General features: G+C 40.1%; 6 protein-coding genes and 1 long non-coding RNA gene across 7 annotated transcripts; 1 reads left to right on the top strand and 6 right to left on the bottom strand.

Annotated features, from left to right (window-relative positions):
• Window positions 1–6,694: 6,694 nt before the first annotated feature.
• LOC120715712 (carcinoembryonic antigen-related cell adhesion molecule 21-like) lies at window positions 6,695–9,334 on the bottom strand. Its single transcript, XM_040002838.1, has 4 exons — window positions 8,969–9,334; window positions 7,237–7,582; window positions 7,102–7,159; window positions 6,695–6,980 (listed from the first exon to the last, which is right to left on the bottom strand). Exons 2-4 carry the CDS (start codon window positions 7,566–7,568, stop codon window positions 6,741–6,743), a joined length of 630 nt encoding a protein of 209 aa, XP_039858772.1. The 5' UTR covers window positions 7,569–7,582; window positions 8,969–9,334; the 3' UTR covers window positions 6,695–6,740.
• Window positions 9,335–31,266: 21,932 nt separating this feature from the next.
• LOC120715234 (carcinoembryonic antigen-related cell adhesion molecule 1-like) lies at window positions 31,267–77,184 on the bottom strand. Its single transcript, XM_040002124.1, has 9 exons — window positions 76,952–77,184; window positions 76,403–76,693; window positions 76,086–76,319; window positions 75,890–75,994; window positions 75,566–75,784; window positions 74,674–75,012; window positions 61,219–61,564; window positions 31,916–31,973; window positions 31,267–31,816 (listed from the first exon to the last, which is right to left on the bottom strand). Exons 1-9 carry the CDS (start codon window positions 77,004–77,006, stop codon window positions 31,574–31,576), a joined length of 1,890 nt encoding a protein of 629 aa, XP_039858058.1. The 5' UTR covers window positions 77,007–77,184; the 3' UTR covers window positions 31,267–31,573.
• Window positions 35,487–39,582, bottom strand: LOC120715433. Its single transcript, XM_040002469.1, has 7 exons — window positions 39,343–39,582; window positions 37,919–38,215; window positions 37,612–37,845; window positions 37,418–37,522; window positions 37,019–37,231; window positions 36,574–36,915; window positions 35,487–36,116 (listed from the first exon to the last, which is right to left on the bottom strand). The coding sequence occupies exons 1-7, from the start codon at window positions 39,395–39,397 to the stop codon at window positions 36,088–36,090; spliced, it is 1,275 nt and encodes a 424-aa protein (XP_039858403.1). The 5' UTR covers window positions 39,398–39,582; the 3' UTR covers window positions 35,487–36,087.
• LOC120715586 (carcinoembryonic antigen-related cell adhesion molecule 7-like) lies at window positions 42,432–45,284 on the bottom strand. Its single transcript, XM_040002674.1, has 3 exons — window positions 44,947–45,284; window positions 44,806–44,863; window positions 42,432–43,611 (listed from the first exon to the last, which is right to left on the bottom strand). Exons 1-3 carry the CDS (start codon window positions 45,276–45,278, stop codon window positions 43,474–43,476), a joined length of 528 nt encoding a protein of 175 aa, XP_039858608.1. The 5' UTR covers window positions 45,279–45,284; the 3' UTR covers window positions 42,432–43,473.
• On the bottom strand, window positions 45,779–53,260 carry LOC120715510. Its single transcript, XM_040002558.1, has 6 exons — window positions 53,148–53,260; window positions 47,213–47,509; window positions 46,905–47,138; window positions 46,754–46,816; window positions 46,363–46,563; window positions 45,779–46,260 (listed from the first exon to the last, which is right to left on the bottom strand). Exons 1-6 carry the CDS (start codon window positions 53,200–53,202, stop codon window positions 45,872–45,874), a joined length of 1,239 nt encoding a protein of 412 aa, XP_039858492.1. The 5' UTR covers window positions 53,203–53,260; the 3' UTR covers window positions 45,779–45,871.
• LOC120715652 lies at window positions 70,104–87,660 on the top strand. Its single transcript, XR_005691719.1, has 3 exons — window positions 70,104–70,115; window positions 83,582–83,587; window positions 87,382–87,660. It is a non-coding gene; the product is annotated as an uncharacterized LOC120715652 (long non-coding RNA).
• Window positions 80,569–118,621, bottom strand: LOC120715298. Its single transcript, XM_040002244.1, has 10 exons — window positions 118,493–118,621; window positions 117,986–118,291; window positions 117,678–117,911; window positions 87,931–88,035; window positions 87,606–87,824; window positions 86,556–86,897; window positions 83,229–83,574; window positions 83,096–83,135; window positions 82,790–82,959; window positions 80,569–82,713 (listed from the first exon to the last, which is right to left on the bottom strand). Exons 1-10 carry the CDS (start codon window positions 118,545–118,547, stop codon window positions 82,686–82,688), a joined length of 1,845 nt encoding a protein of 614 aa, XP_039858178.1. The 5' UTR covers window positions 118,548–118,621; the 3' UTR covers window positions 80,569–82,685.
• Between the last annotated feature and the right edge of the window lie 10,310 nt (window positions 118,622–128,931).

Genomic DNA, 128,931 nt, shown 5'->3' with positions numbered 1-128,931 from the left:
TATCTAGTATCACACCCAGAAATTTTGTATCCGAAACGTGCGCGAATTCGACATATATTTACTAAGAACATTTGCTTCGGCATCTTTTTTATAATTCCAAATAACATAAATGTCGTTTTTTCCAATTTAATGATACTTATTTCTATCAAACCATGTTTTCAGTTTAATCATTTCTTGTGTGACAATTTCCAAAAGCTCTGTAAGTTCTCTCCAAACAAAAAGATGTGGTAATCTTGCAAATAGAGGAAACTAATGTGATATCGGGATTTCTACATATATCGGTGAGAATAGAGAGGATAAACAGCTTTGGTCCCAATACTGACCCCTGTTGGAACTCCACAAACAATTTCCATACACTCTGATTGATGTTCCCCAATTTTCACAAGTTTGTTCCTGTCTCTCAATAACTCTTTACCCACTATAACACCACTCCTCTAATGCCATAAGACCCATTTATCGAGTAATATTTCAATGATTAAGTGTATCAAAAGCTTGTTTTAGTCGATGAATATAATAGCTTATACTTGTCTTTTATCTATATTGTTAGTGAAATTTTTCAATCAGGTCTATTAATGCCAATGATGTTTGATCTATTTGATCTGAAACCAGACTGACTAAGCCGGTATTAGTTTATTTTGTCCCTATAATTGGTGTCAAGTCTAGTAATAAAAACCTTTTCCGTAGTTTGTTGAAAATTGAGAAAGTAGAGAGGCCTATAAGTATGTGAATTGGTGGTTACCACAATGTTTTGAACAATGGTGTTAATGTAGCTATTTTCATTTGTGTCGGGAATGTACCAAGTGTGTATGGAACAATTGCAGATATGTGTTAAGGGTTTGAGAAAATGCCCTCGATCACTTTTTTGGACTATTTCCATATCTATGTCATCAGAGTCTGTAGAGTTTTTTTTGTAATTCCCAATACAATATCAAGGATGTCCCTGTTCGTCTAAGGCCGTTAAGAACATTGAATGAGGATTGCGATCAGTGAGTCTGGTTTCGTTCGCTACCGATCTGTCATATCAGGAATTGTTTCAGCCAGTCTGGCCAGCACTGACAAAGAATGTTGTTAAATCATTTACCACATCGCTCATATTAGTAATGTTGCTATCATTATTTGTGAAATACAAGGATAGTCTGACTGTCCAGAGCCCTTTTTAATGATGGTATTTAATGTTTTCCAAATCCCTTTAGTAGTAATTTTTAGTCAAGAATCAGTATTTCTCAGAGTATTCCTTTTTTACATGACCCTCAAAATACGCGTTAAGGTATTTTATATTTTCTTATATTTATTTCACTTCTGTCCTTCGGTCATATAATTCTCTGTATAAGGGATTTTTCCTCTTACATGCATTTTGCAATCCTTTTTGTAAACTCCATGGGCTTCTGGCATAGTTTTGTTTTAGTTCATGTATTTCCTTACATGGGCAACGACTATTATATAACATTTTAAATTTTCCTAAAAAAATCTCAATAAGCTTTATCAAGATTTTTTATCCCTATAAGAACAGGTCTCCCATTCGTGCTTGAGGGCAATCAGTTTTAAATGCATTTTATTGACTCTTCTGTGCTCATTCGTTTGTGTGTAAACCGATAGTTTCCATGGGTAACCTTCCTATAATTTTTATTATAGCACTATAAAAACAGGTAGGTGATCAATGTTATCATTTAGTAAAAAACACTTATGGATCGAATTTTCTATTGTATTTGTAAATATATGGTCTATTAAGGTTGCCGATTGTGGCTGTGGATCCTGCTGGGTTTAGTGGATCATTGGACACAAGGAAAGTTCCAAAGATATAACATGGGTATATAATAAAACTCCCACTGTCATTTGCTGGTTTTGCTTGGATTTAATAGATCTATGTTGAAAATCCCGCACAAATGAACATGACTTGTTTTGGTTTTGTCCTAGTGAATGTTTTATCTACCCACTCTTAAAAATTTTTCGTATTTGAACCTGGTGTTCTATATAGACAGCTTAAAATGACATTTTTTCTCTTTCTCCCATAAGAATTTTCTGATTGGTTACACAACGCTAATATATTATCTACCAACCATCGACAATTTTTTCTACCATCTTGTATTTTAATTTTGGTACCACAAACAAGGCCACACCACCCCCATTCTTATTCTTTCTATTTATAAGATAATGCATATCCATCTAGTACAAAGTCCTCTCCGTTCTCTTTGTTATCATGTTGCAGATCTGCAGCACACTGAAGGATGTGAAATTTGCTTAAAATATTCCTATTATTTGGTATGAAAATGTGCTATAAGGCGTATACGTGTGTAAGTGAATTATAGATATTTTACCGTCCACCTTGACAGTTTTGGTGAATTGATTATCAGTAGGATAGTATAGCAGGTATTTTTGATGGTAAAAAAGGTCAGTTCTGGATCAATGTCCTGCTCTGTGAAGTGTGTTTTGTAGTACTTGTTGGGCTGGTGAATTTATCGCGCTGATTAGCAATTCTTTGTGATAAAAATGTATAGATCCCAGATAATGAGTTACTTGATTGTTTCCATCCTTAAATGTGTTACGGCTTTTAGCTTTCCGTTGTTGTCTTCTATTACCTGCTTGGATGAGCGTGTAGAGTGTTAGCCCAGCTCCTGGTCTGGTAGTTATAGTACTGTGTTAATGTATGTCCAGTCCGGCATGCATTGATGACCGAACACTTTAGCTGTCCTCCGCGGTGTGCCGTTTAGCTTAATAAATATTTACAGTTTGTAGTCCAGGTAATTATGTAGATTTTCCCCCCCCCCCAAGCCCTGTTTTTCCCCCCCCCCCCCCTTGGAAAAAGTTTTGGGTCCCCGAGGTTGTGTTTCATGTGACCCTTTACCCACTACCAAAAACCCCCCACCAAAAAAACAAAACCCCCAAAACACCCGGGGAAAAAAAAAAGGAAAAAGGGGAGGGAAAAAAAAAAACAAAAAGAACAAAAATCAAGTAAGAAAGGAAGAAACGCACTTAAAGAAAGCTGGGAAAAATACAGAATACCTGGACTACAAACTGTAAAATATTTATTAAGCTTAACGGCACACCGGAGGAAGCTAAAGTGTTGGTCATCAAATGCATGCAGGATCTGGAAAACATTAACAAGTAATATAACTACAAAGACAAGGAGCTGGGCTAACAATCTACAGTCATCCAAGCAGGTAATAGAAGACAACAACGAAAGCTAAAAGCGTAACACATTTAAGGATGGAACAATCAAGTAACTCATTATCTGGGATCTATACATTATTATCACAAAGAATTGCTAATCAGGAGATAAATTCACCAGCAAACAAGGAATACAAAACACACTTCACAGAGCAGGACATTGATCCAGAACTGAACTTTTTTAACATCAAAAATACCTGCTATTATCATAATGATAATCAATTCAACAAAACTGTCAAGGTGGACGGTAAAATATCTATAATTCACTTTAACAGTAGAAGCTTATATGCAAATTTTCATAAAATAAGAGAATATTTAAGCAAATTTGCACATCCATTCAGTGTGATTGCAGTATCTGAAACATGGATTAACAAAGAGAAAGGAGAGGACTTTGTAATAGATGGATATGAATTAAATCTTATAAATAGAAAGAATAAGAATGGGGGTGGTGTGGCCTTGTTTGTGGACAAAAATTTAAAATACAAGATGGTAGAAAAAATGTCGATGGTGGTAGATAATATATTAGAGTGTGTAACAATAGAAATTAGTATGGGAAAAGAGAAAAATGTCATTGTAAGCTGTATATATAGAACACCAGGTTCAAATACTGAAATTTTTAAGGAGTGGGTAGATAAAACATTCACTAGGACAAACCAAAAAGTCATGTTCATTTGTGGGGATTTTAACATAGATCTATTAAATCCAAGCAAACAGAAAATGACAGAGGAGTTTATTAATACAATGTATAGCTTGGGACTTTGTCCAATGATCACTAAACCCAGCAGGATCACAGCACAATCGGCAACCTTAATAGACAATATATTTACAAATAATATAGAAAATAGATCCATAAGTGGTCTTTTAATAAATGATATCAGTGATCACCTACCTGTTTTTATAGTGTATAATAAAAATTATAGGAAGGTTACACAGGAAAATATAGTAAAATACAAACGAATGAGAACAGAAGAGTCAATAAATGCATTTAAAAATGATTTGCTCAAGCAAGAATGGGAGACGCTGTATAGGGAAAAAAATATTGATAAAGCTTATGAGATTTTTTTAGGAAAATTTAAAATGTTATATAATAGTCGTTGCCCAGTAAGGAAATACAGAAAAAAACAAAAATATGTAGAATGCCCATGGATTACAAAAGGATTGCAAAATGCATGTAAGAGGAAAAATACCTTATACAGAGAATTTATAATGAACCAAAGTACAGAAGCTGAAAATAAATATAAGAAATATAAAAATAAATTAACGAGTATTTTGAGGTCATGTAAAAAGGAATACTATGAGAAATTACTGATTATGAATAAAAATAATACTAAAGGGATTTGGAAAACATTAAATACCATCATTAAAAAGGGCTCTGGACAGTCAGACTATCCTTCGTATTTCACAAATAATGATAGAAACATTACTAATATGAGCGATGTGGTAAATGATTTCAACAAATTCTTTGTAAGTGCTGGGCCAGACTTGGCTGAAACAATTCCTGATATGACAGATTCGGTAGAGAAAGAAACCAGACTCATTGATCGCAATCCTCATTCAATGTTCTTAACGGCAGTAGAAGAAAAGGAAATCATTGATATTGTTGGGAAATTACAAACAAAAAACTCTACAGACTCTGATGACATAGATATGGAAATAGTCAAAAAAGTGATAGAGGGCATTTCCAAACCCTTAACACATATCTACAATTTGTCCATACAAACTGGTACATTCCCGACACAAATGAAAATAGCTAAAGTAACACCATTGTTCAAAAATGGTGATAAACACCAATTCACAAATTATAGGCCTGTCTCTCTACTTCTCAATTTTCAAAAATACTGGAAAAGGTTTTTATTAATAGACTTGACAAATTTATAGACAAACATAAAATAATAACGGATAGTCAGTATGGTTTCAGATCAAATAGATCAACATCATTGGCATTAATAGAATTGATTGAAAATATCACTAACAATATAGATAAAAGACAATGTATAGCTAGTATATTCATCGACCTAAAAAAAGCTTTTGATACAATTAATCATGAAATATTACTCGATAAATTGGAGTATTATGGCATTAGAGGAGTGGTGTTAGAGTGGGTAAAGAGTTATTTGAGAGACAGGAAACAATTTGTGAAAATTGGGGAACATCAATCAGAGTGTATGGACATTGTTTGTGGAGTTCCACAGGGGTCAGTATTGGGACCAAAGCTGTTTATCCTCTATATCAACGATATATGTAGAACATCAGATATATTACAGTTTATTCTATTTGCAGATGATACAAATATTTTTTGTGCTGGAGAGAACTTACAGCAGCTTTTGGAAATTGTCACACAAGAAATGATTAAACTGAAAACATGGTTTGATAGAAATAAGTTATCATTAAATTTGGAAAAAACGACATTTATGTTATTTGGAAATTATAAAAAAGATGCCGAAGCAAAGTTATTAGTAAATAATGTCGAATTAGAGCAAGTTTCGGATACAAAATTTCTGGGTGTGATAATAGATAACAAAATCTGCTGGAAACCTCATATAAAGTATGTACAAGCTAAACTGTCAAGAAGTGTCTCCATACTGAGTAAAGTTAAATATTTTTTGCCTTCCAAATCACTCCGGGTACTTTACTGTTCACTTATATTGCCATATTTGGAATACTGTGCGGAAATTTGGGGAAACACATATAAAACTTCACTTCAACCAATATGTAAAATAAAAAAAAAAGCAATCAGGATAATTAGTAAAGCTGGATATAGAGACCATACTAACACCATGTTTTTGAAATTAAAAATATTGAAGTTTATGGATCTTATAAAATACAAAACGGCAAAAATTATGTATAAAGCTAGATACAATATGTTACCAAGAAATATACAGAGGATGTTCTATGACAGAGAAGGAGACTATGAACTAAGGGGTAAATTGAACCTGAAGATTCTTAAAGCACGGTCAAATGTTAAAACCTTTTGCGTAACTATTTATGGAGTAAAACTGTGGAATAGCTTTACTGCAGAATTACAGCAATGCTCAGGAATTGGCAAGTTCATAAAGACACTTCGAAAATTACTCTTGGAAGGATATGATATTGAAAAAGACAATCACCCATTGTATGTATAAATATGTCAACTCGTATTTAAATTATAAATATCGTGCCAGCCTTGTTGATATAAGTTTTCTTGTGTATTGTGTGGAATATGTGATGAGGAGAATTAGGTAAATATGTGGGATTAATAAGATGTTGAGCAGGGGTAGGAGTTAATAAGTATGTGCATACTTCTTCCTACTCCTTTTCAGACCAAACAACTGTTATCTCATGTTAGACGAATGTGTTTTATTTTATTATATTTTTCTTGTTTGTCTGTACAAATACGTGTGTGTGTGTATATCTACACATATATTCATATTCGTAAATGAAAATACATGTAGACGAGTATATATTGGTTTTTTTTTTTGTTTGTTTTATTATGTCTGAAATAAATAAAGATACAAATAAAGATACAAATACAAATACAAATACTCTGACATGGCTGCAGGGTATTGGATATGTGGCTGTTGAACACAGCATCTCTCTCAAACTTTCACAGTAGAGTAAGTCTGTAAGTCTGTGTCTGCTGGAGTGACACCAGATGCTCCGTCAGAGCTGAATCTGACAGCAGCATAATGAGAACACTCCTGTTGTCTGGGTTGATCTGACTGTACGGTGGAACAAAGATTAACCACATGTTTATTTTTAAAGTAGACTCTGCTGTAGTGGACTTCATCCTCCTGCTTTGGTTGTGTTGAGATGTCATTAACAGGACCAAGGCTGAGCTGATGGAGACAAACAGCATTAATTTATACTGTACTTTAAACTTGACTCCTTTTACTGTATGTTGAGAAAAATGAAATGACCACTGGAACGTTAAGACAGTCCACAAACTCCAATCTCTACCTGTTCAATTTGGTCAGACCTTTCAGTTGTTGGAGGCTGAGCAGAAGTTCTCTGTTTCCTGGTTGAAGTGAATGAACTGAAAAATTAGTGACTTCAGAGCAGAAATTGAATCTACTGCTGTGAACCAACACTTACCTAACACACCAGCAGACAGTGAGAAGTATTAAAACCAGCAGAGCTGCAGAAACTCCTGCAGCTGCTGGTGTCCATGTTCCTGTGATACTTTGGACAGTGAGAGTCTTTGGAGCAGAGCTGATATCTTTGTTGGTTTTCACAGCACAGGAGTAGTTTCCTGCATCCTCCCTGCTGACTGGGTCTAGGATCAGATGTTTGTTCTGGTTCTCTCTCGCGGTCAGAGGTCGACTGTTCAAGTACCAAATGTAGTTTGTGTTGTCAGTCAGAGGACAGCTGGTGCTGCAGGTCAGTGTGACTCTCTGACCCTCTGTCACCACTGCAGAAGGACTCATCTTCACTCTCAGCTCTGGAAGAGGAACATTGGCAGTGTTGTGTTTAATGTATTGTTTGTAAACACAAAACATTTTTCAGTAACTCAGTAATGTAATGTGTTACTGTACTAAATTCACTAATCACATTACAGTTACAATTATGTCATTACTTGCATTACAAATGTTTTTCTGTTATCTGCACACCGGGTGGAGAGAAAGAAGAAAAATTTCAAACAAGCTTTTCTTTCCTGCCACAATCAGCTGATTTCAGTTTGTGTGCAGGATTAGGAAAAAAGGTGGAGCGGTCTACAGCCTCTCCGAATTGTAGGCAAAGACATTACTTTTATCTTTATTGCACGTAAAGAACAGAGCGCGATGATAAAGTGGAAACTGCATCTAGAACAAAAAACAACTGCATTACGTTGCTAACACAACTTTGGGTCTTTGCAAACATCTGCACAGACAGCATGCTAGTGCAACGCCAGTCAAGAACCCAGACTGATGATAAAGCTGAGTGAATGCTGACTCCAGCCCAGCAGCCTGAACTTCAATAGGTAACAAAGGCAGTGATGAACAGACAGGCTGCAGCCTCTGTTTCTACCTGTTTATGTTTCTAAAGTAGAATCACTGGGAATCGCTATAAAGTTTCTTTGTTCTGGTTTTCATCTTTGCTTGTGTTTTTAGCTTTGTGTTCACAGCGTAACGAGCAGGTGAGCAGTGTAACAATTTACTTTATCTGGTGAGTAATCAAGTGACATACTGTATTACTTTTAAAAGGTGTAACAAGTAATGTGTCATATATTCTTTTTTTGAGTAACGATACCAGCACTGATCAAAAACATTTAATCTCAGAGTAAATCTCCTCTGTGACTCACACACTAAACATGGACTTTGACTAAAGCTACAAACTGGTGCTTTAGTCCTCCTGTTCAGTGGAGAAATGTATTTATTAAAGAAGTGTATTTCACTACAAGTTATACATACATATTTGTACTTTCAGTTTTGTCAAAGTTCAATCTAAATTATCTTAAAAGAGAAAACTTTTTAGTCCACAACTTATTTCTGACGTCAACTAACACAAGTAAGTTTACAGATGACAAGTTTTTCCACAGTTTTTGTCATTTTTAGTAAAGATAATATTTTGTTTCTTCTTATAGTCGATCTTTCAGTGCAGGAATTTGTGTGGAGTATTTTAACATAGTGGTAATGCTGTTTTAGATGAAGGACCTGAATATTTCTTCCACCTCTGTATCTCCGAATTGGACCGTATCTAAAATTTACCCTTGCATTTGCTATGATGGACTATTTACTCCATGGTGTAGCTATTTTCTCATAATTAAAAAATCTGAATATTTCTTCCACCTCTGCTCCTGTTCAGACATTAATGAGTAAAGTCTGCTGAGGGAGGAGTTTAGATTTACCTGTGACAATCAAAAAGACTCCAGGCAGATCAGACTGTGTCCATCCTCCATGATCTTTGTTGAATCTGAATGTGTATCCTCCTGAGTCATTCTTCTTCAGGTTGTTGATGGTCAGGATGTGTTGGTTCTTTATGTTGTCCTGATACTTCACACGACCTGCAGCCTCAATCAGCTCTTCATCTTCCACTTCATCTTTTCTCCATTTTTTACTCCAACATTTAAACTCTGGCTTCCTGTTATCAGGATGTGAGTATTCACTTGTGATGTTCACTGAAGATCCTTCCAGAGCACAGATTCTCCTGCTGACATAATTCACTCTCCAGCAGTTTTTATCCTGAACACCTGAAATATAGATGGAAGATTTAAAGTTGTTTGATTTTCTGTATGCTGACACTTTTATTCATAATTAACTGAAAGAAAAAATGAAATGAATTACTCACAGACTTCTGCAGACTGAAGATGCTCGTGGTCTTTTACAGCACAAGAGAACTTGTCTTTTGCAGAGATATGAATTGAAATATGTTGATTCTTGACGTTTCTGCTTCGGTTTTGGTACCACGTGTAGTTTTAGGGTCGGTCAGATTACAGCTGTTGTTACAGGTCAGTGTGACATTATCTGATGTGTAGGAAGTTCTTTGAACACAAACCTCTAAAAGATGATTAATAAAGTTTTCATAACACACAATGACCTATATCATTTTATTTCTGTTTTTAGGATGTGTGCTAACAGATTTATTAACAAAGGTCATATTTAGTGTAATCTTATAAAAGGAAAATTGACATTAAACAAAAATGTGAGAGGTTAGGTGAAAGATGTGTGTTTATCTGTGGAAACTTCACCTCTGGGATATGTGATGGAGCACAGCTCATCTACTGATCTCTGCTTGTAAGAACACATGTTCCTTTTAGCATAGGTCACACTGAAGCAGGTCGCTGTGATGGAATCTGTACAACAAAAGATGTATTGAGATATACTGAGATCATTCTTACATTTATACTAATTTACTTAAATTATTCTGTTTGTTTTGTTGAACAATAAGCATCATGACTCACCCACAGAGACTTATTTAGCTCAATTTTTTAAAAGGAAAATAAAAATTGAACAAATATATATTAGAGGTTTGATGGAAGATATTTGCTTATTTGTTGAAACGTCACCTCTGGGATATGTGATTCTCCCGTTAGCATAGGTCACACTGAAGCAGGTTTCTGTGATGGAATCTGAAACAAAGACATAATACTGATTAAAATCATTCACTGTGTGACTCATTCTGTTTGTTTTGTAGAACAATAAACATCATGACTCACCCACAGAGACTTGAGGGGCTCTGAGATGCTCGTAGCCTTTGACAGCACAGGAGTATGTGACTGCTTCCTCACTGCTGAGCAGCTCTTGGTACCAGGGAGACCAGTCCTCATAGAGAAACTCTCTGTTCTTGTACCAGATGTAGGCTGCAGGCTTTTCAGTCAGAGGACAGCTGCTGCTGCACATCAGTGTTACTGTCTGTCCCTCTGTGGCAGGAATCACCTTTACCTGCAGCTCTGAGAGGATGATGGAGAACAACTTATACAATGATCTCATTTGGAAAGTTATCAATGAGTAAAAGTCACTGTACCTGCAACAACCTGAAGAGTAATGTTACTGAGTGAACAGAGTCCTGGTCTGTCTGTAGTCTTCATACAGCAGTAAGTGTTTGCGTCACTCTCTCTTAGATCATTGATGGTTAAAGTTGGGATTTTCTCTTTAGACATGTTGTATGTTACACGTTGTCCATCCACAGAGAGCTCACTCATTGATCCATTCAAGTGTACAGTGAACCATTTGCTGCTTGAGGTCAGATGTTGATGTGAGCAGTGCAGATCCACTGATGAACCTTTGAGAGCACAGATCCTGGTTTCTCCTCCATTAACACCTTTAACAGGAAGTTTATTAGTAACAGATTTATTAGAGATTTGCTTATTAGATTGCTGTTATTACCTGTTTTTTTTTTGTTTTTTTTTCATTAATCATTAAATATTAATGTTATATATTTGTACTGTAAAATCATAGATGAATTTACAAAGTGTTGCTTAAATGATGCAGTATCAATCTAAAATAATTCAAACAATACAAAGAGCTCTAGCTCCATCTTGCTGGGTCAACTTCTCTCTTTCAGTGTGAATGATGAAAATGATGCCAAAAATGACACATTCAGCTGTCTAACACATCGTAGCAAAGTTTAACTTCCTTCTTTCCTTTTGTCTTTTCTTTGTATGTGCATGTTGTGTCTTTTTACCTGAAATATTTTGTGCAATTATTCCTCCTATAATGATGTTTTGTCTGTATTTTATTTATTATAGGTTGTCTTTAATCACAAGTTATTGTTCAAAGAGCAGAAAGCTGCAGAGGTGTTAAAACTATTGTCTGTATCTGGTTTATGATGGAAACACGTCTGTGGTGACAAAGAATCTCCAGGCTGAAGCTCAGTGATCAGCATGACAGCTGTGATGATGTAGACCTTACTCTGCTGTCAAGCTGCAGCTGCTCTTGTATCAATGTAAAGGATCATATTTATTATTGAGCGACCTAAAAACTAATCTAGCCTAAAAAACTCTGACATGTTTCCGCAATCAAACCTCTGTCATAGAGTTTGAAAAGTTTTTGTTGACACCACTGTTTTCTGGTTGTTTTACTAGAATAACTGTCAGGGCTCGGAGTGGACTATTCTAGTAATGATGTCGTGCCAACAAAATATTATACAGTGAGCTGAAAGGAGGCCATTTCTGATGTCTTTGTATATTGACATCATCTCAGACTCCAGCTTTCTGCTCGGTTGTTGTTCAGTTTCCCCTGAACTGCTTTAACATTCATTAGCTCACTTCAAGAGCTCATCAAAGCGGAAACTTTAAGTCCTGCTGATTAACAGTGAATCTCATGTTTTCCTACGTTTAAAACATTCAGCCATGAATGCTTTAGGAGGAGAAACATGTATTCCTACCTGAGACAAACTGAATGAATCCCCAAACCAAAAATCCAACTTCTGCCGAGATCATGACTGTCAGATTTCAGCTTCTAGTCAGAAAGTTAAGTGCATTGTTCGTCACACAGGAAAAGCTTAAAAACCCGAACTGACACGTACTAAAGTTAGTTCAGCCAAATATAAACTGCAGCTTTAACACCATCAAACTTCCTCCTGCATGGTGTTTTTTAGAAAGAGCAGACGTCTTAAGCTTAAATTTAACTTGTGGAGTTTTTTTAAACAGCAGAAATTTCTCTACATTTGCCTGACTGAGGCTGGAGAAGTGTGAAGCTTAGTGTTTTTCTTTCTTTTAAGTAAACAGTTCCTGCCAAGCAAGGGAACAAACATGCTTTATTTGTTTTGAGAACAGCAGTAATCAGTAGTATTATTTTCATACATACACAATTTAAAAAAACAACGAAAGTAAAGCTTAAAAAACACCTCATCTGATCTCAATGGGGAAAGCGTCACAGTGGATATCTATACTGATACAGAATGATGCCACATTGTTTGATGGAAATGAAAACCATCAACCTTCAGAGGGCTGAATTTGATGGAAGTCTGTTTCTAATTGTTTGGTTAATAACATTAACATCAGAGGCCTACTGGAGGTCATTTTGTAGGGCTCTGGCAGTGCTTGCTTTCCTAGTTCTCTCCCACATGGTTGCCCACAAACGTGCCCACAAAATGAAACATTTCAGTGGAAATTTAATTGCTTACCACCAATTTTTCGTGGTTTCCTGGTGGTTGGCCTTTTTTTTCCTGTAGTGTGACCGAGGCCTAATCTACAGCACATCGCTGACAATTCTGGGAATCTGGAGAAAACACTCTGGGCTAGGGACAAGACAAGACAACACTTACAGTTTTTCCTCAGTCGCTTTGGTGCGTTTCTCAGAACACCATTAACATTTGCACAGCAGTTAGTGCATTTCCCAAAACATTAGTGGCAAACTGCAAAACCTAGTGGATAGCCTGCAAAGCACGTCACATGCACAGATTGATTATCCATACCTCAAAAGCAAGTATCCATGTCAATGAAACTGTCAGTGCCATCAAAATGAAAAGTCGTGACACCATCTTTATGAACAGATAGTCAATGGCATTGTCAGGTTTCCACTATGACAGTTTATAATTTCAGTGTTTCCCATTGCAAAAACAATTGGTGACACCTGAAAATGCTGACGACAGCACTATGGCCTACCTGTACAGCCATCTGAAATGTGCAGTAAAGTCACTGTAGATGTTATGGGAGTCTTGTGAGTAACTGAGACACTGAATACGTACGTTGCACATTTCCATTGTGTAGAAGTGTTTGTAATCCTACAGAATTGTGCAAAAGAAAAATATGCTACAGTCACTTGTTCACTGTAGAATACATGTAAACATAAAATCACCCATTTGGTAGAGCCTCCTCATGAGTGACAGCTGTAATTCACCTGAGATCAAGTGTTCAATTTCGGAGACATTTCCAGGAAAAATGATACAGAAAGGTATAGGATTTGCTTGACAGATGGCCAATATTTGGCATGTGATAACTAGTTCAACAATTTTGTGTGTGATGACTTAAGCAATGGATGTATGACTATTAGTTTTATTGGGAACGACTATTCAGCATCCATAGGTATGATTACTTTGACTGACATGACATAAGCAAATGGAAATGTCAGAAAGCAGCAGGGAAATGTATGGAAGCAACTGAGTCATGTACAAAATCAGTTGCAGGTTTGTTCAGAGAGAGGAAAATGGCTACTATGATTGTGCACAAATGACTGAGTGTTGTGGAGGTTGAACTATAGTTATGAGAATTTCAATTCGGATCTGAGAAACGCACCAAAGTGACTGAGAGAAAAAACTGTAAGCTTCTGTGATCTTTGGGCTTTCAGGCAGGGCTGCAATGAAACTATGCAGATTCTGTCATGGAAATCACTGCATGGGTTTGGGAATAATTCCACAAAAACACTGTCAGTGAACAAATTTCATTCCTTTACAACGGTCACTCAAAGTAAAAATCAGCAATACAACAGAAAATAGAGACCAATGTCAATGAATATGTCCGACCACCTCCTTTCAACAAAATGTACTTCAGGGCAGCTGAGATGTAATAATGGTAAGACCACAAGCACCTTTAGAGCGGAGATCTCAAGTTTGATTCCCTCCTGGTATCCAGCAAGGGACCTGGCTAGGTCCACCCATACCATGACACCACGTCTGCTGCTCGGACATGATACATTTAAAGGCATTGTTGTACTCTGTATGTGACCAATAAAGCTAGTTTCTTCTTCTTCTCTTCTGGGAATCACGCTTTCATTCCTCACTTCTTCTCACTTATCATTTTTCAGGTAGATTTTCTCTGACAACAGACTTCACTTCATGCCTGTCACTGTGTGTGTGAAGGGCAGAATGGGGTGGATGTACAGCAGGCTAAACAGATTGTCTCCATCAGATTTCAGGTACAGCATCAGAGATCTCTGTACAGAAGAGCACAGTCATAGGAACGGCAATAGAGATATTGCAGAGAACCCTCAACCTCGTCAGAAAGAAGACTGTATGATGATTTTAAAGACCTGATTACTGCTGCTGCTCTCATCAGAGATTAGAAAATACCAAAAATATTAATAAATGTTAAAAAATCAACAGGGCGTCTAACAGAAAGGCTGAGAACTGACTTGTGTGAGTGTTCTGCAGACAAACTGCATCCAGCTTTAAACACCAGCACTTCCTCATTTCTATTTTCCTTAAAAGAAGAGCCCTCTAGGTGTAGAATCATTGTACTGCATGAGCCAGTTCACATAATACAGAACCATTGAATGAATTGCTTCATATTTATCATCACAATTATGGGCTTTATTGTTTTAGTTTATCACAGTATCCCAGTTAAACGTGTGATACGACCACATTTTGTTATATTGTCATTAAAAAACCTGTTAGTGCTCACAGTGAGAGGAGAGAGACATGAAGCTGTCAGGGATTATTTTGAGGTTTTAAAAAAACAAAACTTAATATATGTTAAACTTGCCGACATGATGACTTTAAAGCTTTAACTTCTCAGTTAAACAGTCCTAATGTTTTACATTCAAAGCTGCAAATCGCACAAGAAAGTAACTCAACCCAAAGCATGTCATTTATTTTACACAACACTGACACCACATGCATTTCATCATTAGACATCTTGAAATTGAGAAGCTCAGGCATTTCTACTCTCCTGCTATGTTCTTCTGTATGTTATGTTCCAGTACAGAGAGTACAAACACTGGCAGACAGCGGTGGTGTCTCTGCTATGATACTGACTTTAGTTTAGACAACAAAACATTTACAGGAGAAGGTCCCTTTAAAAAACATAAGCTATTAGTGATGAGCACCTGCGTCTCCACTGAGCTGAGATCATTTCATGCATGAGATCAGGGTTATCTGAGGAGATGAGGACAGTTGATGGCTTTATTTGGAATTCCTCAAACATTGTGTCATAAAAATAATGTAATAACGGTAAAATGACTGATTTTATAGCCCGTTTCTACTCACCCTGAGTACTCAAGGCGCTGTATACAACATCCTAATTCTCCCTACTCATACAAGCACTTCTAAACTCAAGTGCAAACTAATAAACATCAAACAGTCACCACATTCACTCGCGATGACTGGGGAAGCAAAGATCGAACCCAGCCGACATTTCCTTCAGTGGTGCTGGTTTCAGTCATATGCAAATGTACTGTTTATAAATTTGGGGAAACCTGCAGTCAGCTGAGACGAAGAAGTCACTTGGATGAGTGACGAAACGGTTTCTCACACAAAACGTTACGTCCCAGATGACACAAAATAACTTTGGAGATATATACCTAACCATGTAGGAATGTTTGCCCAATCAGAAGTCTAGAAGCCTGTGGTGGAAAGAGTAAACAAAGATGGCTCATAGAAGTAGAACTGAGTCCTATGGTGTGGAGGGACAGGAACTGTGTGTGTATATGTAAGCATTTAAACAGTGCAGAGGAGTAAATTAAAAGTAACAGTATTTTTTCTAAGTCCGCCAGTAAATTCATTTCACCAAAACAATAAGTGGCGCACAGTGGGATGTCAAAAAGGCGCACACCTTTGACGGCTGCATTTTCTCGTTTCCTCGTCCACATGTAAATGCAAAACGGGAGTTTTTAAAATCCTGTTTTACATGGTGGACAACGGTGCAAAAGCATAGAGAATCGGCGTTTTCAAAAATACCCGTGTAGGTGTGGACGTAGCCTTAGAAACTCGAGGATCTGTTCTGGGTTTTCAAATAAACTGTTCCAAATCTGAGGCCTTTAAATGAAAGCGAGGATTGACCAAGGAATGTTTTGTATTTTGGTAGTTTGCAGTCTTCATGAGCTGCTCCTCTTGTTAAACTCTGTGCTGCTGCTGACTTTTGAAATCTCTCCTCCAAACATTCTCATGTCACACCTCTACTGATCTCACTGCACTGGTTCTATATTACATTTAGGCTTTGTATGGTAAAGCAATCTAACCTGTGTCAATAGACTTTGCAGCCAATGTCACCAGTCAGGAACTCTCAGGTCATCTGATCAGGGTTAGTGTCCATTCCCAAACGAAAGGTGACAGACCCTCTTACAAGATGTGGCCCCCTCTCTTTGGAATCACTGTCCCATCAGCCTAAGACCTGTGAGTTTGAGTGGATTCACCAAAAAGACAACCTGAAAGAGCATGGTTTTAAAGTGGCATTTGGGTAGTTTTTTTTGTTCGTGTTATTATCTGTGTGGGTCTTTTTTGCAGGCCAAATCAGTCAATGTGAGTGTGTAGTGGTTTTGTTGCAGATGCAGAGTATTGTGGGGGTCTGCTAACCTGGAAGACGTTCCACACCTGACACACTGTTGAGCGGATGAGGGTCCAACTGTAAGAGGCTGATGGGTTTCCATTATTCAACACAGATTTTTGTCGGCAGGTGCTAAACAAGCTGTGGCCCTTCGATGCTGTGTATGCTGGTCGTTTCTGCTTTACTCACATTTGGCTTCTTTGCTCTTGCACCTCAGAAAACCCACTATTGGGGGTCTCGGTCACTTTCTTCAAGCTCTAAAATAAATGTGTACTTCCTATTTGGTTGTGATCGTTGTGTGTGGGCTGAACCTGCATTTTACATCTGCTAATATATGCTGGAATCTCTGGGGCACCTTTGCACAGTTTAAAAGAGCATAGTTCATGTGCTGCCCAGTTCAGAGCCTCTGTGCTGTCCTTTAAGCCGGCCTTTCCTAGCCACTGGTGGGATTCTTGATGTGAACCACTTCCTTTATGTATCCATAACATCTCATGCAGGGGCTTGGTCATCTAGGACTGTTTGTCATCACTACTGTCTTCAGCGGCCTGAGGCATTCTTTTAGGCAGCTTATCTAAGAGGCCGCTTCCTGAAGTATGTCATGGACGCCTCTCATATAGCCGATATTTACAAAACTAAAAAGGGTTGGCATAGTAATGTCCTACAATTCTCAAATAAATTTGTGGGACACAACAGATTAGAACAGAACATTTTAAACATTTAAAAGTTAGAGAAAACCAAACATAAAACATTAGAGAGAAGTTAGAGAGATCACTTGAATGACTGATTGTTTATAAACCTGCATTCGGGCTGTGGTGGAGGCAGAGATGTTTTCAATATGGGATCTGGGTTCATCTGAAGAGAGAAGGCAAATAATATAAGCACTGGGTTATTTAAAATTATAGAAAGACGGTGCTTTACAACAATTTTTGTTTGTGTGCGTTAAGGGGAGTGCAGGGTTGACATAAACTATTGAGGATAAAGAGATCATCATAGATTCTCAACAATGGGTGCAAGCAAAGAGTCATTGTGTTGAAATGCATGAAAAGGTTTCCTCTATCAGCTTTGTGGAGGAGCAATGTGACAGGTTTTAGATGGAGCATTAGATTCACACTTTAAAATCTATGGTTCTGTCTGTCAGTTCTCTCCCTTGGCAGACGCTCTTTCAGGCAACACCTCTTCTTCTCATTCTCCACGTCATCCAGTAACTCGAGTTCCATCTAAGCCTCACTTCATCATCACCAGCATCTAGACTCTGGGTCCGATCTTAAATCCCTGTCACCACTGGGCGTTGTGTTCTACCTGATGGGTCAGTTGAGACTAAATCGCAGAATAGCTTAATAATTTCTCAAAAAATTATGATCTTCAGTTCTTCGGCAACTGATCGGCTCCTTATAGAGGATGAAGTATGTGGAGTCTGCTGTAATCGCAAGACTGAGCTGAATTCTGCTTTGGAGATAACAAAATCTGCTGGAAACCTCATATAAAGTATGTACAAGCTAAACTGTCAAGAAGTGTCTCCATACTGAGTAAAGTTAAATATTTTTTGCCTTCCAATCACACTCCGGGTAATTTACTGTTCACTTTAATTGCCATATTGGAATACTGTGCGGAAATTTGGGGAAACACATATAAAACTTCACTTCAACCATAGTAAAATAAAAAAAAAAGCAATCAGGATAATTAGTAAAGCCTGGATATAGAGACCATACTAACACCATGTTTTTGAAATTAAAAATATTGAAGTTTATGGATCTTAATAAAATACAAAACGGCAAAAATTATGTATAAAGCTAGATACAATATGTTACCAAGAAATATACAGAGGATGTCTATGACAGAGAAGGAGACTATGAACTAAGGGGTAAATTGAACCTGAAGATTCTTAAAGCACGGTCAAATGTTAAAACCTTTTGCGTAACTATTTATGGAGTAAAACTGTGGAATAGCTTTACTGCAGAATTACAGCAATGCTCAGGAATTGGCAGTTCATAAAGACACTTCGAAAATTACTCTTGGAAGGATATGATATTGAAAAAGACAATCACCCATTGTATGTATAAATATGTCAACTCGTATTTAAATTATAAATATCGTGCCAGCCTTGTTGATATAAGTTTTCTTGTGTATTGGTGGAATATGTGATGAGGAGAATTAGGTAATATGTGGGATTAATAAGATGTTGAGCAGGGGTAGGAGTTAATAAGTATGTGCATACTTCTTCCTACTCCTTTTCAGACCAAACAACTGTTATCTCATGTTAGACGAATGTGTTTTATTTTATTATATTTTTCTTGTTTGTCTGTACAAATACGTGTGTGTGTGTATATCTACACATATATTCATATTTGTAAATGAAAATACATGTAGACGAGTATATATTGTTTTTTTTTTTGTTTGTTTTATTATGTCTGAAATAAATAAAGATACAAATAAAGATACAAATACAAATACAAATACTCTGACATGGCTGCAGGGTATTGGATATGTGGCTGTTTGAACACAGCATCTCTCTCAAACTTTCACAGTAGAGTAAGTCTGTAAGTCTGTGTCTGCTGGAGTGACACCAGATGCTCCGTCAGAGCTGAATCTGACAGCAGCATATGAGAACACTCCTGTTGTCTGGGTTGATCTGACTGTACGGTGGAACAAAGATTAACCACATGTTTATTTTAAAGTAGACTCTGCTGTAGTGGACTTCATCCTCCTGCTTTGGTTGTGTTGAGATGTCATTAACAGGACCAAGGCTGAGCTGATGGAGACAAACAGCATTAATTTATACTGTACTTTAAACTTGACTCCTTTTACTGTATGTTGAGAAAAATGAAATGACCACTGGAATGTTAAGACAGTCCACAAACTCCAATCTTTACCTGTTCAATTTGGTCAGACCTTTCAGTTGTTGGAGGCTGAGCAGAAGTTCTCTGTTTCCTGGTTGAAGTGAATGAACTGAAAAATTAGTGACTTCAGAGCAGAAATTGAATCTACTGCTGTGAACCAACACTTACCTACACACCAGCAGACAGTGAGAAGTATTAAAACCAGCAGAGCTGCAGAAACTCCTGCAGCTGCTGGTGTCCATGTTCCTGTGATACTTTGGACAGTGAGAGTCTTTGGAGCAGAGCTGATATCTTTGTTGGTTTTCACAGCACAGGAGTAGTTTCCTGCATCCTCCCTGCTGACTGGGTCTAGGATCAGATGTTTGTTCTGGTTCTCTCTCGCGGTCAGAGGTCGACTGTTCAAGTACCAAATGTAGTTTGTGTTGTCAGTCAGAGGACAGCTGGTGCTGCAGGTCAGTGTGACTCTCTGACCCTCTGTCACCACTGCAGAAGGACTCATCTTCACTCTCAGCTCTGGAAGAGGAACATTGGCAGTGTTGTGTTTAATGTATTGTTGTAAACACAAAACATTTTTCAGTAACTCAGTAATGTAATGTGTTACTGTACTAAATTCACTAATCACATTACAGTTACAATTATGTCATTACTTGCATTACAAAGGTTTTTCTGTTATCTGCACACCGGGTGGAGAGAAAGAAGAAAAATTTCAAACAAGCTTTCTTTCCTGCCACAATCAGCTGATTTCAGTTTGTGTGCAGGATTAGGAAAAAAGGTGGAGCGGTCTACAGCCTCTCCGAATTGTAGGCAAAGACATTACTTTTATCTTTATTGCACGTAAAGAACAGAGCGCGATGATAAAGTGGAAACTGCATCTAGAACAAAAAACAACTGCATTACGTTGCTAACACAACTTTGGGTCTTTGCAAACATCTGCACAGACAGCATGCTAGTGCAACGCCAGTCAAGAACCCAGACTGATGATAAAGCTGAGTGAATGCTGACTCCAGCCCAGCAGCCTGAACTTCAATAGGTAACAAAGGCAGTGATGAACAGACAGGCTGCAGCCTCTGTTTCTACCTGTTTATGTTTCTAAAGTAGAATCACTGGGAATCGCTATAAAGTTTCTTTGTTCTGGTTTTCATCTTTGCTTTGTGTTTTTAGCTTTGTGTTCACAGCGTAACGAGCAGGTGAGCAGTGTAACAATTTACTTTATCTGGTGAGTAATCAAGTGACATACTGTATTACTTTTAAAAGGTGTAACAAGTAATGTGTCATATATTCTTTTTTTGAGTAACGATACCAGCACTGATCAAAAACATTTAATCTCAGAGTAAATCTCCTCTGTGACTCACACACTAAACATGGACTTTGACTAAAGCTACAAACTGGTGCTTTAGTCCTCCTGTTCAGTGGAGAAATGTATTTATTAAAGAAGTGTATTTCACTACAAGTTATACATACATATTTGTACTTTCAGTTTTGTCAAAGTTCAATCTAAATTATCTTAAAAGAGAAAACTTTTTAGTCCACAACTTATTTCTGACGTCAACTAACACAAGTAAGTTTACAGATGACAAGTTTTTCCACAGTTTTTGTCATTTTTAGTAAAGATAATATTTTGTTTCTTATTATAGTCGATCTTTCAGTGCAGGAATTTGTGTGGAGTATTTTAACATAGTGGTAATGCTGTTTTAGATGAAGGACCTGAATATTTCTTCCACCTCTGTATCTCCGAATTGGACCGTATCTAAAATTTACCCTTGCATTTGCTATGATGGACTATTTACTCCATGGTGTAGCTATTTTCTCATAATTAAAAAATCTGAATATTTCTTCCACCTCTGCTCCTGTTCAGACATTAATGAGTAAAGTCTGCTGAGGGAGGAGTTTAGATTTACCTGTGACAATCAAAAAGACTCCAGGCAGATCAGACTGTGTCCATCCTCCATGATCTCTGTTTAATCTGAATGTGTATCCTCCTGAGTCATTCTTCTTCAGGTTGTTGATGGTCAGGATGTGTTGGTTCTTCATGTTGTCCTGATACTTCACACGACCTGCAGCCTCAATCAGCTCTTCATCTTCCACTTCATCTTTTCTCCATTTTTTACTCCAACATTTAAACTCTGGCTTCCTGTTATCATGATGTGAGTATTCACTTGTGATGTTCACTGAAGATCCTTCCAGAGCACAGATTCTCCTGCTGACATAATTCACTCTCCAGCAGTTTTTATCCTGAACACCTGAAATATAGATGGAAGATTTAAAGTTGTTTGATTTTCTGTATGCTGACACTTTTATTCATAATTAACTGAAAGAAAAAAATGAAATGAATTACTCACAGACTTCTGCAGACTGAAGATGCTCGTGGTCTTTTACAGCACAAGAGAACTTGTCTTTTGCAGAGATATGAATTGAAATATGTTGATTCTTGACGTTTCTGCTTCGGTTTTGGTACCACGTGTAGTTTTAGGGTCGGTCAGATTACAGCTGTTGTTACAGGTCAGTGTGACATTATCTGATGTGTAGGAAGTTCTTTGAACACAAACCTCTAAAAGATGATTAATAAAGTTTTCATAACACACAATGACCTATATCATTTTATTTCTGTTTTTAGGATGTGTGCTAACAGATTTATTAACAAAGGTCATATTTAGTGTAATCTTATAAAAGGAAAATTGACATTAAACAAAAATGTGAGAGGTTAGGTGAAAGATGTGTGTTTATCTGTGGAAACTTCACCTCTGGGATATGTGATGGAGCACAGCTCATCTACTGATCTCTGCTTGTAAGAACACATGTTCCTTTTAGCATAGGTCACACTGAAGCAGGTCGCTGTGATGGAATCTGTACAACAAAAGATGTATTGAGATATACTGAGATCATTCTTACATTTATACTAATTTACTTAAATTATTCTGTTTGTTTTGTTGAACAATAAGCATCATGACTCACCCACAGAGACTTATTTAGCTCAATTTTTTAAAAGGAAAATAAAAATTGAACAAATATATATTAGAGGTTTGATGGAAGATATTTGCTTATTTGTTGAAACGTCACCTCTGGGATATGTGATTCTCCCGTTAGCATAGGTCACACTGAAGCAGGTTTCTGTGATGGAATCTGAAACAAAGACATAATACTGATTAAAATCATTCACTGTGTGACTCATTCTGTTTGTTTTGGTAGAACAATAAACATCATGACTCACCCACAGAGACTTGAGGGGCTCTGAGATGCTCGTAGCCTTTGACAGCACAGGAGTATGTGACTGCTTCCTCACTGCTGAGCAGCTCTTGGTACCAGGGAGACCAGTCCTCATAGAGAAACTCTCTGTTCTTGTACCAGATGTAGGCTGCAGGCTTTTCAGTCAGAGGACAGCTGCTGCTGCACATCAGTGTTACTGTCTGTCCCTCTGTGGCAGGAATCACCTTTACCTGCAGCTCTGAGAGGATGATGGAGAACAACTTATACAATGATGTCATTTGGAAAGTTATCAATGAGTAAAAGTCACTGTACCTGCAACAACTTGAAGAGTAATGTTACTGAGTGAACAGAGTCCTGGTCTGTCTGTAGTCTTCATACAGCAGTAAGTGTTTGCATCACTCTCTCTTAGATCATTGATGGTTAAAGTTGGGATTTTCTCTTTAGACATGTTGTATGTTACACGTTGTCCATCCACAGAGAGCTCACTCATTGATCCATTCAAGTGTACAGTGAACCATTTGCTGCTTGAGGTCAGATGTTGATGTGAGCAGTGCAGATCCACTGATGAACCTTTGAGAGCACAGATCCTGGTTTCTCCTCCATTAACACCTTTAACAGGAAGTTTATTAGTAACAGATTTATTAGAGATTTGCTTATTAGATTGCTGTTATTACCTGTTTTTTTTTTGTTTTTTTTCATTAATCATTAAATATTAATGTTATATATTTGTACTGTAAAATCATAGATGAATTTACAAAGTGTTGCTTAAATGATGCAGTATCAATCTAAAATAATTCAAACAATACAAAGAGCTCTAGCTCCATCTTGCTGGGTCAACTTCTCTCTTTCAGTGTGAATGATGAAAATGATGCCAAAAATGACACATTCAGCTGTCTAACACATCGTAGCAAAGTTTAACTTCCTTCTTTCCTTTTGTCTTTTCTTTGTATGTGCATGTTGTGTCTTTTTACCTGAAATATTTTGTGCAATTATTCCTCCTATAATGATGTTTTGTCTGTATTTTATTTATTATAGGTTGTCTTTAATCACAAGTTATTGTTCAAAGAGCAGAAAGCTGCAGAGGTGTTAAAACTATTGTCTGTATCTGGTTTATGATGGAAACACGTCTGTGGTGACAAAGAATCTCCAGGCTGAAGCTCAGTGATCAGCATGAACAGCTGTGATGATGTAGACCTTACTCTGCTGTCAAGCTGCAGCTGCTCTTTGTATCAATGTAAAGGATCATATTTATTATTGAGCGACCTAAAAACTAATCTAGCCTAAAAAACTCTGACATGTTTCCGCAATCAAACCTCTGTCATAGAGTTTGAAAAGTTTTTGTTGACACCACTGTTTTCTGGTTGTTTTACTAGAATAACTGTCAGGGCTCGGAGTGGACTATTCTAGTAATGATGTCGTGCCAACAAAATATTTATACAGTGAGCTGAAAGGAGGCCATTTCTGATGTCTTTGTATATTGACATCATCTCAGACTCCAGCTTTCTGCTCGGTTGTTGTTCAGTTTCCCCTGAACTGCTTTAACATTCATTAGCTCACTTCAAGAGCTCATCAAAGCGGAAACTTTAAGTCCTGCTGATTAACAGTGAATCTCATGTTTTCCTACGTTTAAAACATTCAGCCATGAATGCTTTAGGAGGAGAAACATGTATTCCTACCTGAGACAAACTGAATGAATCCCCAAACCAAAAATCCAACTTCTGCCGAGATCATGACTGTCAGATTTCAGCTTCTAGTCAGAAAGTTAAGTGCATTGTTCGTCACACAGGAAAAGCTTAAAAACCCGAACTGACACGTACTAAAGTTAGTTCAGCCAAATATAAACTGCAGCTTTAACACCATCAAACTTCCTCCTGCATGGTGTTTTTTAGAAAGAGCAGACGTCTTAAGCTTAAATTTAACTTGTGGAGTTTTTTTAAACAGCAGAAATTTCTCTACATTTGCCTGACTGAGGCTGGAGAAGTGTGAAGCTTAGTGTTTTTCTTTCTTTTAAGTAAACAGTTCCTGCCAAGCAAGGGAACAAACATGCTTTATTTGTTTTGAGAACAGCAGTAATCAGTAGTATTATTTTCATACATACACAATTTAAAAAAACAACGAAAGTAAAGCTTAAAAAACACCTCATCTGATCTCAATGGGGAAAGCGTCACAGTGGATATCTATACTGATACAGAATGATGCCACATTGTTTGATGGAAATGAAAACCATCAACCTTCAGAGGGCTGAATTTGATGGAAGTCTGTTTCTAATTGTTTGGTTAATAACATTAACATCAGAGGCCTACTGGAGGTCATTTTGTAGGGCTCTGGCAGTGCTTGCTTTCCTAGTTCTCTCCCACATGGTTGCCCACAAACGTGCCCACAAAATGAAACATTTCAGTGGAAATTTAATTGCTTACCACCAATTTTTCGTGGTTTCCTGGTGGTTGGCCTTTTTTTTTCCTGTAGTGTGACCGAGGCCTAATCTACAGCACATCGCTGAACAATTCTGGGAATCTGGAGAAAACACTCTGGGCTAGGGACAAGACAAAGACAACACTTACAGTTTTTCTCAGTCGCTTTGGTGCGTTTCTCAGAACACCATTAACATTTGCACAGCAGTTAGTGCATTTCCCAAAACAATTAGTGCAAACTGCAAAACCTAGTGGATAGCCTGCAAAAGCACGTCACATGCACAGAATTGATTATCCATACCTCAAAAGCAAGTATCCATGTCAATGAAACTGTCAGTGCCATCAAAATGAAAAGTCTTGACACCATCTTTATGAACAAGATAGTCAAATGGCATTGTCATGTTTCCACTATGACAGTTTATAATTTCAGTGTTTCCCATTGCAAAAACAATTGGTGACACCTGAAAATGCTGACGACAGCACTATGGCCTACCTGTACAGCCATCTGAAATGTGCAGTAAAGTCACTGTAGATGTTATGGGAGTCTTGTGAGTAACTGAGACACTGAATACGTACGTTTCACATTTCCATTGTGTAGAAGTGTTTGTAATCCTACAGAATTGTGCAAAAGAAAAATATGCTACAGTCACTTGTTCACTGTAGAATACATGTAAACATAAAATCACCCATTTGGTAGAGCCTCCTCATGAGTGACAGCTGTAATTCACCTGAGATCAATTGTTCAATTTCGGAGACATTTCCAGGAAAAATGATACAGAAAGGTATAGGATTTGCTTGACAGATGGCCAATATTTGGCATGTGATAACTAGTTCAACAATTTTGTGTGTGATGACTTAAGCAATGGATGTATGACTATTAGTTTTATTGGGAACGACTATTCAGCATCCATAGGTATGATTACTTTTGACTGACATGACATAAGCAAATGGAAATGTCAGAAAGCAGCAGGGAAATGTATGGAAGCAACTGATTCATGTCCAAAATCATTTGCAGTTTGTTCAGAGAGAGGAGAAATTGCTACTATGATGTGCACAAATGACTGAGTGTTGTGGAGGTTGAACTAATAGTTATGAGAATTTCAATTCTGATCTGAGAAACGCACCAAAGTGACTGAGAAAAACTGTAAAGGCCTGTGATCTTTGGGCTTTCAGGCAGGGCTGCAATGAAACTATGCAAGATTCTGTCATGGAAATCACTGCATGGGTTTGGGAATAATTCCAAAAAACACTGTCAGTGAACAAATTTCATTCCTTTACGGTCACTCAAAGTAAAAATCAGCAATACAAACAGAAAATAGAGACCAATGTCAATTAATATGTCCGACCACCTCCTTTCACAAAATGTACTTCAGGGCAGCTGGATAGTATAATGGTAAGACCACACACCTTTAGAGCGGAGATCTCAAGTTTGATTCCCTCCTGGTATCCAGCAAGGGACCTGGCTAGGTCCCCCATACCATGACACCACGTCTGCTGCTCGGACATGATACATTTAAAGGCATGTTGTACTCTGTATGTGACCAATAAAGCTAGTTTCTTCTTCTTCTCTGGGAATCACGCTTTCATTCCTCACTTCTTCTCACTTATCAGTTTTTCAGGTAGATTTTCTCTGACAACAGACTTCACTTCATGCCTGTCACTGTGTGTGTGAAGGGCAGAATGGGGTGGATGTACAGCAGGCTAAACAGATTGTCTCCATCAGATTTCAGGTACAGCATCAGAGATCTCTGTACAGAAGAGCACAGTCATAGGAACGGCAATAGAAGATATTGCAGAGAACCCTCAACCTCGTCAGAAAGAAGACTGTATGATGATTTTAAAGACCTGATTACTGCTGCTGCTCTCATCAGAGATTAGAAAATACCAAAAATATTAATAAATGTTAAAAAAATCAACAGGCGTCTAACAGGAAAGGCTGAGAACTGACTTGTGTGAGTGTGTCTGCAGACAAACTGCATCCAGCTTTAACACCAGCACTTCCTCATTTCTATTTTCCTTAAAAGAAGAGCCCTCTAGTGTAGAATCATTGTACTGCATGAGCCAGTTCACATAATACAGAACCATTGAATGAATTGCTTCATATTTATCATCACAATTATGGGCTTTATTGTTTTAGTTTATCACAGTATCCCAGTTAAACGTGTGATACGACCACATTTTGTTATATTGTCATTAAAAACCTGTTAGTGCTCACAGTGAGAGGAGAGAGACATGAAGCTGTCAGGGATTATTTTGAGGTTTTAAAAAAACAAAACTTAATATATGTTAAACTTGCCGACATGATGACTTTAAAGCTTTAACTTCTCAGTTAAACAGTCCTAATGTTTTACATTCAAAGCTGCAAATCGCACAGAAAGTAACTCAACCCAAAGCATGTCATTTATTTTACACAACACTGACACCACATGCATTTCATCATTAGACATCTTGAAATTGAGAAGCTCAGGCATTTCTACTCTCCTGCTATGTTCTTCTGTATGTTATGTTCCAGTACAGAGAGTACAAACACTGGCAGACAGCTGTGGTGTCTCTGCTATGATACTGACTTTAGTTTAGACACAAAACATTTACAGGAGAAGGTCCCTTTAAATAAACATGAAGCTATTTAGTGATGATCATCCTGCTCTGCTCACTGAGCTGAGATCATTTCATGCATGAGATCAGGGTTAATCTGAGGAGATGAGACAGTTGATGCATTTATTTTGAACTTCCTCAAACATTTGGTTCATTAAAATAATGTAAATAACGGTAAATGGACTGATTTTTTATAGCCCTTTTCTACTCACCCTGAGTACTCAAAGCGCTGTATACAACATTCCTCATTCTCCCCTACTCATACAAGCACTTCTAAACTCAAGTGCAAACTAATAAACATTCACACACATTCACACACATTCACACTCCGATGACTGGGGAAGCCAAGGATCGAACCCAGCCCATTGTTCCTTCAGTGGGCTGGTTTCAGTCATTATGCAAATGTACTGTTTATAAGATTTGGGGAAACCTGCAGTCAGCTGAGACTGAAGAAGTCACTTGGATGAGTGACGAAACGTTTCTCACACAAAACGTTACGTCCAGATGAACAGAATAAACTTTTGGAGATATATACCTAACCATGTAGGAATGTTGCCCAATCAGAAGTCTAGAAGCCTGGGTGGGAAAGAGTAAACAAAGATGGCTCATAGAAGTAGAACTGAGTCCTATGTGTGGAGGGACAGTAACTGTGTGTGTATATGTAAGCATTTAAACACTGCAGAGAGTACAATTAACAGTAACAGTATTTTTTCTAAGTCCGCCATTGTAGAAATTCATTTCACCAAAACAATAACGTGGCGCACAGTGTGATGTCAAAAAAGGCGCACACCTTTGACGCTGCATTTTCTCTGTTTTCCTCGTCCACATGTAAATGCAAAAACGGAGTTTTTAAAAATCTCTGTTTTACATGTGGACGAACGGTGCAAACGCATAGAGAAATCTGCGTTTTCAAAAATACCCGTGTATGTGTGGACGTAGCCTTAGAAACTCTAGGATCTGTTCTGGTTTTCATAAACTGTTCCAAATCTGAGGCCTTTAAATGAAAGCGAGGATTGACCAAGGAATGTTTTGTATTTTGGTAGTTTGCAGTCTTCATGAGCTGCTCCTCTTGTTAAACTCTGCTGCTGCTGACTTTTGAAATCATTCTCCTCCAAACATTCTCATGTCACACCTCTACTGATCTCACTGCACTGGTTCTATATTACATTTAGGCTTTGTATGGTAAAGCATCTACCTGTGTCAATAGACTTTGCAGCCATATGTCACCAGTAGGACTCTCAGGTCATCTGATCAGGGTTTATTGTCCATTCCTACAAACTAAAGGTGACAGACCCTTTACAGATGTGGCCCCCTCTCTTTGGAATTCACTGTCCCATCAGCCTAAGACCTGTGAGTTGAGTGGATTCACTCAAAAAGCACCTAAAGACTCATGGTTTTAAAGTGGCATTTGGGTAGTTTTTATTTTGTTCTGTTTATTTCTGTTGTGGTCCTTTTTGCAGGCCAAATCAGTCAATGTGAGTGTGTAGTGTGTTTGTTGCAGATGCAGAGTATTGTGGGGGTCTGCTAATCCTGGAAGACGTTCCACACCTGCACACTGTTGAGCTGATTAGGGTCCAACTGTAAGAGGCTGGTGTTTCCATTTATTCAACACCAGATTTTATTCTGCATGTGCTAAACAAGCTTGGCTCCTTCGATGCTGTGTATGCTGTCGTTTCTGCTTTACTCACATTTGGCTTCTTTGCTCTTGCACCTCAGAAAACCAACTTATTTGGGAGTCTAGGTCACTTTCTTTCCAAGCTCCTTAAATAAATGTGTACTTCCTATTTGGTTGTGATTCTTTGTGTGTGGTCTGAACCTGCATTTTACATCTTGCTACTATATGCTGGATAGTCTCTGGGGCACCTTTGCACAGTTTAAAGAGCATATGTTCATGTGCTGCCAGTTCAGAGCCTCTGTGCTGTCCTTTAAGCCGGCCTTTCCTAGCCACTGGTGGGATTTCTTGATGTGAACCACTTCCTTTATCTATCCATACATCTCATGCAGGGGCTTGGTCATCTATGACTGTTTGTCATCACTATCTGTCTTCAGCTGCCTGAGGCATTCTTTTAGCAGCTTATCTAAGAGGCCGTCTTCCTGAAGTATTCATGGACGCCTCTCAATATAGCCGATATTTACAAAACTAAAAAGGGTTGGCATAGTAATGTCCTACAATTCTCAAATTAATTTGTGGGACACAACAGATTTAGAACAGAACATTTTAAACATTTAAAAGTTAGAGAAAACCAACATAAAAACTTAGAGAGAAGTTAGAGAGATCATCTTGAATGACTGATTGTTTATATTAACCTGCATTCTGCTGTGGTGAGCAGAGATGTTTTCATATATGGGATCTGGGTTCATCTGAAGAGAGAAGGCAAATAATATAAGCACTGGGTTATTTAAAATTATAGAATAGACGGTGCTTTACAACAATGTTTTGTTAGTGTGCGTTAAGTGGGAGTGCAGGGTTGACATAAACTATTGAGATAAGAGATCATCATAATTCTCAGACACATGAGTTGCAAGCAAAGAGTCATTGTGTTGTGCATGAAAGGTTTCCTCTATCAGTCTTTGTGGCAGGAGCAATGTGACAGGTAGATGGAGCATGAAGATTCACACTTTAAATCTCAGTTCTGTTCTGTCATTCTCCCTTGCAGACTCTCTTTCATGCAACCCTCTTCTTCTTCATCTCCACCTCATCCAAGTCACCTCGAGTTCCATCTAAGCCTCATCTTCATCATCACCAGCATCTAGACTCTGGGTCCTATCTTAAATCCTGTCACCACTGGCTTTTTGTTCTACCGTGATGGGTCATTGGAGACTAATCGAAGAATAGCTTAATCAATTCTCAATAAATTATCTTCAGTTCTTCCAAATGATCGCTCCTTATAGAGGATGAATTTGTGGAGTCTGCTGTATCTGCAAGACTGAGCTGAATTCTGCTTTGGTGGCAGTTTTCTCATTTGCAGCTTCATTAAAACAGTAAAACTCTCATTACTCTGTTAGATTATTGATTGTTAATGTGGAATTACACTTGTTAGTTTTAAATGTGCATCTTGGTTTATTACCACCAAATTCTTCAAAAGAACATTTCATTACCAAACCCAAACACTATACTATTTCAATATTCTTTTCTAACAGGATGATCATAGTTTTTTTTTTTTTTACTTTAATGAAGTTTAAAACTCTTATCACAACAAAAGAATTGAAAATATACTTTACTAACAGTGCATCTCCTATTAGCAACTTATACAGTAATAACACTGAAGTCGTTGCTTATGAGACAACTATTAGGATAATAAGCATACAATGAAAAGCATTTTCAACAACAAATATTCAATATGGCTTAAAATCACATAATTAAGTTAGTGATAGATATATTTATTGTGGGGTTTTTGTATGTTGTTAAAAAAGGACACAGAAGGTGTGTCCTGTGGTAGAAAAAGAAATTAGGAAATAAAACTCAGACTTCAGAGGACGGATCAAATTTGTGTAGTTGTACTTGGTGGATTCACACTTATCAAGAACCTTCAAATGTGTTTTTGTAGTTACTTTTATCTCTCTTCTGGCAGTGAGTATAATAAATGTACTTCTACTCTCCTAATAAATGTAGACCAGAGAAATAGCACGATGCACACATCATTCACAGTAACAGCTTTCGACAAGTAAATATTTTTCCTCTGATTAGGTTGGCTGAGTTTCTGGTGACCTCTTCAGGTTGTACTCTGCCATGACATAAGCAGTTATTGACCATGACATCTCTCTCAAACTTTCACAGTAGAGTAAGTCTGTAAGTCTGTGTCTGCTGGAGTGACACCAGATGCTCCATCAGAGCTGAATCTGACAGCAGCATAATGAGAACACTCCTGTAGTCTGGGCTGATGTGACTGTACGGTAGAATAAAGAGGAACCACATGTTTGTTTCTGAAGTGGACTCTGTTGTAGTGGACTTCATCCTCCTGTTTTGGTTGTGTTGAGACGTTTTCATACACAGGACCAGGACTGAGCTGATAAAGACAAACAGCATTACATTATAATGCACTTTAAACTTGACTCCTTTTATTGTATGTTGGCAAAAACGAGTTTTTTTAAACTCTAATCTTTACCTGTTCAATTTGGTCAGACCTTTCAGTTGTTTGAGACTGACCAGAAGTTCTCTTTTTCCTGGTTGAAGTTAATAAACTGAAAAATTAGTGACTTCAGAGCAGAGATTGAATCTACTGCTGTGAACCAACACTTACCTAACCCACCAGCAGACAGTGAGAAGTATTAAAAGGAGCAGAGCTGCAGAAACTCCTGCAGCTGCTGGTGTCCATGTTCCTGTGATACTTTGGACAGTGAGAGTCTTTGGAGCAGAGCTGATATCTTTGTTGGTTTTCACAGCACAGGAGTAGCTTTCCTGCATCCTCCCTGCTGACTGGGTCTAGGATCAGATGTTTGTTCTGGTTCTCTCTCGGGGTCAGAGGTCGACTGTTCAAGTACCAAATGTAGTTTGTGTTGTCAGTCAGAGGACAGCTGGTACTGCAGGTCAGTGTGACTCTCTGACCCTCTGTCACCACTGCAGAAGGACTCATCTTCACTCTCAGCTCTGAAAGAAGAACATTGGCAGTGTTGTAAAGTATTGTTGGGCAACAATGGTAAAATCCACAGTTTTTACCAAATCAAGGGCCTGTGCAACATCAGCCCAATCCTGACCTTAGAACCAATGATGGGCCGTCTCAACCACAGCCTAAACCTCACTTAATACCAAACGATGGCAGTCGTCCATATAATGACACTGATGAACTGGGTGCGCTGAGATGCCACCTGCAGGAGGCTCAGCGCATGTGCAAAACCAATCTTTACAAAATGACAGCTGCAAACCACAAAGCTGCTGCGGCTAAAACACAGAATAATTGGTGGTGTGTGAATAAGGCACGGCGAGTCCACAGGTCACAGTATTAAGCCATTATTGACTTGCATCACACCACAACACACCCCAACTCATGAGTCCCCGTGGTTTTAACTCAGCGAGCGTGATTAAGGATGCTGTGCAGGTGCGTCTGCCCTCCATGCACGGCACCGCCACCACACCCCACCACAATTGGCTTCGCCTGCAGCTACAGTCCTGCAGAGAAAATGCTGAAAAAAAAACCATCCTTGAGCTCCAAGAAGAACTGGAACAGGCTTGCAGAAACACAGATCCGAGGACACAACAACACCTGAGGTGAGTGAAGCTCCTGTTGAAGACAGCTGTCACAGCTGCAGAGCTGAGTGTGGACGCTTCAACACAAACTGCAGAAGCTCCACACACAGACTCTACAGACGTGAAAACCGATCGAGAAGCTTAGTTGGAGGTCCAGTGTAAAAAACAGCAAGAAGAGATTGAACAACTCCGTGAGCAGCTCCTCAAAACTCAAAAGAATCTAGAAGAGGAAGTTGCAAAGCGCAAAGATCAGGAACAAAGAGCCCGATGTGAGCTCGCTAAGATGAAAGACAAACTCAGCACCAGTGAGGCTCTTCGTGAAAAAAATGATTTGAAGGCGCAAAACTTAAAAGAAGAGCTGAAACCAAAGCTTCCCACCAGGAAATCATGGAGAAGCAAAACCAGGAGAACACAACAATCCGAAACCAACTCAGGCAAACAGAGTAAGAAAAGATCTCATTTCAGGAGTCTTTGCTGTCTCTGCAAGAGACAAGAAAAAAAGCAAGAAGACCAGTCCAACGTTGCCAATCCTGAAAATTCTCCAGCCCAAGACAAGACACTACATCAGTCAAGATCAGGAAAAGAGGTCAGTTTATCAAACCAGAAAAAGACGCAACACTTCAGGAGAATCAGCCAGAAAAAGAGGAGGCCAGCGCTACCAAACCAGAAAATCCAGAGGCCCGAGATGACAAAGTGCCAAAAGAAAAACCAAAAAAGAAAAAGCACAACTGGTTTTGGAGACTATTCACTCCATCTAATAAAATATCAGCAATTTACAACTAAATAGTAACAGTTACTTCCAGTGCCTAAACATCCATTTTTAGGCATATTTGCTTTAATATTTATCCATCCGCTTCTCTTTTTCAGGGTTGCGGGGATCGCTGGAGCTGTCATAGGGCAAGAGGCGGGGTACACCCTGGACAAGTCACCAGTCGGTCGCAGGGTCAACACACAGAAACAGACAACCATTCGCGCTCACACCTATGGGCAATCTGAATTACTCAATTAACCTATCCCCACAAACTGCATGTCTTTGGACGCTGGGAGGAAGCTGGAGTACCCAGAAGAATCCACGCAAACACGGGGGGAACATGCAAACTCCACACAGAAAGACCCCTGATGGTGGAATTGAACTCAGGACTTTCTTGCTGTGCGGCAACAGTGATCACCACCGTGCCACCGTGCACATAATATTTGCTTTAATATTGAGTTGTGTATAACTTTGTCATCGGCTCCACCCCCCCAACCGGTCGCGGCAGATGGCCGCCCCTCCCTGAGCCTGGTTCTGCCGGAGGTTTCTACCTTTTGAAAGGTAGTTTTTCCTCCCCACTGTCGCCAAGTGCTTGCTCATAGGGGATTATTGGGTTTTTTTCTTTAGTTCAGTTCATTTGTATGTAAATACTGTTGGATTGAATTGAACTGAATTAAAGAAGATTTTTATGAGACAGAGTAATCACTGAGTGAACCAGGGTATTATAACATCTTACCCATAAATAATTACGATCAACCCATTAAATAAATAATTGGATTTACCAAAACATCTGAAGTGTGAACATTTAATTTTGTTTCATTTAAAACATATGAAAATGTCAAATTACATCAATATAACAGCAGAAATAAAAATGTTTACGGCCTGGTTGAAAACTTTGTTCTGTGAATGATATCCACTGTGTCTGTGCTGTTGATGCCTTTTGAAAGCATTCCTAATAGCATCTATCAAGTAATATTATGAAAGTTCTCTCTTTGGCATCCACAGACGCAACAGCTCATAACAAAATGGTGCAAACAGAGGTGAATCCACATAAATATACTTTTTATATCTGAAAGTCCTGAAGAGCACAGTGTTATGTAAAAAAGTAGGAAATTAGTTTTTGATTTATAATTTCTTTGTTGTAACAATTCTTTGTGGCAACAAATCTTATAAAAAAAAAAAAAAGCCTGTATTTTTTTTTTCTTTTTTTTTACCATCAAATAGTGATATGTTTGCAAGTAAAATGTTTTATTGATTTAAACAGCAGAGTTGAGTATGTGGGTTAAACGCATAAAAAAAAAAAAAAATTGCCCACTCTGGAATGCCCTACAGCATGGGTGTCCAACTCCAGGCCTCAAGGGCTGGTGTCCCTGCAGGTTTTAGATGCATCCCTACTCCAACACAGCTGAGTCAAATGGTTGGATTACCTCTTCGGCATGCCATCAAGTTTGATTCAGGTGTGTCGGAACAAGGATCCATCTAAAAGCTGCAGGACAGTAGCTCTCCAGGACTGGAGTTGGACACCCACGTCCTACAGCTTATTCTGATGTTGTCTCTTGTTTTGGGCTCCTGGTATCCCAGCAGCTGACAATCATGTGCCTGATTGGGGCCTGATTAGCTGCACCTGTTAGCATGGACGCTGCTACAGCTAACAGTCAGTGTCTGCTCTAAGCATAGCATGTTTGACTGATTCGGAAAGGGCCAGTGCCATAGGGCAACTTCAAGCTGGTGTTAGGGCTAACCCAGCCCAAGAATACAACAACGCAAGAACACAGTTTCCTCGCCTCCTCAGCACATAAGACCGCTATGCTGTCTTTCACAGATTTGCAATAAAGGTTTGCACAATATGAGTCTAGATTCTGCCAATGATAGTTGAATCATAGGTTTAAAGTGTGGCAAAGCTGGCTGACTGGCTGTGGATATCATCCCACAGCAGTGTGTGATCAGTATGAGGAGGAAGTGAAAGGCTGGTTTGATTGTGTCTGGTTCTTCCATATGCTTGTCTTGTTTGTTCTTACTTCATCCAATCCAACAAAAAACATTAAAGGAGAGTCAACAGGAGAATAAACTGTTTGACAACTGCTGTTCATGGGTGTAGCCCACATACGCAACTGTTCTGCTCAACCAGCAAATCCATTTTCATTACCAGTGTGGCTAGATTTCAGGAGACATGAACAAGCTTTCCAACAGTATAAAATGTATTGCCAAGAAGCATTGTTACAGCAAAGAAACAATCAACCAAACACAAATTTCTTTACTTTGTATGTTAAGTTTACATATACATTTTCATGTGCAGAAAAAACTTGGAAGATAATCCCTTTGTCTTTTTGTATATTAGCACTTTAAATTTTGATAGTTGAAGTATGTAGATCTGTAAGGCATAAAAAAAACCTTCTGGATTATGTGGAAAATTGCTACAATCTGAAAACAGGCAGTTTTTCTGAGTTCATTTAAAGTCTAATATTCAGAGATACATGGTTGTGAGAGGATGTCAGCATTTGAAGCGATGATCTTAAAGAATGTGATTTATGTAGATTCAACTAAAACAGTCCACAAGTAGATTATTTAAAATAAACTGAACCTGAAACACTGACAGCTGAGAATCGAACACATGACTGTATCACCTGTAAATATAAAACACTGACACAATGAGTACTTCAGATTCTGATAAATAAATTTCTTAAAAAGTCTGAATATTTTGACGTTTTTAAATGGAGGACTCTTACTTGTTGTCATGGCGTCATGGCTGATATTTTCTCGCTATTAAATGATCTGAACAGTTCTTAAACCTCTAAGTAAAGTCTGCTGAGTAAGAAATTAAGATTTACCTGTGACAATCAAAAAGACTCCAGGCAGATCAGACTGTGTCCATCTTTTATGATCTTTGTTGAATCTGAATGTGTATCCTCCTGAGTCATTCTTCTTCAGGTTGTTGATGGTCAGGATGTGTTGGTTCTTCATGTTGTCCTGATACTCCACACCACATGCAGCCTCAATCAGCTCTTCAACTTCCATTTTATCTTTTCTCCATTTTTTACTCCAACATTTAAACTCTGGCTTCATGTTATCAGGATGTGAGTATTCACATGTGATGTTGACTGAAGATCCTTCCAGAGCACAGATTCTCCTGCTGACATAATTCACTCTCCAGCAGTTTTTATCCTGAACACCTGAAATATAGATGGCAGATTTAGAGTTGTTTGATTGGCCTGTATGCTGAAACTTTTATCTATAGTTAACTGACAGAAAAAAAACGAGTTGTGTATTACTCACAGACTTCTGCAGACTGAAGATGCTCGTGGTCTTTTACAGCACAAGAGAACTTGTATGTTGAATTGTTGTGAGTTAAACATTGTTGATTCTTGTAGTTTCTGCTTGTGTTTCTGCAGCTCATGTAGGCAGTTTGAGGGTCAAACAGCTTACAGGTGGTGTTACAGGTCAGTGTGACACTATCTGATGTGTAGGAGGTTTTTTGAACACGAACCTCTGAAAGATGATCAAAAAGTTTTCATAAGACACAATAATGTACAAAATTTTATTTCTGTTTTTAGAATGCCTGCTACTAGATTTATTAACAAAGGTAATATTTAGCCTTATCTTATATAAGGAAAATGACATTAAACTAATATAGAGGTTTGATGGAAGATATTTGCTTATTTGTTGAAGCTTCACCTCTGGGATATGTGATGGAGCACAACTCATCTACTGATGTCTTCCTGTAAGAACACATTCTCCCTTTAGCATAGGTCACACTGAAGCAGGTCGCTGTGAGGGAATTTATACAACAAAGAAATAATATTGATTCAAATGATTCACTGTGTGACTCATTGTGTTTGTTTTGTTGCACAATAAACATCATGACTCACCCACAGAGACTTCAGGGGCTCTGAGATGCTCGTAGCCTTTGACAGCACAGGAGTATGTGACTGCTTCCTCACTGCTGAGCAGCTCTTGGTACCAGGGAGACCAGTCCTCATAGAGAAACTCTCTGTTCTTGTACCAGATGTAGGCTGCAGGCTTTTCAGTCAGAGGACAGCTGCTGCTGCACATCAGTGTTACTGTCTGTCCCTCTGTGGCAGGAATCACCTTTACCTGCAGCTCTGATAGGATGATGGATAAAAACGTTTACAATGATGTCATTTGGAAAGGAATCAATGTTAAAAGTCACTGTACCTGTAACAACCTGAAGAGTAATATTACTGAGTGAACAGTTTCCTGCACTGTCTGTAGTCTTCATACAGCAGTAAGTGTTTGCATCACTCTCTCTTAGATAATTGATGGTTAAAGTTGACTTTTTCTCTTCAGACATGTTGTACGTTACACATTGTCCATCCACAGAGAGCTCACTCTTTGATCCATTCAAGTGTGCAGTGAACCATTTGCTGCTTGAGGTCAGATGTTGATGTGAGCAGTGCAGATCCACTGATGAACCTTTGAGAGCACAGATCCTGGTTTCTCCTCCATTAACACCTTTAACACAAACTTGCATTAGTGAACAGATCAGCTGTGATTGTTGCTGTTCGCTGACATTTAAAGTTAAGAGTAAATGTAAAAAAAACTCAGACATTAGAAAGACAAACTAACCACCTCACCTTGCTGGGTTAACTTCTCTTTATCAAAGCAAAGGATTAAAATGACGACAGAGTGACAGTTTCATATTCAGTTTAACACATTGCACAGTGAAACTTAACTTCCTGTACATGTATCTTCCTCTTCATGTACGTGTATGCTGTGTCTTTAGGCATGAGAAATTACATGCAATCATTTCCCACATTATTTACAACACAAAGTGTATTTTAGTACTTTGTGTTGTCTCTACAGCATGCTGTTGTCTTTAGTCACATGTTCAAGTTCAAGCTTTATTTTTTCCTTTTGTGAGAGCAGAAAGCTGCAGAGGTGTTAAAACGATTTTCTGTTTCTGGTTTATGATGGAAACACGTCTGTGGTGTCAAAGAATCTCCAGACTGATGCTTCGTGAGCATGAACAGCTGTAATGATGTAAACCTTACTCTGGTGTCAAGCTGCAGCTGCTCTTTGTATCAGTGTAAAGGATCATGATATTTCAAAGACAGCAGTACCAAGCACTGTTTCATGGGAATTTGTAGTTCTTGTGTTGTGTTTCAGGGGCTTTAAACTGATTTTAACAGCTGTTTTCTGTTGGTTTTACTCTTTTTAAACCTCCATCTGGGCTGAGAGTGGATTGTTCCATTAATGATGTTCTAATGACAAAATATTCATTCTGTGAGCTGAAAAAAAACAACAAAAAAACAATTTCTGATTTCTTTATATGTTCATGGCTTTTAAGAGTTCAAGTGTGAAGAGTCCTGCATGGTTGCTGTTCAGTTTCCCCTCAGTGGAATAACACAACATTCATTACAAACATCTGTTTAGACATGTTTCTACTCTGTTCCAGTCATTCAGTGATGATATTATTGTCCTTTTGTGCATTTCAGGAGCTCTTCAAAGCAGAACTCCTGCTGCCTAACAGTGAATCTCATGTTTTCTAACATTCTTTAATAACCTTTGTAAGTTTTTCTACACTTGAAACATTTTTATAGTCTTTAGTTATCATAAGGAGGAGAAAGAGTCATTCCTACCTGAGAGACACAGAATGAAACCCACCCCAAAAAATCCAGCTTCTGCCAAGATCATGATTGCTGTAGATTTCAGCTTCTAGTCTGAAAGTTGGTTGTTTGAATCTTGAAAAGATCTTTACAGCTGAGTGTGCTCACAGGAAAGGCTGAAAACAGAACAGACAATTGTGAACATCACTGCACCTAAAGATAAACTCTTTGCAGCTTTAACAGCATTACATCACTTCCTCCTTTTTAGAAAGAGCACACCTCTAGTAAGAAAGTATGGATTGCAACAACTTAAGCACAGACAGAGACCACAAATACACACATAGAAGGATAATTAGGGAGACAGGGAAGATATCTGGGGAGAACGAGACACAAGTGAGTGAAATCACTGCAGATTAGCCAAACAAGTAGAACTAAATACAAAGCACAAAAGACAAGAGACTATAAAAAACAGGAAATGACTAACACTGAGACACAGACTCAAACATACAGACAAGACACAGACACAAGATTGAACGAGAAAACCATAACCAGCTAAATGCTATTAAACAGGCCACAGACTGATAGTCTCTTGTCCTGTATCCATTGTGTCCCCTTTCACTTGCTCTGTTTCATTATTTTTGATTTGTTCCAGCAGTGTGCCCTCCTGTTTCCAATCGCCTTGTTATCATGCAAGTATTTAACTCTTCACCGTTCCCCTGTCTCTCATCGTGTCCTCCAGATTAGCACGGTGTTTAGTGAGGTGTGTGTGGTCTCTTGTTTACATCTAGTCATGAGTTCTATAGACAACAGAGTCTTTATTTGTAGTTTATCTTTTTTATGCTTTGTTTGGTGTTTCTTTGTACTTTTCCTAGTTTTTAGTTTGCTTTCTCAGCCAATAAAGCTGCCACTTTCAGTTAACTATTCCATCTCTGAGTCCTGGGTTTGGGTCCTACCCCTGCTCATCACACAGCTCACCTTGGCAAAGATTCCTGTTTGGTTGCTGTTTAGTTTTCCCTGAAATGCTTTAACAGAACATTCATTAGCAAATGTGTGCAAATGTATCTTGTTTACACACCTTTCTACTCTGTGCCATCCATTCACTGATGGTAAAATTGCACCAGACTTTGATACATTTCAAGAGTTTAACATCCTCTTACTTAACAGTGAATCACATGTTTTCTTACACCCTTTAATAACTTTCCAGAAATTTTCTACTATTGAAACATTTTTTTTCAGTCTTCAGTCATCATAAGAAGAAGAAATAGTAATTCCTACCTGAGAGGTAAAGAATGAAACCCAAAAAGAAAAATCCAACTTCTGCCAACACCATGACTGACATACAATCAATCACTAATCAAAAAGTTGATTGTATGAGTCTTTACAGCTGAATATTCTCACAGGAAAGGCTGAAAACAGAACTAATGTCAGTGGGCCTAAAGATAAACCACATGCAGCTTTAACACAATTAACACTTCCTCATTCATGATGGTTTTTAGAAGGAAAACCCCTAATTAGGACTTTTATAACACAGCAGTGTAAATTCACTTCTGGATAGTTTTAACAACATTCGTATCCATTTTATAATTATTAATAACATGAAGAAACAAAAATATATTTTACATTACTTAAATATAAAGTATATTGTTGATTTTAAGAAACTGAGTGTACTGTACATTACAAACCTATATAGTAGATTACAACTGACACTAAGTATCGATATATGTAAAAGTGGCTCAGCACCTCATACAATATTTAAATCAAAACACTGCAACTACAGCCTAAAAATTAACATAGTACTACAATGTGGTACTGTACTGTAGATGTGTCAGATTACACAAACTGTTACCCACTTCAATATATTTTTAATGGTTCATTTCAAAGTTTATGAGAATTAATCATTTTTGAAAGAAATAATTACACACTAACATATTTATGATTGTATATTTATGAGAACAATTTTCTTCCTTTTTTCTGTAAAAAAAAAACAAAAACGACTGACTGCACCTTTTAAAAACGTTTGCACTCGCCTGATGTAGCGGTGATGCAATATCAAGTTCCACCAGTAGATGGCAGTAACAGATTGGATAAATGAGTGAGTAGCACAGTAATCATAGCAGAAGCAAGAAACCACCGTTGCAGGGGAGAGACGGTCAGGTGTACATGTAAAGGTAAGCTTTTGAGTTTCTTTTTATTAAGTCTGGAAACATGGGGGATCCCAGGTTTCACACTTTGATAAAAAAAAAAAATCCCTCATCATTTCCATTGGATCACAGCTGATCACAGACTTCAGCTGGGCCAAAGCAACCTCACTTTTTTGTGTATGTACCCATGTTGTTTGTCATACATGTAGAATTTGATATAGAGTTATAAGTCCCCCTTAAAAAATGTAGATTACATACATAAAAACATACATAAAAATAATTAGTATTTCTTAAATATTTTTTTAGGAACAGTGTTGTTTATTTACTTTGATTTGGCCATCTTTAAGGTGTGTTTCTCTTTAAAGGTGTTTCTATTACACTGTGTGCAGACTGAGTCCCCAGCTGTCTCAGGAGGACCAGTCCTGGTGGACATGTTGTGGGAGACTCAAATGGATGAGAAAAAAGGAGATCCTCTAATCTCTAGCAAAAATACACGTAAACAACTGTGTAGTTTTCTTTCTTTTCTCGTACCACACAAAGGTCAGAGGGTCCGTCAGAAAACACAGGGTCAGGGATCGATCTCTTTGGCAGGAATCCCCTTTACCTGCAGCTCAGTGAAATATAAATAAATAACATTCATATACTGATTATTAAAGTCATTATTTTGTTAGTTGGTAAAACCATTGTACCTGCAACACATAAAATCTGCTTTGCTGACAGTTTTGTGATTTGTCAGCAGTTTCTCTGCAGCAGTAAAAAACTTCACTGCTCTATGTTAGACTGTTAGAGTGACGTTCCTCTCTGCTCCCATGATGCTGTACATTATAGGATCACTTTATTTCTTGCAGTGGCTTGTTGATCTGAGCAGGACAGATTCACTGATGAACCTTTCAAGGCACATATTCTGTTTTGTTTTCCCAGAACACCTTTAACACAACATTTGAATAATAAACATTACTGTTAAGGATTAGAATCTGGTACTTTAATACAATTGAGAGAACATAGCACGAAGAGAAACAACAGGTGAAAACAACAGTAAACTTCCTGTTTTCTAAAATAATTTCATAACTTTTGCATTTACATTGAAGATACAGAATTCCAGCAACATCATCAGGAGGAGGAGAAACAAATTATTTTTACCTGGAAGACACAGAATGAAACACAAAAACAAGCCTCCAGCTTTGGTCACCATCATGGCTGCTATACGTTTTTAGTCTAAATGAGAAAGAAGGTTGTATGTTGATTAACATTATTATGATAAATGGCTGATTACTGGTAGTACATATTTCTTAAAACTCATCAGAGATTAGAAAATATCAAAACTATGAATAAATGTCAGAAATCAACTTCTGTCTAACAGGAATGACCAACTTGTGTGAGTGTGGCTGCAGACAAACTGCATTTAGCTTTAACATCATCACTTCCTCATTTATCTTTTTTTTTCTCTCGAAGATGAGCCCTCTAGTGAAGAATTGATGTATTGCAGGTGGTTTTTCCACTTCATACTGATTTTACCTTTGAGGTTTTTGTTTTGTACTACTTATCAACATTCTCTGGATTTAAACATGTGATATGACCACATTTCATTACATTTTCACCCCCCCCCCCCCCCCCAAAAAAAATAAATAAAATAAAAAAAGTTCCTGCAGACATGATAGCGTGTTTTCATTTCTGCCAGAAACAGTTAGTTTTACATTTAAAAGTGCAAATCAGCCAAAAGATAGTAAAAAAAGCAAGAACACACTTCTTTTTTATAAAGTTGTCCTATTTTTTTTGTCTTGAGTTATGTTTCACAGGAATTTTTAACACATGTATTTCATTATCAGACATGTTTGAATGGGAAAGCTCAGGCATTTCTGTATTTCTGTTATTCCTTTCTGTATTTTATGTTCCAGTACAGAGAGTACAAACACTGACAGATGAAGCAGCTTTGGTGTCTCTGCTATGATACTGAACTCATTTTAGACACAAAAACCTTAAGGGGAAACGGTCCCTTTAAATCACCATGGTAACAACCTTTTCTTTAGTGAGCAGGCAGTGGGTTGATGGTGGAGTAGAGGTCAGCTGTGTGGTTGTCACTGAAGTGCAGTCTGCTGTAGTGATGATCATCCTGCTCTGCTGACTGAGTTGAGATGTTTTCATACATGAGGTCAGGGTTCATCTGAGGAGACGAGACAGTTATTATAAATTCATATTAAACTGCATTAAACATTTCATTGTTCTATCAGAATATTATAAAATATCTGTTTGTAGGTCTGAGCTGATAAAGGTTGGTTCATTGGCTTATTAAAAAACTATTTAAATCACAGGTTTTCATGTCATTGAATTCAGAGAGAGCTGATGTTTCCCATCAGTTATATCACTACTGTTTAATATCCAGTCAGTTACAAAACCGACATATGAGACTGATATGAATCTACTGTGTTGTAAGAACTGTTAATGTAAAGTTTCTATTAAATGTGATACAATGATAAACAGGTTAGTGTAAATGTCTTGTCTTATAGTGATATATTAATGCTTAAAAAACAATCAAATAGTTGTACTTGACAGGAAAAAAAAAATCAAAGGATAAAGTTGCATTGAAGAATCTTTGTTACTGATGCTCATCAGTAATCATGATTCTTAAAGGCACTATGACCATAACCACCTCAGGAGCAGGTTTTGTTCTTGATTAGACATCAGCAGGTATGAAGTCATCACAGGCTAAACAATCATTTCTCAAGAAAATAGCATCACTATTTTAGGACATTTCCTTTGATAGAAGTACGGTCTAAAGTTTTTAAAGAGCCTCTAAAATCTTTGCATTTCCCTGAGAAGGATCAGTAAGAATACAGATTTTTAGAGGACTCTTTATTTTTTGACTTTTGACTGTTGGCTGCAAACAATTTTAAGACACTTGCCAGGAATATTGACGCTTGTAATTATTTATATGTGATAATAAAACAGAGCACCTGTTTCTACTTGTAGACCTTATTTCAAATTTGCACATAGACAAAGTATTATCATTGAATTATGTTTATAAGGTAATTATTTTCTTTATATGATAGTTTCTTGATCAATTCTTAACTTTAATTGATAAGCCTGATCAATTTTTACCTCTGCTTTTTTTTTTTTTTAAACCAACATTTTGTTTTCCTGTCTTCAGATGCTATGCAGCAGTTCTGATCACACTGCTAAATACTGAGACATTAATTGATTGGCTTTAATACTAAAATACTGTACAGTGTGATCAATACAGACAGAAAGACACACACACACACACAAACATTTTTTTCCTGATGGAGAATAAATGATCATTCAAATAAACAGTAATAGAACAGATGAGGAGTTGTTCTTGTTTGAATCCTCTTAGTACCTGCTGTTCGTTGTGTGAAGTTTCCCTTCTTGGAGGTTGACTGAAAGTCCTCTTTTTCCTGATTCATAAAAATTAATGAAAAAGTCAAGAAACATGACATTAAAAATAACAGGATCAATTTGAAAGAAAACATATGTTTACCTAACACACCAGCAGACAGTGAGAAGTATTGAAACCAGCAGAGCTGCAGAAACTCCTGCAGCTGCTGGTGTCCATGTTCCTGTGATACTTTGGACAGTGAGAGTCTTTGGAGCAGAGCTGATATCTTTGTTGGTTTTCACAGCACAGGAGTAGCTTCCTGCATCCTCCCTGCTGACTGGGTCTAGGATCAGATGTTTGTTCTGGTTCTCTCTCGGGGTCAGAGGTCGACTGTTCAAGTACCAAATGTAGTTTGTGTTGTCAGTCAGAGGACAGCTGGTACTGCAGGTCAGTGTGACTCTCTGACCCTCTGTCACCACTGCAGAAGGACTCATCTTCACTCTCAGTTCTGGAAGAAGAACATTGGTCAAAAACAAAAAATCTCCTGTGTGGCTTAGACATGAAAGATGGTTTTATGACTTTACTACAAAACCTCCTTGGTACAAGAACCAAAAAACCTCTCGGGTTTACACAATCCTTTTCTCCAGTGATGAAAAGTATTTATTTATTAAAGCAGTGTACTTAAGTACAAATCCAAGGTACTTTTGCTTTCAGTTTTGTGTAACTTTATATTCCACTATCTCAAATGATTATACTTTTTACTCTTCAATATTTATCCATCTTGCTATGTCTGGTATTAAAACTATTGTATTAAACCTGAAAAGAGTCAAATTTAATAATGTAAATATATTTAGAAATTAACGGGTGACAGCAAAACTACAAATGATTATTATGATTTAAGGAACTCCAGTTTGAAATACCAAACAATCTGTGCATAAAACTGTCAAAATTAGCTAAGCACAGATGGGGAAAACCTTTTTATTTATTTAAGTTGATTTCTTGAAAACATGTAAATACTTTCAAGGTGTTACAGTGTACTGATACTATATTCACAACATTTGAATATTTCTTCCACCTCTGCTCCTGTTCAGACATTAATGAGTAAAGTCTGCTGAGTGAGGAGTTTAGATTTACCTGTAACAATCAAAAAGACTCCAGGCAGATCAGACTGTGTCCATCCTTCATGATCTTTCTTGAATCTGAATGTGTATCCTCCTGAGTCATTCTTCTTCAGGTTGTTGATGGTCAGGATGTGTTGGTTCTTCATGTTGTCCTGATACTCCACACCACCTGCAGCCTCAATCAGCTCTTCAACTTCCACTTTATCTTTTCTCCATTTTTTACTCCAACATTTGAACTCTGGCTTCATGTTATCAGGATGTGAGTATTCACATGTGATGTTGACTGAAGATCCTTCCAGAGCACAGATTCTCCTGCTGACATAATTCCTAATCCGGCAGTTTTTATCCCGAACACCTGAAATATAGATGGAAGATTTAGAGTTGTTTGATTGGCCTGTATGCTGACATTTGTATTTATAGTTAACTAGAAGAAAAAAAATAGTTCTATATTACTGACAGGCCTCTGCAGAGTGAAGGTATTTGTGGTCTTTCACAGCACAAGAGAACCTGTATGTTGAATTGTTGTGAGTTAAACATTTGTGTCTGATTGCGTTTTTGCAGCTCATGTAGGCAGTTTGAGGGTCAAACAGCTTACAGGTGGTGTTACAGGTCAGTGTGACACTATCTGATGTGTAATTCGTTCTTTGAACACGAAACTCTGAAAGATAATAAATACAGTTTTCATCGGTAACTGTGAAATAATGTTTATAAATTTGGTTTTGTTTTTAGGATGTCTACTAATAACAAAGGTCATATTTAGCTCAATTTTTTTAAAAGGAAAATAAAAATTGAACAAATATATATTAGAGGTTTGATGGAAGATATTTGCTTATTTGTTTAAACTTTACCTCTGGGATATGTGATTCTCCCTTTAGCATAGGTCACACTGAAGCAGGTCTCTGTGATGGAATCTGAAACAAAGACATAATACTGATCCAAAATGATTCACTGTGTGACTCATTCTGTTTGTTTTGTAGAACAATAAACATCATGACTCACCCACAGAGACTTCAGGGGCTCTGAGATGCTCGTAGCCTTTGACAGCACAGGAGTATGTGACTGCTTCCTCACTGCTGAGCAGCTCTTGGTACCAGGGAGACCAGTCCTCATAGAGAAACTCTCTGTTCTTGTACCAGATGTAGGCTGCAGGCTTTTCAGTCAGAGGACAGCTGCTGCTGCACATCAGTGTTACTGTCTGTCCCTCTGTGGCAGGAATCACCTTTACCTGCAGCTCTGAGAGGATGATGGAGAACATCTTATACAATGATCTCATTTGGAAAGTTATTAATGAGTAAAAGTCACTGTACCTGCAACAACTTGAAGAGTAATGTTACTGAGTGAACAGAGTCCTGGTCTGTCTGTAGTCTTCATACAGCAGTAAGCGTTTGCATCACTCTCTCTTAGATCATTGATGGTTAAAGTTGGGATTTTCGCTTCTGGCATGTTGTACGTTACACGTTGTCCATCCACAGAGAGCTCACTCATTGATCCATTTAAGTGTACAGTGAACCATTTACTGCTTGAAGTCAGATGTTGATGTGAGCAGTGCAGATCCACTGATGAACCTTTGAAAGCACAGATCCTGGTTTCTCCTCCATTAACACCTTTAATGGAAACTTTCATTAGTGAACATATATATTATTTTTGTTACTCTCTGTTTTTATATCATTAATTTTTAAATAATGTTATAACTGCAGTGTAAGAAATAACTTGAGTATTTTAAGTTATAGACAGCCATGAAGTCTCTATAATTTATAATATTTTTATAATAATATAATCCTTTTTATTCATGTTTAATGACTCCTAAATAATTACTCATATCTTAGAGGCAAAGCACAATTTGAACACGGTATCAGACACCCATCATTTGTTATTGTTGTAACTTTTACATGTAAAGTTGAGAGAATAAATACAACAGCTTGAATATTAAAAAGACAATCTAAGTGCATCAGCTAACAGGACAGTTTCGTATTTAGTTGTCTAACACATCGAACACACAAAACACGACTTCTTTCTTTCATTTGAGTCTGTTTTGTTCATCATATTATAAATGACGTGTTCTTTGAGTTGCTTTTGCAAGAGCAGGAAGCTGCAGCGGTTAAAACTGTTGTCTGTGTCTGGTTTATAATGGTAACACCTCTGCGGTGAAACAGAATCTCCAGGCTGAAGATCAGCGATCAACATGAACAGCTGTGATGATGAACTCTGCTTACTCTGCTGTTTTTAACAGCAGAGTAAGCAGAGGTAATTGGAAGTAATTGGAATCACAAACAGCTTTAACATTCACACAGCATGTGTGTTCTAGAAAACCCCCACAAACAATGACATGGGATAGGAATTTTATAAGGTGGGCTTGAGAGGTCAGATGCACTGCAACTTGGAAAAAAAAGAAACAAAAAGCTGCAAAAACATGCAAAACACAATGGAAGTGTTGTTGGGGCGACAACAATATGATTTCCTGCATGTTTTTGTGTCTCACAACATCAACGAATACTCATCTTCTTATGAGCATGTCTCAGTGCAATCCTTTGTATCAGCAATCTTTAAGCAGCTGTTCTGTCACATTTTATTCTTATTATTTTATATTATTTATTTTTTATTACACAGGAAGATGTAATAAAAAAAGATCGCCTACAAATAGAAATGCACGTGTAAAGAAGAAACAGAACAGCTTCAACACAAAATAAAAAATGCACAGGTACATAAATCAACAATATTCTTATGGGGTGTGAATGTGTGTATCTTTGTCACAAAATGTACTTGAAAATGACGTGGGATGCCACAGTAACGCTCCCATGAGACAGAGGCAAACGGAGATGGAGCCGGGAGAACCGGGCCATCTGCAGCCCTGTAGAGCAGCGGTCCCAAAAGTTTTTTGCGCTACCTGTTTAATGTCAGACAATATTTTCACAGACCGGCCTTTAAGGTGTTGCGGATAAATACAACAAAATAAAATGATACAACCAAGACAAAAACTGTGTTATTTTATAAATATAATAATAAATGTGAATTCACCTTGTAATTGTGTAACATTATCAGCAACATCCTCCTGAAATGCACCAAAAACATTGAGAGTAACATTCCCCTCTCTGCCCCTTATTGCTCTCTGGTTGCTATGGTAACTCGGAAATATTTCTCTCAAAATAAGACACACAACTACAACACGGGAAAAGACCCAGGTAAGCCAATTTAACAACAAAAATCCTGAAAACCATAAATTTCACACCTGAGCCTCAACTCTCGTGGCCTGGTACCAGAATCAGAATCAGAATCAGAATGGGGTTTATTGCCAGATGTTGAGGTTTACAACATTAGGAAATTGCTGCGGTGCTTCAGTGCAAACAATAAGAATTAAAGTGCTATGTAGAAAGAAAGATATGTGCATGAGATATACATGAGATATATACATGAGAATAAGACTTATGAGTGCTACGTAGAAAGATATATACATGAGTGCAGGTGGTGATCGGTGCCAAACATGAAATGATGCAGTGACACAGCGTAGGGTCATGTGTTAGTGGCGGGGACAGTCATGTGGTTATTGTTCATGTGTCCAACAGCAGAGGGGAAGAAACTGTTCTTATGGCGAGAGGTTCTGGTGCGAATGGACCGGAGCCTCCTGCCTGAGGGGAGCAGGTCAAACAGACTGTGTCCAGGGTGAGAAGGGTCAGCTGAGATCCGAGCTGCACGCCGCAGTGTCCTGGAGGTGTACAGGTCCTGCAGAGATGGGAGTCTGCAGCCAATCACCTTCTCAGCAGAGCGCACAACACGCTGCAGTCTCTGTTTGTCCCTGATAGTGGCTCCAGCGTACCACACAGTGATGGAGGAGGTGAGGATGGACTCGATGATTGCAGTGTAGAATTGCATCATCGTCCGTGTTGGCAGGTTGAATTTCTTCAGCTGCCTCAGGAAGTACATCCTCTGCTGGGCTTTCTTGATGACGGAGGTGATGGTGGGCTCCCACTTCAGGTCCTGGGTGATGGTGGTACCCAGGAAGCGGAATGAGTCCACAGAGGTGATGGGGGTGTCAGTCAGGATGATGGGGGGGAGTGGGGCTGTGTGCTTCCTGAAGTCCACAATAATCTCCACTGTCTTCTGGGCATTCAGCACCAGGTTGTTGTGGCTGCACCAGGACACCAGACGTTCAACCTCCCTCCTGTAGGCAGACTCGTCCCCGTCCGAGATGAGCCCAATAACGGTGGTGTCATCTGCAAACTTGATTAGCTTGACAGACTGGTGGGTGGAGGTGCAGCAGTTGGTGTACAGGGAGAAGAGCAGAGGAGAAAGAACACAGCCCTGAGGGGAGCCGGTGCTGATGGTCCGGGAGTCCGAGACATTCTTTCCCAGCCTCACATGCTGCTTCCTGTCCGTCAGGAAGTCAGTGATCCACCGGCAGATGGGATCAGGCACATTCATCTGGGAAAGCTTGCCTCGGAGATGGTCTGGAAGGATGGTGTTGAAGGCAGAGCTGAAGTCCACAAACAGGATCCTGGCGTAGGTTCCTGGGGAGTCCAGATGCTGCAGGATGAAGTGTAGGGCCATGTTGATGGCGTCGTCTACAGACCTGTTGGCTCTATATGCAAACTGCAGGGGGTCCAGGAGGGGGGCCGTGAGGGTCTTGAGATGGGAGAGAACTAGGCGCTCAAATGACTTCATGACCACAGATGTCAGAGCCACGGGTCTGTAGTCATTTAGTCCAGTGATCCTAGGTTTCTTGGGGATAGGGATTATGGTAGAGGACTTGAAGCAGGCAGGCACATGACATGCCTGCAGTGAGGAGTTGAAAATGCCAGAAAACACCGGGGCCAGCTCGTTTGCACAGTGTCTGAGGGTGGCAGGAGACACGCCGTCTGGGCCGGGAGCTTTCCGAGCGTTCAGACTCCTAAACTGCTTCCTCACATCTGCTTCATGAATATGAAGAGTTGTGGTCGGAGGAGGTGGTGTGAAATCCTCTTTTGTGTGGGGTGAGGAGGCGGGTGTTGCAGGTGAACAGTTTGAAGGTGGTGATGGTTCTATGGAGGGGGGAGAGGTGGGGGAATGAGTGTCCAAAGTGCCTCTATTGTTGGGGTCGTTGGAGGTGTGAAGGCTGCCTGATGGCTCGTCAAAACGGCAGTAGAAGTCGTTTAGGGTGTTGGCTAAGAGCAAGTCGTCAGTGGAGTGGGGGGTTTTAGGCTTGTAGTTGGTGATATTCCTAAAACCTTTCCACACAGAGGCCGAGTCATTCTCTGAGATCTGCTGCTGCATCTTCTCAGAGTGCTGGTGTTTAGCAATGTCCACTTCTTTAGTGAACCTGTACTTGGCCTCTCTGTAGCAGTCCCTGTCTCCGCTTCTGAACGCCTTTCTCTTTTCCAGCCACAGCTTTTTGAGTTTAGGAGTAAACCAGGGTTTGTCATTGTTATAACTCACCCTGGTGCGTGATGGCACAATGCTGTCCTCACAGAAGTGGATATAGGAGGTGACAGTGTCCGTAAACTCGTCCAAGCTGTTAGAAGCAGCCTTCATTGTGTCCCAGTCTGTGGTCTCCAAACACGTGCGAAGCTCCTCCACAGCCTCGTTGCTCCACAGTTTTTTAGTCCTCACGACAGGTTTGGAGAGCTTCAGCCTCTGTCTGTACGCGGGGATCAGGTGGATCATGACGTGATCAGAAAGTCCAAGTGAAGCGCGGGGCACCGCACGATAGGCCCCGCTGATCGTGCTGTAGCAGTGGTCCAATGTCCTCTCCTCTCTGGTCGGGCATTTAATATACTGCTTGTATTTCGGAAGCTCATGGCTCAGATTGGCTTTGTTAAAGTCCCCAAGAGCAATGATGAGAGAGTCCGGGTATGTCCGCTCCATGTGGAGAATCTGCTCTGCGAGTGCGCACTGAGCTGCCTGCGCATCCGCGTCTGGCGGGATGTAAACAGCGGCCAGGATGAATGAAGCAAACTCCCGCGGAGAATAAAACGGTTTGCAGTGAATAAAAAGATATTCCAGAGAGGGAGAGCAGTGCTGAGCAATCACTGTTACATCTGTGCACCAGCCACTATTGATGTAGAAGCAGACACCTCCACCTTTGGTTTTACCGGAGAGAGCGGCCTGCCGGTCCGCGCGCAGCAGATGAAAGCCCTCCAGCTTGAGCGCGCAGTCCGGGATGTCCTCACTGAGCCACGGCTCCGTAAAACATAAGACACAGGAGGAGGCAAAGTCTCTGTTCATGCTTCTCATCAGGGCCAGTTCGTCTATCTTATTCCCGAGTGAGCGTACATTGGAAAGGAAGATCCCAGGAAGAGCCGTTCTCAGTCCGCGTCTCCTCAAACGCACGAGTACGCCGGCTCGCTTACCTCTCTTTCGACGTCTCACTTTCCTGATCAGAGTCTGCAGTAAATCTGCCGCAGATGCGACAAATATTGGAAATAAATCCACAGGCGTTGTAGTCCTGCAGTTAAGGAGCTCTTCTCTGGTGTAAGAGTATCCAGAGGAGTGCCCAGACACAGAAGAAATGCACAAAAATAAAACAAAAGTGACGCACTGAAGCACCAGGGCATCCATACGCGGCGCCATCTTGGTTTTCAAAACGACACATGGACCGGTACTGGTCTTTTGCCCGGGGGTTGGGGACCACTGCCGTAAAGTACTGAAGACCTAAGGCCACACATCTTGGCAATATCTGCACGTACATCCCAGCAGGAGAGGAAGGGAGGCCTTAATTGGGCCAAGGTTCATGGCCAAAAGGGTTTGAGTTCCAGCGGACCAGATGAACAACAGGCAACTGTCTCTGTCATAGGCCGCCCCTGGGCTCCAGGCGCCAAGAACTGCCCAGTTTGCCTGCACACGCATACCTGCTCAAGATCAGGTTATGTGTTCAACAAAGGTTACGCTGGAGATCTGACATTGAACTAAGACAGCCACCTCTGTGATACTGACTGCACTTTAATCTTAACACACCTCATAATAATTATCTCAGTCTGGGGATTGTTGTTCCAGTAATGATGTTATACTTCTTATACTATCAACATATTCATACTGTGAGCTGACAGGAGACCATTTTTGATCTTTTTATATGTTGAAACACAACAGAAGATTCATTATCAAATGTGTGCAGATTTAAGTTTACACGTCTTTCTACTCGGTGCCAGTCATTTAATGATGATATTATTGTACCATAAAAGATTATAATCTTGCACTTTCTGACTCTTCAAGAGCTCATCAAAGCTAAAACGCTAAGACCTGTAAGGAGGAAGGAGGAGAAAGAGTCATTCCTACCTGAGAGACACAGAATGAAACCCAAAAACAAAAATCCAGCTTCTGCCACGATCATGGCTGCTGTAGATTTCAGCTTCTGGTCAGAAAGTTGATTGTATGAATCTTTAAAAGATCTTTAGAGCTGAACGTTCTCACAGGAAAGGCTGAAAACAGAACTGACAGTTATGAACATCACTACGTCTAAAAATAAACTGTATGAAGGTTTAACACCTTTTAATCACTTCCTCCATCATCATGAGTTTTAAAAGGAATTGCGTAATGCAGTATTTTTGTCTCTGTATGTTTTTCATCACCTTACAACAAAAAAACCCCCGAACATTTTTAATGTTTTTAGTGTGGAAAAAAATGTCATTCTACATTTCTAGGCAAGGCAAGGCAAGGCAAGTTTATTTGTATAGCACAATTCAACAACAAGGTGATTCAAAGTGCTTTACAGAGACATTAGAAACAAAAACAAATAAAAAGCATGATTTAAAATTGATTAAAACAAGCAAACAAACAAACTAATTAACAAACAAACAAAACAGTATATAAAATCAAAACAGATAAAATCAGAACAATAGATAAAATCAGTAGTTAAATGTAAGTTTTGAAATTTAAGCTTAAAAGTGTGGATTTGGTGCTTTATTCAAATGCAGCTGAGAATAGGTGAGTCTTCAACCTGGATTTAAATAAACTGAGTGTTTCAGCTGATCTGAGGCTTTCTGGGAGTTTGTTCCAGATATAAGGAGCATAAAAGCTGAATGCAGCTTCTCCGTGTCTGGTTCTGACTCTGGGAACTGATAAAAGACCAGATCCAGATGACCTGAGGGATCTGGAAGGTTCATACTGGGTCAGGAGGTCACTGATGTATTTTGGTCCTAAACCATTCAGAGCTTTATAGACCAGCATCAGGACTTTAAAGTCTATCCTCTGACGGACAGGCAGCCAGTGTAAAGACCTCAGAGCTGGACTGATGTGGTCCACTTTTTTGGTCTTAGTGAGGACTCGAGCAGCAGAGTTCTGAATGAGCTGTAGTTGTCTGACTGATTTTTTAGGCAGACCTGTAAAGATGCTGTTACAGTAATCAAGCCTACTAAAGATGAATGCATGGACTAGTTTTTCCAGGTCCTGTTGAGACATCAGATCTTTTATCCTTGAAATATTCTTGAGGTGATAGTAAGCTGACTTTGTTATTGTCTTAATGTGTTTTTCTAAGTTTAGGTCTGCATCCATCACTACACCCAAATTTCTCGCCTGGTTTGTGGTTTTTAGATGTATAGATTGAAGTTCTCTGGTGACCTGTAATCGTTTTTCTTTGGCGCCAAAGACTATTACCTCAGTTTTGTTTTTGTTTAGCTGGAGAAAATTGTGGCACAGCCAGTCATTAATTTCCTCAATGCATTTACTAAGAGCCTGTACAGGGCCTTGGTCTCCTGGTGACATTGTGATATATATTTGTGTGTCATCTGCATAGCTGTGGTAGTTTATTTTGTTGTTCTTTATAATCTGTGCCAGTGGGAGCATGTAAATGTTAAACAGAAGGGGTCCCAAGATGGAACCTTGGGGAACTCCACATGTGATACTTGTCTGCTCAGATGTGAAGTTACCTATTGATACAAAGTATTTCCTGTTTTCTAAGTATGTTTTGAACCAGTTTAGTACAGTTCCTGAAAGACCTGCCCAGTTCTCCAGTCGTTTGAGTAATATGTTGTGGTCAACTGTATCAAATGCTGCACTGAGATCCAGTAAAACTAAGACTGACATTTTTCCACTGTCTGTATTCAGACATATGTCATTAAACACTTTGGTCAGAGCGGTTTCAGTGCTGTGGTTCTGTCTAAAACCTGACTGGAAGGCATCATAGCAGTTATTCTGTGTTAAGAAGTAATTGAGCTGTTGAGAAACTGCTTTTTCAATGATCTTACTTAAAAATGAGAGATTTGAGATTGGCCTGTAGTTGTTCATTTGTGTCTTGTCAAGATTGTCCTTTTTCAGTATAGGTTTAATTACAGCAGTTTTTAGTGATTCTGGAAACACACCTGATAATAAAGAAAAGTTGACGATCTGTAACAGGTCTGACTCCAAAGTCTTTGAGATCTTTTTGAAAAAACTTGTTGGCAGGACATCTAAACAGCAAGAGGAGGAGTTCAGTTGACCTAAGATGTCCTCCAGGTCTTTGCTGTTAATCGGGTGAAACTGTTTGATGGTGTTTAAACAGTTTTTCAGTGGACACAGTACATATCCTGGATCTGCTGTTGATGTACCAATTGCTTGTCTAATTTTTTGGATTTTTTCTGTGAAGAATTTGGCAAAGTCATTGCAGGCCATGGTCGAATGAAGTTCAGCTGCCACTGACACAGGAGGGTTTGTTAGCCTGTCAACTGTAGAAAATAAGACCCGAGCATTATGGCTGTTTTTAGTGATGATGTCAGAGAAGTAGGACCTTCTTGCACTCCTCAGTTGTAAATTATAATTGTGAAGTTTCTCTTTATAGATGTCATAATGAACCTGGAGGTTTGTTTTTCTCCATCTGCGCTCAGCTTTCCTACACTCTCTTTTTTCATTTTTCACTAGTGTGGAGTTTCTCCATGGAGACTTTTTCCTTCCAGAGATAACCTTCACCTTAATGGGAGCAATAGTGTCCATTACATTTAACATTTTAGCATTGAAGCTATTGACGAGCTCATTGACTGACCCTCTGGACAGGCCAGGTGTTAATGGGAAGACCTGGTTAAAAATTGCACTACTGTGTTCAGTTATACACCGTTTTGTGATCACTGTTGTTGATATATTTATGTGGGCTGAGATTTTACTTTCAAAGAAAACACAGTAATGATCAGACACGCCCACATCAGACACAGTAACCTTTGAAATGCTCAGGCCCTTGGAGATCAGTAGGTCAAGAGTGTGTCCTCTATTATGTGTGGCCTCTGTTACATGCTGAGTCAGCCCAAAGTTGCCCAGAGTGTTACTCAGGTCTTTAGTCCCTTTGTCCTGAGGGTTGTCCACATGGATGTTAAAATCCCCAACAATAATTACACAGTCGAAATCAACACAGATCACAGACAGCAGTTCACTGAGGTCATTAAAAAAAGTCTGTGCAGTATTTGGGAGGCCTGTAAACATTAAGAAACACAACTTTGGATGGGGCCTTCAGCTGTAAAGCCACATATTCAAAAGACTGAAAACTTCCAGGAGATAGCTGCTTACATTGAAATGATTCATTAAATAAGACAGCAACCCCTCCTCCTCTCCTGCTCACCCTGGCCTCACTGATAAAACTGTAGTTAGGAGGGGTCGTCTCGATGAGAACAGCTCCACTGTTACATTGATATGGACTGGGTAATGTGTTAGGAGTGAAAGGACACCACTACTCTGATCAACCAATGAGCAACCAACAGAGAGGAGAATTCAAACACACTCTGAAAATCAAAGTGGAAATATGATACAACATTTTGTTTTTGTAAATAAAAATGATTCTTAGTAGTTTGTACTGCCCCCACATGCTTTTATGCATGCCTGACAACATCAGCACATCCTCCTGAAGTCACAACAGATGCTATCCTCGGGGTCAGGCGAGTGTTGGGGTCAGTCAATGCTATTAATTCTTTCATCCTCCAATAACTGCCTGCATACTCTCACCACATGAAGTTAGGCATCGTCGTGCACCAAGAGGAAACCAGGATCCTACACTGCACGAGGTCCGACAGTGGGTTCAAAGATTTCATCCTGATACCATGTCAGTCAGGGTCCAACACAATCAGAGTGCTTGTAGGCAAGAGTTTGTGTGCAAGTGGGGTTGGGGCAGTCAGTGAAAAAGCGATGGTGGAGGTTCAGAGTTTTGCATGTCTCGGGGGTGGAGGGAGGAGGAAGGAGGAGGAGAATGTAGGTCTGGAGTTCATGTGTGAGAGAGTCGAGAGGTAATGTAATGCAAAGGGCTTTTCCCGTGAGATAGTAGATGTCCTGGAGAGAGGGAAGGGAAGTACCCATGATCTCTCTGCTGCTCTCACTACTCGTTGTAACTTTTTCCGGAAGGACCCAGTGCAGGAGCCATACTACCCAGTGATGGAGCTGGTGAGGATACTCAATGGTGCCTTTGTAAAAGGTGCTCATGATGGGGGTTGAGGCTCTTGCTCTCCTCATCTGCGGGGTGGGGGGTTCAGAAATGAGGAGGTGAAGTTACTGGGAGGTCTCAGCCTACACAGCAAAATCTCCAGTGTTAAATTAACACTGGAGAGTATCTATATAGGTCCACACCTCTGAGTGTTAAATACAACACTGTTGAGTGTTAAATTAACACTTTTGACAGTGTTATATGTTTAAAAGTAATCTAGTCAGTTTTGAAGATTAACAATGGCTAACACTGAGCAGTGCTGATTTTCTAACACTGGAAAATAACTCAAAATGTTAGAAATATTCCAGTATTGTGAGTACAAGAAAACAATTATTACAATATGATGTGTTAAATTTGCTTAGATGAGAGGGTCCAGCAGTAGATCAGAGGAATAGGTCTGTGTGTTTTAGTTTGGCTTAGCTGTAGGCCTGAGAGTGTGTGTAATTGTGTAGAGGGAAAGGAATTTATTGACACTGGCGATCTGCCTGTCATAAAAGGAGACAGGAAGCTACAGTTGGGGGGATGCTGATGCTGATGTTTTTACCTGAATTTAATAAAAGCTCATAATTGTCATAAGTTAGAAGTAGGTTTGCAGGAGACTCTCCACATGCTTATCTGTAAATGTAAGACAACAAGAGGCCAATGGCCCAGTGGATGCAGAGTGGGGGTCTCAGTGCTTGTAATCTGTTAACTCTGTTTTATATTTTTTCTAAAGGAATTTGGTGTAGCTTGGGAGAGGGGAGATTACTTTTTTGACCGGCAGGAAGTCACAGACACAGAGACACACACACACAGTGCTTTGATGGTTACACTCACACACCCACATGCACAGTCACTAACGTGTACTCACATAAACACACGGGTACATGCACACACAGGCACTCACATGTTTGCACATACATACACAAACACAGAGTTTGCAACACACCATGGGGGTTTTATGATGGGGTTGCTTCTATAAAACTGGTTGTAACAAACAAAGAAGTGAAGATCTGCAGAGGAACACCGGCCTTGCACATCTCCCCTTCTAGAAGATGCATGCGTAACTGGATGAATAAAGGTTTTGTAAAACGACTACTGAGTCCGGTGCCATCTCTGGATGCCCGAGGAATAAAAAAGAACAGGGGCGAAACTGCTTTACTTAACAGTAAACAGTTTGTGTTTGCTAATGTTTGTTGAGTTGATAGAAATGTAGAATCGTTATGTTATGCTACTCCCTTTAAGCTGATTCCTGTTCTGTAGTGCTAGCTAGATGCTGGCTACAACTTACAAACACCAGAACTAATTCGGGCCCATTTTAACCCCCTGAGTAACCAGTATAAATGTTATAAATGAAAGATGTTCTTCTGTGTTTATTCTCCTTCCCTACATGTAGGATGGTGGGGGAGGCTATAGCTATAGTGTTTAACTGCAGGCACATTCCATGTAAAGATTCTGGTTTCCTTATTTAGTTAGGAATGTTCCCTTCCTGCCCTGTATGGGCTCACCTGTACTTAGGGATGGGTACCGGTATCCGGTGCCATTATGGCACCGGTTCTGACATAAACGGTAGTAACCAGACCGAAAATCAGCGCACATTTTGGTGCTTTATTTCGGTGTTTTTTTTTCCTGAGATGTCATACATTTTGGATTCTAGCCAATCATTTTACCTTTCCGAGGATAGTAGGCGGGCCCAGGTACGTACGTTCTTTTAGAGCAGAGCTACAGATTAAAAATGCCCAAGGCGAAGCGGTCAAAGTCTGGCTGTACTTCACAGCAAAAGACGCAAACTCAGCAGCCTGCAACAAGTGCTTTAAGGTGATACTGTGCAAAGGAGGTAACTCCTTGAATGTGATGAAACACCTGGCGACGTATAGCATTTTGTTAAAAGCCGAGAAATGCGCCGTATTTGATAGCTTGCTGCAAGACCTCACACCGTGCACATCTACTGCGGGTGTGGTGCCTGTTATCGGACCCGGAGTTAGCAACATCCCCCAAAAACCCGAAGAGGAGAGTCCTGGCCCCCAGCCCTGCCAGTGTAGCAGAAATGATGACGGATGATGATGGCAGCAGCCGTTCTTCTCTGCGTGAGTAGCTTAATGTTGTGTGTGTGTAATTTACATTGAGTAGGCTAACCATGTTATTACATTAATGCATGTAAGGTGAACTAGCAAACTCCATCGTAGTTACATGCGGCTCTCTTCTTGTTTGATGGCAGATACTCCCCTCACCCTGGCCAAAAAGGTTAAAATGACCAAAGAAAAAGTGGAAAACAGTTAAACATGAGAGGTTTTTGGACAAAGTTTGTTTTTTCCATTGATTAAACACTGCTTCCAGCCAAGAGTGATACCATAAATCCCCTATAGCTTCAGAAAAGGCTAACATTGTTATCTTTTTACAAAAAACAGCTAAACATGAGGTTTTTGGACCAATTTTGTGTTCTCCATTCTTTAAGCACCGGTTCGAGCACCGTTTAAGCACCGGCACCGTTTCAAAAGTACCGGTTTGGTGCTGGTATCGGATAAAACCTAAACGATACCCATCCCTACCTGTACTTGTATATGGTGGACCATTAAAGGGGTTAAGCCCTATACGGGGTGTGAGGGGAGATGACCCTTCTATGAACAGAGATGTTGTTAAAACGGTTGTAACCAGGAAGTCACGTATACAGACACACATACACACACACACACACACACCCACATTCACACACATTCACTCACATACTCGCACGTGCATATACACACATAGCCTTAGCTTCTACGACACACCATATGGGGTTTACAGTGGGGGGTTGTGTAACTGTTTTCATTCAATAAAAGCTGCGAAGGGAAGCTGGGGCTTTGGAGCTGACTGAGGTCGGGTGCAGAACTTGCAACTCTGAGAATCTGACTGGGCTTCCCTTGCACAAGTAAAACCAATTGAGCTCTGATTGTCTTGCTTTGTTCATGGTGATAAGTCTCTGAGTTAGCGAGGCCTGAGAGTGCAGACCTAACAGAAGGGAGTAAAAGTAAAAAGTTGTCAGAAAAATACTCAAGAAATGCAGAGATACCTGAAAATTGGACTTAAGTACAGCAACTGTCCCAAACACAATCCAAGACAAGGGATTTAAGTTGTGGAGGAAGCTTTATTTGCTGAGATGCAGAACTTAAAATGAAGTATAAAAAACACTAAAAGAAACAAACAAAAGCTAAACTAGAAACTAAGACTCTTTCAACTAGGAACTCACAACTTAACATAAACATACTTAGCATAAACAACGGAACGTGGACCAAACACGAACGAGATTCAGGACTTAAATACACACACACAATAACGAGAGGATGGACAGCAGGTGGCAACACAAGGGGAACAAATCCGGCATAACAACGCAGGGGCAGCAAAACTGAACACAATGAACACAGGATGAAAGACTAATAAAATAAAACAGGAAATACAAAAAATACAACTCATTAAATCACAAAGAACTGAAGACTGACTGAAACAAACTTAATAGAAGATGTAAAAATAACCGTGAATATTTCAAAAATAAAAAGCATAATGTCCACAAACTAGAAAACACTGGGTTACAGGTACTGACAACAGCATCGTGGAAATGCTCCTGTTTTCAGGGCTGAACTGACTGTCAGGTGGAATAAAGAGGTACCACGTGTTTGTTTGTGAAGTGCACTCTGCTGTAGTGGACTTCATCCTCCTGCTTCAGTTGTGTTGAGATGTTTTCATACACAGGACCAGGGCTGACCTGATGGAGAAAAACAGCATTACATTATATTGCACTTTAAACTTGACTCCTTCTACTATATGATGGCAAAAATGAAATGGCCACTGGAAAGATTAGACAATCTACAACCCCAATCTTTACCTGTTCAATGTGGTCAGAACTTGTTGTTGTTGGAGGCTGAGCAGAAGTTCTCTTTTTCCTGGTTGAAGTGAATAAACTGAAAATAAGTGACTTCAGAGCAGAGATTAAAGGTACTGCTGTGAACCAACACTTACCTAACACACCAGCAGACAGTGAGAAGTATTAAAACCAGCAGAGCTGCAGAAACTCCTGCAGCTGCTGGTGTCCATGTTCCTGTGATACTTTGGACAGTGAGAGTCTTTGGAGCAGAGCTGATATCTTTGTTGGTTTTCACAGCACAGGAGTAGCTTCCTGCATCCTCCCTGCTGACTGGGTCTAGGATCAGATGTTTGTTGTGGGTCTCTGTCATGTTCAGATGTTGACTGTTGAAGTACCAAATGTAGTTTGTGTTGTCAGTCAGAGGACAGCTGGTACTGCAGGTCAGTGTGACTCTCTGACCCTCTGTCACCACTGCAGAAGGACTCATCTTCACTCTCAGCTCTGGAAGAGGAACATTGGTCAAAAACAAAAAAAATTCCTGTGTGGCTTAGACATGAAAGATGGTTTTATGACTTTACTACAAAATGATCCTTTAGTCCTGTTCAGCGGTGAAAGGTATTTACCAAAGAAGTGTGCAAATTCAAGGTATTTGTAACTTCAGATTTGTGTAACTTCAATCTAAATCCTCTTACACAAAAGTATTGTAATTATTACTCCACAACATTTTTTCCATTTTGTAAATTAGTGTTTTCTCCATTTTTTTTTTTACTATGATTTGGAATCATTTTCCTAATAAAATAAAATACCTACATTTTCATATCATTCATACCTATGATTTATTTCACTGAAGGCACTGAAGGCTGATCTAGCCAACAGTGTACATGTAGAGTTGTTAAGAACTGTGTAAATCTTACACAAGCACAACTATAAAAATACTACATATACCTTCATGCATTTTTTACAGAAGGAAAAAGACTTGAAGGATGTGAAGCCTAAAACCCTTCTACATTACATGTAACAGTTATTTTTACAGTCAGAAACAGGCAGGTTGTCTGAGTCCTTTTAAAGTCGACTATTCAGAGATACATTGATCTGACAGAATGACAACATTTGAAATGGTGATCTTACAGATAGAGTTTTATTACTGTAGATTAATCTAATCAACAGTATACATGTAAGGTAGTTAAAATGAACTGATCCTTAAACAGCCACAGCTGCAAATCAAAAACATGAATGTATCGATACACTTTTCTTTTTTCATCAGCAAGCCGAAATCAATTTCTTGTAAAGGGGTTTTGTGGGCCTACAGATTAACAACCTATAAATGGCACTGACAGCTACAATGAATTTACCTAAGATTTACCTGTAACAATCAAAAAGACTCCAGGCAGATCAGACTGTGTCCATCCTTCATGATCTCTCTTGAATCTGAATGTGTATCCTCCTGAGTCATTCTTCTTCAGGTTGTTGATGGTCAGGATGTGTTGGTTCTTCATGTTGTCCTGATACTCCACACGACCTGCAGCCTCAATCAGCTCTTCAACTTCCACTTTATCTTTTCTCCATTTTTTACTCCAACATTTGAACTCTTGCTTCCTGTTATCAGGATGTGAGTATTCACTTGTGATGTTGACTGAAGATCCTTCCAGAGCACAGATTCTCCTGCTGACATAATTCTTAATTCGGCAGTTTTTATCCCGAACACCTGAAATATAGATGGAAGATTTAGAGTTGTTTGATTGGCCTGTATGCTGACATTTGTATTTATAGTTAACTAGAAAAAAAAAGACTTCTTTATTACTCACAGACTTCTGCAGAGTGAAGGTACTTGTGGTCTGTTACAGCACAAGAGAACCTGTATGTTGAATTGCTGTGAGTTAAACATTGTTGATTCTTGTAGTTTCCGCTTGTGCTTTTGCAGCTCATGTAGGCAGTTTGAGGGTCAAACAACTTACAGGTGGTGTTACAGGTCAGTATGACACTATCTGATGTGTAATTCGTTCTTTGAACATGAACCTCTGAAAGATAATAAATACAGTTTTCATCAGTAACCGTAACATAATGTTTATAATTCTAATTTTGTTTTTAGGATGCTAACAAAAAAAAATATTAGGTCAATTAAGCTAAATATGACCTTTGTTAAAAAATTAACAAAGGTCATATTTAGCTTAATTTTTTATAATGAAAATGACATTGAACAAATATATATTAGAGGTTTGATGGAAGATATTTGATAATTTGTTTAAACTTTACCTCTGGGATATGTGATTCTCCTGTTAGCATAGGTCACACTGAAGCAGGTTTCTGTGATGGAATCTGAAACAAAGACATAATACTGATTAAAATGATTCACTGTGTGACTCATTGTGTTTGTTTTGTAGCACAATAAACATCATGACTCACCCACAGAGACTTCAGGGGCTCTGAGATGCTCGTAGCCTTTGACAGCACAGGAGTATGTGACTGCTTCCTCACTGCTGAGCAGCTCTTGGTACCAGGGAGACCAGTCCTCATAGAGAAACTCTCTGTTCTTGTACCAGATGTAGGCTGCAGGCTTTTCAGTCAGAGGACAGCTGCTGCTGCACATCAGTGTTACTGTCTGTCCCTCTGTGGCAGGAATCACCTTTACCTGCAGCTCTGAGAGGATGATGGAGAACAACTTATACAATGATCTCATTTGGAAAGTTATCAATGAGTAAAAGTCACTGTACCTGCAACAACTTGAAGAGTAATATTACTGAGTGAACAGAGTCCTGGACTGTCTGTAGTCTTCATACAGCAGTACGTATTTGCATCACTCTCTCTTAGATCATTGATGGTTAAAGTTGACTTTTTCTCTTCAGACATGTTGTACGTTACACGTTGTCCATCCACAGAGAGCTCACTCATTGATCCATTTAAGTGTACAGTGAACCATTTGCTGCTTGAAGTCAGATGTTGATGTGAGCAGTGCAGATCCGCCGATGAACCTTTGAGAGCACAGATCCTGGTTTCTCCTCCATTAACACCTTTAATAGAAACTTTCATTAGTGAGCAGATACATTATTTTTGTTACTCTCTGTTTTTCTATCATTAATTTTTAAATAATGTTGGTACTGTACTGTAAGATAAGAGATAAGAGATAAGATAGAACTTTATTATGTAGCTTGCCATCACCAGTGTGTGAATGTGTGCGTGAATGGGTGGATGACTGAATGTAGTGTGAAGCACTTTGGGGTCCTTAGGGACTAGTAAAGCGCTATACAAATACAGGCCATTTATTAGTCCCTCGGGTGGGTTCCTCTGGGAAATTCGATTTCCAAAAAGCACAGCACCGACAGAAGTTACAGTTACAGAATATTATATATATATATATATATATATATATATATACACACACATATATAAATACAGAGACAAATATAAATAAAATATACGAAGGGGATAAATAGAATAAATAGGAATAAAAATAAAAATACAACTGAATTGCACATTTCAAGTATTGAGGTCTATTGCACCATTGACTATTTACAAAAAGTATTGCACAAAGGTATTGCACAGTGAGGTGAAGAGGCACTACAGCTTAGTTGTTCCCCCCTCCTTTGTCCTCCTGTTTCCCCTCCCTCTCCCCTCCAGAGAGGAGTTAAACAGTTTGATGGCGTGTGGGACAAAGGAGTTTTTAAGTCTGTTAGTTCTTGTCTTGGGGAGAAGCAACCTGTCACTGAACAGACTCTTCTGGTTGTTAATGGCCGTGTGCAGAGGATGCCCAGCATTGTTCATAATGTCCAGCAGCTTTTTTAGTGTCCTTTTCTCTGCCACTGTCACCAGAGTGTCCAGCTTCATGCCGACCACAGAGCCAGCCTTCCTGATCAGTTTCTCCAGCCTGCATGAGTCCTTCTTTGCTGTGCTGCTCCCCCAGCACACCACAGCATAGAAAAGTACTCCAGCAACCACTGACTGGTAAAACATCCTCAGGAGCTTCCTGCAGATGTTAAAAGACCTCAGCCTCCTGAGGAAGTACAGTCGGCTTTGGGCTTTTTTATACAGGTGCTCTGTGTTGCATGACCAGTCCAGTTTATTGTCCACCCACAGCCCGAGGTACTTGTACTTGTTGACCACCTCCTCCCCCTCTATCTGAACCGGCAGTGGACCTTCTCTGGACCTCCCGAAGTCCACAACCAGTTCCTTAGTCTTTGAGGTGTTGAGTTGCAGGTGGTTTGTGTGACTCCATGCGACAAAGTTCCTCACCAGACTTCTGTACTCCTCTTCCTGATCATCCCAGATACACCCCATGATGGCCGTGTCATCTGCAAACTTCTGAATATGGCATAATTCAGAGATGTAGCAGAAGTCAGAGGTGTACAGGGTGAAGAGAAGAGGGGACAGCACAGTTCCCTGTGGTGCTCCTGTGCTGCTGACCACTGTGTCAGACGTGATGTCCTTCAGCCTGACGTACTGTGGTCTGTCAGTGAGGTAGTCGGAGATCCAAGCCACCAGGCAGGGGTCCACCTCCATCCTGTTCAGTTTTTCCTGAAGCATACAGGGCCAGATGGTATTAAAGGCACTGGAAAAGTCAAGAAACAGGATCCTGACCGTGCCTTTTCCCCCATCCAGGTGTGAGTGGGCTCTGTGTAGGAGGTACAGGATGGCATCCTCCACTCCGACACCCGCCTTGTATGCAAACTGTAGTGGGTCCTGGGCATGTTGTACCTGTGGTCGGAGGAGGTTGAGGAAGAGCCGCTCTAGAGTCTTCATAAGATGTGACGTCAGTGCCACCGGTCGGAAGTCATTCAGCTCATTGGGCCGGTTCCTTTTGGAACCGGCCTTGTAAGAAATAACTTACAACTTGTAAGAAATAACTTGAGAAAGTATTTTAAGTTATAGACAGCCATGCAGTATCTACTTTCTAAATTCTTTTTATTCATGTTTAATGACTCTTAAATAATAATGGATTGCATTTATATAGCACTTTTGAGACCCTCAAAGCACTTTATAGTTCCACTATTCATCCACTCTCACATTCACACACTGGTGGAGGCAAGCTACAATTATAGCCACAGCTGTCCTGGGGCAGACTGACAGAAGCGAGGCTGCCATATCACACCGTCAGCCCCTCTGGCCATTACCAGTAGGCAGTAGGTGAAGTGTCTTGTCCAAGGACACAATGACCGAGACATTACAAGACGAACTGCCAACTCTTGAGCCACAATCGCGCTTACCCATCATAATTCAATACTCAATAATTACTCATATCCTATAGGCAAAGCACAAAATGAACACAGTATAAGACACTCGTCATTTGTTCACAGCGTTATTGTTGTAGCTTCTACATGGACAGTTGAGAAAATAAATACAACAGCTCATATGTTAAAAAGACAATCTAAGTGCATCAGCTAACTGAACAGTTTCATATTTAGCTGTCTAACACATCGAACAGCAAAACAGAACTTCTTTCTCTCATTTTAGTCTGTTCTGTTCATCATATTACAAATGGTGTGTTCTTTTGAGTTTTTTTTTGCAAGACCAGGAAGCTGCAGTGGTGAAAACTGTTGTCTGTGTCTGGTTTATAATGGTAACACCTCTGCGGTGAAACAGAATCTCCTGGCTGAAGATCAGCGATCAACATGAACAGCTGTGATGATGAAGACCTTACTCTGCTGTGAACCCTACAACCCCAATCAGAAATAATTGGTATCACAAACAGCTTTCACATTCACACAGTCTGTGTGTTCTAAAAACCCACAAAAGATGGCTTAGAAAAAAAGAAACAAAAAACTGCAAAAACATGCAAAACACAATTAAAGTGTTGTTGGGGAAACAACAATGTGGTTAGCTGCAGCTTTTTGTCTATCACAACATCAATGAATACTTATCTTCTTATGAGCATGTCTCTGCAATCCTTTGTATCAGCAATCTTTAAGCAGCTGTTCCGTCACATTTTATTTTTATTATTTTATATTATTTATTTTTATTACACAGGAAGATGTAATAAAAGGATAGAGTACAAATAGAAATGCACGTGTAAAAAAAGAAACAGAGAACACCTTCAACACAAAAAAATCAAAAATGTACAGGTACATAAATTAACAATATTCTTACAGGGTGTGAGTGTGTGTGTCTTTTTCGCGAAATGTACTTGAAAATGAGGGTGGGATGCCACAATTACGCCCTCATGAGGCAGAGGAAAAACAGAGATGGAACCGGGAGAACCGGGCCATCCGCAGCCCTGAAGAGCCGCGGTCCCACCCCTTTTTTGCGCCACGGACTGGTTTAATGTCAGCCAGTATTTTATATCCTCCTCCCTGCCTCTTAATGCTCTCTGGTCGCTATGGTAACTTGGAAATATTTCTTTCAAAATAAGACACACAACTACAACGCGGGAAAAGACCCAGCTAAGCCAAGTTAACAATAAAAACCCTGAAAACCATAAATTTCACACCCCAGCCTCAACTCTCGCGGCCCGGTACTGGTATGTTGAGGCCACACTTCTTGGCAATATCTGCACACACATCCCAGCAGGAGAAGAAGGGAGAGAGACCAAGGCTCAGCAAGCCCTACACACGCATGCATACCTGCTCAAGATAAGGTTATGTGTTCAACAAAGTGCTTTACTTGTCCCTAAGGACCCCAAAGCACTTTACACAACCAGTCATCCACACATTCACACACTGGTGATGGCAAGCTACATTGTAGCCACAGCCACCCTGGGGTGCACTGACAGAGGCGAGGCTGCCAGACACTGCCACCACTGATATTATTGTACCATAAAAGAAAATAATCTTGCACTTCCAGACTCTTCAAGAGCTCATCAAAGCTAAAACGCTAAGACCTGTAAGGAGGAAGGAGGAGAAAGAATCATTCCTACCTGAGAGACACAGAATGAAACCCAAAAACAAAAATCCAGCTTCTGCCACGATCATGGCTGCTGTAGATTTCAGCTTTAGTCAGAAAGTTGATTGTATGAATCTTTAAAAGATCTTTAGAGCTGAACGTTCTCACAGGAAAGGCTGAAAACAGAACTGACAGTTATGAACATCACTACATCTAAAAATAAACTGTATGAAGGTTTAACACCAGTTAATCACTTCCTCCATCATCGTGGGTTTTAAAAAGAATTGCATAATGCAGTATTTTTCTCTGTATGTTTTTCATCACCTTACTTAGTAATATTATAGTTTTTATTTTCTTTTAAACAAGTGCCTGACTTTATTTTTTTCAGCAAAAAAACCCCAAACCCCAAATTTTTAGTGTGGAAAAGAAAATGTCATTTCTACACTGATGTGGACTGGGTACTGTGTAAGGAAATAAAGGACGCCACTACTCTGGGCCATGTGTGATGGAAATGAGAATGACCAAGCAACAGAGGGCAGAATTCAAACACACCCTAAAAATCAAAGTGGAAATATGATACAGCAGGCTTTTTTTTGCCAAAGTTTTGTTTTTGTAACTCAAAATGATACTTAGTAGTTTGTACTATCCCCACATGCTTTTATGCATGCCTGACAACATCAGCACATCCTCCTGAAGTCATGACAAATGCTATCCTGGGGGTCAGGCGAGTGTTCGGGCCAGTCAATGCTATTAATTCTTTCATCCTCTAATAACTGCCTGCATACTCTCACCACATGAGGTTTGGCGTCGTCGTGCACCAAGAGGAAACCAGGACCCACTGCACCAGTGTAGGGTCTGATAGTGGGTCCAAAGATTTCATCCTGATACCTAATGGCAGTCAGGGTGCTGTTACCTAGCCTGTAAGGTCTGTGCATCCCTCCTTGGATATAACTCCCCGATGTTACAGACAGCATAACATCCTCCACAGCTTCTCCAGATTCTTTCACATCTGTCACATGTCAAAGTCAAAGTCAGCTTTTATGACAAAAACCCAATCTACAGGTCATACACAGGAATTTGAAATTGCAATGCTCCCATGACCCTCGGTGTACACTAAAACAGTATAAAGATTAAAAAATAAAATAAAAGTCTTAAGTACAACACAATACAATACAATACAATCTTACATAAATAACAGTGTCCAACACAATCAGAATGCTTGTGGGCAAGAGCTCATGTGCAAGTGGGGTTGGGGCAGTCAGTGAAAAGGCGATGGTGGAGGTTCAGAGTTTTGCATGTCTCGGGGGTGGGGGGGTTCAGCGGGAAGCGGCAGGAATGCAGGTCTGGAGTTGGTGTGTGAGAGAGTCGAGAGGGACAGAGCAGGGAGTGAATTCAGCACAGCCTGATGGATGAAGCTATCTCTCAGTCTGCTGGTTCTGGCCTGGAGGCTCTTCAGTCTCCTTCTGGATGGAGGAAACACTGCAAAGTGTGACATAAGATAAAGAAAAAAGTGCACAAGCAGCCATATCTGAGTCGTGTTGGGTCCTTTCTACAAAATGATATTGATTGAAGTGTTTCACTGTATGACCCACTGTGTTTTTTCCTGTCATATCTTTAAGACTTCTTTCTCTAAAGCAGTGGTGGGGGGATTTCAGGCCTCAAGGGCCAGTGTCCCACAGGTTTTCAACACAGCTGATTTAAATAGTTAAATTATCTCTTCAACATGTCTTGTAGTTCTCCAGAGGCCCAGTAATGAACTAATCATTTGGTTCAGGTGTATTGACCCAGGATGATATCTAAAACCTGCAGGACACAGGCCCTTGAGGCCTGGAGTTCCCCAACCCTGCTCTAAAGTGATATGGCAGTAATATTCAGGTTTGTCAGTAGATGGCAGTGTGGCTTAAATAACTGTTGCTAAAACCAGTTGAGATATTCATGCATAAATTTAACAGAAGCTTTTAGCCCCAAATGGGCAGCATGGACACAAAGTTTGTGAATGTGATAACTCAAGAATGAAGCAACATAGGATTTTGACATTCATGTCGTAGGTGCATCTACCAAAAAGATGAGTTTAAATCATTTACTGGTGACTGGTCAAGGTGTGAGTTTTCACCTCAAAAAAATAAACTAATAAAGATGTTATACAGCTTATTCTTCTGTGATTTGTGAGTACAGAGGAAATGTATACTGACTGTGACAGCGTCATTTGGCTGTTGCATTCCTTCTCTTTTCTTTTTGTCTCGTTCCTCATTCTCACTCCAGCAGTTTCAAAAGGCATCCAAGTCACTGAAATTTTCCCTTAAGCTGCGCAATAAAAAGAACCTTTAATACAACCAGACCATCAAGAATATATTAGGTGCAGCTGAGATGATGGTGATGATGAACTAGTACTGAGTCCTCTGAGTCTGGGATCAAGATTTTTACCTTTTGTTCCATCCACAATAATGTACAAAGTGATAATACCTAAAATAGAACATTTATTAGAACTGAACACATTTATTTGTGTCCAGTGAGAAGTTCCTGGATTTTAATACGCCTGATTTCAGATAATTTACTGGTTTGCTTGCCTTTATATGAAGTTAAATCTGACAAAGTTTTGAGGCTTCCTCTTATTTGGTGTGAGAGAGCCTGACAGAGACAGAGTGTCTCAAGTTCAAGAGCTGCTAAGTCTTTAAATATCTTACTTTCAGTTCCTATAAGAAACTGCATCATTTCAGAAGAATTTTGGCCAACCCTTCTTTACAGCATTGCTTCATTTCATGGAGGTTTGCACATCCCTCTTAATGACTCAACACAGTTTTTCCATCAGGCTAAGGTCTGGAAAGACTGGACTGGACCATTGCAACACTTTGATTCTTTTCTTTTTAAGCCATTCTGTTGAAGATTTGCTGCTGAGCTTGGGTTCACTGTCCTTTGTATGACTCATTTTAGTCTAGGCTTTAGCTGTCAGACAGATGGCCTTAACTTAATAATTAGTAATAACTTACAGTAATAAGTCTGTGAAGGTTCTCAGTCATCCAGGTCATTGTAGTCAAAGGAGCTTGCAAAGAAAAGCGTCTGGACTTCTTTAAGTTGCTTGAAGACGTTTCACCTCTCATCCGAGAAGCTTCTTCAGTTCTAAGGTCAAATGGTGGAGAGTCCCAGATATAAACCTAGTGGGAGTTTCCCCCCACAGAGGGACAAAAGGACCCCCTGATGATCCTCTAATCGCCTGAGCCAAGGTGTGAAACTGGGTGTGGGTCCCAATCAGCCAGAGTTTCGGGTGAGTTCATTGTGAAACCTGGCCCCACCTTATCATGCGAATTCCTGAGATCAGATGGCCCAGGATGTGAGTGGGCGTTAAGGCGTCTGGGAAGGGATCTCAAAACTGGATTATAGATGGCAGACAGTTGGTGTCGTAAACCACCGCCTCTGTTCAAAGATGGTCGCTCACAGTGGACACAAATGGCTTCTTTCACTCCTCTTTCAAACCATCTGTCCTCTCTGTCCAAAATGTGAACATTGGCATCCTCGAAAGAGTGTCCTTTATCCTTAAGATGCAGATGGACTGCTGGACTGCTGAGAGCCACCTCCACCTCCTGTGGAGGTGGCTCTTCTGTGTTGTGCCATGCGCTTGTGAAGTGGCTGTTTGGTCTCTCCAGTGTAGAGGTCTGGGCATTCCTCGCTGCACTGTACAGCATACACCACATTGTTAAGTCTGTGTTTTGGCGTTTTGTCTTTCGGGTGAACCAGTTTTTGTCTGAGCGTGTTGCTGGGTCTGAAATGCACCGGGATGTCATGCTTGGAGAAAACCCTCCTGAGTTTTTCTGATACACCGGCTACATAGGGGATGACAATGTTGTTGCGTCTGTCCTTCTTATCCTCCCTCGCTGGTGTCTGGTCTTCTTTTCTGTGCCTCTTTGCTGACTTTAAGAACGCCCATTTAGGATAGCCGCACGTTTTGAGTGCTTCCTTTACATGTGTGTGTTCCTTCTTTTTTCCTTCAGGCTTAGAGGGAACAATGTTCTGCCCGGTGGTGTAGGGTCCTAATTACTCCAAGTTTGTGTTCCAGAGGGTGATGGGAGTCAAACAGGAGGTACTGGTCCGTGTGTGTGGGCTTCCGGTAAACTTCGATGTTGAGGTTGCCGTTCTCTTCAATGTGCACAGCGCAGTCCAGGAAAGACAAACAGTTGTCCTTTGTGTCTTCCCTGGTGAACCTGATGTTTTTATCCACAGCGTTAATGTGCGCAGTGAAGGATTCCACTTCTTGTGTCTTGATTTTGACCCAGGTGTCGTCTACATATCTGTACCAGTGGCTGGGTACTCTTCCTTTGAAAGAGCCAAGAGCCTTCCTTTCCACTTCTTCCATGTAAAAGTTGGCTACAATAGGTGACACGGGGGAGCCCATGGCACAGCCATGTTTTTGTCTGTAAAAGCCTTCGTTGTATTTGAAATATGTAGTGGTGAGGCAGAGGTCTAACAGTGTGCAAATCTGATCGGGTGTGAAGTTGGTCCTGTCCTCCAAGGAGCTGTCTTCTTGTAGTCGTTTTCTGACAGTCTCCACTGCCTCCATGGTGGGTATGCAAGTGAAGAGAGAGACTACATCAAAGGACACCATGGTTTCATCTGGATCCAGGGTAAGTTTCTGGACCTTGTCGGTGAAGTTGGTGGAGTTCTTGATGTGGTGTGGGGTGTTCCCCACGAGAGGAGCAAGGATGGTAGCAAGGTGTTTAGCAATGTTATAAGTGGCTGAGTTTATGCTACTGACTATGGGTCTGAGTGGGACAGCTTCCTTGTGGATTTTAGGAAGTCCGTAAATGCAGGGTATGGCATCCCCTGGGTAAAGGCAAATTACTGTAATAACTTACAGTAATTTGTGAGGGCCATGGCCACCTCAATGACTGGAAGGTTACTGAACCCCGTTACACATATTATGCATATACTTCATTTTGTTTGATCGTTGTATTTGAAATAAGCTTGAATCAGGTTGGTACAGTTGTTGGTAGGTTAGGACATCTTAGTTGCACTGCACAGCAGCATGTTGTAAGTCAGAAGCCAGTTTTGAATGTTTTTCACTTGTCAATAATCTTTCTCATTGTAGAATGATGGACTTCATGTGTGAAGAAAGCACGTTAGTGTTAAGGATACAAATCTGGTACTTTAATACAATTCAGAGGTCATACAGATCAAATCACATTATAAACTTAAATAAATTAATGAGTAAAATTATGCATAATTTCTACATTCCAGAAACATCATTTTCATTACTCCTACCTGAAAGGCTGAAAAGAGATTTGATTTTTCTGAGTCTTTCTCCAGACAAACTACATTCAAAGCAGCTCAGTTAAACATGTGACATGGCTACATATTATTATATGTTCATCTAAAACCTGACAGTGCTGACAGTGAGAGCAGAGACATGTGACACTGTTAGGGGTTATTTTGTGGTACAGACAAAAACCTAACAGAAGAGAAACCTGCAGACACAATGGCTTTGATGTTTTCATTAATGGCATCAGAAGCACACAAAGTAAAGTGCTTAAGATTAGAGCTTTTCAATCTCAATTGGATTTCAATTTCAACTTATTTCTCCTGTAATTTATATTCCAATAATGTGAGCGTAATCCACTGATGGATCAAGAAGCTGCAGTGTCTTTGCTGTGATGGTAAACGTTTATCATTGGAGAAAAAAATCACCATATTAACAAACGTTTCTTTATTGAGCACACAGTGGCTCGATGGTGGAGTAGAGGTCAGCTGTGTGGTTTTCACTGAAGTGCAGTCTGCTGTAGTGATGATCATCCTGCCCTGCTGACTGAGCTGAGATGTTTTCATAAATGAGATCAAGGTTCATCTGATGAGACGAGACAGTGATCATAAATTCACGTTAAAGAGAAGACCCTTGGGCCCCCAACCCAGCAGGCCCTGGACACAGCCAGGGGGACCAGGCCACACCAAGCAGCAGCTGGCGGGTGGGGAACCAGCCACCAGCAGGGAGCATGGTAGGGTGAAATAGGCCCCCACACCTGAGGCAGCATGAGATGTTCTGAGAAAGGTGGAGTCTAAGACACAACCTGACACACACACATACATTCATATTGCTGCAATGTCTCTGAAATTCTGTAAAGTTTATGGATTGGAAGTCCTGTTGCACAAAAACAAATAAAGTTTAAACATGACTGGTCTTAGAGATAACACAATAATGTTCACCTAATACACAAGAAGACAGTGATAGGGAGAAGTATTAAACCCAGCAGAGCTGCAGAAACTCCTGCAGCTGCTCGTATCCGTGTTCCTGTGATACTTTGGACAGTGAGAGTCTTTGGAGCAGAGCTGATATCTTTGTTGGTTTTCACAGCACAGGAGTAGCTTCCTGCATCCTCCCTGCTGACTGGGTCTAGGATCAGATGTTTGTTCTGGTTCTCTCTCGGGGTCAGAGGTCGACTGTTCAAGTACCAAATGTAGTTTGTGTTGTCAGTCAGAGGACAGCTGGTGCTGCAGGTCAGTGTGACTCTCTGACCCTCTGTCACCACTGCAGAAGGACTCATCTGCACTCTCAGCTCTGAAAAACACTCAGACTGGTCAGTAATTGTAACGGTTTCTCATTAAAGAGAAAACAGGATTTGGTGCTTTGGATTTTCACTAACTTCTGAAGAGTGCAAGAAGCATTAAAAACTCTTTATAGCCTTTTGACTAAATAAAACATCATCATCACCTGAGGAAAATTCCTGCATCTTTTTCTTGTCAATTCAGTTGAAAGCATTGCAGAGGATATTGTGTTGACAGCTGTTTTTACATATATAATGACAAACCATAATTACCTGTGACAATCAGAGTAACTCCAAGAAAATCAGACTCTATCACTTCTTCAGCTTCTGTTGTGATGGTGAACCTGTATTCTCCTGAGTCATCTTTGTTCAACTTCTTTAATCTGAGGATGTGTTGGTTCTTCATGATGTCATCATACTCCACATGATCTGCATCCTCAGTCAGCTGTTCAGCTTCCTCCTCAGCATTTCCCTTAAATTTATACCAACATTTAGACTGTATCTGCTCGTAGTCAGGATGTGAGTATTTACTGGAGATGTTCACTGAAGATCCTTCCAGAGCACAGATTCTGCTGTGGACGTAATTCAAACTCCAGCAGGAATCACTGAAACCTGAAATATGGATGAAACAGAAATATAACATACATACATAAACAGAAATAATTTACAAATCATTTCCGTGTATGTATGCTCTTGTATCACATATGTAAATGATTTCCCTTGATCATAAATTTTTAATCAATTGCTATGCAAATATTTTATCAGGACCTATGAGATATACAGTAAATTATTGATTCAAAAAAACTGTTTTCAGAAAAAAAACCCTCAGTGAATTATTACAAAATCATTACAAAATATATAAAATTATTGCAAAATAAGCACTGACAATTGCCAATAGCTATAACAGAGACTCACACCTCAAACAATAATGAGTCAAAACAGCCTAAAAATGCAAAAGAACAACACCTGTGACTGTTCCAACAAGATAAAACATTATCAGATCTTAAAAATGGTGGTTAACACATTATTATTGTAGCATTAAAATTTACAGTGTTTCTGTTATTGTGGTCAGATATTCTAACAACAACACAGAACAATCAACTGTACCATACCATAACTGTTCTATTTTGTAAGTTTACAGACAATAAGTAATAAGTTTACTCACAGACGTCAGCAGAGCGCACATCCTCAAGACCTTTTACAGCACAAGACAAACTGTCATGATTAAAGCTGGAAACTAGAATCTGTTTTCCCTCCTGCACTGTAGGCTTTCTGTTCTCATACCACACAAAGGAAATCAGAGGGTCAGTCAGAAAACAGCTGCTGTTACAGGTCAGTCTGATGTGACCTCTGTGTTCAGCAGGAGTCCTCTGGACATGAATTTCTGTTGGGAGATGATGAACACATTTTCCACCAGTTCATCTCTGTCATGTCAAATAAATAACAAATAAAAATGAAGTTTCAAAGTGCAGTTTGTCCAGAACTTCACCTCTGGGATATGTGATGGAGCAGGACTCGTCCACTGATGTCTGCTGAGAAGAACACATTCTCCCTTTAGCATAGGTCACACTGAAGCAGGTCGGAGTTACAAAACCTGAAAAACACCACTGATGTTTAAACAGTGAAATTATTCATGTCTGTCAGACATCTCATAACATGATGAGGAGGTGTCCATCATGACTCACCCACAGAGACTTGAGGGGCTCTGAGATCCTCGTAGCCTTTGACGGCACAGGAGTATGTGACTGCTTCCTCACTGCTGAGCAGCTCTTGGTACCAGGGAGACCAGTCCTCATAGAGAAACTCTCTGTTCTTGTACCAGATGTAGGCTGCAGGCTTTTCAGTCAGAGGACAGCTGCTGCTGCACATCAGTGTTACTGTCTGTCCCTCTGTGGCAGGAATCACCTTTACCTGCAGCTCTGAGAGGTCACATGATCAACATGAATACACTGATCATTCGTAAACTCATTCATTTGTGATGCATTTGTAAAAAGAACTGTACCTGTAACTTGGAAATTAATTCCACTTTGTTGGCACGTTGATCTGTCAGCAGTTTTAATGCAGCAGTAAAAATTTCCATCACTCTCTGTCAGATTATTGATTGTTAGAGTGAAATTACTCTCTGCTGACATGCTGTACTTTACATGTGTTTCATCTGTAGTGAACAATATCTTGGAGATACTCAAGTATCCAGCGTACCAGCTATTTCTTGCAGTGGGATGTTGATCTGAGCAGGGCAGATTCACTGATGAACCTTTCAAGGCACAGATGCTGTTTGGTTTTCCCTGAACACCTTTAACACAACATGTGATTAGAAAACATGGTGAACATTTATGCTAACTTTCTTTTCTGTGCTAATCTGTGATGACAGCATGTTACTGTGAAGGATCACAATCTGGTGCTTTGATACACTTCAGATTTCAGAACAGCAGAACAAGTAACTGAGACTTTTCTCGTTTCTTAAATAAACTTGTAACTCTCTGCGTCTTTTTTCTACATTCCTGACGCATATTCCTTACAGTTATCATGAAGAGAAACAAATTATTCTTACCTGAGAGGCACAGAATGAAACCCAGAAGCAAACATCCAGCTTCTGCCAATAACATGGCTGTTATTAATTTTAACTTCTAATGAGAAAAAGTTGGCTGTATGAATATTTTAAAGGCCTAGTTACTGCCGCTGTTTATATTAAACTTGAAAAAATATCAGAAACCAGAATCAATCAAAAGCCATCTAAGAGGATAGACTGAATGCAGAGCTGATTTAAGTGTTTCTCCAAGCTGCATTCAGTTTTAATACCGTCGCTTCCTTGTTTATCAATCATTTCTTTCACTACAAAGAGACCTCTAGTGTAGAACTGATATACTGCAGCAGAAATTAAAAATCATATTGGATTCATGTTAATGTAATTCTCATCAACGTGACAGGTAAGACCTGAGTCTGGGAACCACCTCTGGTAGGCGGGGCTGTTTTTCCTCTTTATAATCACAGGAATCTGGGGCTGTGTGAATGCCTGGTCTAAGCAGTGCTATTTGGCCTTCTAAACTTTCTAAGACAGCTTGATTTAGGTTTTATACAGTGTTGGGGAGTAACGGAATACAAGTACTGCTGTTACATATTTAAAATACAAAATATATGTGTTTTTTTTTTTTAATTAACAATACTTTTATGATGTATAAGCAAAGTCCAACATCCTAAACTCTCACAGGAGCCATTTTATAGTGACTTCATTTCTGTTTAAATTGTTGAAATCATCACATCACACTGGCTTTAATACTAATCTTCATATCTACTTGTTATCCAGTTATTTAACAATGGATGCTCAACATCTTTAACAGTACAAGAGAAGCTTTCTGAAGAGTCTGAACAGTAAAGTATTAGTGTTTAGCATCTCATAATATGATGAGAACTTGAACTAAGCTTTTCAAAAGCTAAATGTGGCCTTGGAGAGGTACCTGTTTCAATAGGAATTATCCTTAGTGGCAATGAACTGAGTAAACTTGGAGAACACATCAGTAAGAATCAATACATTTATATGACCATCAACAGAGGGTTCAAGGCATTAGAAATTAATTGCTAGAATCTGATTAGGCCTCCCAGGCATGAGGTGACCCATGGTTGCTTTAGGTCTGGAATAAACTGCCTTAGCCTGAACACAGTGTTGCTGACAATGATCCTCAACCTCTAAACACACCTGGACTATAACATCTCTTCTGTATCAAGTTTTCAATTCTGTCTATCCCCTGGTGACTATGCCCATTATGTAAGTCATAATGGGCAAAACCTCATTCCTGAAGCTCTGAATGAGCTAGGGAGGCAAAACTTGGGACAAAGCGGTGATAATAGCTAGCAAACCCTAAGAATGATCTTAACACAGCAACAGAGCTAGGGGTTTTGCCAATTAGACACAGCAGATATTTTGTCTGGGTCATTTGCTACCCCATCCTTGGAGATCACATGCCCAAGGCATTTTACCTCTGTCTTCAAGGAGCAGCATTTTTCCAACTTAGTTTTCAAGTTTAGAATCTGCAACGTCTCCAGAACTGCTCCTGAGTACTGGATATGCTCATCTACTGTGGCAGAAAAGACAATTACATCATCCAACAATAAACATTCTGGGTGATTCTGGGAACAATACATTTACTCCATCTCTGAAAGTGCTTGGTGCATTACAGAAGCCAAATGGCATGCGATTAAATTCAAATATCCCAAAAGGAGTACAGTTATCCGGCTCAGCAACAGGGCCCTGATTGTAGCCACTAGTCCAAGGTCAAAAACCAGCATCCACTGGACAACACATTCAAGGACTCCTCAATTCAAGGCAGGTGAAAAGCATCCTGCCCAGTCCTTGAATTCAACAGACGGTAATCCACACAAAGCCTCAGTTGCCATGGTAACGCATTTTTACTGGTTGATCTACGTCCCTACCCTCACCTATGGTTACATGCTTTTGCTAGTTCCAGGCATGTCCCACTGAGAGGATGCCCCAGGGCAGACCCAAGACATGCTGGAGAGATTATATCTCTCTGTTGGCCTCTGAAGCCTTGGTTTTCCCCTGGATAAGATGGAGGAGGTGGCTGGTGAGAGGGAGGTCTTGGTCTTTGCTTTGGCTGCTGCCCGTGGTACTAGTTTACTTTACTAGTTTACTATATTTATAATCCACATATACCATAATGGTTTCCTAAATGTTGCCAATACAAACAAAGTAGAAACCTAAGTAAGTCACATTTTAAGCACAGTTTAAAAAAAATAAAATAAAAAACTAAAGCTTTAATGTCAATTCAAACAATGGCAGTGAGAAACAAAGTTTAAAATAGCACAGGGTGGGCCATTTATATGGATACAATGTAATAACATGGGAATGGTTGGTGATATTAAAGTCCTGTTTGTGGCACATTAGTATCTCTGAGGGGGCAAACTCCTCAAGATGGGTGGTGACCATGGTGGCCATTTAGAAGTCGGCCATCTTGGATACAACTTTTGTTTTTTCAATAGGAAGAGGGTCATGTGACACATCAAACTTATTGGTAATGTCACAAGAAAAACAGTGGTGTGCTTGGTTTCAACGTAACTTTATTCTTTCATGAGTTATTTATAAGTTTCTCTTTGTTCACAGCCACTGACATGTTGAAGAGGTTAACACGTGAGGAGCGGATCGAAACTGAATATCAAAAGATAACTACAGCAGCTTGAGTGGTGTGGAGGGAAGAACTCACCGCTGCAGGGTTAAGGAAAGATGTTTGTGTAAACATTTTTCAATTTTAAAATAAGCTTTTCAGCTTCTACAAACATCTGGGAACCCAAATGCTGCAGTCTCACATGCATGATTCAGAATTTCAAAACACACAAAATATTTTTACAGCATCACAGGTCTAGAGACTTCAGCTGGGTCAGTTTAACTGTCACACTCCTAATACATGTACATGATACATGATTTGGAATTGTCTTTTAGCCAAAGTCTGAATGTCAGCAAACGTTTGCTGCTGTCTTGTGACAAATGGGTTAACTGCAGGTAGCTCTGCATGTTGGATTTGGCATTTTTAAACCAGATGCAAGCTCGATGGGGATTTGTGTCTCTAGCTGGACGTGAACCAGCAAACTTTCACTTTTCTCTCTTTAAAGAACTGTCTGTTTCCATTATCTAGTGTGCAGATTGAGTCCCCAGCTGTCTCAGGAGGTGCTGCTGGAAGAGGTGAGCGATGCAGTGTAGTGTATGAAAAGAGGGAGGTCCTCCAGTATGTGGAAAAATATTAGTGGAGAACTGAAAGCACAAGAAAATCACAACTGAATGAGTCAGTTTAACCAAAGTTCCTTTCACTATTACTCTGAAATTGAGTGCAAAGCAGTATATATGGAAAACTAACACAGGAAACACCTGACGTGCTAAAGCCTCTTTAAAGATGTTTTACAGCATCTGGTCACCTTATAATGATCCTGCTGCTCAAGTTTACTTTTAACACATTAACCAGTGAAAAGGTTGTACAGCTTATCCTTTTGTGGACTGAGTAAAGAGGAAATGTATACTGTCTAAGACAGTGTCAAGTGACCATCGAGAAAAGAGTTGCATTCCTTCTCTTTTCTTTTTCTCTTGTTCCTCATTCTCACTCCAGCACTTACAGGAACACTCCTATGACTAATTTGTTTTTTGCAGAAGAAGTAGGCAAGGAATTACTTAGCATTCTTTTATTCATCTTTTATTCATCTGTTTTACCTGACTTAATCCTGTAATACAATGGTATGTTAATAAAATGTATGAATAACATTTGAAATTGGTCTTGTTTTAAATAATCCCAGTCAGGCTACACTCCTATATTTTATTAAGAAGTGTGGCCATCAAAAAAACATTGGAGCACAGGTTTAATTTAACTCAACTTTTATAAAGACAGAAGTAGACACAAAAGTGAAAAACCATGGACATTAATTGTAATGATAATGTGCATGTCAAATTACCTATATTTTCAAAAGTAGTCATATTACAAACCAAAAAAATAACATAATGTCACAAACAAGGATGCAGTGGACTCAAGAGCAGACTCAATTGCTCGAACTATGTACAATTTATTGAAAGGAAAAGGAACTTAAACAAGACTGGGTCTAACAGAAATCATTCGCAGGAACTGAGGGAGGCCCGAGGGCGGAGAAACGGACGTAGAACACAGGGAGAACACGGGCGGGAACTTTTGAAAACACCGGCTATTAGGCGGGGAGCGTTCCAGGGATGGTTGAGAGCGTGGGGAGGCTGGTCCAGGTTCCAAGGTGTCCAGGGAGGTTGAAATACGGGCTGGAGGGCAGGCTGAGGAGAAGATGAGTGTGTGGTCCTCGGGTTCTGGGCAGACGGGAGAACGGGACGGAAACAGAACCAGCACTGCTGGTGAGTACGACGGGTGATGAATCACGGGTGGTAGCAGGACAAACTGGCGAGGAGTAGCAGGCAGTGCTGGCTTAAAAACCCTCTAGATGGAGCCCCGGAAATTGGAAGCAGGTGATGAGCTGGCCAACTCCACCCCAGGGGACGGACAACAGGAACCTGGACCACACCCGACCAGACACTCCCACAGCATATGACAACATAATGCACATGATTATGGCAAATACTGAAAACACATGAGAACCTTTGGATATTATAAAACATATTATGTGTAACTATAAAAGTAGACAAGAAATCATAGGGACCCCGGCTTATTAAAACGTAAAATTTATAACTGTAGCCTAAATAAAAGCAAAAGTTGAAAAAAGAATTACTTACTAAATACTATATTTTATTAAAATATCCAATTAACTGGGTATATGTCATCTGACGGCAGATGTTTCATGTTGGTTGAGAATTTATTTTCGTTATCTTGCTCCATAATGCTTCTAGCAAGTCTTGAAACTTGACAGAATTGCATCTGGGAACTTGGGAAGTCATTTATGAATCTCTAAATCCTGTGTGTCCAACTCCAGTCCTCGAGAGCTACTCTCCTGTAGCTTTTAGATGCATCCCTATTCCAATACAGTTGAATCAAATGATTGGATTACCTCTTCAGCATGCCATCAAGTTTGGCAAAGGCCTGGTAACAAGCCATTCATTTGATTCAGGTGTGTCAGAACAAGGACGCGTCTAAAAGCTGCAGGACAGTAGCTCTAGAGGACTGGAGTTGGACTTTCCCCCACCTGGAAGTTGTGTTTCTATGACCTCTTATCCTGTTGTCAACTCTGCAGTCTTGGAGTAACCAGTCTCTTTCTTCTGTAGTGTCTCTGCAATGCCTAAAAGTCTACAAGAGTAACTTGCTTGCATAACATAACCATAACCTGGCAAAACATCTCTGACTTGCAAACCTGCTAGTCAACAGTTTTGATTAAAACAGTGGATGATAGTTAAATAGGTTAAATAAGACTCCCAGTTTGATACTAAAAAGTAATAACTCCTAAAATGGCACATTTTTGGGAAACAGTTCATTATGTATTCAGTGGAAAATTCCAAGACTTAACTGAGATTTTGTAATGTGTGAAAGACTAGTGCTTTTAATTACACACTATACAAAAAGCACTGGTTTTGAGGCTTCCTCTTATTTGGTGTGAGGCAGAGCCTGAGAGCGAGCGTCTCAAGATCAAGAGCTGCTCAGCCTCCCTAGTCACTTATAGGAATTGAAACTAAGCGTATCCATTAATGCTGTCAAGAGCACCCACAACACGTAAATACTCATCAAAAAAAAAGCCAACATCTCAACAAATTCACTCAAGTCCTGTACAGCCACATGTGTTGTTATATTTTATCTTCTTTAGGTTGATGTGTTGTAAAGTTTCTAGGTGTCCAGAGCCTGTTCATTGAGCCTGAAAGTAAGAAAACTAGTGCATTAATTAAAATAATTCAATTAAAGTGTGATTTATAGCCACAGAACATACTCACTCAGGAGCAGTCTTGTTTCTCAAGTCCACAACATCATAGGGGTGATGGTCCTGCTCTTGTGGTTGAAATGGCTGAATAGTGGAGTAGAGAGTCTCTGTTTTATTCTTGGACAAGCAGATTTCACTGTAGTCAGGTTCCTCCTCTGCCAGCGGAGGTGAGAAGCTTTCATACTTGAAACCAAAGTGTAAGTGATGCAAAACAGAACAAACATTTCAAATTAAGTGGTGAAAAAGAGGAGTGGTAGGATTAAATGTGGAAAAGACTGTGCCTATACAGAAGCAAGATTATTAAATGTATTTTCTTTACCGTGAAGTTCTCCATTGTTTCATTTCCTGACCTCTGTGTTCTGGTCAGTGAAACAGATGAATATAGAAACAGGTTAGTGTGTGAACTTGAGATTGAATCTGGTTGATGTGAGAGACAAAACATTGATGTTCACCTGATCCACCAGCAGACAGTGAGAAGTACTAAAACCAGCAGAGCAGCAGAACCTCCTGCAGCTGCTGGTGTCCATGTTCCTGTGATACTTTGGACAGTGAGAGTCTTTGGAGCAGAGCTGATATCTTTGTTGGTTTTCACAGCACAGGAGTAGCTTCCTGCATCCTCCCTGCTGACTGGGTCTAGGATCAGATGTTTGTTCTGGTTCTCTCTCGGGGTCAGAGGTCGACTGTTCAAGTACCAAATGTAGTTTGTGTTGTCAGTCAGAGGACAGCTGGTACTGCAGGTCAGTGTGACTCTCTGACCCTCTGTCACCACTGCAGAAGGACTCATCTTCACTCTCAGCTCTGAAAGAGAAACGTTGGTCAAAGAAATCTCTTTTATAGCAAATCTCCTCTGTGGCTTATGCATTAAATGTGATTTGTGAATAAGAACAAAATGATAAATGAAGTGGTTCTTATATAACACTTTTCTACTCTATTTTGAGCACTCAAAGTGCTTTACACAACTTGTGCATTCACCCATTCACACTTTTTTTCTACCATTTCTCAGTGCTTAATAACTAACATCCACATATATTCATACTCTGATGGATGCATTGGAGAGCAACATGGGTTTAGCATCTTGCCCAAGGATACTTGGCATGCAGACTGGAGCAGACTAGGATTGAACCACCAACCTTCCAGTTAGTTGGTGACCTGTTACAGCCACCCTGTAACATATGATACATTACACTGTATCATTATTATTATTTTTTTAACTAAAATGAAAACAAAATGCAGAAGCAGTGTGTTAAAAACTAGCAACATTTTATGATTATAGTATAGTAGCAGGTAGTAGCAGTAACATCTATAATAATTGTACAGAAATAAAGTTGACTACTTCATGGATTTCCCATATCGCGAGTTAGTGCCTGCCTTTTGCTTAGTATTTTTTTTGAATAAATAGTGGCACAGATATGCCATGTGTTGTTGTTTATCTCAGGTTACATTTGAACGAACATTATGCACAAGTTTCTATGGTCTCACATCTGTCCACTTCCAGGTGCTACCAGCTAAATCTAAGCTTTATCACTCCCACTCTCCCACACTGTCAAACTGTGCCATCACTGGTCTTGTCCAGTCACCTTCTTCTGGCCAATCAGCATTCATGCTTCATACATTAAATTTCATTGCACATCTGTCATTCTCCTTTGCAAATGCCTTTGCATAACCCACCTCCCCTGCATCTCTAACACTCAAGCACCCAAGCTCCATTCGAGCCACTTTCTTCACCTCTACAATCAGAGTCTAGGCTCTGATACAGACTGAGCAGCATTATTCTGAAAATTTTCACAATTTGTACATGCAGTTTTTTGCAGGTTAGTGAACCTCTGCCCATTTTTACATGTAAGAAACTCTACATGTTCTTTTTATTTCTTATTACAGACCTGTTGCCAATGAAACTAATTAGCTGCAAAACTTCCTCCAATTTGCTTTACTCTTGCCCCGTCCCAACATTTTTGAGAAACATTTCTGGCATCAAATTCATAAGAAAAATATATTCTTATATGTTTGATTTGTTTTCTGTTTTATATTGTGTGATTTTTACAAATCACTGCACTGTGTTTTTATTTTGAATTAATTCAGATTTTATAATAAAGAATAATATAGCAGAAACATTTTTGCCTGGCTAAAATAGTTTCTTCTTTTTTCTTTCCTAACTGATCATACTAACATCAGAACATGCATGGGTAAAAAACATGAAGACGCTATACAGGTGTCAATAGAGAATTGTATTTGTTTAGTCAGTATAAGCTTTTAATGATAGACAGCTTTTTCCATCAGGCCATCAGACTGCTGAACACGTCATAGACACCTCAGCTTCACTACTGGAACTTCAACATTATGCACTCCACACTGTATATAAATGCCACTTGTTTTGCACATATTCAACTCTGTATATTTTATATATTTTATTATTATTATTATTATTATTATTATTATTATTTTTTTTTTTACTATTTAATTTGTAAAAATGTGTATACACACACACACACACACACACACACACACACACGTAGGAAAATATTTAGTATACACATCCAGAAATGCATACACTATTATATATTGTACATATATTTATTAGTTTCAGGTCGGCCATTCTTGTATTTTGCTCGTTTGTGTTGTTGTGTTTGCACATCTCTGTTGCTTGTGGGGCTCGCACACAAGAATTTCACTCGCATGTGCTGTGCCAATGTGCCTGCACATGTGATGTGACAATAAAAGTGATTTGATTTGATGATATAAGTTTATTTGTGATAGAATGCTGCATGATGATCTTTTCATTGCTCAGAACTGATTGTTCTTTATGAAACGTGTTCTGATATTTGTATCTGAATCTTTCCACAGCGATAGTAAGAAGTTGAACAAGCAGTTCTGACCTTGTGCACACACACACACACACATACACACACAATCACATATGCACATGCTCATGTCACTGAACAAATGTATTAATTCCTGCTGTATAAATAAAGAAAGCAGACGGTGACAGAGTGCAAGTCCGTGAGTGTCTCTTACATGTAGGAGCGCTCTGTCACTTGTCCTCGCGAGTAAAGACAACTGCAGTGTTTGTGTTTTCTAACTCAAGTGTCTCAGCTGAAGAATTGCGGGGTGATTTTAAGAAATCCCCTGTCAACAGGAAATGCAGAGTTTCTACCTCAGGTAGTGTTTAGAAATAAAATTAAGTCAGCATTAACATAGCATAAACATTTTATGAGTGGGTGAGAAGGTGGTTAGCACTGTTGCCTCACACCTGGTTCAAATCCAGGCTTCAGTCTCTCTACATGTTGGAGCTGTGTCTGTGTGCGCTCTCTCTGAGTACTCTATCTCACAAAGACATGGGTTTGGCCAACTGATGAAATTAACCATAGGCATTACGTATTATGCCTTAATCAAGATATGTCAGAAGTACAATATTTTCCTTTTTTGCACTTAAAACATCACTGTAGTATGGGTAGTGCATATATAGTGGAAAATTCACAAATACACAACAGTGGCAGTAAAGATTAGATGTTTATAGTTTTACTGCTGTTTTCACTGCCACTATCTTGGATGGGACCTTGAAACTTGAAAATGGATATGCAGAAGAAATGAATGGCTCGAGAAATCTGATGATTGCATCATGCATTTGGTTGGATCTGTGCGATGACTTACATTACATATGTAAGACACAGTTGAATGATGGCTCTTCATATTCTTTTGTAACACAACATGTACCTATTAAGAGCTAGTAGGTTTGAAAAATATAATATTTTTACTCTTGCTTACTGACAAACCATAATTACCTGTGACAGTCAGAGTAACTCCAGGAAAATCAAACTGTTTCACTTCTTCATTTTCTGTTGTGATGGTGAACCTGTATTCTGCTGAGTCATCTCTCTTCAGCTTCTTTAATCTGAGGATGTGTTGGTTCTTCATGCTGTCATCATACTCCACATGATCTGCATCCTCAGTCAGGTTCCTCCTGACGTCCTCCTCAGCATTTCTCTTGACTTTATACCAACATTTAGACTGTATCTGCTGGTAGTCAGGATGTGAGTATTTACTGGAGATGTTGACTGAAGATCCTTCCAGAGCACAGATTCTGCTGTGGACATAATTCAAACTCCAGCAGGAATCATTAACACCTGAAATATCGATGAGACACAGATATTTTAACTGAATTTGTCAAATCAGTTTATTTATATTATATATTTAAACATAACAGATGTTGTGGGTCGGCTAACAACTGACAACAAAGTACAACGCAACAACTAAAAAGTACTTTAAATTATTGTAATAATTAGTGATAAAAATACAAAATCAACTAAATAATTTATAAGAATAAAATAATAACATTAAAAATATATAAATCAGGGAAAGAAATATATTCAGGAAAATGACAGACTGAGTTACTCTTGGCTGAGACTGAAAAAGCTAAGCAGAAGTCAGGAGATGAATACTGTTAGTATCATAGATGAGCAGATCTGAAGAGGGAGATGAGTCCAGAGTTTTGGATCTGCAGCTGAGAATTGTGATGTGATCACCAACATTTACAAAATAATTTATCACTCATTAATGATCAAGAAACTGACCGAGTTTCAGTCATTGTGGAAATGTACAGTTTATGAGGTTGGGGAAAACTGCAGTGAGCTGAGACTCAAGAAGTCACTAAGATGAATGACGAAACGTTTCTCCCACTGAAAATGCTATGTCCAGATGAACAGAATGAACCATTTTGGATTTACTAGTGTGATGATTAATAGACTTAGTATTAATTGCAAGAAGGGGTGATAATATTTTGAGAAACAAAAGCTTTAGTTCTTTGTAAGTGGAGAGACAATAAGTTTACTCACAGACGTCAGCAGAGCGCACATCCTCAAGACCTTTTACAGCACAAGACAAACTGTCTGGATGAGAGATGGAAAACTGAATCTGTTTTCCCTCCTTCACTGTAGGCTTTCTGTTCTCATGCCACACAAAGGAAATCAGAGGCTCAGTCAGAAAACAGCTGCTGTTACAGGTCAGTCTGATGTGACCTCTATGTTGAGCAGGAGTCCTCTGGACATGAATTTCTGTTGGGAGATGATACACACATTTTCCACCAGTTCATCTCTGTCATGACAAATAAATTAACAAATAAAAATGAAATTTCAAAGTGCAGTTTGTCCAGAACTTCACCTCTGGGATATGTGATGGAGCAGGACTCGTCCACTGATGTCTGCTGAGAAGAACACATTCTCCCTTTAGCATAGGTCACACTGAAGCAGGTCTCTGTGATGGAACCTGAGAAAAACCAACAACTTTCAGTAAATTCATTAGAGTCTGAAGAGTAAAGTGTTTGTGTTTAACATCTCATAACATGATGAGGAGGCGTCCATCATGACTCACCCACAGAGACTTCAGGGGCTCTGAGGTCCTCGTAGCCTTTGACAGCACAGGAGTATGTGACTGCTTCCTCACTGCTGAGCAGCTCTTGGTACCAGGGAGACCAGTCCTCATAGAGAAACTCTCTGTTCTTGTACCAGATGTAGGCTGCAGGCTTTTCAGTCAGAGGACAGCTGCTGCTGCACATCAGTGTTACTGTCTGTCCCTCTGTGGCAGGAATCACCTTTACCTGCAGCTCTGAGAGGTCACATGACCAACATGAATACACTGATCATCCATAAACTCATTCATTTGTGATGCATTTGTAAAAAGAACTGTACCTGTAACTTGGAGATGAATTCCACTTTGTTGGCACTTTGATCTGTCAGCAGTTTTAATGCAGCAGTAAAAATTTGTATCTCTCTCTGTCAGATTATTGATTGTTAGAGTGAAATTACTTTCTGCTGACATGCTGTACTTTACATGTGTTTCCTCTACTGAGAACATTATCTTGGAGACAGTATCGTGTCCAGTGTACCAGCTATTTCTTGCAGTGGGATGTTGATGTGAGCAGGGCAGATTCACTGATGAACCTTTCAAGGCACAGATGCTGTTTGGGTTTCCCTGAACACCTTTAACACAACATGTGATTAGAAAACATGGTGAACATTTATGCTAACTTTCTTTTCTGTGCTAATCTGTGATGACAACATGTTACTGTGAAGGATCACAATCTGGTGCTTTGATACACTTGACAGTTCAGAACTTCAAAACAAGAAAAAATCATGTTAACAGTAAATCTCTTAAGTGAGTTTTTTTTAGGAAATTCACTTTAATTTAACTTCTTAGAAAAACTTGTAACTTTCTGCATCTTTTTCTAGATTCCAGAAACATCATCACAGTCATCATGAGGAGGAGAAACAAATTATTCCTACCTGAAAGACACAGAATGAAACCCAGAAACAAACATCCAGCTTCTGCCAACAACATGGCTGCTGTAGATTTTCTCTTCTAATCAAAAAGTTGATTGTGTGAATATAATTTAGTCCTTGCTATGACTTCTGTTAATATCAAAATTTATAAAATATCAGAAATGTGAATAAATGTTCAAATTCATGAGCTGTCTAAGAGGAAAACCTGAATACAGAGCTGATTTCAGCGTGTCTGCAGGACAAACACGTTTTAACACGACCAAAGTCACTTCCTCCTTTATGATAATTTTTTTTTCACAACAGAGCCCTCTAGTGAAGAATGCATGTTTGCAGCAGCTATTGGACTCTTACGTTTGAATTTAGTGGGTTTTTTTGTGTATTGTCACACTTCTTGTCTTTGTTATTTTCAAAATTAAAAAGCATCCCAATTAAATATGCTACATGACCACATTTCATTACATTTTCATCAAAAAACCCAAAGTTGTTACTATTGGCAGAGTAACAACAATGGTGCGGCATTAATGGTTATTGTGATGCAGAAAAAGAAACTTACCAGAACCACTAACATGCGTGATATTTTTATTTTTCAAAATATCATTTCATTTCATTGATCTGTAAATATACTTCAGTAAATGAGCAGTAAAGGTAGTCTATTGCTATATATAATAAATACATGTGTGTTTTTATATATTACTAGTATACTCACCTTTGTAAAGTCTAAATTTAAAAAAATCAGACCAATCAGAGGAAGATGCAGTGACTGGCCTATATTAGTATACAGAAATAGAAAAAAGAAGAAAAACGATGAAATTTTTTTTTATAACACATCAAATGTCTTCACTGGGTCTACTTCATCCATGACAGTTTAACACACTATTTTAATATGCACCTATGCTGATTTTGTTTGGACGAGAGAGAGAGAGAGAGAGGGAGAGAGAGAGAGGGTATTATATGAATGGTAGCATGTGAGCCTCTAAAAGTTGTGTGTACTGTTCAGTAATATTTGTACCCTCTTTTACTCTGTTTTTATTCACATTTTGTGGGAACCAAAATTTTCATTCATTTTATCTCAAATATCTTAAGCGTTTCTCTGAATTTCAATTTTCTATCACTGCTAAGATGGAGCTGTTTTCAGGTCGTGATTAGGCAGGAATCACCTTTACCTTCAGCTCTGAGAGGATATGCATTCATCGGTGTGATAATCATAAAATAATCACTATTTACAAGCATCATACTGAAACAATGAGTTTAACTCTCCTGTCCCAGCAGTGTTCTTGGTTGTTTCTATACTTGTTGCAGTAGTAAATGTTTGCATCACTTTCTCTCACATCCTTGATCACCTGTGTGGGGAAGCCATCAGACACGCCCACGACCCTGGTTTCGTCTGTAGAGAACATACTTGTTGCCCTGCTTGTGCACAGTGTACCATTTCCAGTTGGACTTTGCTTTATCTGACCTTTTAATCCATAGATGTTTTAGATGTTTTTTGTGTGTCCAGTCATCCCTTTACCAGAAACTTTCATTAGCAGACATCAAAGTTTTTAAATGAAACAAAGAAGTGAACCTTAAAGAACATGTATGCTTTCCTGCTTACATGTTCTAAAAGCATGGCTCTCCTCAACCTTCTCCTCAACCTTCAGCTTTTATTCAGAAACATTGATGGTACAGCTGTTTTTGTATGCCTAATCACTGTCATGACAACAAGGTAGGTTGTTGTTTTGTAGGTGATGACAGATGGCGTTAAGTTATTATATAAAAATGTCCTTCCTTCTTTAGAAGGAATTCATCTTAGTAAAAGAAGAAGAGGACATAGCGTGACAAGAAAGGAACCTTGGTACTGTATGAGGAGGACAGCAGTGGGACAGAGGAGGGTGAGGCTGCTGGAGGACATGTATCAGAACAGTAAAACAGAGGTGAGGTGTGTGGTTGGGGTGAGAGATGGATTCAAACACAGACACACACACTGTAAGACTTGGCCCTCATGTCTCCTCAAATCGCACACCGAGCACTGGCTCCCCACCGGGCTGTGTGCTGAGCCCCCTCCTGTATTTTCTCTACACCCACGACTGCAGTTCGACCCACAACAGCAATCTCATCATCAAGTTTGCTGATGACACCACAGTAGTCGGACTCATCTCAAAGGCGGACGAGGCAGACTACAGAGAGGAAGTCCTGAAGCTGGCAGCATGGTGTTCAGAGAACAACATGCCAGTGAACACTAAGAAAACCAAAGAGGTCATTGTTGACTTCAGGAGGCACAGCACTGACATAACCCCCCCCTTACATCCACAGGGACTGTGTGGAGAGGGTCCACTCCTTCTGGTTCCTTGGTGTCCTCATCTCTGCTGACATCTCCTGGACAGATAACATCTCAGTGGTCATCAAGAAGGCCCAACGTTCGTCGGGGGGTTCCCCAGGAGCATCTTCCTTGGGTGGCTCAACCCGGGGTAGCGGTCATGGCCTATTAGGGGCTCTGTTGGCTCTTAGGTGACGGTTTCCTCGTGGCTGCGTGCAGCGGGGCTAGGGGAGGGTCTGTGCTGACGGACGTGGGTTACTGACCTGGTAGCCTGGCTGCCCCTGGGTGGGTCCGGGACGGGCGTGAGGTTCTGGGGGTGCTCCGTCTCTGGGCTGGGGCCCTGGCTGGGCCTCGGGGGCTTGGGTCCTGGTTGGTATGTTGCTGGGGTTGTGGGCGGGTGGGTGTATGGGGGCCCGGCCCTGGCGCAGGGTGCCGCCAGTGCATCGAGCCACCTGGGGGGCTCTTCAACTGGTGGGGGTGTGTTACACCTTGCAGGAGCTCTCCTCTCTTCAGGAACTCACTCTGCAGGAGGGGGAGATATAGGAGAGGTGGAGGAAGATCTCAGCCTGGGCGTCTATTGTCTTGTGTAGTCTGGAAGATGAGTGGATGACGGGGTGGGTGCAGTTTTCTCTGTGGTGGGGTCAGGTGGGCTGTCCCGGGCTCTGTGGGGCCGGGCGGCGCTGCTGTTCTGGGCCCCGGTCCGGATGGGCCTGGGTCCCCTTTCCCTGGCGGGTTGCGGACTATGGGGGTGCCTACTGGGTTCAGCGGGGCAGCTGGCCCCAGGGAGAGGTCACTTGCCCCTCCCTTCCTTCCCTCCCCATCTCCAGCTGCCTCCCTCTTCCCGTTCCACCACAACTACCCACACATGCAGATCCTTGGGGTAAAGGTGTGTCACCAGGGTGCAGGGGAGGCATCCCCCCCCTCTGTCCCCTTAGACATTCACATTACTCACACTCTCATAACACATACATATAGGATCTTGGGGGTGGGCACGCTACACGGACTCCAAAAGACCATCAGGGTGTACACCTCACCCCTGGCGTCGTTGCCCACCTCTCAATTTTAAATACAGACATTGAGGGCTAGCAGGAGGGACCATGCGCTTACCTGCTGCTCTCTGGCAGGTAGCTCCATGCCCTCCTGGGTTTTAAATGCACCTTAGAACACACATGCATCAACACTACATATGAGTGGGCGGAGGGAGGTTTTGGAGTCTTCTCACACCCCCGTTCTCTGCAACCTGCTGGAGCGGGGGGCCGGGAGGAGGAGTTGGCCGTCCGACTGGGGTCTGGAATGTGGGGCCTCCCTGCTGCTGCGGAGTCGGGACGGTCTGCTTCTCGCCACCGCAGGGAAAAAGGGTAACACCACCTGGGTCTGGGTGCAGTTCCCCCCTCCAGGGGCAAAGGTACCTAGACCCGGTTCTTAGAGTACGCTTGGGGAGTGTGATTGTGTGTACAGTGTCTCTATATGTCTGTCTCCACGTTGGGTGAGTGTTGAGTAATTGCATATGAGAGCATGAGGGTGGGAATGGATGTTTGTATCTGTGTGTGCCTGTTTGTCTGTGTCCATATGTCAGGTCGGGTATCAGACGCCACCTCTCTGGGGACATCTTAGGCCCTCCAAGGTATGGAGGCCTATTTCCCCCCACCACTTCCCCTGCCAGTGGCAGACGCCCTCAGACATCGGCGCGTTGGTGGTTCTTTGTGTCCGGGGGTGGGCGCCCAGGTACACACCGGCTCACTCCTTGGTGGCTGCTTATCAGGGCCTGGAGCCTGGGGCTCGCTCGGGCCACTTCGGGGGTGGGGTGCCCTCGGCCTCTCGGCCTGGGGCTCGGTCACTCTGGCGCAGCTGGCTGCCGGTGGAGCTCACGGGCACATCACTGCAACCCCCCCTGGCTTCTGCTCCGCGGCTGCTGAGTGACCCCTCATCTGGGACTCTCCTCAGCTCCTTCTGGGACAGTGGTGCGGCTGCCCCTCTGTTGGTCTTCCTTGGTCTCTTGTGTTCTGGGGGCCTCTGGATGTCTGGAGTCTTGATCTCCTCCATACCTGCTTCATGCCCTGGAGGACGGGGCTGTGGCCCCCCACACCCTCTAGCAGATCATTACATGAAGGAACCTTTTAAAAACAAACGCGTTCATGCTCACAGGTGTACACACGGGTGATCACACACACAAACTACACCCTTTTTGGCTCCTACCTCAAAGCACACTGTGCGCTGTCGATATTACGTGCTGCACAATAATGTTTAATATTTAGTATTTACTGTTATATTCCCATATATCATCGTGATGTTGTTTATTGTATTGCTCTCGTTTTCTTCTGCTTGTTTTCTTTTTTCTTTCTCAACAGGCGATCCAGGTGATCGATATATGTATTTTTTTTGTGTCTGCTTATTTAGTTGGTTTTTGGGTTTTTTTTGCCCTTTATCCCCGTCCCTCTTCTCCGCAGTTTTGACTACGTCAATTAAGCATTATGAGGTGGAAGGTGGGGGGTGGTTCCCTATTTTTTTTTTTTTGCTGGGAGTTGGCAAACCTATTAGTTAGGTTGCTTAATATTTCTGCTAAGTACTCTTTAAAATACCAGAATAGGAAGGATGATGTAGGTTTAAGTTTATTAGATTGATCAGAATTGCTGAACTATGAAATATTTTGGGTGCAGTGTATTTTTTGCTGAATAGCTTCAGTGTTTTTTTTTTTGTTTTTTTTTAAAAACTTCAGTATGAACCTATACAAAATGCAGCAACATATTTGAAAAAAAACATTATGTTGATTATAAAATACGCTACATCAGATTTATATTGGTATTGGCAGATATCCAAATTTATGATATTGGTAACAGTCTCAGACATAAAAAAGTAGTATGTGCCATCTCTAGTATATACATAACACTATTTATTACATATTACTTTTTAAAACTGGTTTGTATATTTGTAAACTTTATATATTTTTTCTCTGTTAATACTGTCCATACGTATATAGTGCTGCAGAACTGTCCCCACCCAGCATGTTTGTACTGAGTAGGAGATGCCCTCTATCTCATTGTACAACTGTATAGGGAAAATAAGGCATTCTTTTCTCTTCTATTCTACTCTACACCACACACACACACACACACACACACACACACACAATGTGAAACTACATGATTTAGTGGTAAGGTATTATTTATTTTCACCCTGGCAGTAGTTTGGTTAAGTGAGTGACTGGCCAAATATTAAGAGCAGATGCAAAGTAACTCAGTGGTAATGTACTCCAGTTGAAAGCAGAAGAAGCAAACAGTATTCAAAGACAGTTTTTTTGGTTGGCTGACATAAGCAAGTGTTGTGTCCTGTAATGACTATACCATATTGCACCACTAGAGGGTGGTGTCATGAAATAAGAGTAAAGTGCAGTCGGGAAAATTAAGAGGTAGAATAAAGTTAAGATGCTAACTGATAACTCAATGTGCATGTTTTTTTCTGCTTAGTTTTTTTGTCATCATGGCTGCAAACGCCTCTCCACTGCTTTGCCTTGCCCTGGAGATCCTGCTTTGGCCTTTAACATGTGGATGCGTATGTTCAACAATTATTTGCATGAAGAAGAGCTACTTTACTTCACTGCTTAGGAACAGAGGGACAAAGGATTTTCTACTCACTGCCAAATACAGGTGATACTTCCGCCTCTGCTGTTACTGCCCTAGAACAACACTTTTCACCCAAGGTAAATGTTGTTGTGGAAAAACATGCTTTCAGAAAGCGAACACAAGCTTCACATGAGACTGTTATTGTTAGGATGCCTGGGTCGTTGACCCAGGGGTTTTGAGTTTATTATATTATTTATACTTTCTAGTCTTTGGTTTCTTTGAGTTCTGTCTTATAGTTTATGTCTCTGTCTTCTCTAGCTGCTCTGTCTCCCCTGTCAGCTGTATCCCCTTGTCTAGTTCGCGTCTCTGTGTGTCCTTAGTGGCTATATCCCCGTGTCCAGTCAGTGTCTGTGTCTGCCCTGGTCCCACGTCTCTGTTCCCTCTGTTGCAGTGCGTGCGAGTCTGTGTCTTTGTTCAGTCTGTTATGTGTTTCCTGTTTTACTTTGAAAGTCCATGTCTGATGTTAATGTGTCTGGTTTTGCTTCCCCTTGTCTCGTTAGGCCTGATTTGCCCCAGCTGTGTTTCCCTCCTGTTACTCATTCCCTGATTGCTCCCTCTGTGTATTTAAGCCCTGTGTTTCTCTGTGTCCGGGTCGCGATCTACCGTTTATTTTGCTGTGTGTTTTGTCAATCCACCGGTGTTAGTTTATTTTTGACCTTTTTCCCCCAGTTATGTTATGTTTGAGTTCAGCATTAAAGCTGTTTTGGTTTAAGTTCTGTCTCCGGAGTCTGCACCTTGGGTCCTATTCCTGTCTGCACACAGCCACACCTAACAGTTATCCAGTATGTGGCGAGCTTGCGTGACCTTGCTTCTAAATGTTTGTTTGATGACAGGACAGAAGAAATGATCCGTGATCAGCTAGTTGAACATGTGTCTAGCCCCAGCATAAGAGAAAGAAATTTGCTCGAACCTGATTTGACTCTAAATAAAGCTGTTACACTGGGAACACAAATGGAATCTGCACTTCAACAAGCTAAATCCATAGCTGCAGACAGCAGTACTCCAGTCCAAGCTGTGCAGTCTCACTCACACTCCATGCAGGAGCATGAGTGAGAAACACAAATCCAGTGCTCACCCTGCAAAGCCATTTCATGCAACAACACCCACTAAGAACTGTTTTAGATGTGGTTCAAACAGTCATTTAGCCAACCTTCGTCAGTGTCCTGCTGCCAAAGTATGGAGCGCCAGGACTGCCATAATGAATTAATAAATACACCATTAAATAATTAATTAAATGTGTCAATAATTAATTAAAATTGGAATTAATTAATTAAATAAATAGTTATGACACATGTAATTAATTAATTATTGACACATTTAATTAATTATTTAATGATATATTTATTTATTTCATTTTAGCAGTCCTGGCGCCTGGCTCTCATCTTGAAATAATTTTATCTGTCAGCCTCACCCATCAAACTCAGGGGGCGGGGTTAACGCTGCCCATGCAGCTTCTCTAACATTTGATTGGTTGCCGTGCAAAGTAAGTCAAAACAGGTCGATCCTAGATAATCGATTGCTTGTGTAGACTTCGGGCAGCCAGGTATCCCAGAATGCAGATCAAATCACAGGCAGCAATGGTGGTGGTGTAGTTTTAAAATACCCCGTTTTTCTGTCACCAGCTACACTTTTAACAGTGTTTTAGCCGCGAATGTCGCCACGTATGTCTGGTCAGGTTGTCAATATAGAACATGTTTGCAGTGCTCAGATGTTTTCAGAGATTTCACTAGCTCTGCTAACAGTCAGCATGCAGAGTGCACCCAGGGGGTTACGTTAACCGGTTTGTTTACATATTCCACTCTCCGTGTTCCACATGTTGCATTCGCAGATTCTCATTTTCACCGAACGATCGTCTCTTTCCGCCTGGTCTTGTGTCTCTGTGCTTCTGTAACATAAAGAACGAGCTGACATTTTTCTCACGAAACCAGCGATCAGCTCAACAGACCCTCAGTTTACCTGCATGCATCCTCCTTCTCACCTGTCAGCTGTTTAACACCTGCTGCTAATTCAAGAAACACGCCTACGTTACCTGGTGATAGTCACAGTTTAACTGGGCAGCCGGTACTCGATATAACGCAATGTCAGCGCATTTTTCTGCACAAGATAAGTAAATATAGTGTTTTCCCCGAGCGCAGAGCTGCTGGAGCTTGTTTCCTTACAGAGCACTTTATAGGCGAACCAGCTTCATCAGCGGCTGATGTCCAATCACCGGCACACAGCTTTGAAACCTCAGCTGAGTTTTAGCTCTCAGTGGTTAAATGCTGGACTTCATTCACTCAGGTTCTGTCTGTCGGGTCACGTTTACTTCGCTGTTTTATTTACAACTGAGCAAATCGGTTTGGCTGAGGTTAAAGTTACGTTTCATAACTGCATAGTTTCACAGACGTTTAATGGTTCACTGGCACATGTGTTAGACTGAACTATCATCTAAATATCATCTGTTTTTTAATAGTTATTCAACTGTATTCTAAGCACCAGCTGTCTGTTAGAATGTGATTTATTTTTTCTCTCTCTGTTGGCAGAGGTATAAAAATGCGCAGGAAAATCTGACGTGCATGGCAAACTTCACCGACGATATTTAGGGAGGAATAAACACACATCAAACATAAATGAACCATTTGCCTGTCTCCATAATTGAGAGCATTTTCTCTTCTTATGTCAACACTCTCTCTCTCTCTTTTTTTTTTTTTTTTTTTGCTTTTTCAGTCATGTTATGTTTACCTGTCAAAGGCTTGTTACAAACTATGAAACACATCGTGCAGACTTCTGGATGTTAGAAGAAAACTAATACTGCTCATGAAGGAGACTAAAGGCAGGAAGGTGTCCTTTAAAACTAAACATGTTAATAGGACCTCCCTATTTATATCATAGTTTATGATATAGCACGTGTATTTCAGTAATAGCCTACTGATTTCAGTGTAGTGGTGAACAGTCACACAGCTCACGTAGGCGTTATCTGTGATACTCCTTAACTATAATTTATCCAAGTTAACTTCAGTTAACCATTCAGACGGTTCTTTTGCAATGAAAAACATAAACACCCATGCTGCTGGTAGGTTTCCTCAGTGCCAGCTGTTAACATTATAGCTGCTTATGCAGTAACCATGGTAACCACGGACTCTGAGCGGCTGGATCGACGGAGGTCAGACAACAATTTTACACGTATGACCTTAAAACAGGACACAGCCACTATACGTGCTGGCCTCATATCAAATGTGAAGGCAGACTGAGTCTATGTTTGACGTTTTTTATATCTAATCTTCCTTTTCAAACATTTAAACAGCAGCGAGTCTGCAGCTGAGGGAATACAAACTCAAATTGTCGGAACAGGTTTGCTCGTTTCTTGGATTCATTTGGTGATTTATTAAATGTATAACTGTTATTCTAATCTGCTGCTGAGTCTCTTACACTTTTCTTTATGCTGTATATTTTCACGTCTCTGGAATAGTTGGCAGTTAGATAGTCAGCTGGGAAACTCTGTGTTAACTCATGGAGCTGAGGATATCGTGGATATCGTGGATATGCTGACCTCGCTCCGTGGTGTACAGGGCCGTTTACCCTCATGATTAATATTCACTATAAAAATATTAGCCAAACATCATGAAGTCTGTATGTGTTTCATAGTGTCGAACAACCTTTGTACAGTTAAAGCCAGCAGTTACTACATGACAGAAACACCAACGTTATCTCTTTTACGCGTTTATACACAGGTCACGCTGATTACTGAACAAAAACCCAAAGATCAGATGTTAAACAGATTTATTTGCTCTCTCTCCTCCTTAAACATGTTTTTAATGTTAGTTATAATTCAAAATTGGCGACTGAAACACATAGGACACATAAGAACATCAGGAAATAAAACACCGATAAATATAACCTCAGTAAAAGAAGTCAGCGGGGGTTACTACAGCTGTGTACCGGGGCCTGCGCTTTGTCGGTGGGATTGCTTGCGAGGCGAGCGGGTCTATCCCACGCTTTGCCTTGAGACTGGGCAGACATCTCCGAAATCATCGCAGCACTTTTGCAAAGAGGCTGTATCTTGACAAACCGACCAGACATATGAAGATTAAACCACTACATTCTCGGCTAAAAAAATATTAAAACGGTATTTGGTGACACACAAACAGGGTTTTTCAAAGTTCAGTTCTGTTAGTTTCCACATGCCAGTTGTTGTGTGCTAGAAACAATGGCCACCAGGCCAAAGCAATGGTTTTGACTCGATCAGCGTTAACCCCGCCCCCTGAGTTTGATGGGTGAGGCTGACAGATAAAATTATTTCAAGATGAGAGCCAGGCGCCAGGACTGCCAAAATGAAATAAATAAATATATCATTAAATAATTAATTAAATGTGTCAATAATTAATTAAATGTGTCAATAATTAATTAAAATGTGAAATACATAAATAATTAATTAAATGTGTCAATAATTAATTAATTACATGTGTCATAACTATTTATTTAATTAATTAATTCCAATTTTAATTAATTATTGCCACATTTAATTCATTATTTAATGGTGTATTTAATTAATTCATTATGGCAGTCCTGGCGCTCCATAGGCCTGCAAGTCACAGTGAGCAGAGGAAATGCATCCGCCTCAGCTGTGTTCTTTGTTGTAAAAAAAGGAACTCCTCTTCTTGGAAGAGATCTGATGGAAGCGCTGAATGTCAGCATTGCAGGCAATACTGTTCTACCTCCATGTACTGATCGTACTGCTTTTGTGATGTTTACAAACCCATCACCTGCTCCTTGCATCCCTGCTGCCCCAGATATTGGCTGTGTGCGTGCCTTTGTGTATAAAGTGAAAGTTGACCCAACACTCAAACCTGCCCGTCAGAAGCTGCGACGTCTCCCGTTTGAAGTGAGTGCTTCAGTTTCAGCAGAACTGAATCGTTTACTCAAAGCTGGTGTCATTGAACGGATTGATGCATCACCATGGGTATCCCCAATTGTTGTGACAGGACGGAAAACTTGTGGAATAAGGCTGTATGCAGACCTCTGTGAACCAAACAAAGCTGTGATCACTGATTGCTTCCCCTTACTACATGTAGATGAATTGTTTGCCAGCTTAGAATAGAATAGAATAGAATTCAACTTTATTGTCATTGCACATGCACAGGTACAGGGCAACGAAATGCAGTTTGCATCCATCCAGAAGTGCTTTAGTGATATAGATATATTACAATATATATTAGCAATAATATAGATATGTGAGTATATTACAGAAATGGGTCTATTATGGTATGTTATAATGTACACGGTATGAAGTATGTTGTGAATATTCTATAACTATAAGTATGTACAGGCTGTAGTGAGTACAAGCTATGTACAGGCTATGAACAGGATATAAATATGAAAAACTATACAGAATATGAAATAAATAACTTTACAGAATTTGAGATATACAGCTATACAGAAATGGGAACTATGCAAGTTGTAAACAGTTGTAGGATTAAAGATTATCGAATGTACAGAATGATTATTTACACAGAGCTATACAGTAGTGCAGTTAAGATAAGTGAGGGTGTAGATAGTTTCTACAGAGGCTATATAAAGTGCTAGTGGTTGTGAGTGGTGGTTCAGTCCATGTTATTATTGTGTGTTTGAGGGTACAGTTGTCCATTGTGGGTGTGTGTATGTTCAGTCCATGAGTTTAACGTGGGTCAGATGTCAGGAGGCAGAGTTCAGGAGTCTGACAGCTGTGGGGAAGAAGCTGTTCCGGTACCTGGTGGTCTTAGTCCGGAGGCTCCTGTGGCGCCTCCCAGAGGGCAGGAGGGTGAAGAGTCCATGTGATGGGTGACTGGGGTCTTTGATGATTTTCCCAGCCCTTTTCAGACACCGCTTCCTGTAGATGTCTTTTATGGCAGGAAGTGGTGCTCCGGCGATGCGCTGGGCAGTTTTCACGACCCTCTGCAACGCCTTCCGGTCCGAGGCAGAGCAGTTCCCGTACCAGACTGTTATACAGTTGGTCAGGATGCTCTCGATGGTGCAGCGATAGAAGTTCACCAGGATGTCTGAGGACAGGTGGTTCTTCCTCAGAGTCCTCAAGAAGAAGAGGCGCTGGTGAGCCTTCTTGACCAGCTTGGAGCAGTTGGTCGTCCAGGTGAGATCCTCGGAGATGTGGACTCCCAGGAACTTGAAGCTGCTCACACGCTCCACAGCCGTCCCCTTAATGTGGATGGGTGGATGTGGGTCAGCATTCCTCCTGTAGTCCACGATGAGCTCCTTGGTCTTCTCGGTGTTAAGCAGCAGGTTGTTTGTGTCGCACCACTCAGCCAGACGATCCACCTCCTCCCTGTAGGCGGCCTCATCGTTGTCACTGATGAGGCCAATCACCGTGGTGTCATCTGCAAACTTAATGATGGTGTTGGAACCATCAGCAGGTCTGCAGTCGTGGGTGAAGAGGGAGTAGAGGAAAGGGCTCATCACACAGCCTTGTGGTACACCGGTGTTCACGTGATTGTAGATGAACAGCGGTTATCCAGCCGGACATGTTGGGGGCGGTTGGTCAGGAAGTCCAGTAACCATTTGCAGATGAGGGAATTGATGCCCAGGTCTGTCAGTTTCCTGATGAGTTGTGAGGGGTGGATTGTATTGAACGCTGAACTGAAGTCTATAAACAGCATTCTGGCATAGGTGTTGTTGTTGTCCAGGTGTGAGAGGACAGAGTGCAGTGCGATGGAGACTGCATCCTCTGTGCTCCTGTTCTGACGGTATGCGAATTGGTGGGGGTCCAGGGTGGGGGGGGAGACAGGATTTGAAGTGTGCTAGGACCAGCTGCTCTAAGCACTTAGTGATGATGGGGGTGAGTGCTACTGGGCGGTAATCATTGAGGCAAGATGGGTTGGAGTTTTTGGGTATCGGGACGATGGAGGTGGATTTGAAGCAGGCCGGTACCACAGCGTGGGCCAAGGACAGATTGAATATGTCTGTGAGCACTCCTGCAAGCTCCCCAGAACACGCTCTGAGAACACGCCCGGGGATGCCATCAGGGCCTGCAGCCTTGTGGACATTGATCCTGCTCAGCACCGCTCCTACATCGGTGGGGGAGAGAGTCAGAGGTTGGTGGTCTGGCGTCATGTCTGCTTTGGTTGTGGTTGTGGGGTTCCCTCGCTCAAAACGAGCATAAAAGTTGTTGAGCTCGTTGAGGAAGGAGACATCAGAGGATGCGGGGGAGGGTTTGGTGGTCCTGTAGTCTGTAATGGTCTGGAGTCCTTGCCACATGCGTCGGGGGTTGGAGTTGGAGAAGTGTTCTTCTACCTTCTTTTTGTAATGGTGTTTGGCTTTTTTGATGCCCTTCTTTAGATTAGCCCTGGCTGTACTGTAGGCGTGTGCATCTCCTGACCTAAAGGCGGTGTTGCGGACCTTCAGGAGGAGACGAACATCCCGGTTCATCCAAGGCTTCTGGTTGGGGTACATGGTGATCCGTTTCTGGGTGGTGACACTGTCTGTGGTTTCGGAGATGTAATCCAGTACAGATGAGGCGTACTGGTCCAGGTCTGTGTGGGTGAACATATTCCAGTCTGTGTTTTTAAATCTGTCCTGGAGCACTGCGTCTGTCCCCTCTGGCCACACTTTAATTGTCCTCACAGCAGGTTTCACACGTTGGATGAGTGGTGAATACCTAGGTGTGAGGAACAGGGAGAGATGGTCCGATTGTCCAATGTGGGGGAGGGGGGTGGCTTTGTAGGCTCCAGCCAGGTTGGAATACACATGGTCTAAAGTCTTGTCTCCTCTGGTGTGGCAGGAGACATGTTGGTGGAATCTGGGGAGGACTGTCTTTAAGTTGGTGTGGTTGAAGTCGCCAGCAACAATAAAAGCAGCCTCGGGGTGTTTATTCTGGTGTTTGTTAATGGCTGCAGAAAGTTCTTTCATGGCCAACCTAGCATTAGCGTCGGGGGGTATATACACGGCAGTGAGTATGATCGAAGTGAGTTCTCTGGGGAGATAATAAGGTCTGCATTTGACCATTAAAAACTCCGCATTAGGTGAGCAGTGACTCTCAGTAGTAGTGGAGTTCATGCACCAAGCATTGTTAATATAAATGCACAAACCTCCACCTCTGGTCTTGCCGGAGTCATCTGCTAGCCTGTCGGCTCGGTATGTGTGGCGTCCTGCTAACTCGATAGCATTGTCCGGGCAGCTGTTGTTCAGCCATGTTTCGGTGAAAAACATGACATTTGAGCCCATAATCCGTCTGTTGTTAGTGATGGAGAGCCGTATCTCATCCATTTTGTTTGCCAGAGAACGGACATTGGCGAGAAAAATACTGGGTAGAGGCAGCCGGTGTGGTGTTAGCTTTAGCTTAGCCCGTAGCCCTCCGCGCCTACCTCGCCTTTGTTTACGATCTCGGCGCCGTCTGCGTGCACTTCCGCCCGGCTGGGGAGAGTGGGCAGCCTCCGGTGTTCTGGAGATCTCTGGGATGAGTCGGAGATCGGCGATAAAACTGTTGGAGTTGTGAGTCCAGATGTCCAGAAGCTCTTGTCTGCTGTAGGTCAGCAACGCACAGCAATTCTGGACGATTAATCCGGTTAAAAGTAGATAAAAAACCGCTAAATAGCAGATTCTGGAGAGACACTGAGCCTCGCGTTGTTCACGCGCCGCCATCTTGGAATCCAATAACAATTACAGTGTGCAAAGAGGTTTTCTACAATTGATCTTGCAAATGCATACTACCAGCCGCCCCTGCATGAAGATAGCAGAGATTTGACAGCATTCATTACACATGATGGACTCTTCAGATTCTGCAGAGTACCTTATGGACTGGCCTCTGCCCCCTTAGCTTTTCAGAAAAGTGATGGCTGAAATCCTTAAAAAAGACCTCCCAGGTCTCCAAAATTACCTGGATGACCTTACTGTCTACAGTAAAAGTGCAGCTGAGCATGACCAAAACCTTAGCACTATCCTGCAGAAGCTCAAAGATGCTGGACTTGTGCTTAACAAAAACAAATGTCATTTTAGGAAGACATTACTATGCTTCCTAGGTCATGTTGTCACTGCTGATGGCATTCTTCCTGATGAGGAGCATATTGATGTTGTTTTAAGAGCCCCTCCCCATCTGATGCTGTTGCTTTGAGATCCTTCTTGGGCTTGGTGTCATGGTACTCCAAGCTCTTGCCAAACTTTGCAACTGTTGTAGCCCCTATGCGTGCCTGTGCTAGCGACAAGAACACCTTCACATGGACTTCAGATACACAAGCGAGCTTTGAAGAAGTTAAAAAACTCCTGGTGAATAGTCCTGCACTGCTACTGTTTGACCCTGCCTTGCGTGTAGTGATCTCTACTGATGCAAGTGACTATGGGCTTGGTGCTGTATTTGCTCAAGTGCAATCTGATGGCACAGAAAAACCTGTGGCGTTTGCTCCCTGCACACTGTCTGCAACACAACAAAAGTACTCAACTGTTGAAAAAGAAGCTTATGCTTGTGTGTGGGCTGCAGAGAAATGGAGAACATATTTGTGACGCCGACATTTTACTCTGCGGACAGACCACCAAGCTCTGAGAACACTGCTGAGCACCAAAGGGATTAATAGGGCTGGCATGTGCATCGCCCGCTGGTCTGCCTAGGTTCTCCGAACTATACAGCTGACTGTCTCTCTCGCCTGCCCCTGCCTGTTTCTTCCCATCCCACATCAGATGCAGATCATGAAATGATAGCTCAAGTTGCTGCTGCCATGTCCTCACTTCCAGTTGCTGACTCTGACTCTGCCTGTTCAACTTGCCCTGAACTGGTTGCTTTGCGTTCACAAATATAAAGTGGCTGGCCTGCCTCAATCAAAGCACTTGATGTCACACTTGCACCTTACTACAAAATCTGTAATGCACTCTCAACCCTAAGTGATTATGTTCTCAGAGGCTCAAGGCTCATTGCACCACTTTCCGTGAGACCTAAACTGATTGCACTGGCACATGGAAGTCACCAAGGGATTGTGCGCACAAAACAAAGATTAAGAGATCTCTACTGGTGGCCAAAAATGGACTCACAAGTTCAGTCTGCCATAACCTCATGCCACCTTTGCCAGTTCAATGACAAAACTGCATATAATACTCCTGCTCCTCTCCAACCCATCCCACTGCCTGATGGACCATGGAGAAAACTTGGTCTCGACATTGTTGGGCCTTTTGATACTGCAATACCTGCTTGTAGATTTGTCATAACATCGACTGACTTCTACTCCAAATGGCCTGAGCTTGCCTTTTCACCTTCTGCTACTACTGACGATGTTATTCAGTTCCTCTCATCTGTCTTTAGTCGTCATGGCAACCCAGAGAACATTGTAACTGACAATGGTACACAGTTTACCTCTGTAATAGAGTCATCTCCCACAGCAGAACATCTGTCTACTACCCAGCTGCAAATGGAGCAATCGAAAGGTTTCATCTTGCCCTCCGCACCTCTATCCAGACAGCAATCCAGCAGTCAAAACCATGGAAGGAGACTGTGCTGGATTGGCTTCAAGTTTACCATGCAACACCGCATGCAACTACTTCCCTCTCTCCCTATGAACTCCTGTATGGCAGAAAGATGGTTACTAAACTGGATGTACTCCCTTTGCCTTCTGCTGTGTCTCCACTGGATAACATTGCACGTCACTCAGTTCAGAAATATCAGTTGAAAATGCAACGTTACACTGATTGTAGGCATCACGCACAGAAACCTTCTTTTCTACCAAGAGAGAGTGTGAGGATAAGGAAACCCCACCATGTTCCCAAAGGACATCCCAGATTTACCCCTCCTATAACAGCTTTTGTTACTGTTATAAGCCAAAGGCTCAAAACTTTTTTTGTATGTCTTGATTTATTTTCTTGAATAAATTTCATCTATTTAATGCAACAGCTGTTTAACATCATTTTAAACTTTTGGTATTTAAAAAATATATTTTTGTTTAGTTTTGGAGTACATGACTGCTTCCTCATCTATAAAATGGCCATCCATAACTCATTTCCTAATTTCCATAACTCACAACCTAATTTCAAGTTAGGTATCTTACACTTTTGAGTATTTGTTTTTTTTAACTTGAGTTATTAAGTTTAAAATTCTTGCTAGCTCTGCCGATGGACATCATTTCATTGTTACCCAGAAGGTGATGGCACAGATCCACGTGCACTCAAAAAGTTACAGCCTCAGCGAGTTACCAATGTATTGCAAACATGAACAAAGGTGCTGTCACATTCTTCAGCTCTGAATGTCTAAAGTGAAAAAAATAAATGACTTCTCAAAAGTTCAATGTGTTTAACTCAAGCTGGCACTTCTGACTGACTAGTGTCACGTCAGGATGTATGTCAACCAGATGTGGGCCAGGTCTGGCAATGATGGTACTATTTATGTTCCTTTTTACCTCTTTTAGTTAGACGACCCAAATGCCATGTTGCAATCAATGTTCCCTCTAATTTTTCATGTGTCTGAGTGAACACACAAACTCCCTGAGCGGTCCCTTGGACCACTGTGAGCAACAGCAGACGTGTGCACTGTGGTCACGCCAGCATCGAATCCATCCAAGTTACATGGTTTATTAAAATAATCAAATTACAGCATTTACATTCATGTTAGACTACTTTTAATTTACTGCTTTAGCCAACTTACAATGAAAATTTTTAAAAAATCTTGACCTCAAATCATGACCTGTGTAGTATGTTAACACTATTGGAAGTAAAAATAACTTGAACTCCAATTTTGAAAACACAACTTTTTTTTCTTTTCTTTTTTTATAAAGCTCTGACTTGTATTGTGAGTCTGTGGTCTGGGAGAGAGTCCTGTAACTCTCTGCCTGCAAAATACAGTATATAATGACCAATGTTGGGCAATTAATTATATAGTTACTTTTTTGAAGAAGTAACTAACTGAGTTATGCAAACAACAAAGGTTTTTTGCAGCTGTTTACCTAAAAATGCAGCCAAGGCATTTTCTAAACTATTTACAGAACAATCAGCTGTTCTGCATCAAATTTGATGCCACACAAATTATTTGTGCCACTCCAAAAAATAATTTCTGTCCACTATGAGATAAAGGAGAACAACCGCCTGATACCTGCAGGCCTGACAACAGGAGATGTATCACTCCTGTAACACCTGTAACATTCAGCAGTCGCCTCATTGTTCCGACACACACAACAAAACTATTGACTACACTACACACTAACTACACAAGATTTGCGCTAAACGTTGCAAATCTCTCACATCTCAAAACACTGCCGTCACTCCTAAAACTTCCCCCTTCCTAAACAAATAAAGGTAAGGTTGCCATATAATTTTTTGATTGGTTGACATGGTACATTTTTCGACAATTAGGAAAGGGCGGGGGATGTTTTGGTTTTGTTTTTGCTCACAGGCAGAGAGCGCTTTCGAGCGTTTTCCTTATCAAACGCCATTTTTACCGTTTCTTCCCGCAGTAAATATAAACAACGATAGTATTCAGGAAGAAAACCAAACATTGCATTTATTTTTATCATAACTCTGGTTTTACGTGGCCTATCAACACAATTTAAAAACTGGTACAAAGTCAACACTTTTTCCGTCAATTGTTCCATCTGTCCTGCTCACATCTCCAATGGTTGTCCACGTTTTCATTAACGTGGCTTCACTCCACATTAGCCACGCCGCTTTGCTAGCTAAACACCGGTGTCGGCACATAAGGACGCTGTCATAGCCTGTCAACGACGTTGATTAGCTGCGTATATACGAATATGAATCGCATTATTTGCTGGACTATGGAATAAGGTGGCATTGTTCTAATCCCATATGGGAGTAGCCAGTCACTTACTGACTAACACTGCAAAACAGATTTGTTAAAGTATTAATTTTAATTTCAATTCAGGTTAGATTTTTTTGTGTGCAACACAGATTTTCTGCAGTGCGCAATTGTGCACGCGCGCAGCTTAGTAGGAACATTGGTTGCAATACTATACTGCTATGGTACACATTAGGCTGACATCTGGGGGCTGCTGCCTCTATACACATAATGCATTATTAGTACTGTATGCTGCTCAGTAACATTTAATATTTATTATTTACTGTTACTTTTGCATATGTTGGTTGTTGCTGTGAATTCCCTGCTGTTGTTTTTTTTGCTCATTTTTTTCAGCAGGTGTTGAGGCAGATTTTCAGTGTCTTTTCTCTCTCTATCTCTCCTCTCCTTCTGTTAACTGTCTTCCAAACTTCTCTTTCCTTTTTCTTTATCTTTCCTCTCCCCCTGTCCTATCTGTTCTGATTGTAATAACTCATATTTTAAAAAATCCTTTATTTTATCTTTCTATCTATAAAATCTATTACTATCAAGTGGACCAGGACAACAAAAGCGGAACTTGGTCAACTTGGGAAGTAGTAATATACCTATAGCTTTTTTGCCCCCCCCCCCCCCCCCCCTCTCCCTCCACACCCCCCTCCCCCGCGGGCATTTCCCCCCCCTCCCCTATCCCCCTCCGCGTCCATGTGCGTGTGCACGTGCGCGAGAACGGACTTTTTGCACGTGCATGTGGGTCCAGGGGTCATATGAGTTTACATGTGTTTAATAGCGTATTATTTAATGAAACCATTATGTGTTTTAATTAAACTCTTTTTAAAGGATTGTATAGGTCTCAGAGTTATTTGGTAATTTGGTAATTTATTTCAACATGTGAACAATATACAAGTACATTTAGAAAAGAAATAAGAGAGAAAAAAAATACTATACAAATTACATACAAAAAAACATTCTGATTAATTTACATGTTGAAAGGGAGTGGGAAGAAGTATACACTTATTTAATCCCACCCCTTTGCCATAAATTATCAGTGAATATTTAGTCAGCTTCCTTACTGATATAATTTGTAATAAAAATAGTGAACAGATTTCTGATATACTATATACTATAACTAAGTATACACCTCTAACTAAGGAGTGCAGGATGACATCTGTATCAACCATGACGAGCAGCCAGGACATCGCCCAAGCCACAGCCGTAGTAGGTTTTGTCAAACTTGGAGTGAACAAAAGCAGAAAAACAGTAAAAGATGCAGACAGTGAAAGTCTGGTTTATTTCATGAACACAATGAAACATTTTACAGTCCACAGAGCAAAGTAGCATACAGGGAGTGCAGAATTATTAGGCAAATGAGTATTTTGTCCACATCATCCTCTTCATGCATGTTGTCTTATTCCAAGCTGTATAGGCTCGAAAGCCTACTACCAATTAAGCATATTAGTTGATGTGCATCTCTGTAATGAGAAGGGGTGTGGTCTAATGACACCAACACCCTATATCAGGTGTGCATAATTATTAGGCAACGTCCTTTCCTTTGGCAAAATGGGTCAAAAGAAGGACTTGACAGGCTCAGAAAAGTCAAAAATAGTGAGATATCTTGCAGAGGGATGCAGCAGTCTCAAAATTGCAAAGCTTCTGCAGCGTGATCATCAAACAATCAAGCGTTTCATTCAAAATAGTCAACAGGGTCGCAAGAAGCGTGTGGAAAAACCAAGGCGCAAAATAACTGCCCATGAACTGAGAAAAGTCAAGCGTGCAGCTGCCAAGATGCCACTTGCCACCAGTTTGGCCATATTTCAGAGCTGCAACATCACTGGAGTGCCCAAAAGCACAAGGTGTGCAATACTCAGAGACATGGCCAAGGTAAGAAAGGCTGAAAGACGACCACCACTGAACAAGACACACAAGCTGAAACGTCAAGACTGGGCCAAGAAATATCTCGAGACTGGTTTTTCTAAGGTTTTATGGACTGATGAAATGAGAGTGAGTCTTGATGGGCCAGATGGATGGGCCCGTGGCTGGATTGGTAAAGGGCAGAGAGCTCCAGTCCGACTCAGACGCCAGCAAGGTGGAGGTGGAGTACTGGTTTGGGCTGGTATCATCAAAGATGAGCTTGTGGGGCCTTTTCGGGTTGAGGATGGAGTCAAGCTCAACTCCCAGTCCTACTGCCAGTTTCTGGAAGACACCTTCTTCAAGCAGTGGTACAGGAAGAAGTCTGCATCCTTCAAGAAAAACATGATTTTCATGCAGGACAATGCTCCATCACACGCGTCCAAGTACTCCACAGCGTGGCTGGCAAGAAAAGGTATAAAAGAAGAAAAACTAATGACATGGCCACCTTGTTCACCTGATCTGAACCCCATTGAGAACCTGTGGTCCATCATCAAATGTGAGATTTACAAGGAGGGAAAACAGTACACCTCTCTGAACAGTGTCTGGGAGGCTGTGGTTGCTGCTGCACGCAATGTTGATGGTGAACAGATCAAAACACTGACAGAATCCATGGATGGCAGGCTTTTGAGTGTCCTTGCAAAGAAAGGTGGCTATATTGGTCGCTGATTTGTTTTTGTTTTGTTTTTGAATGTCAGAAATGTATATTTGTGAATGTGGAGATGTTATATTGGTTTCACTGGTAAAAATAAATAATTGAAATGGGTATATATTTGTTTTTTGTTAAGTTGCCTAATAATTATGCACAGTAATAGTCACCTGCACACACAGATATCCCCCTAAAATAGCTAAAACTAAAAACAAACTAAAAACTACTTCCAAAAACATTCAGCTTTGATATTAATGAGTTTTTTGGGTTCATTGAGAACATGGTTGTTGTTCAATAATAAAATTATTCCTCAAAGATACAACTTGCCTAATAATTCTGCACTCCCTGTACATGATAAATAGATACACATAACACGGACAGTGAGAAGTAAAACTCGTCGTCTTAACTTAAAATAAACCACAGAAATTAGAGTTTAGTGTTTTAAAGTAATTATTAAAAACATGAGTCAACATTACTGAAGTGACACTTTAACGATGCTTCATATCATCGTGTTTATGATGATAAAACATGTTCTCTCATTAGTAGTTGTCTGCGCTGTCACTTGTCATGAAAATGTCCTGAGCCTGGGTTCCTCTTCAATTATCATTGATCATTAATAGGACGCACAAAAGATTTGTTGCATTATCCCCATAAACAACATGCTTTTATAGAAATCATTGTGACACAAATATTTAGATTCTTGCTTCACAATGTGCACGAACTCAAAATCTTTAGTTTCATATTTATAAAGTATCGCAAAGAATACATTTATACCATTGTATGAGCTACACTTCTTGTAAAAAACTGATTGGTAATGCGTTTGAGAAAAGCTCCTGCTATGACCTTCCTTCTGTGAGGGCACACACACTCACTCACACGCACACACACACACACACACTCACACACAGAGAGAGAGAGAGAGAGAGGGGGGAGATCATTAAAACAAAGGATTGGAGCCGTTTTTGGATTTTCACTTGTTGTTGGCTTTAATATGAACAGTCACATAAAATTCATTCCAGTTTTTTTTTGCCTTTGCTTCAATTAAGATGTTTCTTTAAATCTACAACAGCTTCCTTTTCAAAAAAGTTTACTGACATAGTAAGGAAGTAGCTAGGGACCTCAGTAAGTATGAGCAACAACAGCTTAGGGACAGTTTCTACAATAAAGAGGATTTCATCATCTGCTGTTCGTCAAAAAGTGCCGTATTAAAAACAATTCAGCAGACCCTCAGAGTGCGGATACAAACTGTTTTCAGGTGTAGAGGTAGAGGTATGCTTCATTACTTATCAACATACAGTTTAGCGGAGTGGGTTAGAGTGCATTGGTGCTTGGGCCTCTTTTATTTAGCACGGTTATACCATTGTGAATTTAGCTATATGAATATGCTCAAGAGTCTATCATATGTTTGACATGCAACTAAAAATTCGAAAATATATATTTTTTAAATCAGTAACTTTGCAAATTTAGAGGAATTGTTTTCGGACAACATATGTATCACATTTTAAACAGGGTTTGAATAATCAGCACCGACATACAGACATTTATGCCCTGGGTATAACAGACATGCTTACCTTGTGAAGGGCCCTCGGATTTCTTGGAGCAGAGAAACACTCTGTATTGTTGCTTTTCTCTATTGTATAAGCAGCGCCCGACTGTCAGAAACGTTCTGTGCGGGTAGCAAAGTCGGCTCCAACGCACATTCAGGTGAAAAAATAAAAAGTTAAAACGATATACCTTGCGGCAGTTGTGAAGTGCTGAGGAAAATACTGTGTGTCTGATGGGGTGTTTTTATATAGGTGGGGCTACTTTCAGTTGACCTCTGAGATGTAGAGATAAAAGAGTACGATGTAAGGAAGAAAGGTGGAAAGCCTTTGGAGACTCTGTTGGACAAGGTTTCTGTTGGCCTCTGACATGATAAGATAAGATAATGGAATTAACTGTTTGTTTGTAATTAAAAAATGTGGAATGTATGGAACTACAGTTGGGATGGGTGCTGGGATACTCTTGATAAGGGAGCCTCTTTTGTTGCTTCATACCTTTTTACAGACTGTTGGGAGCCTAACTGCACCCCCTCTGTCTAACTGTTACAGAGTGTGACTAGGTGTGAATATGTGTTTTTTAGAAGTATCACAGTTTATTTCGAAAATAATACATGTTGTTTGCAGTGCTCTATTTAAAACTATTGGCCTGTGAAACTTTTAGAAAAGTGAAATGCCCCTAAAGTAGTTAAATCATCTATGTGTAATCATCGAGTCTAACTGTTGCAGACTAGTAGATAATTATAAGACTAGTTGCATTAAAGCCACATTGAGGTTGATACAGTGCTAGTGTGAATATGTACTTTTAGAAGTATCGCAGTTTATTTCTAAAGGGATACATGTTGTGTGTGGTGCTCTATTTAAAAACTACTAGCCTGTGAAACTATTAGAAAAGTGAAATCTTCCTAAACTAGCTAAATTAAATGCTGTGTGGGAATACACGGTTTTTAGAAGTATCACTGTTATTTGCGGCCCTCTGTTTGAAAACTATTTGCTCCTAAATAGCACTGAAGAAAATGCAAAAGGCTCCTAACTAGTTAAAATACCCCTAAAGTAGTTAAATTAAATCATCTATGTCTAAATAACAGAACTCTGAGACCTATACAATCCTTTAAAAAGAGTTTAATTAAAACACATAATGGTTTCATTAAATAATACGCTATTAAACACATGTAAACTCATATGACCCCTGGACCCACATGCACGTGCAAAAAGTCCGTTCTCGCGCACGTGCACACGGACGCGGAGGGGGATAGGGGAGGGGGGGGAAATGCCCGCGGGGGAGGGGGTGTGGGGGGGGGGGGGGGGCAAAAAAGCTATCGGTATATTACTACTTTGGGAACATAAATCTGCTGGGCTTTTTCTTGGGCTTCAGACAATAATTCTGATTGCTGGACAGGACAGGCAAGGACAAAAAGAAAAGAGAGTAAACATGAATGTCCTTCCTCTGTGCTTCTTTTGCTGTCTGCAGGAAGAACAATGGGGCTTAGTTGTCTTGTGCTGAATATTTTAGATGTTCAGGTAACTTTCAGTTCTCAATAACTGTTCTAAGTATTGATATTATTCCTCTACATTTATGTATGTATATATATGCTCTATGTATTCATTATTTTTTCTAAAACTCTCCTGCTCAAACCTGATGGAGTGCAATAACAAAAAAGGGCACAAGAGTTAAAATGCTCATACAAACATTTTTACAAGGCATGTTTACAGCCTGTTAAAATAATAATGATAACAATAATATTAATAATAATAGTGACCATTTGGAAAACATCACCATTATTAAGTACCAGTCTTGTTCTGCTCTTTAGCAGTTTGTGGTCTGTCCACCGTAGGCTGCCATTATCACAGCTCATGATCTCAGCAGCAGTCTCTGCAGATGGGTATTTGGTTGGCGCTTGCAGGATATGTTTTCAGTAATATTTTCCACTGAACCCTGTTATTATCTTTGAGTTAGCACGCAAAAAGACCACAGTTCTCTCTGCTAGAAACTGATTGCAATCGCAGCAATGCGCATGCAAGTGTGGGGGCTGGGTGAGGAGTTTACAGATGAAAAGCTTTTTGTCTCTGCTTGTTGCCACAAATAAATTAATTTCTAAATCGGGTTATTTGTCTTTATACTGTGACACTGATATCTGTATTTGTAATTGTCATACTTTGTAAATCCAAATTTTCAACAAGGTTTACATATATACACAAAAACACATCATATGTTTATACATATATAAAAGTGACAAAGGGCAGCGCTAAGTGGCAAAATTCACCAGTGATATAATGATATAAGAACAAACCGTCAATGAAATAAAAATTACTAACAGCAATGAAATGGTTAAATGTACAGTTCTGAAAAAGACATAACAAGGTTTCCAGTTGTTACGAAATAAATAAGAGTAACAACTTGGACTTAAATATTCTGCACTGTGACAAAATCAAGGCTATAATGCAGTGACATTCCCACATTTCAGTGTCTTCTGCTATAATAGCACATGCACACAAGGGTCATCCCCACAGCAAACACTACAGTTGTTGTATCCCTTTGTTCTTGGATTATAGTGAACAACCTTTCTTTGTGTGTAATTGCTCTCACGGTTAGAAAAGGGAGACAAAAGGCACATGACCTCCTAAAATAGAATAAAAATAAAAATACATGAGCATAATATTTACATGATCATGAATTATTCCATTCATATGAGTAACATGTGAAGCCCAATCGAACTGCCTAATCTAATTTTGTCGAACACAGCAAAAAGGTAAAATGAAGATTCAAGTGTGATGCACAAAATTTTAAATGACAGTTGCAGAGATGTGTTAAAAGGCTTGTTCAACACCATGTGGGGTCTGTTTCTGTTGAAAGGACAACAGATTCTTCATCAGAGCTCGTGTTATTTCTATACTTCACCACAGTGTAATCAGCATGCTGCTCTTCTCTTGGCTGAAGTGGCTCTATGGTAGACAAAAGAGGATCTGTGTGGTTTTTAAAGAAGTAGACTTTGCTGTAGAGGACTTCATCCTCCACCTGTGGCTCACCTAAGACGTCTTCACACACAGGATCAGGATTTAGCTGAGAACAAAAAGCGATACATCATAATAGACTTAAAGATTTGACTCCTTTGACTCTGTAAGAAAGATCATTCAGTATGAAAATGTGTTTTCCAACTCTACAGTAATCTTTACCTCCACTATGTTGTTTGATGTTTCGTTTGTGGAAGACTGACTCGTAGTCCTCTTTTTTCTGATTATTGAAAGTAATAAACAGAAAAAATAAGTGAGTTCATGCCAGAGATTAAATGTTGTCACTTTGAATCAAACACACTGTTGCTTACCTAATCAAAAAGAAGAAAAAGAGAAGTATTAAAATCAGAATTATTACAGAAACTCCAATTGTCCACATTCCTGTGATACTTTGGACAGTGAGAGTCTTTGGAGCAGAGCTGATATCTTTGTTGGTTTTCACAGCACAGGAGTAGTTTCCTGCATCCTCCCTGCTGACTGGGTCTAGGATCAGATGTTTGTTCTGGTTCTCTCTCGGGGTCAGAGGTCGACTGTTCAAGTACCAAATGTAGTTTGTGTTGTCAGTCAGAGGACAGCTGGTACTGCAGGTCAGTGTGACTCTCTGACCCTCTGTCACCACTGCAGAAGGACTCATCTTCACTCTTAGCTCTGAAAGACGAAGATTTAACAACAACAACAATAATAATAGTAATAATAATAGTATTAATAATAGTATTAAGGCAAGACATGAAACTCTTCCAAATCGCAACATGAATTACTCACAAAACATGAGTTTTAATTGAGACCTGACTGCAGGCAGACCCTCCAGTCCTCATATTCAGTTAAATAATGAAACATTTATTTGACTTTGAGTAGTTTTCAGTTTAAATATTACATTTGCTTAGGTTAGGGTGTCATTCTAAATGTGTGTTCAAGATTTCTTTGTTAGATATTCTCAGGTTTTTCCTGTCCTCCTATGTCCCCGTTGCCCAGTCTGTGTTTCTGTTGTTGCCCATATTTACTCAGTTTTATCTTTGTGTTTACTTTGGCCTGTTAAATTTGTGTTTCAGTCTCAGTGTTACTTTCCTGTTTTATTTTGTTAGTCTCTTGTGTTGTGTTCAGTTTTGCTTCCCTTGTCATTAGTCTGACTTATTTCACATGCGTCTTGTTTTTCCCAGCTTCCCAGTGTTCCTTGTCACGTTGCTGGTTCCTCATGTTGAGTGTGCGTCTGTCTGTTAGTGAGTGTTTGTGTCTCTGCCTGCAACCAGCCCATGATACCTTATCCATTGGGACTGTGAAACACTATTGCATTTGAGGCATTTGGCTGAATCCTAGCAGAAAGTATAGCCCTGTATATTTTAAAAATCATTCTACTAATCCTAGAATTACAACATCAATAAATGCTAGTGACCTGGATCTACTGGAAGTAATATATTCCCATGCCATAACACTGCCATAGTTTCTCCAAACTTGTAGGTTCCCATCATTCTGGTACAAATGAGTCTTGATTTTGTTTGTCCAAAGATTTTATTTTTCCAGAACATTTTAGTAAATAAATATGAAATACTTGAAATAAACTCCGGATCTTTCTTTGCTTAATGTATCAGATATCCAGTTCCCTTTTGAGCCTCTGAAAATGGGGGACTGTATAAATATGATTGTATTTCCTGAACCGTTTAAGTAATTCTTTTATTAAAATGCCTCAATTGAAGATGAAAGTTGTTACAAAAATTATTTCTTTGTCGAAAAACTCATTTGTATATAATTTTAAAACTATTATATTAAATCAAGCAAAATGCCATCATTTCATTGTAAGGGAATATTTTAACGTTGTTATATAACCGAGAAAGATCTGAATAGTTCTAGCGCTACTGCTCATATTGAAATATTAATAAGTAAAGTCTGCTGAGTGAGGAGTTTAAATTTACCTGTGACAATCAAAAAGACTCCAGGCAGATCAGACTGTGTCCATCCTTCATGATCTCTCTTGAACCTGAATGTGTATCCTCCTGAGTCATTCTTCTTCAGGTTGTTGATGGTCAGGATGTGTTGGTTCTTCATGTTGTCCTGATACTCCACACGACCTGCAGCCTCAATCAGCTCTTCAACTTCCACTTTATCTTTTCTCCATTTTTTACTCCAACATTTAAACTCTTGCTTCATGTTATCAGGATGTGAGTATTCACTTGTGATGTTGACTGAAGATCCTTCCAGAGCACAGATTCTCCTGCTGACATAATTCACAGCTGAGCAGTTTTTATCCTGAACACCTGAAATATAAATGGAAGATTTAAAGTTGTTTGATTGGTCTGTGTTTCATTATTAGTTGAAAAAAACAAACAGATTTGACACTTACAAACTTTTTTAGCTTGAAGATGTGTGTGACCTTTAACTCCACAAGAGAATGTGTCTGTTGAAGAGTTATGAGTTGAATAATGTTGATTCTCATAATAGTTTATTTTGTTGTGATACCACATGTAGACAGCTTGATGGTCAGTCAGATTACAGCTGTTGTTACAGGTCAGTGTGACAAATCCCAAGGTGGAAGAAGCTCTTTGAACATAAACCTCTGTTGATCGAAGATAAATACACTTCTTGTCACTATTTAGATATAATCATGCGGCTCATTTAAGTCACATAATTGTGTAGTTTAAACAAATGTGATATAAAGAAGTGTTTATACAATTTGTTTGTGGAAACGTCACCTCTAGGGTATGTGATGGTGCACGGCTCATCCACTGATGTCTGATTATAAGAACACATGTTTCCATAAGCATAAGTGACACTGAAGCATGTCTGTGTGATGGAATCTGGACAAAAAGACATGAGGTTAAATATTTTTACTGAGGTTATTTTTACAGCTTTTTGCTGAAGGGTTTGTAGGGACTATAAACATCATGACTCACCCACAGAGACTTCAGGGGCTCTGAGATCCTCGTAGCCTTTGACAGCACAGGAGTATGTGACTGCTTCCTCACTGCTGAGCAGCTCTTGGTACCAGGGAGACCAGTCCTCATAGAGAAACTCTCTGTTCTTGTACCAGATGTAGGCTGCAGGCTTTTCAGTCAGAGGACAGCTGCTGCTGCACATCAGTGTTACTGTCTGTCCCTCTGTGGCAGGAATCACCTTTACCTGCAGCTCTGAGAGGATGATGGAGAACAACTTATACAATGATGTCATTTGGAAAGTTATTAATGAGTAAAAGTCACTGTACCTGTAACAACTTGAAGAGTAATTCTTTTGTACCAACAGCGTCCTGGTCTGTCTGTAGTCTTCATACAGCAGTAAGCGTTTGCATCACTCTCTCTTAGATCATTGATGGTTAAAGTTGGGATTTTCTCTTCAGACATGTTGTACGTTACATGTTGTCCATCCACAGAGAGCTCACTCTGAATATACTTGTAACCATCCCAGTATATAGTGAACCATTTTCTGCTTGAAGTCAGATGTTGATGTGAGCAGTGCAGATCCACTGATGAACCTTTGAAAGCACAGATTCTGGTTTCTTCTCCATTAACACCTTTAACAGAAGAGAGTTAATAATAATATTTATTATCTTATTAATATGTCTTTATTATTAACCACTTAATAATTTTCAGTACTTTACATTAGAAACTAATCTAAACTAAAATTCCTCATATGTAAATATTACAAGACCTTTTTCTTAAGTTAATATTAACTAACGATTTTTACATAAGAACTCATAAATAATCTCTGATACCTGAAATGTAAAAGATGAGACCCACAAGCAGACGACCAGCATCTCTCAACTCCATTGTTGTTTTAGTCCAGACTTTGAGCGTAAAGCTGACAGTAAAAGCTCAAACCAAAAGATACAAAGTGAGTCATCAGTCAAACTAAGCAGTACTCTTTATCAGAGTGAGGGGTGGGCTGCTGGTTCATATTCTTTGGTTTCACATATCTTGCATCTTTGAAACTAAAAGTAAACTTGCTTCCTCTTCCTTTGACTCGTTTGCATCCTTAAATGCTTTGTTGTAGCATGAATATTATTTTAATCTACTTCAGTTCAATTCCTCAATAATGATGCTTTTAATTTATTTACTTGCTGCATGCAGTTGTGTTTTGAATGCATTAAATATTCAGTTTATTAAATATATTGAAGTTGTTGAATAGAAAGGTGTGGAGGTGTTAAACTGCTGAGCATATCTCAGTATGACAATTTGTAATAAACACAGCTGGAGCGATTCAGACTTTAATCTACTGCGACTATATTTTGTTTTAAAAAAATATGAAACAATGAGCTATGGGGAACAATTGATTAAAAATATCTGAAATGTGTTTGAACTCTCAGACTGAATTGTATTTTCCATTTCTATAAATATTTATTTATAAAGCACTTTTAACAGAAACTCATTTTCACTTTCCTATCGTTAATCACACAATAATATTCTGTAACTAATTGGACCTGAAAGTCGTGATCTATGAATCATACAGTATTAACTCATCCTGTCGTTCATAAGTGAAGTTACTTCTGTTCTTATATCAGGATTCATGTATATATATATATATATATATAAAAAAAAAAAAAACACCCAGCACGCCCCTGCGGGCGGTTTATCCTTCAAGCTCGGGTCCTCTACCAGAGGCCTGGGAGCTTGAGGGTCCTGCGCAGTATCTTAGCTGTTCCCAGGACTGCGCTCTTCTGGACAGAGATCTCCGATGTTATTCCCGGGATCTGCTGGAGCCACTCGCCTAGCTTGGGAGTCACCGCACCTAGTGCTCCGATTACCACGGGGACCACCGTTACCTTCACCCTCCACATCCTCTCGAGCTCTTCTCTGAGCCCTTGGTATTTCTCCAGCTTCTCGTGTTCCTTCTTCCTGATATTGCTGTCATTCGGAACCGCTACATCGATCACTACGGCCGTCTTCTTCTGTTTGTCTACCACCACTATGTCCGGTTGGTTAGCCACCACCATCTTGTCCGTCTGTATCTGGAAGTCCCACAGGATCTTAGCTCGGTCATTCTCCACCACCCTTGGGGGCATCTCCCATTTTGACCTCGGGACTTCCAGGTTATACTCGGCACAGATGTTCCTGTACACTATGCCGGCCACCTGGTTATGGCGTTCCATGTATGCCTTGCCTGCTAGCATCTTGCACCCTGCTGTTATGTGCTGGATTGTCTCTGGGGCATCTTTACACAGCCTGCACCTGGGGTCTTGCCTGGTGTGATAGACCCCAGCCTCTATGGATCTTGTACTCAGAGCTTGTTCTTGTGCTGCCATGATTAGTGCCTCTGTGCTGTCTTTCAGTCCAGCTTTGTCCAGCCACTGGTAGGATTTCTGGATATCAGCCACCTCCTCTATCTGCCGGTGGTACATACCGTGCAGGGGCCTGTCCTTCCATGATGGTTCCTCGTCTCCCTCCTCTTTCTTGGGTTTCTGCTGCCTGAGGTATTCACTGAGCACTCGGTCAGTTGGGGCCATCTTCCCAATGTATTCTTGGATGTTCCTTGTCTCATCCTGGACTGTGGTGCTGACACTCACCAGTCCCCGGCCCCCTTCCTTCCGCTTAGCGTACAGCCTCAGGGTGCTGGACTTGGGGTGAAACCCTCCATGCATGGTAAGGAGCTTTCTTGTCTTTATGTCAGTGGCTTCTATCTCCTCCTTTGGCCAGCCTATTACCCCAGCAGGGTACCTGATCACGGGCAGGGCGTACGTGTTGATGGCCCGGATCTTGTTCTTAGCATTCAGCTGACTCCTCAGGACTTGCCTGACCCTCTGCAGGTACTTGGTGGTTGCAGCCTTTCTAGCGGCCTCTTCATGGTTCCCATTTGCCTGCGGGATCCCCAGGTACTTGTAACTGTCCTCTATGTCTGCAATGTTGCCTTCTGGTAGTTCAATCCCCTCAGTTCTGACTACCTTCCCTCTCTTTGTTACCATCCGACTACACTTCTCCAGTCCGAACGACATTCCAATGTCATTGCTGTATAGCCTGGTAGTGTGGATCAGTGAATCGATGTCTCGTTCACTCTTGGCATACAGCTTGATGTCATCCATGTACAGGAGGTGGCTGACAACTGCTCCGTTCCGTAGTCGGTATCCGTAGCCAGTCTTGTTAATGATCTCACTGAGGGGGTTCAGGCCTATGCAGAACAGCAGTGGGGACAGAGCATCTCCTTGGTAGATCCCGCACTTGATGGTGACTTGTGCTATGGGCTTGGAGTTGGCCTCTAGTGTTGTACGCCACATCCCCATTGAGTTCCTGATGAAGGCTCTTAGGGTCCCATTGATCTTGTACAATTCTAGGCATTCCAGTATCCAGGTGTGGGGCATTGAGTCATAGGCCTTCTTGTAATCAATCCAGGCAGTGCACAGGTTGGTCAGTCTGGTCTTGCAGTCTCGGCTGACTGTATATATATATATATATATATATATATATATATATATATATATGTATAGGCCCCTGCACGGTATGTACCACCGGCAGATAGAGGAGGTGGCTGATATCCAGAAATCCTACCAGTGGCTGGACAAAGCTGGACTGAAAGACAGCACAGAGGCACTAATCATGGCAGCACAAGAACAAGCTCTGAGTACAAGATCCATAGAGGCTGGGGTCTATCACACCAGGCAAGACCCCAGGTGCAGGCTGTGTAAAGATGCCCCAGAGACAATCCAGCACATAACAGCAGGGTGCAAGATGCTAGCAGGCAAGGCATACATGGAACGCCACAACCAAGTGGCCGGCATAGTGTACAGGAACATCTGTGCCGAGTATAACCTGGAAGTCCCGAGGTCAAAATGGGAGATGCCCCCAAGGGTGGTGGAGAATGACCGAGCTAAGATCCTGTGGGACTTCCAGATACAGACGGACAAAATGGTGGTGGCTAACCAACCGGACATAGTGGTGGTAGACAAACAGAAGAAGACGGCCGTAGTGATCGATGTAGCGGTTCCGAATGACAGCAATATCAGGAAGAAGGAACACGAGAAGCTGGAGAAATACCAAGGGCTCAGAGAAGAGCTCGAGAGGATGTGGAGGGTGAAGGTAACGGTGGTCCCCGTGGTAATCGGAGCACTAGGTGCGGTGACTCCCAAGCTAGGCGAGTGGCTCCAGCAGATCCCGGGAATAACATCGGAGATCTCTGTCCAGAAGAGCGCAGTCCTGGGAACAGCTAAGATACTGCGCAGGACCCTCAAGCTCCCAGGCCTCTGGTAGAGGACCCGAGCTTGAAGGATAAACCGCCCGCAGGGGCGTGCTGGGTGTTTATATATATATATATATATATATATATATATATATATATATATATATATATATATATATATATATATGTATTGTTGAACAGAAAGATGTGAAGATGTTCCAACTGTGTTCCATATGTGATTGTAATGGTTTACAATGAGAAAAAGCTTCTGTTGTCAAAGAGCAGCATGAAAAGTTTGACCTTAATCTGCTGTTAGGCTGCTTATTTTAATATAAAAAAAAGTTACATTCTTTTTCATTTGATTATGTAGCCTGCCTCTAGTTACTTTCTTTAAGGGTAACCATATGCAACCAGTGTTTGAGTTGTCTGATTGAATTGTATTCTGGCTTTGAAGAGGTGACATTAATGTTATTGTTGCAGCCCTGTAGTGGTTTAACTTGTCACTTGTCCTGTCGTATTCTTGTTCTTTTAATGTCACTGCTAAGTGTGGCTCCACAGTCAAAACGTCTGCCAGTCTTTAGCCTTTTTTAGCCGCACCCAGAAGGAAAAATAGGATTTCAACCATAGAGGTAAACACTGGTAACAAGAATTTTGTTTTAAATTCACTCTGTTTTTGTTTTGTTTTTTTGGTCTTACTGTGCTGCATGAAACACTATCATATATAAATAATTAACATATAAAAGTCATATATATCATGTATTACTTTTATAAAATAAGTACTTTACTTGTTGCTGTGTCAACTTTAAGATAAATCCAGACAATTTTGGGTGACTTCTTGAAGTTGGTTAGCAGTTCAGGCCATGTCCACCAGAGGACACCATTATAACTCTTCATCTCAGCAACATTTCTATTGTTCTCTGCCTACTTCTTTTCAAGTTCACAGACAAGATAAGTGAGGTATAAATATCTGTAGTTATTTCATTATCTTATGTGGCAGGTTTTAAAAAAAATGGTTGATCTTTATTTTTGTTTAAATAATTGGGCCCCACAATGTAAAAGGACCCAATTTTACTTGTATTTGTTTTCTGTCATTTGCATACAGTTACAGTGGTGGATGCCCAAAGTTTGAAAAAATAAATTTAACATATATACAAATGATCCCTGTAAGCCAAACGCTCAGGCTTCAGACTTTATTGCCTTTGTTTTTCTTTTCTTCATTATCAGTTTCACTTCTCGAACAAATCGTAACAATTTGAATTTTTACAGGTAATTTTTAACAAATCATGGTCTACTTTCAAGTAGTCAGAGCCTTCAGTGAATTTTACCGTAAAACATAAATAACAACTTCAATACTTCATATGCATTGTGTATGTATATTGTTCTATGCAGTATCTTCCATTACTGCTCCTAGAACTGCACGCTTCTGTACAGAGACCCTTGATGTTCTGCCTGGAATCTGCTGAAGCCACTCATCCTGATTTGGGGTGGCAGCTCCTCATGCTTCTACTACTACTAAGACAATTTGGACTTTACCTCCAGTTGGTCCTTAAGCCCCTGGTACTCCTTGATTTCATTGTGTTTCTGATTTCTGATCTTGCTGTTAGCTAGAATTGACACATTTATCCAACTATGGTCCTCTCGTCCTTGCAAACCACAAATTGGTCTGGTTAGTTATATATTATATATATCATATTATTATATTATGTTATATATATTCTGTATAATTTTGTCTTTATATGACCCTACACCCTCCTGAGAACCAGCTGTGGCGAGAATAAGGCACGGCGGGACCACGGAGTATCATTCGGAGCCATCTTTATTTACATCTCACCACAACACACCCAAACCCCTGAATCCCCATGTTTTACTGCTACAACTACACATGTTTCTTTTCCAGCTATTTATTTATGAGTGACTTATGTATGTATGTATATATATGTATATATTGTACTATTCTTAGTTAGCGTATTGTCTTTTTTGTCTTAATGTTGGTTTATAATGGAGCACTGTAACAAAAAATAATTTCCCCCAGGGATCAATAAAGTATTCTGATTCTGATAACTAGGCGGGCGTGATTAAGGATGCCGTGCAGGTGCGTCTGCCCTCCCTTCACGGCACCGCAGACCACGCCCCACCACACCAGCCTATTCATTTATGGCCTCTGTAATGGACATTTGTTTTTGGTCTATGCCTTTTGACTTATTTGAGCTACCTTACTATGTCATGATGTACTAAATAGAGGAAATCCTGGGCTTTCCATTGATATCTCATAAGTTTGGGTGGCCTCTTTTAGCTCCAAAGAGGAAGGAAATCACAAAAAAAGTTCAAGGGGAAGATTAATTTTTCCTCGGTTCTCAAGAGGATATTAACTTGAACAGACAATTATTTTATTCTGACTGCATTCTGTGACTATGGTGGTTTGAAGTGACATGGTGGTAATTGCAAAGTAGTCTTGGCAGCATCAATCCTCATATGGTTGTGAGACAAGAGAGTTGACAACTTGGTCGACAATGTTTTACAACAACAACAACAAAAAACAAAAAACAACAACAACAACAACAATAACAATAATAATAATAATATGGCAAGACATGAAACACAACACAATTGCAACATCGATTCCTCACTAAACATGAGTTTTAATCGAGCCCTGAATGCAGGCAGACCCTTCAGTCCTCCTATTCAGTGATTCAGTGTGACATTTATTCAAGCTCTGAACTTCATTTCCCACACATTGACTGACCTGCAAATATGAAAGACACACATTCACAATATATGGAAACACAAGTCCATTTTATTTATAAAAAAATGTGTGAAAACAGAATGACAGGTTGCTAATACAATGACATGAGTGACATGTGTGATCACTCCAGCTTTGCATGTTCTCTCCTCTGCCTGTTCCTGTAAAAATAGCAAAAATTAAAAAAAACAAAACAAAACCTGACCCTAAGAGCAATCATGTGTCCCGTTGGTGCCATTCTAGATTGCTGGTCAGAAAGATTTCTGGTGCCAGTAATCAAAGAGACAATGGCCCGAGATAGATTCATTTTAATTATGCAACACCTTCAATTTGATGACAAGGACACGCGGGCAGAACGGGTGAAAACAGACAAATTTGAGGCAATCTCTGACATCTGGACACGCTGTGCTAAGAGTTTCACTCCAGGAGAACACATGACCATAGATGAACAGCTTTTCCCTACCAAGATTCAGTGTCCATTCACACAGTATATCGCAACCAAGCCAGGCAAATTTGGGATCAAGTTCTGGATGGCCACGGATCTGGAGACCAAATGTGTCTGCAGTGCATCTACTTGGGAAAGGACCCCAGTCGTCAGAAGGAAGAGAGGCTGGCAGAGAACGTGGTCATGAAACTAGTGGAGCTGTTTTTGGATGATGGGAGAAACGTCACAACGGACAATTCCTTTACTTCACTGTTACTGTCGCACCGACTGCTGCAGCGCAAAACAACGTTACTGGGCATGGTGAATAAAGCCCGGCGTGAACTTCCTCAAATTGCAAAAGACACTGCACAGCGAGAGGAATTCTCCACTTCAGTGCTTAGAAGTGGTGGTGTCTCCTTCACAATTTATGGACCTAAAAAAACCAAGACTGTGTGTGTTCTTAGTTCCATGCACTAAGATGTGACGATCAGTGACGGCAGAAAGAGGAAACCCAAAGCAATAAGAAACTATAACCACATGAAGGTATGTGAATGTGTGTATAATTTTACACCAGTGCTACAATGTTTTCTGATGTGTGCTATACAGGCCTATAGAAAAAACATATACTCATGACTCTCTCTCTCTCTGCTTTTACAGTGTGGTGTAGACGTGTTGGACCAAATGGCACGCATGTATTCCGTAAGAGCAGCAACACGCAGGTGACCAGTAGCGGTTTTCTACAATATGCTGGACCTGGTGGCGGTGAATGCCTACATTTTGTATAAGGCATGCACAGGGCGGACAGGCAAAAGAAGATTGTTTCTGAGTCTTCTAGCTAAGGAACTTTGCTGCCGATTCAAGCAGCACAAGAAAATATTAGCACTGTGTGTGTGCGTGTGTGTGTGTGTGTGTATAGGTGTGTGTGTGTGTGAGTGTGTGTATATATCTTTATGGACAGGGAATGTAGTGACAGGGATTGACAAGAACTACAATTGCATATGAGAAATACTACACATAGAAACTACCATGGTGTTTTGCAGGATGCAGGTACTTTGTTGTCTGCCTGTTTCTCAGGATGGTATGATTAACTGTGTCAAAAGCTAAGGAGAGGCCAAACAAGACCGGTACTGTGTATTCTGCTGATATCATAATATCACTGCATGTTAAGTAGTGCTGTTTCAGTGGGATGTGTTTTACGAAAACAACATCGTTTATGCATTTTCTCTTCAATTTGATCTATCATGGGCTCATTCCTACATGAACATCTATTTTAACATAATCCTTTTTTAATCCACTTATATGTTCTCCATAAAACTATGTTGATCACAATTTACTCAATACAGTTTCTTCTTACTAAATCGTACATTTGAAAAGTCAGATATTCCTTAGGTTAGTGGGTGCTCACTGTCTATTGCTCCCTTGTATCCTTCCTCGCACACAGCCTTCAAGGTCATTTCTTCAGCCTCTAGGACAGAATGTTGTGTGTCCAATTGTCTGCACAAAACATAATGAAGACATTGCCCAATAGGATGGCACTGAGTTGTCACAGACACTAGGATTTACTTCTATGCTGAAAAAAGTAAGATTGAGAGAGATTGAAGTCCCCCTGGCTTGAAAAACAAACTAATAGAAATAGAATTAGACTCCTGGAGACTGAAGGTAATCAAGGCCTTTTACAGCACAGGAGAACTTGTCTGTTGAATAGCTTTGAAATGAAAATTGTTGATTCTTGTAATTTCTGCTTTTCTGAGATGATAAATATAGTTTTAATGAGTCACTTTGACATAATGTATGTAATTTTATTTTTAGTGTTTGGTGTTAAGAAAAAGGAGTAATTAAATATGGCTTGCTAATACATGTATTAATAAAGGTAATATGTGAGCTTTATATTTTTTGAAGAAAAATGAGATCAAACTAATATATTAGAGGTTTGGTGGAAGATGTTTGCTTATTTGTGAAAACTTCACCTCTGGGATATGTGATGGAGCACGGCTCATCTACTGATGTCTGCCTGTAAGAACATATTTTCCCTTTAACATAGGTTACACTAAAGCAGGTTGCTGTGATGGAACGTAGAAACAAAGAAGTGATCCTGATTGTAATGATTTGCTATATGACCCATTCTGTTTGTTTTGTAGCAACCATAAACATCATGACTCACCCACAGAGACTTCAGAGGCTCTGAGATCTTTGTAGCCTTTGACAGCACAGGAGTATGTGACTGCTTCCCCACTGCTGAGCAGCTCTCGGTAAAAGTGTGTGTTTGCATCACTCTCTCTCAGGTCATTGATGGTTAAAGTTGGGTTTTTCCTCTTCAGACATGTTGTACGTTACATGTACAGAGAGCTCACTCTGAACTTACTTGTAACCATCCGAGTGTGCAGTGAACCATTTTCTGCTTGAACTCAGATGTTGATGTGATCAGTGCAGATCCACTGATGGACCTCTGAGACCACAGTAATAGTAATTAATTAGTTAATTAATTAATTAATTAATCCAGCATAAATTCAGACGTCTGCCCCTTTAATTCAGATGTTAATCAGAGTAGTGCACTGTTAAAGGTGCCCAGTGATGAACCTTTAAAAATCCTGGTGTCTCCTCCATTGATGTTTTCAACAGATTGTTTCAAATAGTTTTGTTACTGTTATCTGTGTTTTTGACTTTTCTACCTTTACTAAATATGTAATGAGTAAGTAACGTAAACCTTACTTAATAATCACTTATAGCTAAGATGTACAAGATGAAACCCAGAAAAGTTTAATGAGCATCTTTCAAAAGATTCATCTTCATCTTCGAAGCATAAAGTTCACAAAATCAAAGAAATTAGGGAAAAGAAAAGACATAAGAGTCAAAGAAGAAGTCTCAGCCTTTTACTGGTGGGAATTTTAAATGTTGATTATCACCTCAGTAAATATACATTACTTTTTAAAATTTCGTGTTATGATTTTAACGGTTCTTCCTCTCAACTGATGTGGTAGTGATAGTCAGTTTTGCCAGGAGATGGCAGCGTAGCTTAAGTAAGTGTTGCTAAAACCAGTCGATATATTCATGAATAAATTTAAGTGAAGCTTTGAGCTCCTTTTACCCCTTAGCTGCAGGTGCATCTACGAAAAACATGAGTTTGAATTCTTTACTAGTAACTGGTCAAGGTGTGAGCTTTACCTCAAAGTCAAGATCACCAGGAAGTTTAAAAAATAAATTAATACAGATTTTATACAGCTTATTCTTCTGTGATTTGTGAGTACAGAGGAAATGTATACTGACTGTGACATCATCATTTGACTGTTGCATTCCTTCTCTTTTCTTTTTGTCTTGTTCCTCATTCTCACTCCAGCAGTTTCAAAAGGCATCCAAGTCACTGAAATTTTCCCTTAAGCTGCGCAATAAAAAGAACCTTTAATACAACCAGACCATCAAGAATATATTAGGTGCAGCTGAGATGATGGTGATGATGAACTAGTTCTGAGTCCTCTGAGTCTGGGATCAAGATTTTTACCTTTTGTTCCATCCACAATAATATACAAAGTGATAATACCTAAAATAGAACATTTATTAGAACTGAACATATTTATTTGTGTCCAGTGAAAAGTTCCTGGATTTTAATACGCCTGATTTCAGACAATTTACTGGTTTGCTTGCCTTTATATGAAGCTAAATCTGACAAAGTTTTGAGGCTTCCTCTTATTTGGTGTGAGAGAGCCTGACAGAGACAGAGTGTCTCAAGTTCAAGAGCTGCTAAGTCTTTAAATATCTTACTTTCAGTTCCTATAAGAAACTGCATCATTTCAGAAGAATTTTGGCCAACCCTTCTTTACAGCATTGCTTCAGTTTGCAGACATTTTTTTATGCACATCCCTCTTAATTACTCAACACAGTTTTTCCA

The sequence above is a fragment of the Simochromis diagramma genome, unplaced genomic scaffold (genome assembly GCF_900408965.1).
Source record: "Simochromis diagramma unplaced genomic scaffold, fSimDia1.1 OVJJ01000798.1, whole genome shotgun sequence".
Lineage (NCBI taxonomy): Eukaryota > Metazoa > Chordata > Actinopteri > Cichliformes > Cichlidae > Simochromis > Simochromis diagramma.
Note: the sequence above shows the minus strand (reverse complement) of the source record. Positions and strands in the feature narration are given on the sequence as shown.

Coding starts and splice junctions, on each gene's coding strand:
- LOC120715298 (XM_040002244.1), bottom strand. CDS start 118,547: ATGGAGTTGAGAGATGCTGGTCGTCTGCTTGTGGGTCTCATCTTTTAC. Junction 83,136..83,228: donor ACTGTCTGCTGGTGGATCAG/GTGAACATCAAT, acceptor TTCACTGACCAG/AACACAGAGGTCAGGAAATG. Junction 82,960..83,095: donor AAACAATGGAGAACTTCACG/GTAAAGAAAATA, acceptor TTTGGTTTCAAG/TATGAAAGCTTCTCACCTCC.
- LOC120715712 (XM_040002838.1), bottom strand. CDS start 7,568: ATGAGTCCTTCTGCAGTGGTGACAGAGGGTCAGAGAGTCACACTGACC. Junction 7,160..7,236: donor ACTGTCTGCTGGTGTGTTAG/GTAAGTGTTGGT, acceptor CACTTCAACCAG/GAAACAGAGAACTTCTGCTC. Junction 6,981..7,101: donor GGTCTGACCAAATTGAACAG/GTAGAGATTGGA, acceptor TGTCTCCATCAG/CTCAGCCTTGGTCCTGTTAA.
- LOC120715234 (XM_040002124.1), bottom strand. CDS start 77,006: ATGTTATTGGCAGAAGCTGGATGTTTGCTTCTGGGTTTCATTCTGTGC. Junction 75,785..75,889: donor CTCCATCACATATCCCAGAG/GTGAAGTTCTGG, acceptor ATCTCCCAACAG/AAATTCATGTCCAGAGGACT. Junction 31,817..31,915: donor GGTCTGACCAAATTGAACAG/GTAAAGATTAGA, acceptor TGTCTTTATCAG/CTCAGTCCTGGTCCTGTGTA.
- LOC120715433 (XM_040002469.1), bottom strand. CDS start 39,397: ATGATCTTGGCAGAAGCTGGATTTTTTGGGGTGGGTTTCATTCTGTGT. Junction 38,216..39,342: donor TTTCATTCTGTGTCTCTCAG/GTAGGAATGACT, acceptor TTTGTGTTAAAG/GTGTTAATGGAGGAGAAACC. Junction 37,846..37,918: donor TACTCTTCAGGTTGTTACAG/GTACAGTGACTT, acceptor TCATCCTATCAG/AGCTGCAGGTAAAGGTGATT.
- LOC120715586 (XM_040002674.1), bottom strand. CDS start 45,278: ATGAGTCCTTCTGCAGTGGTGACAGAGGGTCAGAGAGTCACACTGACC. Junction 44,864..44,946: donor ACTGTCTGCTGGTGTGTTAG/GTAAACATATGT, acceptor TTTATGAATCAG/GAAAAAGAGGACTTTCAGTC. Junction 43,612..44,805: donor CTTCACACAACGAACAGCAG/GTACTAAGAGGA, acceptor TCGTCTCCTCAG/ATGAACCCTGACCTCATGTA.
- LOC120715510 (XM_040002558.1), bottom strand. CDS start 53,202: ATGATCGTGGCAGAAGCTGGATTTTTGTTTTTGGGTTTCATTCTGTGT. Junction 46,564..46,753: donor GAGAATCACATATCCCAGAG/GTAAAGTTTAAA, acceptor ATTATCTTTCAG/AGTTTCGTGTTCAAAGAACG. Junction 46,261..46,362: donor CCTTCACTCTGCAGAGGCCT/GTCAGTAATATA, acceptor TCTATATTTCAG/GTGTTCGGGATAAAAACTGC.